Source organism: Pelmatolapia mariae, linkage group LG5 (assembly GCF_036321145.2).
Source record: "Pelmatolapia mariae isolate MD_Pm_ZW linkage group LG5, Pm_UMD_F_2, whole genome shotgun sequence".
Classification (NCBI taxonomy): Eukaryota; Metazoa; Chordata; class Actinopteri; order Cichliformes; family Cichlidae; genus Pelmatolapia; species Pelmatolapia mariae.
In genome coordinates, this window is record NC_086231.1 from 18,033,201 (window position 1) to 18,177,379 (window position 144,179).

The 144,179-nt window shown below is 39.6% G+C and overlaps 4 protein-coding genes across 5 annotated transcripts; 2 read left to right on the forward strand and 2 right to left on the reverse strand.

The window, feature by feature from the left end:
• Positions 1 to 478: 478 nt before the first annotated feature.
• Positions 479 to 6,115, forward strand: tamm41 (TAM41 mitochondrial translocator assembly and maintenance homolog). Its single transcript, XM_063473005.1, has 8 exons — positions 479 to 849; positions 1,383 to 1,565; positions 1,898 to 1,990; positions 2,176 to 2,326; positions 2,900 to 3,045; positions 4,476 to 4,641; positions 4,795 to 4,857; positions 5,074 to 6,115. The coding sequence occupies exons 1-8, from the start codon at positions 712 to 714 to the stop codon at positions 5,163 to 5,165; spliced, it is 1,032 nt and encodes a 343-aa protein (XP_063329075.1). The 5' UTR covers positions 479 to 711; the 3' UTR covers positions 5,166 to 6,115.
• A 1,413-nt stretch (positions 6,116 to 7,528) lies between these two features.
• Positions 7,529 to 50,286, forward strand: vgll4b (vestigial-like family member 4b). 2 transcript variants are annotated; one of them, XM_063473979.1, is made up of 6 exons: positions 7,529 to 7,748; positions 10,494 to 10,567; positions 34,440 to 34,653; positions 43,904 to 44,165; positions 44,546 to 44,663; positions 45,156 to 50,286. In XM_063473979.1, the coding sequence occupies exons 2-6, from the start codon at positions 10,504 to 10,506 to the stop codon at positions 45,410 to 45,412; spliced, it is 915 nt and encodes a 304-aa protein (XP_063330049.1). In that variant the 5' UTR covers positions 7,529 to 7,748; positions 10,494 to 10,503; the 3' UTR covers positions 45,413 to 50,286. The 2 variants fall into 2 exon arrangements, with proteins under 2 accessions (XP_063330049.1, XP_063330048.1); XM_063473978.1 differs by lacking the exons at positions 7,529 to 7,748; positions 10,494 to 10,567 and adding an exon at positions 27,275 to 27,730.
• A 191-nt stretch (positions 50,287 to 50,477) lies between these two features.
• On the reverse strand, positions 50,478 to 113,607 carry atg7 (ATG7 autophagy related 7 homolog (S. cerevisiae)). The gene is made up of 19 exons (XM_063473007.1): positions 113,202 to 113,607; positions 109,471 to 109,673; positions 109,027 to 109,081; positions 108,314 to 108,431; positions 108,076 to 108,153; positions 107,829 to 107,945; positions 107,387 to 107,533; positions 106,924 to 107,012; positions 103,570 to 103,691; positions 102,739 to 102,829; positions 102,419 to 102,563; positions 100,649 to 100,807; positions 97,454 to 97,648; positions 95,813 to 96,058; positions 94,532 to 94,647; positions 89,621 to 89,696; positions 86,103 to 86,183; positions 80,505 to 80,627; positions 50,478 to 51,549 (listed from the first exon to the last, which is right to left on the reverse strand). Exons 2-19 carry the CDS (start codon positions 109,640 to 109,642, stop codon positions 51,517 to 51,519), a joined length of 2,163 nt encoding a protein of 720 aa, XP_063329077.1. The 5' UTR covers positions 109,643 to 109,673; positions 113,202 to 113,607; the 3' UTR covers positions 50,478 to 51,516.
• Positions 113,608 to 118,276: 4,669 nt separating this feature from the next.
• On the reverse strand, positions 118,277 to 120,037 carry hrh1 (histamine receptor H1). The gene is given in 1 exon segment (XM_063473008.1): positions 118,277 to 120,037. A coding segment is annotated over 1 exon segment (1,689 nt). The 3' UTR covers positions 118,277 to 118,348.
• Positions 120,038 to 144,179: the final 24,142 nt, after the last annotated feature.

A 144,179-nucleotide genomic window follows, 5' to 3' on the forward strand; every position in this document is an offset into this window, starting at 1 on the left:
AGTTCTAGCCATGTCCATGATTCAATTATTCATAACAGAAACAACAAAAGAAAGAACTACTCCTAAGCAATCTTTTAATTATTTTAGAGAAGTAACATACTGAGCCAAATTCATTCTAAACCTTCAGTTATAACTTTTGAAAAAAGAAGCTACGTATAAAAACTCCCCCTGGTTCAGTTTTTTTAAAGCGACTCCACATAGGAAATTAGCATGACCTCATTCCCTCCTGCTAAACTTAATGGAAAACTGCCATCTACTGGCTAAATATAAAGCGGTTCAAACGTCTTCAAATTGTTTCCCAAGTAGTAAACTGTAGTAATACGTTGAAATATACAAGTATTTCTGTAAAATATACAACACACGTGTATTAAGGGTGATTAAAAGGAATTTAACGGCTCCCATTGCTTACCTCCCATTACCAACCACATCTCCCGTCAGCCCCCGGTGCGGAGCGTCGTCTGTGACGCATATTTTCGTCGACTATGAAGTGCACAGCTGAGCTAAACTGACACGATGGAGGTTTAACGATAAAATGGGTCATTTTAATCCTGTCCACTGGCCGTGATCGTGCTTAGTGCCACTGAGGCCTTCCGTCAGAAATGTCTCTCATACTTCACGAAGTCGAGTTTTCATTTTACGCCTTATTTAATAGGTTTTCCCGCCGTTAACCATCTCGTGTTATTGCAGGACAGGTGTCTCGGCTAGTTCAAAATGACTCTTCCAGCTCTGCTCAACACCAGCGTGCTTTACAGGAGGATACTGTCACAGTTTCCTCAGGACATCAGCTTAGCGTTTGCCTACGGATCCGGCGTTTTTAAACAGCATGGGACCAGCCAAGGTCAAATGGAGGTAAGAGACATAGCTGTTTCTGAGTACTCATGGCGTTAAATCTGCACTGTAATCATTGTATGCAAAATACTTTACACATTTTTAATCCGCAAGTTAACTGTACAACATTGTGTTTGTGGCAGGGAGCCATCTACCCTGCTGTATTACCTATAATATTACACACATCAGTTGAGCCATGGACTCAATATTTGTCCATGAATGAGTCTGTTTGTGCATAACAGTCCTATCATTATGTAAACATAGATAATTCCTGAGGCATTATACTGCAATACTTCAAACCATCGTACAGTCTTTGAAAAAATGAAGAAATCAAATTGTTTTCAGTGATGTAAACACCATTACATCACAACTTTTTGCACACGTGTAACTATGGATTGTTCTTATATTTCTGACATGCATATGCATTTACAATATATATATGTTACCACGAAATCACACAATACACTGCGATACCTATGAAGTTGACCTTAACAGTTTGAAGTTGTGATGTAGTGAAATGCCTTCGATTCTCTGTTGTCCTCTGATACACGCAGAAGAACATGCTGGACTTTGTGTTTGCGGTGGACGACCCGGTGACGTGGCACACCATGAATCTGCTGCAGAATCGCAAACACTACTCCATCCTCAAGCTGCTGGGTCCCACGGTGATCAGCTCCATACAAAATGATCACGGAGCTTCGGTGTACTACAACACGCTGGTGCCTGTGGATGGAAGGGTAAATGACTACATCCTCATAAACCTAAACACATCTGTAGGTCTTTTCTAGTTTTCTCTATGTGTGCACCATCAATGTGCCCTGCTCTAACTACAGACACAAAACTCCTCACATAACCTGTGAATTTGTCACAGCAGTGATGGGGTTTTGTGTTGCTTTGAAGGTTAGTTTATAGGATCATTGTTTAGCCGACACCTCTATACAAAATGCATGTCTGAATCAAAAATCATTCATTTGTTTATGGTGATGCAAGCATGTTCAGATGTGCATTTACTTTAAGAGGTTTTTGTGAGTTTAATTTATTAACTGCATATTTCTTCTACTGTTCTCAGATAATAAAATATGGGGTAATAAGTACAGACTCTCTGATTGACGACCTGTTACACTGGAAGACCATGTATGTAGCTGGGCGCCTGCACAAACCGGTTGGTATCCAGATTGGACTGTTATTGAACCCTCAGACAAACTATGCTGATTATTTTACATTTATTAGAATAATTATTGTAATGTGTAATCTGAAATGGGATACAAGGGTTTAGAACAATGTTTCTGTGGCATTCACATTTAGTTCTTCTGAGAATGTACTGCATTGGTCTGCACTTTTGTTTAGGTGAGATTGCTGGTCCAGAGTGAGAGTGGAAAGCTCCGCGCTGCCCTGGTCGCCAACCTGAAGAGCGCTGTGACTGCTTCCTTCCTGATGCTCCCAGAGAGCTTCACTGAGGAAGACCTTTTCCTGCATATAGCTGGTCTTTCCTATGCTGGTAAGCAGATTTATAAAACCGCACAGAGCTTAAGAAAATTGCATACTTTCATAGTTACTTTCAAGTTGCAGATTTAGATCAGAATAAGACCATTTGTCTTTCTGATCTTTTTCTCCCATGTGCACACATATACTGCTTACTTGTGTTATTCAGAGTCAACACAGGGATTAATATCCAAGCTGTAGTGCTCCAGCTTTTGTAGTTTAGAAAAACATACTGCTTGTTCAGAAGGCTTCAGAATTATTCAGCGTCATTTTAATTCAACTTTTTAATTTTCCTGATAATATGCAGTGAAATGGCTTGAAGTCAACACATGTTATCCTCGTCATGAGGCTTTCAGTGTCTTAAAGCAAAGAGTGTGTGTACAATGACATTGCTGTGTAACACTCCAGGTTGTTATGGAAGGTGATTATGAGTGTGCCAATGACTATCTTACTACTTCTGGGAATTAGACACATATTTTGAAAATTAAAGCAGATAACAGCAAATATTCTGTATTACACTTGACTTAGGCAAACTGAAGTGTTATTTATTTATTTATTTTATTTATTTATTTTTTTTGCTCCTCTGAAGGGGATTTTAGGATGGTGATTGGAGAGGATAAGTCCAAGGTGGCCAATATCGTCAAAGACAACATTCAACACTTCAGGATTTTGTATAGCAACATCTTAAGAGATTGCCCTCAAGCGGTCTACAAACCTCACCAAGGAAAACTTGAGGTATGATACTGTAAACAGGCACCAGAAGAACACACACTTTCTTTCAGCATCTCTGATATTTGAGCAACACAGCTCAGTTTGGACATTGGGTACTTTTACAGAGTGTCAGCTGAATAAACTAAAGTGCTGTAGCTCAGAAATTGTCCTTATTAAGTGTTGAAATGTAATAATATGAAACAAGAGCTACTGACATATTTCCAGAAATATAACAAAACGGATAAATTCTTTAAAGTGCCTTTGGACCTTTTTTAAACAGTGAAATTATCCAGCTGTCATGCCTGTTTTGTGAAATACACAAATAGAGTTTCACACTAAAAGTCTCCCTTATTATTTTACATACAGTAATTAATGGTATAGTGTGGTAACTGTGTGTCTACTCAATAAATGGCACATTTCTTTGCAGTCAAATCTGTGTACTTTTTAACTGCTGCAACCACTCCCTGTTTTTCCAACGAAACACTGAATACCTGAGAAATGACTCTGCCCAGGAAAATGAGTGATTAGGAGAAGAAGAGCCAGGAAATGTGTATGTCTTTGTATGTGTGATATCTTTTGCAGTCATCTGTTACAAGATGGGGAGTTTTGCAATGTAAGCACAAGCACACTTATAAACAAAACAAAAAAAGCATGACACATGGCGACATGCGAGGCGCCGCCTTTGCTGCTTTTGTTGGCACGTTTTCAGTGAGGTTACAGTAATAATATGCAACCATTAGCATTAGCAGCTGCCTATGTGTGCATGTGTTGATGTGCAGATCAGATCATAAAACCATTACCTATTCATTATTCAGGTCTAATATTGCAGATTTATAATATAAAGCCTAATAAATACTTTTTAAAAAGCCATATTTTGTATTAAAATAGTTGAAGTTAGTGAATTATATTGACCTATATATGTCATGTTGAGCTTCGCAGCTGTAAATAAATATTCTGGAGCAATAGAACCAATTTGTGAACACAAAATGGCTCTTAGGTTATGTCTGATAACAGCAGATCAGAGATGCATTGGCTGTTTTTTGGGGTTTTTTTCTTTTTAACTTTTAAAATTTTTTTACTTGATTTACAGTGCTGCAGAGATCCCCAATGACTCTGATTTCTGAATCAACTTCTACAGAAGCATACTTTAAGAGATGACAAAAAAGTAAAAATGCACTTTCATTCCTAATAATTACAATGTAAAGCACCTGTAGAGCTATTCTGCCGGCTATCACTGAAAGCTGATTGTGTTCATCTGGACTGTTGAGTGGGAGAAACATTTTGTTTCACCCAGGTGACTTCTTCAGTCAGGTTTTCACATCTTTATAAACGGTACATTTTCATAACGACTGAAACTAGCACCACTAACGAGCAATGGGCCGTGAGGTCAGTTTAATGATCATTGGCCAACTATATGTATCTCTTTTCATTTATTTTTGTATGTTTTCCTGAAGGTTGACAAAAGCCCAGAAGGCCAATTTACTCAGCTGATGGCGTTACCTCGGACTCTCCAACAAAGGATCACAAAGCTGGTTGATCCTCCAGGGAAGAACCGGGATGTGGAAGAGATCCTGCTCCAGGTGGCTCAGGATCCTGACTGTGGAACAGTTGTGCAACAAGGTAGAGGAGAAAGATGACGAAGAAATGGGATCGGTTCTCTTTAGAGGAACGTTTGCATAAGCAGAGGCAGTGAGGGAGGAAGAAATGGGTCATGGAAACAGATATTAAGTGTGTTTTAATTACATGTTTGAGCTTGTTTCTATTGCTTCCCAGGTATCTCATCCATTGTGAAATCCTCCAGTATAACACAGAGTATCAAAGGCATTGCTACAGCTGGTAAGAAATCTTATATTATATACTGTGTGTTGTGCCAGTGTGTACACCACAGCTAGATGAATGGTTTACCTGAAGATAGACAGGGGGAACTGGTCAAACTGGTGCATTCTAAAGACAACCTGCCTAACGAGACCTCCAAAGCTTGATTGGGGTGATATAAGAATACTGTGTTATGCATGTTAATGGGTGGTCCGTGTGCTCCTTTCCCTCCTCCAGGATTGTGGAAGACTGTATCCTACAGCTCCAAAAAACTGATGAAGATGTGGAAGGGCGGGAGGAGGAAGCCGTCGGTTTCTCAGATGTCTTGACCTTGTCGGTTTACCAGGAACTTGTTCATCTTTGTTACTGTCAGTCTGACAATCTAATGCTGCCTGTCCTTTTTTAAACCCCATCTAGAACAATCACACCCTAACCTATGGTTGTATCACTCTGTAGTGTCTACGTATGCGACCTATGACCAGGTGTAAGGCCGTGTGTGAAAAATAAGAACCATCTGTGCTTGAGCCCTCATTAAATTCATATAATTCATGAATAAAGGGTGGCATTTTCTAAGTTGGACTGAGTAATGGCTGACATTTGCCGGTAGTACAGATTAGCCTTTCTGGATGATGGACTACAGTGACTGATGAGATACTGAAAGGTCTGAATGGACTACTATTAAAGGCCATGCAGTAAAAATAGCCCAAAATCAGTGTTAAGAACTTGAAACCTGTACCTCAAGTTTTGTGAAGGAATAAGTTTGGTCGCATGTGTGTCTTTTGAATCAATGTCAGTGTTGTGTTGAGTTTTCTTTGTGAACGGTGCTATCAACAGGTCAGGTGGATGGATCTGTGTGACAAACACCCATATTTGTGTGGATAGTTGTTACATAATGCTTTCCTGAGCCCTCTACCGTGTCCATAACCATCCCATCTGAGTGCCTAACACTTTAACTGTAAAACTAAGTCTTGAGCCTCAACCAGGCCTTTGAATGGATAAGAAGAAGTGAGTATCGGCCGAAACGTCCTCACTCCACTAGTCTAAAACACAAACTAGTCCTCACGAGGGTGGCACACTTATTTCCCTACACATTTCACCAAAGATCTCTAATGTTCAACTCTTTAGTCTGTGTGTCTTTATTCACTGACTTTATTAATTGGTTTAGCTTGTAATGGAAACCTGAACCTTTTAATGGGAAGATGCACTGATTGGTTCCTTACAAACAGGCCTGTAGTGTAATTCAGCTGCAAGAAATTGTTTTAATAAAATTTCTAATATAACGTCAATTGAGACTTTTTCTCCTGTGGCATGATTTTATGTAGCCATGTTTAGGAATGTTATTTCTGGCTTCTTGCATCCCATGACCTCGTTTTATTTAAACACTCCTTTTTAAAAAAATTGCTGGTCTTTTAAATTGGATTAACTGGCTCAGTGTACCTCCAGTTGCTACCACAGTCCAGACAAGATTTTTAGGTTAATGGTGATTCTAAATTCTCGGTTTGTGTCGATATGTGAGAGAGTGAGTCCCTATCTGTTTGTGTTAGCCCCACGATGGACTAGTGACCTGTCCAGGGTATACCGTACCTCTTCCCCTAGGATGATTTAAGGATTAAGAAAAATGTTATTCTTTGTTTCAATTGAATTCGCATTTTTGTATGATAGACAAGCAAGACAGACACCGAACGAGCTCAAAATGAGTACATATTCCAGGATATAGGTATTTCCCCAATATGGCTTTGTCCATATATTTCATGTTTAAATACAATATCTTTGAGCTTCAGTTATAATCATGGATATAAAATTAATCACAAAAGCTTTTCCTAACATATTTGCTTTAATTCTTCTTAAAATCCAAATTACAAAGGGAACTTCTTTAAACTAAAAAGCATAAAGGTCCTTTGTTCCATCACAGTATAGTACAATCATAAAAGAGCAACATCACTTAGTCATACTGTTGTGTTTTAGTTGCACTTATCATGACTCATACTTCAGTAATCGCCACATATGAATCATCGAGACACTATATGAACTTTTACTGCATTATTAATGACCTGCGCTTAAACACATTTTTGTTTGTTTTTGCAGTTCCACAAATCGACCGACACTGCTGTTAGTGTAGGAAAGTAAGTTGCTAGATTTATACAAGAACTGCAGTTAATCACAATTTTCCTGTGCAGTGTTATATTGCTACATTTAAAAATATATCCCTTCCTTCATATTTTCCAAAGCCATCGAGTGTACTCATGTACTCTTTGGTATTTTTATAATGTGCTCTATGAATTAATTGAACAGTACATAGAATTTGTTCCCTCTCGACCCGGTAATATAAAAAAAGGTGTCAGAAACAGTTTTGACAGTTAAAATATCCCGTCTCATGTCAGTACGTCTAAATACTTGCCACACCCCATTCTCACTGGTTACCAGTGTTAATAAACACTCGCACTGTGCGCGGGTGTAAACGTGCCCTTGAGTCACCTACTAACCGTTTCACAATCTCCGAGTCTCAGAGTAAGACCTAATAATGCTGCACGCAGTGACAGCAGGGTCTACAAACCTCCAGAGGATGTGATGCAATGCGTCATTATCATAATATATGCTGATATCACTGCTCCCGTCCTTCGCCAATCAGCGCGCTTCACTTTCACCACCTGCTAGGAACTGAATTCCATCATTCCAGGCATTCCTGCTCTCTCCCTCCCTTCCCTGCCTCCTCCTCCTCCTCGTTTACAAGCAAGTTTGTCCCGACAGCTCTGCTACTATTGTCTGGCCTCGTACGGGACCGCTCAGTCGTGGCTTCAGTTTTTTTATTTTTTATTTTTCTGGCACTCTCTTTGGGACTATATGTTTTATTTCGGTTAATTTTTGTGTGGACGCTATCATTCTGGAAGATACCAAAGTGGCGCTTGAAGGAGGTATGTGCTGCCAAACATGAAGTTGTGTGTCACTGACATTGTTTCGTTTTTGTTTTTTTGGTTTTTCCCCCCAGTAGTATGAGAGTGCAGTGTTTATCTGAGCTGCGAAGGACAAATATTGGACCCTTTTTCCCTGTAATATTAAGCTTGTAAATGAAGCCTGTGTATTGGAGCGGTTAAAAATAGGGCTGAAATATTATCCGGCGCCTTCTTACACATTTCATTCACGATATGAAGCAGTGCTGGCGGGTTCCCAAACTTTATAATGCTTTCGGCCACACGCTTTTCCTTTAGAGATTTCACTTGTTTGCAGTGAGTGTGGAGGAAATGAGTGAAAGCTTATCAATATCAAGAGGCTATGCATTTCCTCTCCAGTGCCAGGCAGAGTTCAGTGCAGATCCTTTTGCTCTAATCCTTCCTGGATAGGGTTCATCTTAAGGGACCGCTGTTAAGGAAGCACTGAGTCAGACCGATATAAATACTCTCACCGGTGGGAATAAAAGTGGACGCACTTGCTACCATTATATTCGGCTTTTTTTTTTTTTTTCTTTTTCAGCGCAGACCTGTCCCATCAAATGCTTGTCGAGTTTCCTTTACGCTCACCACCGTGTAGTAACGAGGTATCCCCGCGTAACCCTGCTGCGTTTGCGGTTTGATTTGAAGTCGTAGTACGGACTACTTTTCAGTAGTAACGATGCTCGATACTCTGTTTTCCTTGAGTAACGAGGTATCCTAGGAATGCAGAAAGAGGGAAGAGAAATGCGCTGGAGCATTTTTTTTTTATCCACAAATACCTTTCATAGCTCAGCTAGTCAACACTGTAGGAGAGAAATAAAAAAAATAATCCTAAAAAAACAAACTAAGAAAACAAAACTCTGTGTCTGAATAAGAGTATGAAAACTCTAAAGTGAATAAAAAAGCTCTAAGTGGTAATAATGAAGTGTAATTACATCAGGAATGACAGATGGCTGGTTTATACATACTACTGCTGATGATAAATGACAGTGTAGGAAGCATAATTATTTTATAGAACTACTGGACAAGACAGCGAAAAATGATATATATTGTAGGCCATGCTTTCTTCATGTTGATGACTGAGGCTCGCAGACCACACAAGTGTTTGAAGGTACTTTCACAATCCATCTGGATTAAGGGTTTGCTGTCAGTGCAGCAAACTCTTAATCCCAAACTTGGCCCAAAAGTGAAAGGCTTATTGACAATCAGCTGGATCGCAACAAAGACTCTCTTAAGGACCAGTCACACATGTGATCTCAAGTCTGATCAGTACAATGAAACAACATTCATATACTTTTGAATTTCAGTGAAAGCACCTGGCTTTTTTAATGATTATGATCTGGTATTACAGGGCCGATTTAAGTTCATGGGCCACATACAGTCCGGTTTGATCTCATGCGAGTTGGACCAGTAAATCCATTGTATCATAATGTTTTTGATAATAGTTATTACGTTTAGTAATTACATGTGCATCAAAATTTAGAGTGAACCTTCACATATAGAGTGTCATGGAGCTTAAAAACCCAGAAAAGCAGATTAGTATTTAATAATTTAAAGAACTCTTGGAGCTCTGGAAGTCTTTCCATACATTTTCTCTGCTGTATAGCAATGCTGCCATCACCACACCAGGAAAAGCAGTGTGTTTTCCCAAAAAATCTAATTATTTTGCAGCTAATTTTATTGTTATTATATATATATTTTTTCTAAATCAATCCAGTTTGCCAAACTGAACCCTTTGGCAGCATGTTCTGGCCCATGAGTCATATATTTGACACTCATATGTTGATATAATTTTCACAATTTAATGACATAAATGATAGAAGTATCAACAAAATAAAAGCTTGTAAAGTTAAAAACACAGTCCACTTATAACCACGAAATAGACATAAACTAAACAAAGACATTTTAGCCATTTGAAGAGCGTTTGATTTGTTTAATGTTAATCGCATGATTAATTGCACTCTTTACTTTGCTCCAAATTGCATTTAAAGTAGCCTTTTAAGAGAGTTTGTAAACCTTTCACTTCAGGGTTATGGTTATCTTTGAGGAGTTGCACATGTGCACTTGGTAGAGCCTCAGCATTCATGCACCAAAGACACTCATAGTCTAAGCACGCTCACTGGGAATATATCATTTATTGCAAAAGTGAAAGGTCCAGTGCATGCTCCTAAGATTCTCAAGACACCTACCTCACCTATAAATAATAAATTAAAAATAAATAAATAAATCAAAATATTAATATTGACAAAAGTATATATTTGACAGCAATGGTAAGAAATTAGCATTTTTATTTCTGTTTTGAGTAAAGGCTGGTTTGTTTCATTAGCAAGTGCTGAAAGGACGCAACTATTAAACACTGGCTTGTAATGTTTGACTACAATGTCTTTGTTATTATATTTTATATGTATACCTAAATCAGGTGAGACTATTCTAGTATAAAGGTAAAGTCTTAGACAGGTGATTGTGCTAAAGGAACACTAAGCACTGATGAGTAGAGAAGCAACATTTTGTAATATAGTGAGGAAAAAACGAGAGAATCTTTTATATTTATATTCTGCATCAGTTAAAACGGTCAGATTTCTTATTTTTACTTTTGTGCACCATGAGACTTTGAAACAGATTTATAGCTTTTAAGGAAATTAAATATTAACTCCTTTTTTTGTTTGCTTAAAGTGACAAATGGTGATTCCTAAAGAGTTTTGACACTTTGGCCTCCTCTCTGCCCTGCAGGCATCCAAGCATGGAGACGCCACTGGATGTTCTGTCGAGAGCAGCATCGTTTGTTCACGCGAATGAGGAAGAGAGTAAGTTTTATCAAGCTTCCATTTCTGCTTGTATTTATGAGCCTGCAGAAATCGAGTTCAGATGAATGCCGCTTTTTTGCTTCCTCTCCCTCTCTATTGACTGTTGTACCATTGAAAGGTGCAGGCAAATGATTTGTATCATTACAGTCGTGCTACATATAGATGAAGTGCAACTTTATTTACAGTCTAAAACCCTGGGCCACGTTTTCTTTCATAAGACAATAGGTGTCTTTGTATTGTACAATTTTGCTTTCTGATATGCAGGCAAATTAGACCAACGGCCTTCAACTGTCATCACTACTTCTTTTTAACCAGCAGCTCGCTGTTAACCTGCTTTTACTGAAATCAGGGTGGGGTTTTGTCTTTCCTGCTGCTGACTCTGTGCCTGTGTCACTCTCATTGATTTCTGTCCATCTTCTTCTCCAGTCATTCACTCCGTGGCTGTCTTAATTTCTCTTACTTTTTTTGTTCCGGCCTCTTCTGTCTTTTCCTTTCTCTTCCCCTAATCATGTCTGAGTGCTTCTGGCAGCGCAGAAAAAAATTCCTTCCGAGATTAACGAGAAATGGCCGGTCCTTCTCAGCAGGCCTCCCTGCAGCCAGCAGGCTCCAGAGCTGAGCGAAAACTACAAGGACACTTAACATTCAGTGGATACCACTGATAATTGACATGCACTGTTTAGAGGAGGCAGCTCAGTTTGTTATTTTTGATATTTTGCACAGAAACACAGTATGTTTGTTTATTTGACTTTTAATAATTGGTCTTTGGTAGAGTGGCATTGGAAATGTTTGTACTTTTGTTGAGAGAAAAATCTAGAAGCTCTGACTTTGTGAATTTTTAGTGATTTATTTGCACGTGAAAGGTTAATGAGAACCATGATTTGAATTCTTAAAAGAAACAAGACATGCGGTCAATTCCACTGAGACAAGTGTTTCTTAGTATCATTATTTTATAGAGATTCAGTCTTCCTGTTATGTCTATTTCACTTTGATAAAACCTGCTAGAAGGTTATTTGAAGATCACCATTTTGGAGCTGATTAAGTTGACGTACATATAAGCAAGTCATTATACAGTAAGATAATCAGAACTGCTGTGTCACCAGCATGTTCCCGTAATGTTCTGACTCAAATTAAGTGGAATATCTGCTTCCTTGTACTTCTCAGTAAAAGGCCTTGGGATCTCCCCACCCCTCCTCCTCTGCTCCCTCGCTCCCCTGCAGTGTTTTTGTTTTTTTCTCCTGCACTGATGCCACTTTTTGTTGTCAGCTGTGTATGGCCTCTTTGTCCAAAGACAATGCACGCAACCTGTTTCCACAATAGTGCGGAGAAAACCACTTGAATCTGAGAGCCAGCTGAGCTAACTGCTACACTAGTCAGCTAACGAGCTAGTCTGCCAAAACTAGCTTCAAGTTAGTTGAACAACCAGGCCAACAGGCAGTTAAGTCAACAACCTCTGTGGGCTCATTTGCATTTATGACGAGCCTTTGCAGAGACCGCGCAGCACTTGACACCAGAGCCTTGTCACAGATCAGGGAGAGGCTCAGGCCTGCCTTTTCAACAACTGATTTAATTCACGTCGAATGAGTGGGGCTCACTTAGGCCAGTGCTTTGGATCAGATCAGCTGTTCCAACCATACCCCTACCCCTGCAGATAAGCCATCACTGTTTGAAATATTTCAGGGAGCTATAGAAATGCCGTCTTGAAGGACATAAAATTACCGAACATGAATAATGTATTGACATTACTGCAGTAATGTTTAGAAATAGAATTGCTGGCTCAGGCCCAAATATTAAGGCTAATTGAATATGAAAGCTTATACAAGCTTAAAAAGAAACTCTGCTTCCATTAGTTCTAACAACATGAGGTAACTCTTCAAGGAGAACCCATAGATTGTATAGAAGAGGTGATGCAGTCACTGTGATGTTGCTTAGTTTTGTGAAGACTTGATGTGCTTCTCTCATATACTTATTACCTGTCAGTCACACTGTAAAGCATTCCTTTCTTTATCCTCCTTTTTGACTCTGATATACAAAGGCACTTCTGTATTGGTTTGACTTTTCAGACCAGGAAGTTTTTGTCGTTTATACAATTCAAACATTTTGTTTTCCTTTTTTTGTACTTGTGATGGGCTGATAGCAGTAACGGCTTTGTTCACAAGAATCAGCCGACAGTTAGAAAAGTATAGAAATATCATAGCCTCGGATCTACGTTTGTATGTCGCCTTGCAGGTTTATGAGTACAGTTAAAAGAAAAACTGGTTTTCTGTAGAATGTGATCTGGGTCAAAGACAGTGCTCTTAAACTAATGCAACACAACAAGTTGCCTGATTACAGTACACTTATCATTAAACAAAACCAAATAAACATTTAAATGTTGCTGTTAGCTGCTAGTCAGACCTGAAAGTCAGACTTTTGGGCTACTCACAGAACTGGTTTAGTTCTGCCGTATCATTTGTGCTAAGCATTGATGGCTCTCTCAAGGTGAGAGATGCACTGCATCTCTGCAGGATTAATGTCCAAGGCTCTGGCTTGGTGCTTAGAACTTCTGCTGAGCTCCAGCTGCACAGCCACCATGACATCCTGTAAGATACCTGGATCAATTTTGCAGTTCACTTTCTCTTTCACTTTCACTTACTTCATCTATAAGGTGATGTTTGCATGCTGGGATGAAGTGGCTCTTTGCACTATATTTTTTGTATGTTTCTCTAAGCAATTCATCCGCATCTGAAAAAACTTCGATGAGAAACTACAACTTTAACCACTATAGGGAAAAAGCCTGCTAAAAAAAATATATAAATGTATATAAATATACTTCAACCTACTCCAAATATGAAACAGCACAATGCTTGCATATACATGCCTACAGTACACACACTCTTCAGCAGTACCGGTCTTTGTCAGGGAGCCACCTTCCGGTTTGAGGACAAACTGTCTGCATGCAACACTAATGACAGGTTTTATGCTCCTGAAGCCAAATATATGGTAATTACACACATACTAAAAAAACAGTGAAGTAAACTGAGCCTTGTATTTAATGGTGAATGTGGGTAAATGCTTAATACTTGTCATCACCCTCCATAGCAATTTTGGTGTCTACTTGGAAGATCTCACAGTGTGCTCCACCCTTCCTGGAAGCAGACCTGTATTTGAAAATCAGTCTAGAATGCATTGCAAGCCCAGCTTCAAGGACAGATTAATTATTTTTGTTTGTAGTTTAGCGTTTTCTGCGTCTTATAAAATATGCATGCACATTTCCTGAATAATAAGTTATATAATATGTTTCATAAGTTTGGTGAGCGCTCCCAGTGAGCAGGCCCAGATTGCGTGTTGGATCATGGACGTCAGACTGAAGCCAGTCATTCCAAAGAGAGCCAGCTATTTAGGGCTCTATTGAAAAGATGGAATACGGACCTTTTGTTTTTGACAGGAACCACAACAAAAGAGGAGTTGGTGCCAAGAGAAGGTGGTTGTGATCTCGTATGGTGCACTCAAATCCTACTTGTTTGTTTATAAAATAAACGTACACACACGCACGCACGCGCGCGCGCGCACACACACACACACACACTTTCAGAATACACCCTTCATTGTTATAGTTTCCATGGTTTGTTGAAGCACTCAGTCTTTTTCCAACTATTTCAGCTGACTTCCTCACTTATACTAAATTCCGACTGATTGTGATGAGTGGCATACAGTAGCTGCTTTCAGTAACAAAAGTTGGATGGATGGAGAGACAGACGGATTGACAAACATTGTTTTCTGGTTCTGCCAGTTTTTATTTTATTTTCCAATCTGTATACAGAAAAAAGTCACTTCATCACTTTGCATTTAGTGCTTATTAGCAAAACTTAAATAAATTGTTCACAATAATCTCATTGTGACACGAGGTCTCATTTTCAAGAGCGTCTTGTTTTAAATATCCATGAAAAACTACAACTTGTTAAAACATATTATAGTCATTACAATTCTGGATAATAATAACTGGAAAATTACAAGTAAAAATAAAATAAAAGACTGTAGCAATAAAACATTAAGAGCAGAAACAGCCATCCAATAATGCTTTCTCCATCATCCTCAGAATCTGTTTAAAACCCTTCAGTCCAGTTAAGCTGCACAGATTCAGATCCTGTTGTAATTTGTTCCACGTATAAGAAGCATTATAAGAAAATGCTTTTTTCCCCAAGTTCTGTGCATACGTTGTTGTAATAAACATTAAACAAATGTTAGCATACTCACATTTTCATTTAGGGCAGTGAACTCTGCAAACATTTTCTTATAAATACTAGCAAAGTAGCATTATCATTGTTAGCAGGTAAGCGAATTGGTGTTAGCTAGTGTTAGCATTAGTTAGAAATGCTAATGTAAGAACAGTGGTATTTGGTAATTATTAGTCTTATTTAAATATAAAGGTAACATACAATTTAAAAAAATCCAGAGCAGATTTATAAAAGGAGAATGAGGGGTTTAACAACACTTGAAGGCTAAATTTATATTTTGTTGTTTTTATTTCAGTTCTTTAGCTCATTAAATGTTCATCAAATGGATATCATGAAGCTGGCTTTGACACTGTGCTTGCAAACTACAGTAAACCTCCTCAGTTTAGTCACACAGCTGAGGTTTATTGAGGCGTACCGCAACGGTAGAGGCAAGTTTGGTTAATCTGAACTGGCACTTTTCTAAACTCTTAAAGGGTGGTGTAGTAGTTCTTCGAGCAAATGAATTGTCCGGACTAGTCATAGCATGTCGGTGATGATTTGTATGTACTTGGATCAACACTGAAAGGGAAATCGGAGACCTTGCATCACTGCTCTTTGTCTAAACCCATCCGGAGGGATTCTACGTGGGAGGTAATTTGATTGAGAATTCGTGCCCGTGGGTGGGATGGGTTTGGTTTTGTTTAGGGCTTCCTTAGGAAAGAGTTGGTTTGCCCTCAAACCTGTTTTGGTTTCTGACTTTCCTTCAGTTCAGCCCGTGTAACATGACACAGGTTTTAAGTGAACATGAAATGTAGATAATGAGTAGCACAGCTCCTTCTGTGTAGTGCATCAGGCTTGGTGGGGCATTTTGAAGTAAATGGCTTAGATCTTGATACACATGATCTTGTATGTATGGGTAACCCAGTGGCTGACAAGAAAAACAAGTGGGTCTTTGATTCAACATTGGCAGCCAATAATAACATTTTGCATGATTCACAAAAGGACTGCATACATGCAAAATAGACATTTGTTTAACTGATACCTTTCGGAGTTTCTGATTGTTTGGCAAACTCACACAGAGTAGAGAAATCCAGCAAGTCAGTGCTCTTGAAATGGTCTCATGTACCTCATATAAAGTTGAGACTTGTCATCAAACTAAACAAAAGTATTTAACTTTAAGGCAGAAGGTGACGTTTTATTAACTTTTAAACAAAGCCTGCCTGCGAAGCTAAGCTAACTGCCCTCTACTTGTAGAATAAAATTATAATTTTTAAACAGACATTAATACTCAAAAGAAATGAAGGAACTTCTGGCCTCTGTAAAAATGCTAAGTGTTGACACTTTGCACACTCTTTTTTTTTTTTTTATCTATCCATAACATTAGACTACGATACATTATATATAGCAGCTGGACCTATGACCATTAATAGCCCCATGGCACATCTCTGTTATAATACATAAATATAGATTCAGTCCATGTTTTTCACTGACAAACTCTGTCTTGTTTTTTTAGACAGTGGTTAAATTTACAGTAAAAGCTACCAGCAAGAATCAGCCACAAGCAAAACAATGGAAGACAATTTGGAACATAATGGCAGACAGTGGAGTTATTCTTCATAATACCTTTTATGTGTGTCCTGTATTGTGTCTAGTACAGTTGTTTTATTGGTCAGCTTTACTATCGGTCCTGTAGCCGGTATCTCTTATGTTTCATTATTTTACAGACTACGTATTACGAGAACTGTTAGGCCTGTCTGGGTTATCGCCCCTATCAGTTGTTCTATAGTTCAAAGAGTCTGCAGTAGAAAAGTCTTGTTTATCAGAAAGGTCTTTATCAGAGCTGTAACGACCACGGGGATTTAAGTCAAAGTGATGTAAAAGTTTCTCTCATCCCATTTTTTACCTCATATTTTATTGGTACACTTTTTCCATAGTTCTTTCACATCTGTTTGTTATGGTCTTCTTTTTACCATAACAAAAGACATTTATGGTATGTAAAATATTACCGGACCAAAGGCTTTGCAATGTGTTTGGCTGTTTCTGGGTAGGATGAGTCAAATGATAAAGAGTGACTGGAATTGCACTGGGATTATTTTTTATCATCCTCCAGTTTGATAGAGTTAACTTTTACTATAAGCCTGTTATACTATGATAAAAGCAAAGAGGGAAGCATTATTTGATTCTGATGGCCAATAAAAACAAGGCATAAAGTAATAATGGACTCTTAGGCATTATGAATGTTACTGCTCCAGTAGTAATATTACTACTACTAAAAAAAGGCTGAAACAGACTTCTCAGACACATGATGTGTAGCTCTCCATGTTAAGTACATATTCACTGTCTAACTTAATTATTATTGTATTGTATTTTATTTATTTATTTATTTTGCCTGCAGCAATCAGTATTATTGTCTGAAGGCCAATAAAAATGTCCAACAGATTTTATTTTCCCAAGTGAATCATTATGGCTTTGCCAGGCTGGTCCACTTGACTGATCCTTATTATTTATTTATTTATTTATTTATATTTTTACTTTTAAGTTATTACAATCTGAACAGACAAGACCGGGGGACAAGAGAAGTTAAAGAAAAGGAGAGGAAAAGAAAAACAGAGGGGGAGAGGGACAGAGAGAAAAGACACTGAAAATCCAATGGATCACCTGCTGGAAAAAAAAGAAAACAAGCAAAAGAGAACAACACACTAAAGAAACCACAGCAACAACCAAGATAAGTCTAAGTAACATTAAATAATAAATATTGAGTGTTACTGAGCAGCACACAAGACCGACAACGCACGATATGCTTAGAGGCAGCAGCCGAGGAAGATAGAGTGTGTCTGTGCACACCTGTGTGCGTGAGCACACTTGTATTCAAAAGGTTTTTCCATGTAACCATCTAATAGTAGGTGTGGGGAGCCATAGCCCTGCCCCCCCCCCCCAGGATATGAAGCAGGCATGGAGGAGATCCAGGCCCCAGACATCTAGAGGCCCCCCAGAGCACAAGAACCCAAGGAGGACCACTGGAGGGCAGCTGCACCACTCTCCTAGAGAAGAGGGGGGGGTTACCCAGCAGTCACGGTGCAGAAGCCACAGGGGGCTGCAGTGACATGCCCGCAGGCTCTGCCGGCAGCCTGCTATGCCAGAGCGGACCAAGCCCCTGGGCCCAGAGAGCCGAGATCTGAGGGCCCCACCAAGCAGCCACTGGGAGTGAGCCAGTACACACTTGAGCGCCCAGCTCTGGACACTGAGAAACATCAATGCACTGACGGGTGAGGGCATCAGCGACTGGCATCGGTGTGGTGGGGGGAGACAGGCCCTCACACTCAGGGTGGCCTGAGATGTTCCCAGAGAGGTGGAGTCTAAGACCCAACCTGACACATAAACATAGAGCATGTAGTATGCTAGTAAAAAATTAGCTGAAGTAACGAAAGTAAATAGTAAAACAAACACCAAAACATAACCAGCTAGCAACAATTCCCAAGTGGCATGTTGCAGGATCAAGGAATGTGCTCATTGTGGATGTAGGTGATTACTATTACGGAAGTCCATGTAGTGTCTAGCCATGAGATAATTAATCTGTGGATATGGCATATTTGTGTTCTGCTAACACATCCTGCAAACTTCTTTTTGCACTACCAGTGTAAAACACTTTGCACTAGCGCCACTATAGTCCAATAAAATAGTTAATATTAAACTCCTTTCGAGTGTGAAATATTAGTCTCTTAGTCTATACTACACCTAAGCAATGATTGCAGCGGTTGCTCTTATAGGATTCTCTAGGTTTTGAGCCCAAAGTCAGTGTACTGTGTTTTGATACTGGTTCTACTATCTTTACAGTATAGCAAGGGGAGAAAAAACATATTTTATCTTATGATCTTTATAGAAAACAAAGGGACTTTATATACATCTGCATTTCAAAAAAACAACAGACAGAAATGCTATATTTGTGCCAGAGAGTGCCCTGGAGTTCTTTGATGATTGACCTTCCTCAGAATCATACATTTGTACAATTTGAATGACCCTGAGGGTTTGTTCCCCTCCTGTTCCTGTGTACAGAATACTGCCATGGCTGATTTTACCCAATGCAGCGTAACAAACAGTAAATGAAAGATGACTTCATCTTTCTTTGCCTCTACACTCTACGCTTCCTTTGACAGTTGAATTTACATAGGGGTTGACCAATGCACACTTACTCAGGTATTGCATCACTGCCAGTTCTTTGTTTGCGCCGTGGTTCAGCAGACGGCTATTAAAGCGACAAGTTCTACAGGCTGCCATTGTTGCAGGGTCAAAAGTCAAGTGTCACAAGATCATGGTTCCAAGCCTTTTTTTTCCTGTTACACACAGTTTTCCCTGTAACACACATATACAAAACCTCAGATTGTTTTGTATATGTGTGTTAAAAAATGTCATTTGAGTTACTTACGTTGACCAATTGCTTGTTTTATAGTTTCTATGCAGATATTACACATAAGCCAGTACTTGTCTCTCAAATTTGATATGACATTACACTGCAATGTTGTATTTTCACAGCAGACTCCTTTATCAGCGTGGAAAACCATTCTTTTTCTAACTGCTGATGTTTTTTACCTGATAAAAAAGCTGTTTCACTGCTAGGCAGGGAGATGGAAATCAGGCTTTTTGCACAATAATATTTTACGACATCAGCAGCATCAAGTATGGAATATGTATTGAGAAAATAGTACAAAGAATTATCATCTTTATTGATTCATTTAAATTATTAGAAAGTTAAGTAACTGCAGAAACACGCAGATCATCCACCACGCTCCTTACTTTTGGGTATCTACCGGGTTTCATGTAAGGCTCCTCTCTTCTTTCTTTACATGAAAGTTTTCTATAATGAGTGAAATAGTCAAGTCACGTTCAGAGAACTCAGCTGACAAGAGGCGGTGGTTGAATTTGGGTCCTAACATTGACATTTAAAATGTAAAAGAAACCATGTCCTAGATTTGCTTTCAGTAAATGTCACACTTGCTGCTCTTATAGCAGCTCTGTGTCTCAGTGAGGGAACCTTCTCTCAGAGCTGTGCTGACCACACATATTTGACATTCCTCTCTTTTTGATAGCGCTCGCTATAGCTACGGAGAATTAAATAAAATAGGATTGCATTGCCTTTCACAAAAAAAGGTTGACTTTTATAGTGCAGGAAAAGCATTTTGATGAGTCATTGTTACTTTTACATTTTTTTTGTTACAAAGGCAGTTCATTTGACCTGTCCAAGCATACAAAAAGAAATGCGCACACCTCTTATGCAAGGCAGCAGTTTTAAAGAATGCGTTGCATTTATTTATTTATTGCATTCTTTTGTGTTCACCTAGATGAATCATTCTCTAGGTTAGATTTCTATATTTTCTGTAGATTTTAACTTTCAAATGGGATTTTCAGGGTTACTCTAAGAATATCAACTAATATATTGTGTTAATTGCCACTGCATCCAGCATATCAAAGCAGGATACAAAACAAAGATTGAGAAAATGAGTGGCAGTGGCACAGACACTCCTGCCCCATGTAGGAACTATCTCTGCCAGTCAATAATAAGCCCCCCAGGGTCGGTTTGCAAGCTAATTGTTAGCATGGCAAGAATGTTGTCATAGGTTCGAATGGCTGATGGGCAGAGTGATCCTTTTCCATTACTAGAAATAGAGTCTGTTTGGTGTGATATATTTGAAGTGCTTAACCATTCTTTAATTAGCAACAAAAGAGACACTGACCACCCTCAACTTTTCTGTGTCAAAGTTGGATGCCATATTTGGAAACTTTTTTCTCTTTTTTTGGTGGTTATCAGCATTTTTTTTGAGAGATTTGAATCTCAACCTGCTGTAGATAAGATTGGAGATGTGTTTCTGTCAGTTACATAATATTAGTATCCAGCCTCGCATTGCCTGAAGCCAGTGTAGCCAGTGCCAGCCAGTTTCTGTCAAGACCATTTTCTTTATGTCGTAAACAAAAATTGGCAGGCACGCTGCAGGGGAGGAGTAGACGAGAGCACTTAGAGACAGAGGGACAAAAAAGATCAGGCAGATAGAAGATGTTCAAATCAACTGTAGCACTGACAGACAAAAACTCTAAAGATGAGCAAGAGATCACGTGGAGAGAAGAAGAGTGAGGAAGCCTGCTCAAACTGCAAAAAGCCAAAGAGGACAGATGGACTATACTGACGAGAAGGTCACAGATGACTAGGATGTCTCAGCTGTGAGAGAACGCTTTGCACAGGACATAGCAGGCCTATGTTGATTTTAAAGATCATATAACACTACTAAGAAACCACCATCATTGTTACACTGACCCAAGTACTGCAAAACACGCATTTGTAACAATATTAAGATAAAGTTATGGGAAAGTTATAAACCACAGTAAAATAATTTAGAAAAAGAAATGGAAACCAGACAGAATTAAAGCAATTAGTACAAAGCAATTTGACAATACACCGCTATGAATGAGACCTAACACAGCTAACAGGCAGAGGTGAGTTGAGGACTGTAGGAAGATCACCTGATCTGAAAGGTGAAACTGTCCAGAGTTTTAGAGCTGAAACTAAAAAAGCTCAGTCTGCTTTTAGAGCAAATCTGGGAACTGGAACTACTCGAAATTTCTCATGACCTAAGCGAGGCATATGGGACATAAAGTTGTAACAGATCTGATAGATACTCAAAGGCAAGCACTTAAATGTGAACAAAGGAATCTGGTTTCCATTAGGCAGCACCACCATGAAATGGTCTTTGTTCCTTAAATGAACCTTGGAGTAGCTCAAGCTTAAATCTTCAATCTTAATGGTGTACTGACTCTTATTTAGGGCTGGGCCATATCATACCGTTCACGGTAATACCGGTATAATGTTGGGCAACGATAAGAAAATGAAATATAGCAATAGAATATGGGTAAAACACGCATGCGCAGTGCCTTTGTTTTCATACACACATGGCGGAAGAAGCATGGCGGCGACGGAGAATGAGAAGTGCGAAAGCAGAACGTTGAATGAAACGGGTAAATCAGAATTGGTTTGTAAAAATGCTGCAACTTCAGTGGTGTGGAACTGGTTTAGCTTTCGTCCGTCAGATACACAACAAAGTACTATTTTTGGTAGAGCGTGCTAGCGGGCCGTCGTTATTACCGTGTTTTTTGGAAAATACGGCACACTTAAAATCAATCCCTTGATTTTTCTGAAAATCGGCACTGCCCCTTATAATCCCGTGTGCCTTATGTATGAATTCTGGTTGTGTTTACTGACCTCGAAACGATTTTATGTGGTACACGGCGCTCGAAAATCTGTCAAATGTTTTAGTACAACTTTGCTAAGCTACGAACCCGCACCGCTTGATCGATTGTTGGAGCACTACAGCTATCGTAGGCAGGAGCCTCGCGGAGTGATACGTACTGTGCTTCAACATAATATTATCGTATTGTGTGTGTATAACCTCTTAAGTTTTGTGGATATTATACATGGTTATGCTGAGGTTATGTCGGCCAATTTCCACTGGAAATCCCTTTTGGTTAAACTGTCAGCAAGGAATTTGCATTTGCACTGTTAAATTTTTATATAACTTTAATGCAGATAAAAAACAGCTGCTTGTTCAAGTGAAAATACATTGTTGTTTTTTTGCACTAATAAAGTTGTGGAGTTGTGAAGTATTTTGTCTAGTGTCAATTATATCGTCAGTTATATCATTATCGCAAATTTTCAAATGTATATCGTGATAAATATTTTTGGTCATATCGCCCTGCTCTACTCTTATTCAGAGCTGTCAGTGTCCACGTGGCCCAGATTCCAAAAATATTTGTATCTAATAATGTATTTATTGCGATGCTTTCCTCTACGTATATTTAAACCTTTGTAACATGATAGAAGTTTGCTAAATGTCCTAAAATAATACATTCTGAATTATACAACTTAACGCTAAGGTTTAGTAATTGGATATAATACAAAAAGTAGGGCATATTGTAAAAAATGGTGATCACCATCATTTACCTCTTGTCTCCCATTTAGTTTGTTGTATCTATGATGTCAGTAGTATTATATTACAGAGTTAGTATGTAGGTTTTAATCAAGTTTGAGGTCGGTGTCTCTTATGTGATAACAGGTTAAAAAAACCCCAAAATAACAAAAATACAAACTCCAGTGATGTAATGGTTAAACAGTCCCACCAAAAGCGAGCTTGTGTTTAATATTAAACAAGGCCGTGCTTAATAATAAACAAAAGGTTTCTGCTTTTCACCCCATGCCAGACAAAGGCGGGAAATGACTGAACGGCTTCGCTTCCACACAGTCACCTGTTGTTGTCATTGTTTCAGTGCAGCAACCTGATATTTCCTCCTGTGGGAGAGTGTGCTCACAGAAACCGTGTGTAAAGAAGCGGGGAGATTTAAATGTTTAAACTAAAGCTTTTGGATTAATTCATAGTGGAGTTGGTTAAAATCTGTGTCGTGTCATGATGTAAAATATAAGAATGTCAGCCGTTTGCAGACATTATAGCTGCGATCAAACCTTTTACAACTTCGAGGTATGTGGACAAGAGATTGTTCAGTAACCACCCTCATACAAGAGGCTGAGACAACACATTTCAGGAAGGAAAAACATCTTTGATGCATTATGTCACCGTGTAAACAAAGCCAGTAATGGTGTGGTGATATTTCAGAGACGCTGTAAAGTCATCAAGGGTTTGACCTTTGGTCGCTGCCACTGTGACAGTTGTTCTTGCTCCACGCCTTAATGAGATTCTGTTTACACAAATGTTATTTTGTGTAAACAAAGAAAGTGATAAACCTCTATTCTTTTCTCACTTTTCAATAAGGCGTGAAGACGATTCAGAATACGGAGAAGAAATAGGAAGCATGAGCAAATCAAGAGAGCCTTTGTTATAGTCTTTGAAATCAGCGTCATCTTTTATGTTCTGTCAGTGTTTGTGTCGCAACATGAGAGAGTGTTGATGAAGCATTAACATGAATTACCACCTTGCCTGTGCAGCGTTGCTATTCCTGACACACCCACTCTCTGGAGAAGCCCAGACCTGATCAGAGACACGTAAACATTGGAGGAGATCAAAAAACTAGGTCTGATAGCACCTCGTCATGGCAGATTACATTAATGAATGGGTACAGAGGAAGCAAGGGGGGGTGATGGCAGGAAAGCTGGAAAAGTTTGGCTTACTAATACTAATACTAATGGATCAACTTCTCCTGTTTAGGTTCTAAACTAAGCAAAATTATAACTAAGCATAATTCAAACCTGATCAGCAAAGTCTAAATAGGACAGGTGTTATTGTAAATGTAGTTTATGGTCCGTAGTAGGCAGAGGTAGCTGATGGGCCATACTGTGTTTCCTAGAGCTGGCACATATGAGTTGCGCAAAAGAAAGCAGGCTATGAAAACAGTGAGGAGAAAAGGTTTATTTCCTCCTTAGGCTAACTTGTGTGTAACAACTTGCCACTGCGGAAGAAAGAGGTGGATTTTCACCAGCTTGTTGTGTAACCATTAATCTGCTTATTATACTTATTCATCTTACAGCCTGCCAGGCCAGAACAAGGAATGTTGTGTTGGAGAATGTGTTTTTCTTTATAAGCAAACTCTGTGTAATGCATTTGTGATAACTGCATGATTGGTATGCACGTTAAAGTAAATGTAGCCACCACAGGAATACTCACACATTTTATTTTAGCTGCAATCAGACCGCATTATACTCAGGAAAAACAAACATGCCCCAAATGCTGTTGTTGATGATATTGCTGATGTTGTTAATTGTATTTTATTGTACAAAATGTACAAACTACAGTTTTCTTTTATTTGATGGCTTTCAGTATTTTTTACAAGAGTAATTATAAATAGTATAACATAGTCTCAAAAGTTGGAATCATCCTTTATCCATTATTATGTTAAAAAAAAGTCAGGGTTCAGTTTATATAACTGAGGTCCACGATGTTACAATTTAGCTCTCTTTTACTTCTTTCACTTTGGGACTATAAACCTGTGTTCAGAAGGAAGAAACTTGACATCAAACCCTTGTAACTTTCTGGTGTACAGGGATGTGGGGTTAAGCTGTGGCTCACCAGTAAGCTTCTGTTTTTCATTATCATGGTTTTGTCAGAGTGAAAATAAGAAAGTTTCCTTAAATATGACAAATATTGATGCTCATTTTCACACTTATCTTCACAGTTTGCTTCAAATTGAAATTTTCACTCAATTATTGTTTTGCACTATTTGTAATATTGCACACATTCCACTAGCCAACCCTTATTGGACATGAAAGTAGGCTGTTTTCTAAATTCAGTAACCATTTTTAATAGATTACTATGACAATTTGTCATGTAGTAGTTGCCATGTAATAGATGTAGTCTCAAGGTCTACTAACTGTGGGGATTCCCAGATATTTCCTCCAATGCCATTATAAGTTTAACACGTTGGTGTTTAGTTGTACGTCTCATTAAATATGGTATGTATAATCATGAAAGACCACCAGCATGGTTTGGACTTATCTAGTCAAATACACACTTCTATAAATGTTGATTAATATTTATTATTTGTTGGTCAGTGGAAGTCTCTATTGGCCATAAGAGGGCACCAATCTGTTATTGTCTGAGAGTTTCTGTACACAGATGGATAGCACCTGTCTCTCCTTATCTCTTCTGTTACAACAGCTCGGTGTATCCTGAAAAGTTGTGGCACTAAACAGACTTAAGCTTCACAAAATATTTGTGCAAGGTTCTCTGCCCTGAGATGTAATCTGAAGCACTGAAAGCCTGAAATCCACCTTTATGTGACTGAAACTGCAAACAATGGCCGTCCGAATAGACACGAACCGTGTTCCTCAGTTCTGAGTCACCACTGGAGGAGGAGGAGGCCAGGAGGAAGGAGAGGAAAGGCTTTTGTGTGTCTGTGTGTGCACAACAAAGAAAGGAGAAGGCGTATAGACCAATGTGTTTGTGAAGCAGGATGAAGTGGGTGTGTGTTTACATGGATGCGTACTGCGTTTGTTGCGTTTGTACATTTCTGCGAGACAGGAGGTAAAGTTTTTTTTCCTTTTACATTAGTTTGAGCAGTTTTAGATTTTGGGGGCTCTTTTTTTAAATGACAGAGATAGAGGTCTGTTTGTCGGCCATAAATTCTCAGTTAAGTGCTTTATGAGAAATGTAGACTTACCGTGTAAAGTTAAATCCACACCATCAGATATTTCCCACAAAACAAATCCACTGTGCTCTTTTCCATTACTCTTCCTTGTTCTTATTTGGCCTGTTTGTATGTTGTTACGTAAGGTTACCAAGACCAGAAACAAAAACAAACATGCAACACTAATATATGGTCACATTGGCTAAATAAGTTTTCCTTCCCTTTAATTTGGAATCTTTCACTCTTTTGCTTATTTTCTTTCCTCTTGCTGTCTTTCCATTATAAATATTTTATTTTGAGTGTAAAAGTGAATATCCACAGGTATTCTGCATGTATTTGTCACATGAAAAACTCCGACACTAAAGCACAACCACACCTAGTGAGGTGTGTTGTCATATGCCCTGAGGAAATTGTTCTTTTCTCTTCTCAACAAGCTATGCAGTGTTTTGAGCTTCATGAGTTTTCATTCCCCCTTGCCTGATCAGTGCAGTATATATGTATATATATATATATATATATATGTACACATAAATTGGAATTAGCCTATGTCAAACGTCAAACACCAGGGGGCAGAAGAGGACCACTCAGGATGTTAGAGGCCCACCAGGCCCTTTTAAACTTGTAAACTTTTTTTTTTTTTTTTTTAAATCAACACACTAAAGTTTGCTTGTGTTTTTGTCCAAATAAACGCCGACAGACAATTTAGAAAATGCATATCCCTGCTCTTTATCCGCATGGCCTCTCCTGAATGAAAAAAACAATGTATTCTGTGCTATAAAGTATGTTGTTGACAGATGAATAAACAAATAAAAAATATTTTAGTAGGAAACCATCTTGGCTGTAACCAAAACGCTTTATGAACAGCATCTCCAAAAACTGAAGCACAGTTTCTTTTTTATTTACCCTTTTATTCAAGTTTTTTTCTCCTCCTTTCCTGACATCTCGCAGGTCTCCCTGCACTATTACAACACATAGAAACGTTTACAATAAAGCGCCGTCATCATAATAAGGCACTCTCCCTCAGATAAGGTTATATCGACCTAAAATTATTTTATGGCAACTTTAATCTTATGACCTCTGTATTCCTAGATGGAGTGTGCCTGGATTGCACGTCTGCATATTTAATACCCTTTTGCAAAAAAACAAAACAAAACAAGCAAACAACAAACTAGAGCACTTGGACTTAAAAATATTTACTAACTGTAGTATTTATTTCCTAAAGACTTCATGTGGGATTGCTGCAGTTCTTTGGTATCTCCCCCCCCCCCCCCCCCTCTCTCTCTCTCTCTCTCTCTCTGTGTCTTTCTCTCTCTCTCCCTCCCGTCGCTCGCTTTCTTTCTGGATGTGTTTGGAGAGGCTGATCTTGTGCGTAAAATATCCCTGATATTTGAGGCGCTCCACGGATTTAGCGAGCATGCCCAGTGCGTCCCTCTCAGCAACAGTGGAAACCGCTGGTGAAGCATAGGAGTCATACCAAGCATAGCCTGCGTGTCAGTGCAGTCGACTTACAGCTGGCTGTGAGGAGAACTGACGCTATTCTTATTTTTGTATTATTTTATTTCTTTGCGCTTTGTCACCGCTGCATACTTACCCGTATTTCAAAAAGTAAACTTACTGAGATCACTTTCCACACAGGTTAAATTTTGTTGAGTTTCCAGAGAAGTAAAGTTGGAGGCTGGGCCTTTAGCTTTTTTACCGTCGCTTCAGAGGAGAAGGGGGGAAACAAGCTGGTCTTCTTTTTTTTCCCCTTTGTTTTTAATTAAAGCCCGATAAATGCTACTAATGAAAATGGACCTGTTGAACTACCAGTACCTGGACAAGATGAACAACAACATTGGCATTCTCTGCTACGAAGGTAAACTAGCGGGTTTGGGCTGTTTGTGGGCGTACGGCTGTTTTTAAACTTCGGAGTGGCGTTACGCTGCGAGCTAACGTTAACGACGTAGCTGGTCGAAGTTTTCTCTTCAGTTTACGCTGCTTCGCTAGTTAGCCGTTTCTTCCCGCAAGCACGGTAGATAAAACGTGCCACTTTGTACACATGAGCATTGATTTAGCTTGTATACGGTTTATGAATACAGACTTAGATGAGTAGTGTTTTTCAGCATTTGTTTTTAACCCGATTGTAACGCATTTTACGTAGAGTTGGTGTAAGCGCTCTTTCTATTTTGTCCTTTTCTGAATGGCTGGAAGTGCGTTTATTCACTTGTCATATCATTGTTTTATTATTGAAGAAAAATCTAGAAAGAAAAGGCTGAATTAATTGTCTGTAAGTCGTGTGTTCATTTATTGGTCTCTATAAGACTGACTCACAGTATTACTAGTTACCGAGCTATTCTGACTCTCTGGTGGTGTCCTATTATTCATGCCGTTTGCATTCAGATGAACGGATGTGTCCAAGATTTTCACATCTTGTTTTGTGGGGTTGACCCCCTACAGCACGCTGTAAGCTGCAGCTGGTAGTCTTTGTTTAATTTGCAGAGATTTCTTTCTGTGGGCTGCAAGTCATTTCGTGGCATTAAGGGAACTTTTTTATTCAGTATTATGTCTTTGTCATGAAATCAGAGAGTAGAAGATTCCAAATCTCTGCAAACTGCCTGACTTTGAAATGGCTCTCGTCTCCTGTCAGGCTTTGTAAGATTGCCCTGTCTGTCCGGGGGCTATGTGCAAGTTTTCCCTCTGCCCTGTCGCTGGCCTCTACTGCAGCAACTAGGGTCTAATCCAGGAGTGAAAAAAAAGCATGTCCTTGTTTAATTTCACCAGCAGGTCCTCAACTGTCAAGCTGAAGTCCGATCAAAATTTTCAGTTTATTACATGAACATAAAATATGTTTTATAGATAGAAAGTAAATCTTTGAGACTGGTAGATAGCGTGGTGACTGATAATTAGTCCTTATCTTATTTTTTACTATTACAAATGCAGCAGCAACACAAAGACAAAGCATTTTCTTAATAAATTGGTTGGCAGGCTTTTCTTCTCCTGTTTTTAGTCACATTGCTTCTTTCCCCTGCTATTGTGCCTTTCAGCTTGCCTCATCATTTAACATATAATTAACTTGTAATGGAGCTCCTTTTAAATATGCTGTGACTGACACCCATTTTGCACATTTACACAATGGCATATGATTAAAACAGACATTAGTTTCTGTTTTGTCTGTTCTTGAACCTATGCTACCAGCAGCAGAAGAAAAATATGTTTTTGATTTTTTTTTTTGCGGTTTGGCATGTGATTAAGGCTTCTGTTGTGTTTTTATCTGTTTCTAATGCTTCTGGGGAAAGAAAAAAAAGCCTTGGGTTGCTGTAATTCCTGTTTGGCTGTTCCTTGCATTTAGGCACATGACTCTTCAAACTGTGCTCAGAAGCTTGAGCTCACATGCCATTATTGAGAAATGTTGGTGGCATTTCTGCACAGTGCAGGTGTATTAGATAAGCCTACCACTGGCCTGGGATTTTTGCTAGTCAGAATATGAGTGTTTGTGTCACCACAAAACTTCACCCTTCACAGCTGTCATCTAACTCTAAATAAAATGGCATAAGTAAAGATGGAGATAACATCTTTGTAGTGGTATTTTTGTGCTTATATATCTGCTGGTTTGGATAAAATTTGTATCTGGAAGCATATCTCTGCACTATTAAGACAATCAGTTTGGTTTTCTTTGTGTTTGTGTGTGTGTGTGTGACAGAGAGAGAGAGAGAGAGTGTATGGTTTTTAGCTGACTGAGCTAAAATCTGAGCTTCATGATAAGAAAACAAAGCTAAAAGGACAAGGTTATCAGTGAAGAGGGGAAAAGGAAAGCCCCTCATGTTCAAACTTGTTGAGCCAAGAAAGGGATAGAAGTGCTTTGTGATATTGTGGGTGTTCTGACTTGTTACTATATGCATGAGCCAAACTACACCATCATTTCCCAACAATCACGCTCCTACTTGTATACTGTCCTGTTGTGAAGCTATTACTGCTCCTGTATTATCACTGACATTTAACAACATTTAATGCAGATGGGACATTTGAATACCCTGCCTATAATGCAACTGAATAGCTGTTAAAAAAAAAAAGTAATAATGGATGAACAGCTTGGAGAGTCTGCACTAGTGTGACTTTCTAGGTAATCATAGGTTGAACATTTTGTTTGTTGTTCAGGTAGATATATTGTTTTTACAGACTGTGTAAGTGACAAAGTTTAGTGAATTATCGCACAAACAAATAAAATCAGCTGTAGTGAATTAGAAAAAAGTTGACATCATTCAGGGTCTTGACTTGGCTTATGGAAAAACAGATTCTGACCTCAAGTTCATTCACCAGGGGTGGTTAATGTGCTATGACGGTGACGTGAACCTGCAGTGACATTAATCGTCTTCCTTTTTGTCTTTATGACTTAATTCATCTCAGTTCTGAGTTAAAGAAAAATGTGTGTTCACTCCTGGTTGGACAGATGAACGTGTGAAATTTGGAAGTTAATGCCATGTCATAAATTGTATGCAACTGTGTGCTTCATAACAAATTCCATATAGTAGCCATTCAAATCTGAAGCCCACCAATACTGTAGTTTTGGCGCTGCCATATTGACACAGTGAGGCTGAAAAAACTACAGAGTGATGTCATTTCTAAACTACCTCAGATATCTTTCTGCTTTATGTTTGTTTATAAAAGAAGCCATAAGAGCATATACAGGACAAAAACAGTAATGATTTATCTGTGATTGGCCAGAGCTGACTGACAGTGGGCCCACAGCATTGAAATTAGATTGGTTAAACAACGTATTGATTGCGACTGACACTGTTCAACACTTTCCTTCTATGCACTCCAGCCATGTTCGATGTGCTGCATGTTCAAACTAAATACATATTAAATACATACATGTGGCATACTGGCTGAAGTGGGGATAGGACTTGCCAAAAAAAAACAACCAAAACTTGATCCATCACCATAAAGGGGCGTCCTCACAGAAAGTGACTCGCTCATTGGCTGTCGCTTTGCTGCCTGTGGTTGGTTGCTTGTGGACATTCTAGGCTAATGTTGCCTGAATAACTTGTTAATATATTTGCCCCCTTTGCCAATCAGCAATACCATTCAGTCTAATTGCTAGTTGCTTCAATCAGTTGCCTTAAAGTTGACAAAACCTTTACTTGGGACCCATTGCATCGTTGCTTGAAGTTGTTGAATGTCATCGACTTTCTATGATGTTCCTACTTCACTGAACACCCCTTTAGTTTTCAGAAACTTGAAGCTCAGTTGATATGAGTTTTAAACAATTCCTTAAATGTTTATAAGTAGTCCTTCGACAAGCAGTGGTCACAGCTTTGGCAGCTTCCTGGGGCTGTCACCTAATTAATTGTAAAAAGATTTCAGGGCTCAGTGGTTCAAATGGCTCATTTGGATTTAGAGCAAAATATGGATTTCTGTAAACTGTAAAATGCAGTTGGTGGCAGATCTATGAATTAAAAACAAAGTTAAGCCAAAGCAACTATTTTTACCAACAAAAAAATTAATTCATGATTGACATAATACAACATCATTTTTGTCTAACGTACACAGCAGGCAGCAAAGAAGTGACGCCATGGTGAAGCAACACAGGCAAAGTGAAGGAATTATGTTGTAGAGTTAACATTAACCACCATTTACTGTAAAGGCAGTTACAACCTTGGTGGATTAAAAAGCCAATAAGAGGGTCACTAGGTCCAGGTTGTTTCTCTAAGTTAGTTAATCTGATGAACTAGAGATAACTAGTTTTGTATTGCTGTTACTTGCAACTTAGACTCTTGACCACTGAAGCACAGCACAAAACATCCGCATACCTGCTGTGATGTGAAACTGAATTGGTAAGCCTGCCTTTATGTCAAGATTGGCATAACCAGCATCATCTCTTTATTTTAAACCAAAATATGGAGAATAGAATTTAGAGTTTTTATAAGCAGCAGTCTTTATATTGATATAGTTGTCTAAAATCTCCCTAACACATCATAGCTGACCTTGAAGCAATCAGTATTTCTGATGCTCAGTAGTTTAGCTAAGAATTAAAACCATGTTGCCAAATAGGACACTGAATCTTTTTTTTAATGTGAGCCCTATAGGGATTTATTCCGATGTGTCACCAATGTGACATGTGACACCTGATTATGCTAAACCACCTACGTGCGCTGCGTTTTTTTCCCCTCTCTTCTCTCTCTCTTTGTCTGTCTGTGTGCCTCCGTCTTCATATCAGAGGTCAAACAAATCTAACATCGGGTTTAAAAGTTCAGGTCAGTCTCATACAATCCAGGACTTTTGTGGAAGAGCTTTTTTTGTATTTCCTTTTTAGTATTTAAAGTGTAAAACCTCCATGGACTCGGATAATAAAGGCAGCCAGAGGGCCAAGTTCAATTTACTGAGAAATTCAGCCAAAAATAACTACATAGCTGTTTTGCAGAGAGAAGCCATGCTAGGAACCATCTTTTTTTTAAGTATCAGATAGGGGGGAAGGACAGAGCGAGGAAGGGGGAAAGAGACGGAAATGAGAGCGAGCGATGGAGAGGGAAGCTCGCCTCAGTTTGTAATCCAATCTCATCCTGATCCAAGCTGTTTGAAGTTCTATCAGGAGAAATAGGCTTTGATCATGTGGACCTAATGAACTCAGAGAGCAGAGAGGGGAAAAGACAGAGTGGAGTTTGGCTTCTGGGTTACGGCTCTACTCCCACTAATTGTCTGCTTGTTTAATGCAAATGAAATGTATTTAGTGAACAAATATTTAAACTAATGTACTATAAATAATCACTTCCTATATGTAGATACATTTCTTGTGTGTAAAAATATATAAAAACTTAATGTGTAAGTACTTCTGCTCTTGTTGTTTCTTTTTGCCTTTTGATTTGAGAATAAATTGCAGAAAATGATTCCATTGCATTGTCCTTCAGATTATCACCAATACAGGTTAGTTTCAGAAGGAAAACTATGTAACCATTTTCCAGTTTGTTGTATATCCCTAGTTTAAAAAACATGAATGACTAATGCAAAATTAGTGTGCATTGAAACGGCATTAGGCTGTGAAATCATCTTCTATAACTCACAACAAAAAGCAGACATAATAAAATTCTCAAAGGCTGCAGTCGTGTCAGATGGTTACACTTGAATGACAACCTAGTATATATTAGTGTGCAATAGCAGTTGTATTGTCGTGCAGGTCAACAGTGTTTGACCTCATACAGTCGAATGTCTTACTTGTTTGCAGGGGTACCACTCGCAGATTCACTCTTTTGTTGAGCACTTCACTCGGTGATAAGCGAGTCCTGGATGCTGATTGGACAGTGTGGTGTCAGTCTCTCTTCCTTTATTGCCATCCCTCTCCCTGCCAAAAAAGATGATGTCACCCTTGTTACCATGGTACACAGTAGCACGAGAAGGAACATGCCAGGGAGAGAGGGTGAGGGGAGGAGCTGCAGCTGTGTTTCAGAGGCCATGCTGAAGCTAAACATACATGGAGGAATGGTGGAGGAACAAAGTCTTTCCATAGTCTTTAGGCTGTTGGTGCTGCCGCGTCTGAATGACTCAGTTTTAGTTTAAACTGGCTTTCAACCAGATTTTATGACCTTATTCATCTGATGAAAAGAAGAATAAATATTTATAAGAATTCAGTTTAATGTCTAATGTCCTGCTACTTATTACTAATGTGTGTGTGTGTATGTGTGTTTTGGGTTTTTCTTTTGGTTCTACAAATGCAGGTTGAATATTTCTCCAAAATCTAATCAATACTGATTGGTTTGTTATACAAAATAATTTGAAATGAAGGATGAACTAACAGTTAGCAAGTGTTTGTAACTAATTAGTTTTTATGTGAGTTGGACTAGGAGTTTTAGTGTAGGCCTTTCAGTGTTGTTTGGGTAAAGTCAGACAGATACATGAGGCAGAAGCAGTGGAAAGTCCCCATGCTGAGACAGAGCCAGTGGTAGTTTTCCTGATTCTCTTGCTCTAAACTCCCACTCACTGACAACTCTGTAGGCCTTCTGTATGAGGGATAAAGCTACAGAGGGAGAAATAGTTCCCCCACACACATACAAACATATGCAGAATCCATCCGCAACTATTTCTTTCAAAACATTCCTCACCAGATACTCCTTCTTTTATGCCAGAGGTTTGTGCCTCTCTCAGCAAACTGTATAAGTCAACAAAACCCCAGACACAGCCTGTAACGTTGTCATGAAGTAGACACCTTGTTTTAAAGTGGCAATACAACAGTCACCTTCTGCTTTTAAATGCTATAATTTAGGCTAATTACTATAATTTACATTTATTTTACAGTAATCTTAGTAAAGCTAACCACGTGAGGTGACCACAACTGCACAACTGTCACTCTAGTCTCATTTTTGAAAATGACAAAAGTGCAGCCAGCAGTTGTTTTGCAAACTTTCTAAGACACATTCTCCTATCTTTGTATTGCGTTTCACCTGATGTTTTCTTCTTTCAGAGTTTGTGTAGCAGTGGAGCGATCTCAAACTCATTCAGACTTCTAAATGATCGTGTTTTGGAACACAGTGTCAGCAGCACTAATAACCCTCTGTCTTGTCTTTTTTTCTTCCCTTGATGTCTTTCCTCCTCAGGTGAGGCAGCTTTGAGAGGAGACCCCAGACTCCTGTCCCTGTCGTCTTCCTCCTCGTCTTCATCATCGTCCTCCTCATCTTCCTCCTCCAGCCACAGGACGGGTCCTCCTCCCATCAGCCCCACTAAGAGGAAGCTGAGTGGTGATCAGGGGGACAGCGACATGGATGAAAACGAGCACGTGGCAAAGATGAGTCGACTGTTTGCCGCGCAGCTGTGAGTACATATACACATGCAACTGAACAACACACATATTCTAATAAAAAGCTTTATAAACATCTGGAGTTATAATTTCCAGATGCTCACTTTTTTATGAGTATCTGGAAATGAAAATGAACTTGTATTTTGCTATCAGTGCACATTTTTCTTTCCTGTCCATCTGTCTCTTTCAAATACAAACAAACACTGTAGCCAGTGAATGGCCATGTACACTGAACTGTTTTTCATACATGTCCAGAATGCATATTTAGAACCCTTGGTGCCTTTAAAAGAAGTCAGTTTTTCCTGTCAATGCACGTGTTTCTGCCATCCATGTGTGAAACGGTGCACAGTGGCGCTATCTTAGAAGTCCTAGTTTGGACTCCAGGGTGCTATGCCAGGTTTAGCTCGCTCAACAGTGTTACAAACTCCTTATAGCTGCAGATCTCTGGAAGCTTGGAAACAGGGACTGCACAACAGAACGATTACTCACGTCGTTCCCGCATTCCCAATACCAGAGATTCCAGGGTCCTGGTTGGTGGTGGTGAAGGACTGCTGGGGCCAGGGGCAGTCGAGTCAGAGTCAGACATGACTGAGTCAGTTATAGGACTCCAGTCATTGCTATTTATTGCAGATGGAGTCAAGGGGTGTTGGGTAGAGCTGTACAGTTTTGCGTGCAGTATGTCAGTATGTCCAGATGCTGGGGGTAGGGGTTGGGGGTGGGGAGCTGAGCAGAAGTCGAACATATTTTTATAACCACAGCGCTGTCTGCCAAATGACTAGACAAGGGCTGTGCTATGACTATTGGCTGTACTTATACTGTACTCAGTTTGAGAAAAGGAAGAGGGGCAACAAAATTATATTTTTGCTTCTCATATGAATTTAAATTTAACAGCAGAAAACTTAATTATTATTCCACAAAATTAGGAAATATCCAAAGAGTGAGATATTCAAGCCCATTTCTACCTCATGCAAAAAAACAGTACAAGTGATTGTTTTTATCCATCTTGAAGTTTTCAGCTGACACAATGGGATGCAGTAGATGATTGACTGGATATACTGGAAACTGGAAGAAGAGAGAGTGGTTACAAGCATTGTTATTATATAGCTAAACTTATATAGTCACACACTTACATGTAGTACATGGTGCCACTGGCCCAAACAGGAATATTGGAAACCAACAGATTTTAAAGGTAACCCTACAAAATGTTCACGTGTAGATAGATTCTCTGGTTGCCCACCACCTGATTTTCATCATCAGTTAGTTTTAGCACCCGGTAGTTGTGAATACAAGTTAACGGAAAAATAAAAAATTTGTGCCACATTTAGCTTCGCACTGATGCACTTGCTTTTTCTTTTGTTATGACTCCAGAGCATTGCTTTCCTTTACAACTGTGGCCCTTTTACCCCTCCCTAAAAAGCTCAAAGTCATTTCTCGCCATGCTGTGGCAGGTTTAATTCACCTCGAGCCAAGATGAAGAAAAGAGCCCTAGGGCAACAAGAGAGGTAAAACCAGTTCAGCTGTTTGGAAACACTTTGCTTCAGGGAGTCCAACAAGGAAGAGCGAATATAACCTTCAACAAACGAGTTTGTATATAATATATATAATCTATATTCTATTTATATATATATATATATATATATATATATATATATATATATATATATATATATATATATATATAATCGAGCAACTCTGGCCAAATAGTTAAAATCGAGTTAAACAAGTTAAAATCTCAAAAAACTTTCTGCAGAAGTATCTCAAATTACTGGCACTGTTTTCCAACACTCCACAGTGCAGGTAAATGGAAGAAATTACACACTGGTGTTTGTGTATTTACTGATATTTGTGAAGCAATAATTGTTTGCAGAACTTTGAGCAGCATACAGATAATGTCGTTTTTAGAGGTGATTATTTTTATGTATTTTTTGTTTGACTTGTGAAGCATAAACACAACAACAGTAACTGCTTAAGTTGCATATATCCATTTGCCTGTGTGATATTGGCAGGGTTAGACTAGGTTGCATCTGACTTTTGAATTAAGCTGTTCTACTGAGGCCGTGGGTAAGGGTCTTTGTTCTTTAATCTTGTGACACATAACAAAGGATTAGCTTGTGAGATTTGACATTTGTGCAGAATCATCATTTTTCCTGTTATTCTGTGGCAGCTGTGTGGGCATTAGGGTTATACTCTGCAGTAAATCCAACCACTACTTGTGGTATTATTCTGTTGTCTCTGTTGTTTTTCACTCCACGTGGGACATTATATATGCACTATGTGGTTAACTTTTGCATGCATCGATACGCAAGTGCTCCTACTTGTGTATCACAAGTTTCGTAAGTCGGTGTTGTGAAGCACAGTAGAACTTATTGTTATATCAGCTTTCAGTTGGTGTCACAGATCCTCGCCACAGCTCCTACGTGCAACCTTGTTGTTTGGATAGAATAAGGTTCTGTAAAAATAAAACTGATGCAAATGTCTGTGATGTTTAGGGCTTTTCAGACTGCTCGTTTTACCATGATTATTTCCTAGGCGCAAGCCATAATCCCCTTATTTAATCTCCATTTTAATTATGACCTTGAAGTCATTTGACTCCTGCTGCTGCAGGTTAATCTCTACCTAACAAAAGCCAATTGCTACTTGACTTGCTGCAGCTTGAAGATGGATTCAGGGCCTTTCTAGTTCACAAAGATATTTTTTTTTAATCCTGGAAACCAAGTTCCCCTCGGGTCATCCCAAATGTGTCTTTTTTTAGTCATCTAATTTGAGGTTTCTCTGAGGGCATTCTTCCCCTGGTAACTGCTGTACGACTTGTTGAAACTTGTATCCAGCATCAGCCAGAAACACTTTCCTCCTAGGTGTAGCTCCTCTCCCTTCCAAAGAACTTGGAGTGAAGTGGAAAATGATGGGATGTTGCTACAGAGAAAATTGAGCTAAAAATGCTCCTTAAACACCCTCCCCACATGAAAATTGACATAGGGCAGCCAGCTTTTTAACATGCATTATGTTTTCCTTTCAGTTGTGCCATGTAAGGAGATTGATACTGTAATACAGTGCTTTTTCTACTCTTAATAAGCACTCAAAGTACTTTTACACTGTATCCCTTATTCACCAATTCACCTTCACATTCATACAGCACTTAATCTTTTGCCCTTAATTATTTTTTTTCAATAGAAAAATGAAACTCTCCACCCACACCACACACAGAAGCAGTTCCCACGTCTTCTCTATCTGTTGGATTTTCCTGGCTGCTTCTGTCTGTCTGCTTTCTCTTTTTTTTTTGTATGTGCACTGATTGCTCAGCTCACTGTTGAGTGTCCCTGCCCATGCAGAAGCTTTTGTGTTCATTCTTCTTTTTTCTGAAAAGTGTGGGTTTTTCTCTCTTTCTCTCTCTTTTTGCTTGTGTTGCAGCTTTCCTCTGTGCTGACTTGTCGAGCTCCGTGTATTTGGCTTTCTTTTGTCTTTAAGTTCAGTCATATTTTCTGTGAGCCTCAACACACGCAGACACCTGACACCTCCGATTAGGGCGGGGCTATAAAGGGGGGACGCTCAAGTTTCCTCTGTTGGCCAATCACTACGAGCTAAAGTTAGGGGGAGGTGCACAGGCAGTGGTGAGAAAAAGTAAACTCTCTGAACCAGCTGAAGCTTTTTTTTTTTCTATGAACATGCATGATAAGTGAATGCATTTTGCTTTTGTCGGCTGCCTGTACGTTTAAGAATGTGGCCGTAAGTATGTTTTTCTCAGCAGGCTTATTGTTTTAATAATATCTTCCTTTTTTTTTTTTTCCTTTTTTTTTTTGCTGTAAGGCCCAATGAAAACAGACTCTTGCAACACAGAGGGGTTTTTGGCATTCAACCTGCATATTGAAGTCTTAATAGAAATAACTGCCAGTGCTCCTGGTAGGCTTATATGTCGCCCTAGTCTACATGTATCCATCGATTTGTGCAGGTATGCACATGTGCTGTTGTCTGTGTGTTGTTTACACATGCATGCGTGCTCTCCTACCTGTGATCATCTGAGTGCTTGTGTGTGTGTTTCTGTGTGGGGTGAGGTCAGGCAACAGGGGCTACTTTTTCATTTTCTCTGAGTAGTAGGAGGAGTCTTGAACAAAGAAGCCTTATCCTGTCCACTGGAGCCTGCGGGCTGGAAGCTTGCTCCTGCCTGTGTGCCTGCCTGCCACTCTGTAGTTGTAGACTCGCCAGTATGAGAGTCCTCAACAGTTTCATTGCTCCTTGAGACTAAAAGCCACTGACATTGTTTTTGCATTGACTGTAGTTTGGTGAATTTAACTACAGGAAAGTTTATTTTCAGCAGTCAAAATACATTAGACTGATTAGGTACTAGTTTGCTTTTTGTTGTTTTTTTGAAATACTATGAAAATCTGTTGGTTGGTCTGTTGGCCAATAAAACATGAGGACCTTGACTAATGCAAACTATGTCTGGTTAGTCACTGGTTGGAACAGATATTTGCTTTTCATGCCCTTGATAATAGTTCTGAATTTCCATTTCTCTTCACTCTGCAGAATTTTAACCACCGATGAAAATCTGAAATGAAAACCTGAAGATCTGCAGTTGCATTCATGCTACGTTATGCTGAAACAGTATACAGTATTACAGTTTACTCAAAATGTACTGCTGTATCTATAGGCACTAAATACAAAATCCAAGAAAATTACATTGCTGCACAGAATACTGTAGCTTACAAAAACCACAGCTGCTTTCTACTGGGAACTTCATCAGTAAGTTGTTCTCATGGAAGTTTCTCTAGAGGCTATATGGGGAGAAAATAAGAGTGGAAAGAGGCTGTGTGTGTGAGTGTGTGTGTGTGTGTGTGTGTGTGTGTGTGTGTGTGTGTGTGTGTGTGTGTGTGTGTGTGAGAGAGAGAGAGAGAGTCTGAGTGAGTGTGGCTGGTGAAGTCATTGTTACCCTCTTGTTTTACATGAAACTATTTATGTAGCGAGCATGTGAGGAAAGGAGGGGAGATGTGGGTTTTTGTTTTTAGCTGTGTGTGTCTATGTGTCTGTGTGTGTTCACATGTTGTTTTCTTTGCCTTCTTGTTGTGGTTGTTCCCATATCCGATCTGTCCCAGCTTTGATAACAAAGGATTTTCTTCAGTTCTCTGTCTCTGCAGTCAGTTAACTGTCAAAAATGTGCTGTTTCTATCAGTATTTCTGCATGATTGACAATCTGAAGGCTCCAGCACCAGCGTGTAGAGAGCCGTGAACAAGCTAGTCTTTGGTTTAGAGTTTAAGTGTTACATATCATTTGTTTCAACACTTCAGATATTTGATTAAAGGGCATTTCCTCTGGGCTTTGATCCTAAAGGATGCAGATATTTTTGCTAACTTCCGCTCACAGCAGCTACTAAAGCCTGGACTTTAAACAGCAGAGTAAACGGTGTTGAGATGTTTGTATACTATATATACATAGTCTGAATAAGCTCTGTGGCTCACAGTCTGTGAGTGTGTATGTGTATGTATATCTCTTTTTTGTGGTTTTGTGTAGAACTTGTAGAGCTTGGTTCTGGTTATAACCTGTGGTTAGGCCTTCATCCTCTTCCACTTCTTTTTTTTCTTTTTGTTGTCTTCCCGCTACACCCTGATTCTTCCCAGATGTTTCCTGTGTGTATCTCTCCCCCCCTCTCTCGTCTTGCTTTTTTTTTTTTTAAATGCATTTATTAAAGAGTTGGATATGAACCTCTGCCCAACCAAAGATTTGTAGGGAGGTTTTCTCTAAAGACCTTGGAACACAATTGTGAGAAAAAGCCTCGAGCTTTTATAGCTTCTGTCTCGCTGCCTCATAGTCAAATATAGCAAATTCACCAAACTGGCAGTCTCATACAGGATTAACCCTGGCACACTTTGAAAAAGAACCCATATTTTTAAAGTTCTTGGTTCATATGTTTCTATTTGTTTTATTTAGTTTACTGTTGTGGCTGTAAGGGCATGTTAGCTCAAACAAACTTGCTTTTCTAGCCAGCATGAACTAATTACTTGCCCCCCCTCCAGATCATTCGAACACATGATCGCAGTATGATCTTTAACTTGAGGTTGACTTGAGGGCCGGATGTCATGTGAGTGGTTACCTAAAAGGCTATGCTTAATGATAGATCTGAGTAGTATATTGTTAAAGATATATGAATATATCATTTATGTATTGAGGGTTGGACTCTCTGGGTTTTAAATTAAGGGATCTTTCAGTAAGTGCCCACCACAGTGACTACCACTAATACCAGGCTGTATATAACCCAGCCTGCAGTAAAATACAGTCTGATAGATATTTTCTCTGTATTTTATTTGTCAAACAGATCATTTTGATGTCCTTTACATCATTCCTATTTACAAAGTGAATCAACTGAAAAAAAGGGATCAGAGACGTTAGAAAAAGATATGACTGAATATTCTCACATATTCTGACTGAGCTCTACGTTTAAAAAGCTTTAGTTTGGTTTTTGTAGTTTGGCCAGTTTATCTGGGAAACGTCACTTTAGCAAACATTTTCTGCCAATTAAGAGGAATCCTGTCATCACACTGCTGGTGGTAAGAGCTCACTTGTTGTTTGTAAACTGCTTTCCTTCATGTTTATTTATATGTTATTGGATTTGGGCTTCCTTTACTCTCTGTTTCCAACCTCACCCCCTTCTTTTTTTAAAAATGCTGTTTGTCTCCCAGTGCCCACTGTAGGGGCCAAGTCCCCCCCCTCTCTCTCTCTCCCACTTTTAGCTCCCATCTATTCCTCTTGTCCTGGCAGCCTACTCTCTTTAGCTCTAGCCCTTTTTACCACTCAGTGGCCATGTTTCATGTGTAGCCCTTGCCATCTACCCTGTCCGTCCTCTCCCTCCTTCCCCAGCTGTGACCTTAATGATAATTAAGAGGTGAGTAAGAGAGACAAAGGCACAGGGTGGGTTTTGAAAGCCTGATCTCTGGCATGAAATGTGGTCCAGGGTTTGGTGGGCAATCAGGCGAGGGGAAGGCGGGGGCGGCGGTGGATTCGACAGCTATTCCATTCATTGGTCAGATTTGTTGATCCCATTCACTGGCTCCTGCAATGGGCCCTCTTGAATGAGGATGTGGGCATGCCTGCTCTTTGGCAGTGATTAAAGTTTGGAACAACTTCCACAACCCAACTCAAGACCCAGCTGCTGGGAAGGGATGAGAGAGCTTTGTTATCTGCTTGCCTCTTAGCTAATCAAGAGATTGTTTATATTTGAAAATAATAGAGAAATTATGCAGGGGGACCTTTCTTTATATTGTCTGATTAAAAGTTGATGTTTCATGTAGTAATAATTTAAACAATTTATTCACTTGAATAGGCTTTAGTTTTAATTATGACCTGATTTTAAAGGGATCAGCTCCAGAATGTATGTTTTTCTTTGGACTGTTTAAAAAAAATGAAGATGAAACGGAGAATTGATGCCACTGTGAAAGAACAAAAAAAGCTTGTTGGTGAGCTGTCGGCCAGGGTTTATGCAAGCGCTGCCAAGTCCTTCCTTCTTTAACCCTCAGGAAGTTTGCTGCTGATTGTGAGAAAAAGGGGAGGAAAAAAAAGAGAGCGGGTCTCCGCGAATGTAAGCTCTCGGCACAAACGAAGGAAACTACTGACCTCACTCTTTCTTAAAGTCGAGGTCCCGACCATTCACATGCAACTCACCCTTCCCCACCTCTCCTCAGCTCTTCCTCTCCCCCTTTATGTATTCTGTGTAGATTGTTTATTTGTGGAGGACTGTGCCATGGACTCCAGATGCTTGACCCAACAGTCAGGTTGCTTAGTCACATGGATCTACAACTGCTTTCTTGAGCTTGTTTTGCAACTTAAAGGGCTCCTGCAGCCTTTTAACTTGTGCGGGTTGGGAAATGCCCCTGCATAGTATTCGGTGGAGAATGAGGAAGTTATATTAATAATCGATGTTCGCTTGAATTCAGTATTATTTCTTGCAAATTTAATCAAGCCTGCATGGTCTATGTGTAGCGTATTCTGTGTAGGAATGAGCAAGTCGATGTCTCTATCTGTGAATGGATTATGGAGTTGGGGAGAAAAGGAGAGACAGAGGCGAGTACAGTAAATCTTGCTCCCTGTAACTGGGCCTCAGTTTGTAAGAGGGGAGTGAACCACACACACACACGCACACACGGACACACAACCACACACACAAACAAAAAACACAGAGCAAATCTGATGCAGGGACCAAAACAGTTACTAACTTGTTAAACTACAACTAAAGACCATTGATTACAATGGTCTTTAGTCGCAGACACTTGTCTACATATCAGACATATCACAGTCATTATCGTAAGAGCTGGAAGAAAGCCTGTTTTGTTAAACTGTTGTTACTTTAATCCCTTATCCTTATCTGTTTTGCAGTGATTAAAATATGAGCTCACTGCTTGGTGATAACAGTGCTGCGAAATAATTCCCTTTCATATGGAAGGTGCATGGCTAACCTCCTTTTACCTCCATTAATCACTTCATTGTTGTAAGTGTGGACAGGGAATTTTAATTGAATGTTGATTGACTTCAGCCTGCGTCTATGCTCCGTTAGTAGTTTTCTTTTTCTTTTTTTTAAAAAAAAAATTATGACTGCAGTAAGTGCAGCTTGCCGAAGAGATGAAGTTGATTTGCTGTGCTGGGGAAACCTCTCAAGAGCTTTGAACTTTGTGCCCATTTGTCCGTCCTGTGCCGAGATAAGTTTGGAGTCTATCCATGTTGGATAAAGTTAGGAGAGTGTTCCTTCCTCCATCTGAGGACAGTGTGTGAGCCTGTGTTGGTACCATATGGTCTTATCAAACCCCACCAGCAATCTGAGAGCTAAGGCTGTGTGTCCATGAGAGTGTGTATTTGTTAGACCAGTATTAATAGCTTTTGCCGTTCCTGCTGACACAGAGCACCATTTACAATTGTCCTTTTATAATCTTTATTTTTCCCCCCACCTCACATTCTCCCTGTCTTAGCTGAACTACTTGTGATCTTTCTGTCTCTTTACTTCTTGGCTTTTTTTTCTTTGCCCATTCCTTACGTCATTTGTCAACACTCTTTGCACACCATGTTTACTTTTCATCTCATCCCAAACACCAAATATTGTGTTTTTGATAACCTTGGATCGTTATGTTTAAGCTCCAATTGTCTTCTCTTATCATTTTAATTATGATACTGGCTTCAGAGTCAATTAAGTGCTAGCAGACTCAGAATACACATGAATTAAATAACACTATCCAGTGTGCAGGATGAATAACGTGCGTTTGTTTTTTGGCTACTTGGCTGTTCCTCAGGAAACCTAATGGAGATTATCGCAGCTCTCCTGGCTCCAAGGACCGCAGCAGGAGCCCCATCGAACGTGTGGTGGTGCCGGGTGCTCTGGGAGTGCCGAGCAACCACATGTACAGCCACCCCCATCACCTCCACCTGGCCAGCTTAGCTACCATGGACCAGCCACTGGCACTTACCAAAAACAGCATGGTGGAGTCAGCACGCAGCAACACAGCAGCTATGGCTACAGTGCTGCACACAGTCAGCACTGTGGAACGCCAGCAGGTAACATACCCGTCCTGTCTTTAGCTCTAATACACACCACATTTTTCTTAAATTGTCGAGTGAAACCTCAACTCTGGTAGGTCCCCCACATGATGTGACTAATATGCTTTCATTAACCTGGCTCCTTGGTTGGTGGAAAGTACACATTTCCTATTTGGCTTGTTTGCAAACCATGTTTTAAAATCCTGGTGGTCACTGGATCATTCCTGCTCCCTCAAACTTAAAACGTCTTTTTATTTTCTCCATCTTTTCTGAAAAGTTGCTGTTCTGTTCATTTTGTATTTACTCTGCTTCTTTTAACATGCTTTAGCAAATTGCTGATCAGCAATCATAAGACTGAATTTGACGTTTAACACAGACTCTTTGTCTCTGTGTTTCAGAATCGCCCCTCAGTGATCACATGCGCCCCAGCAAACAACCGCAACTGCAACCTGTCTCACTGTACAGTCTCCCACAACGGCTGCTCCAACTTCACCAATAACTACAGGAGAAGCAACAGTGAGTACACGTTTGCAAATGCATTTGCAACAGCAATGCACACCCCAGAGAGAAAACAGCTCATACTCTCCACGTTTAGATGTAAATGTATTGTAGTGATGCTAGTAATGCTAGGGTTCTTCTGTTTTTATAGCGAAACCGTTGTTATGATAGCGTTTAAACATGCTTAATTACAATCTTATCTGTTATCTCTGTACCCACAGAGTCACTCGAGGCCTTGGCCAATAAAACATTTGTTTTCTTTTTCCTTCATGTTTTCTGTGGGTTTTTATGATCCCAGTGAAATCTCTATGATCTCATTGAGGTTAACAGTGAAGTTTAAAATGTTGATTTAAAAAGAAAACCTGCAATAAAAAAGTAAACTCACATGCACATTAAAACAAATTGCCTGCTGACCATTTCTTTGTATTTTAGTTTTTTTGTTTAGTTTTTTTTTTTTTTTTTTAACTAAAATTGTAACTAAAACCATTTTTTCTCTTCTTCTTGCATAAGCCAACACAGTGTGTGACCCTGTGATTGAGGAACATTTCCGTCGCAGCCTTGGGAAAAACTACAAGGAGCCCGAGCCCACCGCCACCAACTCGGTGTCCATCACGGGCTCGGTGGATGACCACTTTGCCAAGGCGCTCGGCGAAACCTGGCTTCAGATCAAAAACAAAGGGAGTCCCTCGTCATCTGGCAGCAGCCCAAACTCCTCCCCTGACAGTCGCATGGTTAATCACAACCACTCCCCTTCTGTCGTCTCCTGAAGGGGGTGGATAGACCCCAGTTTTCCCAATCCTTATCCTGGCTCTAACATCCATGCCCCCATCACTTTGGTCTGTCACCAGCATCCCAGAGGGAATGCTTGTCTGCTGGTCTGCTAAAAATATCTAAAACCCTCAAGCCCGCTCTCTCACTGTGCACTCATAGAGGATCAATCGAGCAATAACAACACAGTCATTTTTCCCATCTGTCCTCTGGTATGCTAATGCCAGACAATCAGTAATGAGTGATGAGGGTTTAGCCTGGAGCTTAGGTGGAGCATGAGCTTGCTCCTTCCAGTCATACATCATCCTGCATGTCAAGCTTGGAGCTGAGCAAGTGTCTGTAGTTATATGTAAATACGGAGAGAACGGAAAAGGAGGTGTTTTAATTATTAATTTTTTTTCTTTTCTTCTTTGTTGTTATTTTTCTTTAACGGTAGTTTTGTGTACTTGCTTCTGCGTTATGCGATGCCCGACGTTTCAAAGGAAAGATGAGCGAAAAACACTTTGGAGAAAATGAACATAAACCACCTGACTGTTCTACCAAAGAAACCTCAGACGCTGATGTTTATCTGTGCCCACCTCGGAAACAAAACAACAAAAAGCCATCTTGCAGTCACCTCCCTCTGTTTTTATCTTCTTTCATCCTCTCACCTGCCTTCCCCCTCTCTCCCCCCCTCACTTTTTCTCTCTCTCTTCTGTGTATGTGTTCTCGTGGTTTTGTTACTGTATGTGTATACTTTAGTGATCGACTCGGTCTGATTTGCACTACTGCCGTAGAGAGTAAAGGGTGGCATGTCATTTTGCAATCTGGCACTGAACACACTGGGACGGACGAGGCTGACTTTGACACGATGGCATATTATTCCAACTTTTGTTGGAACAGCCATTTTTGCATCCCATTAACTCCTCTCTGAAATCTACCCGTGCACATTTCCACCCCAGCGCTGGTAGAAAAGCGTGAACAAGGTCATTATCCATTATTTATTGAAAGCATTTAGGAAAATGTAAACACGCCTTTATGGGGTTGGGCAGCAAGCTTTTGACTAGCGTTTCTCCATGCTCCATCACTTAAACTTCAGTAGTGAAGCTGTTAGCTGAAAACACACACATAGGTGAAAAACTTCAGATACTGGGTGATTCAAACAGCCACCAGCACTTCACTAAAGAGTGGTTATATTGAGAGCTGCAAGTATTAATATAAATAAAGAGAGAAGTTGGAGGGACTTAAAAATTTACCATCCACCATTAGTCACCAAACCGCTACATCATATTGTGAGAACAAGGTTATAAGTAGGTTGAATTAAACACTAGAATTGCAGCTTGCAGATTTGGTCTAATGTGGCCATAAGATGTGTAAATATGAATGTTTGTATGTGGTTTATACAGATACCTAAAAAGCAAAAGACCCCTTGGTTTGATCCTGGGAGGTATTATATTTTAACATGTCATGCTGCCCAGTCCTCTGGTATCGGCTCTATGCACATCCAGATTCTTATTTAAGCAGCGCTGATTTGTATCGAACAATAAAAACTGGCTTTCAGTTTAAGTGCACAGTCAGGTTAAAAATGAAAAAACCATCAGCTCCTGTGATGTTCATGGCCATCACAACCGTAATGACAGGAGATTAGGGTTGAAAACACTGACCGAGTGTGTTGAAGGCTGGGCTTTGCCGAACGACGTGCTTTGATGTGTTTCACGGGCTTAACTGCTGACAGTGATGAGGGGATAGATGACGCTGCATGTCACTTTGTGGTTGAAAGAAAAAAAGTCTGGTTTCTCGACCGGGGGAGAGAAGATTTTTCAGATCTCTTCAAACACACCTTTGTTTTTGTTGTTTTTTTTTGGGGGGGGGGGGGGGTTGGTGTCTTTGATCGTGGGTGTAGTAATTATATTTGGCATACACCCTGCTGTCCTTCCCTCCCTCTCCTACACACTGTGGTTTGGTAGATTTCTACAAGGTTTTAAGGGTAAATTAATGCATGTTGTTTTGTTTTTTTGTTTGTTTTTTAATAGCTGGTATCTATTAGTGTTTTTAGCATTTCAAACATAACTTTTATTAGCCTTTTCATTCAGACGTTAGTTGTTACTTCTTTCGTTGTCAGTAACAGACATAGACACTATACACTCACTGCTGGGTCAGTTGTACTCCATATTGTTATTGTTATTATTACAATTTTGTATTTTTTTGTTTTGTTGTTTTCCATTACTAGCAGTATGGTAACAAACATCTATAGTGGGACAGCCTCCGGACAGGCTCTGTTAAATGATGAGAGCTACGTTTCCTAAAATCATCTCAACCCAGTAGGCGATCAGCTCACCCCCGCAGCAGAGTGACGATTGTCTTGGGGTTTAGTTGGGTTTGGGATCCAAAGCTCATTAAGGTTTTCTTAAGATGTTGATCCATCAGTGGTACAGGATGCTACAAACGTCAGCTTGACTGAGCTGAGACACCACACAAACAGCAAAAAGTCAGCGGGGTCTTGTTTTCTCCAAAAGCATCTGAGCACCTAGCCTATTCAGCTGCCATCCTAAAGTCACTACCTTCGCAGGCTTCGGATGCTTTTGGGAAGCAGGGTTTGTTTACAAGAAGAGTTGGTTCGCGATGGCTCTCAAACATCTTGTTGACGCATAAAAGTGTCTTAAAGTTACGGCACTAAAAAGACGACATTACGGAAATAGCATTGGCAGACCTAGCAGAGAGACGCTAGAGAACAAAACACTTGGCTGATAATTAGTTATCTGAATTTATGGTGTGACGTTTCACCTCGTTCAACCTCCATCAGCTGACTTTTTGTGTTCCGACTTGGTGTCCAGACCTTTTTTATAAATATATATATAAATACATATTTCTCTCTTTCTTTTCTGAACTTAAACTAGAGTGCTGCAGTCTAAGGAAATGAATTTTACTCTGCAAAGCAACCTGCGCCAAGGTGGCATACATTCCTGCTGTAGGCAACTTTGTACAGGCCTCAACGCATTCGCTAACTTTATATCAACAGGCGGAGCTAATAAGTAGTGAGGGCTACTTGTCCCCATCCCCTCCCAACAACATCTCTTGTGTCTTTGCCCGAATTAAAAGGCGCCCCATTTGCCTTTTTTAAGAAATAAATTGGTCATAGTGAAGAATAAAAGATAAAGAGAATAAAGGAACAACTGAATTTTAATTTTTGAGGACATTTAGTGGTCCGATTTAGAGAACTTGGGGTCTTACTAGCAGTCAGTGAAAACATTACTCACCCTGCATTAAAACTACAGATTGACTTAAAGTCTCTGAGCTAAGGCAGATAGGTGGTGAGGTTTTGATTCGTTGGCTTTGTGTAATTTGTGTCAAGAATGGCAAGTACGTACATTAGAGTTCTGTACCGCGTTCTAAAGCGTCTACACATTCCAGTCTCAGCTATCAGAACAGGCCTAGAACTAGATGATGGAAGTTCTACAATGTTACCCGAGATTCACATTTAACTGGAGTTCTGTCATGTACTTGTGCTTTCTGTGCCCAGTTTTGAGTGGATTGGGTTGGTGGTTTTTCGCAGGCAGAGTGTTGGGGCGGGAGGCTGAGCTTTCAGAAGCTGAGCTTTTGTAAGCGCGACCTGTGAGCCAGGACATGTTCACCTGCCACTCAGCGTTGCCTCTCCCCCCACCTCTCAGATTTAGTTAGCCTGTATGCAGTCAGTAACACCGTAACACGAGGGAAATGGGCTCGGTGTCCAGAGGATTTTGTTTTTCTGTTATTCTTTCTCGTTATCATTTCACTACCACCCCGTAGGTAGGCTCTCTTTATGCTTTGGCACACACTCCCTACGCACTGTAGGAAAATCACTTAATAAAAAAATACTTTTTTATAATAGGTAAACTATAAGACCATCATTACGCTGTGCGTAACGAATGTACAGAGAAAAAAAAATCGTAGGTATTTTTTGAGGAACAATGAATTTGTTAATGATATGTAGCTATTTAATTGTTTTTTTCCCTGTCCTTATATTGTAATCATTGCATTTTCTTTTTTTGTGAAAAAGTTGATCTTTTTTGTTTATAGAGTTTGTCTTGTTAGAGTAAAGGTTCAAGTGCAGGAGCACAGAAAACGTGTGAAACCACAGTAAGCCACAGGTGTGTCGGTGACAATCGCTACTTCCATTGGTCCCCATGGTGTTCGATCATGTGACTTCAGAGACATTTGAACAAGACTTACCAGTAAGCCAAAACAAAGTTTGTTTTGCGGGCCTTTTGAGCAATTTGCATGTTTTGCGTTGTTGGAAGATTTTGCATCTAGCCCATTCTGTCTTGCTTGCCATTTCCAAAAGAGTTCATTTTAAAAAAAACATAAGCAAAGTCCCCATTAGTCACGGGCTAGCAGGCAGGTACAATTTCAAACGGCACGTAAGCAATAGCGTCTTTTTTTCATGACTTTTTTCATCTATGGATGGGAAATGAGTGAAGTAAAACTATCAGTCAGCATTTGTTGAATTTGCTGTTGGAACTGATGAAACTGTAGATGTGTTTTGTGCTGCGGATCATCTGCTTTGGTGCCAGTCAGCGAGGCGTAGATGATCTAAGAAGCAAATGAGTTCTGGGGATGTCACTCCTAAATATGTCACCACAGTTCCCATCTGTTGAAGTCGTTTTGCATTCTTAATCAAGTTAACATGAAAATCGAGCAAATAAATCAAAGAGGAGTCGGTCTTTACTCGGACTGCACCACATTTTCCAGGTCTTTTTTGAAGTGGAAGTAGCATGTACTTAATGGTAGTAATACTCTGAACTGTAATAAAATTTCTATCAAGATTTGTGGCTCTGTGTCTCCTACTTAAAAGGTTTTGGCAGGCCACCTTTTTTGTACGTTAAAGTAGCCTTGATGAACAATAAAGTGCTTTTAAACCACAGTCTGACTGTGTGGGTTTTGTCTTGTAATTGTTTGGTGTGTTTGTTCTTGTGAAATGGTTACGAGAGTTGCTCGAAAAGCGGCAAACAGCTTTTTGGAAAGATTGAGCTAAAGTAAAAAGGACATTGTTGCATAGCGACATAAACCTCACAGATGTTAATAGAGAAATAATGGATTTTATTCCAGTTTTTTTTAATACAGAAGAGAAAAACGGCTCCGAGATTAATCAGAAAACAAACCAGATCCTTTCTCACGATTAAAACTCGAGTCAGTCTCAATCACTTTCATAAATATCCAAGCATTTGTTAAAATTTACATGTGAATACACTGAATACATTGCAAATCACTGCAGATGAGACTTCCAGGACAATGCAGAGGAAAAAATAAACACAAAAAAAACATAGTTACACAAACATGTACATGCATCAACATCAACAAACCAAGAGCAACAGTTTCCACAGTTCTAACTATATCACAGTAACATCTGTATGCAAGTCCTGTGAGTGAAAGCTTCATAGCAACAAAGCTGGTTTAAGCATCACTTCTACTGTACGTGTCACAGCCTCTAGTCAAAAGACCCCAAAAATGGACGAATCTGCTGAATTGTATTTTATTTTCAAAACTTATCCGAAGCTCTTTCTCAAACTGAATAAGTGAACAGATGCCGTAACTGCCTTGCCAAAGATCTCTCCAGTAAAATCATTAAATGTGTTGATGCAGAGACCTTGGGAGAGGATTGAAACTGTGGCACTTCAAAGAGGTTTCTTGGTGTTTTTAGACTCTTTAGTTCCAATATTTTTTGCAGGTTTTGTTGTGTTTTTGTTCAGGGACTTAAAGTGTGTTTAGACAACAGCAGGTGATAGGAACAGGTACATTCTTTAGTAAGTTCAACAGTTTTACATATCAAAAGCAAAAAAAAAAAAAAATCAAAACTTGTTCAGGCTTTCAGTTATTGTTTTGTTGTCTTTTTCTTAATTGCTTATTATTAGATTACTTCCCAGCTCTGAAGATCTGGGCCATCTTGAATCCAAATGAGGACTATTAGGAATTTTAAAGCTTTTTAACAGCCTTTTTAAAGCGTTTATTTATTTATTTGCTCATGTGCTTGGTGTTGATTACGTAAACAACTTGGTCTTTGTAAATACAGGATTTATTTTAGAAAAAAGAAAGTAAAAAGTATGGATGGATGTGTTTAGTCCTTCTGAGTGCTTGCTCCGCCAGTTTTTCAGATGCTCTCATCGTCACTCATGTCCCAAATCTGATGAGAAAGAGACAAAAAACAGGAAAAAAAAATATCAGCAAAGGCAAAAAGAGACTAAATTAACACATCAGTTATGTTTGTGTTTCCAGAACAGTACGTGTTAAAGGGATTCCAGTAGGGACAGGTAGAGCAGCTCTTAGAAGACACTGATCAATGATGCAACTTCAAACATTTAAAAGCTTAAAAACTTTGCTTACTATTCAGGTTCTTGTATCTACAAATGAGCTGAGCAAAGATATTTTAAAATGTCTCTTGCTCAAGTGCACTTGCTAGCATGCATTGCCATTTGACCATATTGCAAAGCCTAGCTGCACAACCACCACTGATCGTTGACCAATCGTAATCATGGACACATTTAGAGTTTCTCACAAGAACAATGAGCTATGGTCCAAAACAAATATGAGGAATTTAAAACTAAGAAAAACTGGAAAAATTGCCAACAATGTGAATGTTTATGCTTATCATCACTTCAGTCATCTGTATACCTGACAACAGTGAGTAGCCTACTTATGTCTATGAACGCATTCATTCAGCAAGACATTAACACAGGATGGGCAATTCATTTTCCCAAGCTAAGCTAAACTTGATTCTGCGTGATATCAATTTTATCTCTTTTTAAGACGTTGGCATGACCCTCTACAACAGTCCTGCTTTTTCATGTACACGAAGCAGATTTATTTCCCCAATAATCTGTTTAAAATATTTCTGACTCAGATAAATGGAGTACCAGGAATTACATACCCCAAAATTATAGCGCAACTTACACGAAACACAATTATGTCAGAAATGTGATGCAACTCCCACATTTTCCGGAAGTGACGCAATAAAAGACACACACACACACACACACACACACAAACACACAGCTGAGCAACCTCTTCTGCATGAGTCTGTCAGTAAACAACAGCGGCCTTCACACGGCAGCAGAAGTCTTCACATTCTTCCTCTGTCAGACGTAATTCGCATACCTCTGACACTTTCTGGAATGTTACACACACAACCACAAATACACGCAATTCTGACACATACACACAGCGTCCTCTAAAAGAACTGCTTCGCGGCTTTCAGCGCTGAAACGTGAAATTCAGGGAAGAAGCAGAAATCTAACACGTTCAAATGGTTTTTAAGTGAAGTCGAGTCTCTTTGCCTTGAGCCTTGAACTCTATGAAGGTCATTTAGAAGAAGGTCACACATCTTCCAAGAGCAGTTGCAATAAAATTGCAAAAAATATATATATATTTTTTTTTTATTTGGCTGGTTATTATTATTATTTTTTTATCAAATATAAATTCAATGAATGTTTTTTATTGTTTCATTTTATGCTTTTATTTTATTTTCGCTGTTGCATGATCAACTATGTTTAAATTAATGTTCAAATTTACATGAATAAAAATTAACAGCAATTATTACACCAACAGTGTAATAATTATTGCACCTGTCCTTTAATGTAGGATTTTCTATGTCAAAGAGAAGAGAGACTATAAATACAGACATTATACAGAAGCTCACCCCACAGTAAATCTAAGGGGACGAAAACGAGAAGAGGGGGAATGCTCAGCACTGAGGGGCAATGGCTTTGCCACTTCTACTTAAAATATGTCATCAATACTCCACTACAACTTAACTACTTACACTATACATTTAGATTTGGCTGGTTTATGTGAAACAATCAATGTCATACACCAATTTACTGCAAGCATAACCCTCCTGCACATTGGCCTCATTAAAACAGAGACTGACCTATTTTAGATTCTGACAAATGTCCAGAGATTGTGTTCTTAGATGATCCACCGAGGGGAAACATCTCTCACAGAAATGGATGCAAACAAATAAATCATTACTGACGCCTTGTAGCTTAACAAAGGTGTTGGAGGTGTATCCAAGACAACATCATCCTGGTGTGAACATCAGCAGGTTTATTACTGCGTGAATGCAATGAAATATATTTTCTCGCGGTCGGAACATTCTTGTTTAAATTATGGTTGTTGGAATAGTTCACATTTAGGGAAATGCAGTATTATTGTTGTTTTTTGTGTGGTGCCAAGTCCAACAGTACTGTGTTACTCCACTGTAAACACAGATAGCTTAGCATCTGCAACTGGAGAAACAGACTGGCTCGGTCACTTGGGGAAAAAAAGGCTCTGCTTTAAAACTGTGTTTAATGTGTGTCAAACAGAGACGCAAAAACATGCAGCTTGTGTGTTGTAGCTGATGTTTTTTGCTCTAACTATTGCTTGACCACCAACGGTTTAGCCTTCCACCTAGTAGCCTTTGTGCAATCAGCTTGTGCAACAGCACGTCTCTGTTTGGTACCAAACCTGGCAACGTCACCATTTTGGAGATTTTGACACGGCTAAAAGCGGCAGCTTCATGTCTGAATGAGCACTCGGGGGTCACTTTTTCTAAAAGTCACTGCAACAGTATTTTGAGTAACTTTCAGGAGAAGTCTGAACCGCATGTTCAAGTAACCCCCTCCACCCCTCCCCGAGAGGGACATCAAATCCTGATAGACAGAATCAGAACAGAGCAGACTGATCAAACCACGAGAGCATCACCGACCAAAGACCAGGTCTAAAAGTGTTTTCACACTTTGCAAAGAAACAGTTTTCCCTCTCCTCCCTACAAGTTAAGCCAGGCTTAGCACAGCTTGTCTCCAGCTATTAGCAGCCCAGGATTAGTCCTGTTTTTTTCACCTTACTACAGACGGAAAGATTAATAACTGTACTTAGATTTACTTGTATGTAAATCCCCCCATTTTAAACACCTTAACTGCCAGAGGACACCAGCTTTACTTTAATAAAGAATTTATTGATACCTGAAGGAGAAAGTTCACATTTAAATCATGAGCAGTTATAAATACGGGCCACTGAGTTCTGTTTTGGCAATGCTATACTATAGTCTCTTTGAGCCAGATTCCTCCATTATTTTTCTTTCCTCCTCATCTGACTCTATTTAAACAAGAATATTTCAGTGATGCTTTTACTTTAGCTTTTCCTGACATACCTGCTTTGACAGGGAGTAGCGTAGGTAGTGCTACGCACAGTAAGGACCGCAGGTGCTCCTGTGGCTAAAAAGCATGTGTGCCAGCAGAAAAAGCTGTCCAACCTGTTCCACAGCAGCTCTGCCACTACTGTATATATGGTCTTTAAAAAAAGACAGAGTGTAGCACCAGAGCAATGCTAAGTTTTCACAAAGCTTTTTTCCCCCCTCATAAACTAAGTGTGGAAAATCAAGGACAAATTTTTATAAAAGCTGGATTTTCTGCATTTCTGCTCCACTGCTGCTGGGTAGCAGCCATCAAAAGGACAGCAAGCAAAGAGCTCTTTGAAAGGGAGTGACACTGGAGCCCCTCTCTGGATGGCTGCCATGCCACACTGATGGCGAATATGTGGGCCTGTGTGAAATCTTTCCCGCAAAATGGAAAGGGGGGTAGAGGTAGAAGAGTGAGGGAGATTGTTTATGTGTGTGTGTGTGTGTGTGCGTGCGCGCGTGTGGGAGTGAACCTTATGTAACACGAATAGCTCCAGCAAACTGAAGCCTACAACTTTACTACACTCTTTCGAGCTCAGCTGAATACTTGGGATGTTTCTCAACCATTGGAACCCACCTCTGTTGCTGCAACACATAAGCAGATTTCTGTAAAGCCAAGATCGAAATAAATCACTTCTCAGCTCTGTCCAATTAGGAAACTTATTGAAACTCAAACTCCTTCTTGCATCATTCACATGTACAATCACACCTGTTCAACTGCTTGTTAACACAAATATCTACTCAGCCAATCACCCGGCAGCAACTCGATGCATTTAGGCATTCAGATGTGATCAAGGAGACCTGCCAAATTTCAAACTGAGCTTAAAAATGGGGGAAGAAAGGTGATTTGAGTGACTTTGAACATGGCAAGGTTGTCTGAGTATTTCAGAAATGGCTGATCTAGTGGGATTTTCTCATGTGACCGTCTCTTGAGTTCACAGAGAATCGTCTAAGAAGAGAAAATACCCAGTGTGCTATATGGAACCCAATGAGAATCAATAGGAGAATCGATAAGGAATCAAATCGATACGTGACAATGATAATGGGATCAGAATCGCTCTATTCTTATTAAATCCCATCCTTAGTAAAGACCCTACAACAGTACAGAGAAAACCCCAAAAATCAAAGGACCTCCTTTGATCGAGCACTTCGTGAAAGTGGGACGGAAACACTACCTTTTAATAGGAAGAAACCTCGAGCAGAACCAGGCTCAGGGAGGGGCAGCCACCAGCCTATTTTTATGTCTTGCTAGACTTGGTGCATGTTCAACTTTTATCACCATAAAAAGCTGCGTGAGAAGGTAAAACTTGACTCATCTAACAGATGTAAGAAAGCAAGAAGCAGGATTCAATTTTTCTTTTTTCTTTTTTTATTTGAAGGACTACATTAATCCGAAAAATATCAACAATAAAACTAATGACTGCTTGCAGCTCTAGCTTTAATTATATTTGTCTTGGCTGTTTGACCTCTACTTCACACACACACCCTCAAAGGAATTGGCAACAACACAATCAATGAAACATCTTTACCTTTGAAGCCGCCTTATCGCTTCAAGACCTTGAGTCACCGCAGGTTTGAAAACAAAAGGATTGCAGGATGTTTCATAACATCCAACAGTAAGCTGCATGTAATCATTGTGCGAATGTGTTTGTAATCAGTTGGGCTCCGGCTGATATGACAACTATAATCCAGGCTAGTTGTTGAGACAAGGCCGGGATCTGATCAGATAGTGAAGGCTTTAGCTGGAAGCTGAGGCTGGTAGAATCACAGCCAACTCTCTGCTGCTGCTGATTGTTGCTGCTACCCCGCAAATGGAGCACAAGCCTCAGCATGAAGGGCAACGTTTATCTCGAAAACTAGTGCCCGAGCTACAGTGTTTACTGCCTGAAAACACAGTTTATCAGGGAGAAACCTTTCAGATCACTGTCATTTCACTGACAAGGGTTGCTGCTCCTTAGGAGAGCCGATTCAAAATACTGAGCCAACTTACAGGAATAGTTCCTAAGTGCGGGTGGCCCCAGTGGGAATCCAGCCTCTAAAGTCATTCAACTAGCTAGTGCTACACAACCACTGATGGGCTTTGCTATTAAACACACATCTGTTTTACATATTAGGACTGACACCAAAGCACAAAGTGCAAAGTCGAGCTTTCATCATGGAGACTGGCTCCATCTGATATGTAATTAGAGGACCACACAGACTGATGTGGTTTATGGCTGCTGGATACAACACTGACTGTGCGCTGTTGGTTGAGGAAGAAGACGAGGGATATCCAGTTGGAAGAAAATTTTTGGTTCGTGTAGGTGATCTTGGATAGTTCATAAAAGTATTTACGAACCCATGTTCATATATCTGTGCATACACAGTGTGGCCTCTCATTGGAGGGCATTTAGGCTGTATGTAAACTATGCTAGTGGGACATTCACTCATCAGATGAAAAAAAGAAAAAAAAACTGAAACAGACATAACAAAAACATGGTGGAAGTGGTACTGATAAAACATTTTACAACACCTCCATTTCTGTGTAACGTCTCAGCATATCCATAGAAAAAAAAAAACATTCAAATTTTTTAAGGGTGAATTGTTGAACTAGAAATACTGAACTCCAGGTTTTTTTGTACCATAAATCCAGACTTAGGATGAGTCCCAAGTCTGGATTTATGGTGTGCTCCTGAATAAGTCGGAAATTCCGGGTTCCTACTGGGAAATTATTTGTGGAACGTCCCCTCAACTCGGATTTCCCACTCGGAAAGTCAGAGCAGACCAACACAACCCAAGGTGTGCAGAGATGCTGCAGAAAGGTTTAATCCAACACAGGAGTACTACTATGTCATTCTGCTGTGCAGTGCTGATGCACAAACATCAGGATAAGCTGCAGGTTTTTGGAAACAAGTTCCACAGACATATGAAGGTAAACTTGGCTCTTTTATTGTCATAGTCACCAAAGATTTGCAGTGCTACATGCAAAAAAAAAAAAAAAGAAAGAAAAAGAAAAAAAAAGAAAGAAAAAAGAAAAAAGTGAAAGTGAAAAGATTCTGGGTTCTGCAAAAGGACAATGATCAAAATCAGACCTCGAAATTCATCATGAACTGTTTACAGTCTCCTGACCGCTACCAATCTGCATAAGGTACATAATGGCACCTCCCAAAGAGGTTTTGGCCTTCCCCAAAAGGAAAATCACCAGGACTGAAAATGATTTTTTTTTTTTTTTATAACCGCTGTTTTTTTTAATGGTTTTTAATTAACTCAAGCAGAAAATCGATTTTTATGCATCAAATGACCACAAAAAACAGGAAAACACATGGACTTCTGTTAGCAAAGTAATACAGAGTCTTTAATACAGAGTCCCTCAGGGAGGAGCAGCTATTTGCTGTGACCGGCTGGGGGTGAGGACAGAGGGAGACAGGATAAAAGACACACTGTGGAAGAGAGATGGAGATTAATAATAACTCTTAATAAATACATGAAAAGAGTGAAAAGAGGTGAGTGTAAATAATATAAGCTTTATCTAAAAGGAAAGTTTTCAGCCTAATCTTAAAAGTAGAGAGGGTACATCATATATCTTGATGCATACTCAAAAATCCAGGTAAAGAAACCGTAGGACCTAGCGTTTTCAGTGGGAGAAACATATCGTCACTCATCTAAGTGGCTTCTTCAGTCTCAGCTGACTCCAGGTTTCCCCAACCTTATAAACAGTTAATTTCGCATAATGACTGAAACTAGCACCACTGACAAAACAATGGACTGTGAGGTCAGTTTCTTGACTGTTAATATGCATACTGTCATGACCACTGATCAGCAACCACCAACCAAATCATGGTAATCCTCACGGCACTTAACAGCATACACTATACTACTCCGTTTGTGCCGGGGGACCCGATCCTTGGGGTGGACCAATTTTGGCACAGCGTGTTGCCTCTCAGCTGTTCCAATACTCCTGATACATAAACGATCACTAAGCAATCACTTAGTGATCATAAGTGATCCAAATGAAGCATCATGCTACATGATATGCATCTACTATGGAATAAAACATCTTTGAACGTTAAATGATTTTTAAAAAAATTCACAGATTAAGAACTGAAAGTCTGGATGATAGAAAACAAAGGGATCAATGGAGTGTTTGTGTGTTGCAGAATAGGTTGGCAACAAGTCTGTTGGCAGCCAGTAATTATTCAATTGCTGCTATTTGTGATACATTATGACTCCTGCGCAATTTATAGGAAAACATTGCTTGAAATAAATCTGGGTTTGTAAACTTAATGTGTCATATTCCAGTAAAAAGGTCAATTAGGATTAAAAGTGTTAAACTCTTTTTGACTGAGTCTCCTCTTTCGTAACACACTTGAAACAGTCTCACACACACACACACAAATACACAGGCAAAACATAAGTGCATGTGTGTTCCCATTTTCAGGCAAGGAAATGACATCATAGGGTACTATGCAACACCAACTGTTGGTGTATTCCCAACAACATTCCTGAATTCCTCTGTGGTATTTCTTCACCATGTGGGCAGTCTGTCAATTCTGCAAGTCAATTTTGCAGTCTGGGGGTTTTACTGGTTGAGAGACAGTTTAAAGTAGAGTGAAAATGTCAAGACAAATGCAGGAAATAAAAAGTTTAGAAAGAAATGGAATAATAGCAGAACATATCTGTCCATTTACTGGTTAATCTTTGTTTCTACCTTCAGCTATGGCCACAAACGTTAGGTAGCGACTAAAGGCATAAGATAGCCGAGACAAATAATGGAAATTAGCTTCCTCCAAAGGCTTTAAGGGTTCAGCCTCTGAAACAGGGTGTGGAAATCATGTATTTGGCAGGAGCTCACGGTAAAGCTGCTGCTCCTCCACATCAAAAGGAGCCAATTGATGTGGTTTGAGCATCTGACTAGGATGCTTCCTAGGTGAGGTGCTTTGGGCACGTCCAACCAGGAAGTGACCCCGGGGCAGACCCAAGACACGCTGGAGAGATTATGTTTCTAGCCTGGCTTGGGGATGCAGTAGAAGGTGGTCTGGGATTCTCTGCTTAGACTGCTAATGAGATTTTAAAAAATGGATGGAGGCAGCATGTAGTGTGCGCTGACACAAAAAGCAGAACTGTCACTGGTATTGCTTGGAAGTAAAAACACTCATTTGGTAAAGTAGTTCCAGATGCCTCGGTGGATATAAGATGTTGGGACTAAAAGATAAAGATTCAAAGCAGTACATGTGTCAAACCAGGATGTAGATTTGGTTTGCTTAAACGAGAAACAGACCACAAGACTGTTTAAATATACTGAGTGTAAACATCTCACAACTAGCAGCTATTTCCACAGATTTTTAAAACTCTTGACAGTCATACTGGGTCACACAAAAACACTATAATTACAGCAAATTTAATTCCGTGTACCAATACTGAAATTCTGGGAACTTGCATAAATGGGAGCAGACTTCACCTCTGTACAAATTTTTACTATTATGTGATTGGTTCACACAAGGAGCATTTGTGTCTATTTTCTCTGCTATAAAAACACCAAACAAGTATGTTCTAACGTGCACTTTATAGTCCTCTTCCCACCCAGAAAACACTGTAACCTGAGGAAAAACCTCAGGGCCTTAATAACTATGTAATTCTGCAGCCACATGGCACCACACTGTATTCCTTAAGTTAACGAAAACTAAAGACATTCCACATCTGAAGGGTTTGTGTACTACAGTACAGCTGGACCGAAATGTAGGTAGTCCCAACCCCCTCGTTTTGAAATGATCACTATGTGTGCTTCCATTTCCTCCAGCAATCCCCTGTGTTCTTTCTGATGTCCTCTTTGTTCCAGGGCTGCAGCTCTCATGGGGGAGCTCGGTGAACATGGCGTGTAATTGGGTGTGCATGGGTACACAATCTATTCACTGGGACTTGAGACAGGAAAAGGAAAAGGGGATGGGTGGAGACAGGAAAAGGAGGGGAACCTACTAACTTAACCTGCCCTATCGGTGGCACATATCCTATGTGCAGATTACGTTCAAAGAAAAAGAAAAAAGAAAAAGACCCACACACCCTCTCTTTGACACTAAAAGGCAATAACCTTTTATTTAATAATGACATTTTTTAAGAGTGTTTGTTTTTTCTACAAAAAATAAACACTCATCACTAAAAATATAAATGACGCGAGGATAATCTGTATATGAAATGACAGCCTTAGGGTATGAAAAAGTAAAGCAAATCTATTCTTTCCAGCAGAGTGAGACTTCTCTCACTCCAAAAATAAAGATCATTTTGCTTCCTTGATCTGTAACCTCAGTAAACACTTTACTGATGAGTTTATGTTCTCAATTCCCAGTTTCATGTCTTTTTGAGTGTAACAAGATGCTCATTTTGTAAATTATGGTCCCTGTCAGAGTTAAAAACAAAGGATAAAACCGGATATTCTTTAGGGTGGGCCTATCACTCTATTCTAAAACTGTGCAGTGTATCTCAGTTTCTCTCTCAGATCCATGTGTTTGTCATGTCCGGTTTCATAACACCAAGTTCGCAGGAGCCAAAATGCCTCACTTGAGGTTTTCAACACACGATTTCACAAACCACTGGTTTATGTCATGGTTACCAGTTCCATCTTTTATATGCAGTCTATGCTTTTGTCTCTGTCATTCTGCTGTCGTGGTTTACTGAGGTACTTACTAGAAATACTACTGGGTGTGACGCTATAGGACACCTCACTGAATAGCAGTGGTGTGACTCCAGCACTCACAGACATGTGAGCGCTACAGGAAGCCAGCTCAACTTTCATCATCTTACATTGATGCAGTGACCCTCGCAGGCATCAATTTGTAGCTTCATACCAATGGAAATGTAACAGAACTCAATCAAGCTGCCATTGCACTTCAGTAACACTGTTGGACTCATTATGAAATCCAATGCTTTTTTTATTCCACGTATGCCTCTTTCCAATTCAAAGCCCAGCAATCTTACTTATTTATAGTCTCTAGTTGTCAGACCTGAAAGGCTCAAGTGTCGATGTTTGAGGCACTTTTCCCTCACAAAGCTTCCCCCACATCCAGCGTGGATCCAAATTTGGTGACTCCTCTGTAGCTTAGGCAACTTTATGGGGTTCATTTCTTTCTGAACTTGACAAAAATACAATACAATACAATTTTATTTATATAGCACGTTTAAAAAACCACAGGTATGCCAAAGTGCTTCACAGAATGAGTTAAAAGCAATAATGAATACAAATATAAAGCACAAAATACAAAATACAAATAAAATATGCTAACAGGCGGGTGACATAACTAACCAATAATACACCAGGCATAGTAGGCACTAGTGAAGTCCACACACAATGCTGAAGGTTAAAAACATTATAAACATTAACAAAGTGATAAAGATAAGTTCCAGTACACTAAAAATGTGGGCTCTAGGAGGTGGGGAAGGCAAGGCTAAACAAATAAGTTTTTAATCGAGATTTAAAGATTGAATTGAATCAGATGCCCGAATAGCTAGGGGGAGGTTATTCCAGAGGTAGGGTGCGACAGCGGCGAATGCGCGGTCACCTCTGGTCTTGAGCCGAGATCTAGGTCGCACCAGGAGCATTTGGCCTGCTGATCTAAGCGCTCTCCCAGGGATATAAAAGCTGAGGAGATCCGTAAGATAGCTGGGCGCTGTGTTATTTATGATTTTAAAAGTGAGCAATAAGATTTTAAAATCAATACGAAATTTAATAGGGAGCCAGTGGAGGTCGGAAAGAACTGGAGTAATAGACTCAAACCTGCCAGTTCCAGTTAAGAGACGCGCAGCCGCATTTTGAACGAGCTGCAGTTTGTAAACAAGGGCAGAATGGAGACCAGTATAAAGGGAATTACAATAATCTAACCTTGATGTAACAAAGGCATGGATAAGTTTCTCCAGGTCCTTACGTGGTATGTAGGGCTTGGCCTTAGAGATTAAACATAGTTGATTGAAACTCGATTTAACTACGGAGGACACATGTTTGTCCAACTTGAAGGAACTGTCCAAGACAACACCCAGGTTCCTCGCAGTGTCATAAAGGGAGTCAGTAAAGGGCCCAAAAATACCAGTTAGTTCAGCCCGGGAGAAGGGAGTATCAAAGATTACAATTTCAGTCTTCTTATCATTTAGATTGAGAGAATTGCTCAGTAGCCAGTTTTTAACTTCATTCATACAATCAAAGAAGTGTTGCAATGACGACGTGACATCCTCAGCTAGTTCAAAATAGATTTGAATGTCATCTGCATAAAAGTGAAAAGAAAAGTTGTATTTATCAAAGATTCGGCCCAAGGGTAACAAGTATAAAGAGAACAGCATGGGACCCAGCACAGACCCCTGGGGGACACCAGAGGTAACAGGGGCAATGGAGGAGGCGTAGGTACCCATGGTGACAGAAAAGGACCTTTCTGAGAGATAGGATTTAAACCAGCTAAGGGCACTGCCTGTGATGCCCACCAGATGCTCAAGCCTCATTAAAAGGACATTATGGTCCACCAAATCAAAAGCAGAGGACAAATCGAGCAAAATTAACACCAGCAATTGAGAGAAGATCATTAAAGACTCTCAGTAATGCAGTTTCCGTGCTATGACGTGGCTTAAACCCCGACTGAAATTTTTCCCCGATATTATTTGCATCCAAATAAGTTTGAAGTTGGGAATAAACAATCTTCTCTAGGATTTTAGACAAAAACGGGAGTTTTGAAATAGGTCTAAAGTTAGCGAGGTCATTCTGATCAAGGGAGCTCTTTTTGAGTATAGGTTGCACTACAGCGTGTTTAAAAGCAGCCGGAACACAACCCGATAACAATGACAGGTTAATTAATGATAAAATACAGGGCCCGATAATGTTAAACCCATCTTTAATAATGCGAGATGGAAGGATTTCATGAGCAGCGTTTGAGTTTTTTAGGTGATCAATTATACCCTTAAGAGTAGAAAGCGAAACTGGATCAAACTGATTGAGGTTAGTAGAGCATCTTAATGCTGGGGCCTGGCTCATCACAGGGGGGTGTGAGACTCTTAGAGATAAGATTCTGCCTGTAAAATGAGTTAAAAATTTTTCACAAAGGACTAAGGAAGCCAATCTAGGCGTTTCAGGATAAGGATTGATCAATGAGTTAAAAATCTTAAATAAAATACGTGGGTTGTGACTGTTATCTGCAATGACACCCGACAGAAAAGCCGCTTTAGCCAACTTAGCAGATTTCTGAAATTCCAGGCGGGTCCTGCGAAGGATATCAAAAGACACCTGGAGCCTATCTTTTTTCCACCGCCTTTCAGCCTGGCGGCAAACGCGTCGTAAGGCGCGTAAAGAGTCATTTAGCCACGGCTGAGAGCAGCTTCTAGGCCTTTTTACTTTCATAGGAGCCACAACGTCCAGTAAAGAGGAGCAGGTAGAGAGAAAGGAGTTAGTAAAATCATCAACTGAAGAGGGTGTAGAACGATCAATGTCAGGGAGAACAGATTTAGAGAAAGCAGCTGAAAATTCAGCCACAGTCCCAGGATTGATAATGCGCACAAGACGTCGAGGACACTCAAAGCTCTGGTCCAATTTGCATAGCTCAGCATCAAAGATGACTGGGAAATGATCGGAAATTCCAATGTTGCTGATATCCCTGATACAAATGTCCAGTCCATAAGAAAAAATCAAATCAAGGGTATGACCTTTAAGGTGGGTAGGTGCATTAACCCACTGGATAAGATTAAAAGAGTCAAGTAAGGCTAGAAAATCCTTGGCAAACACATCATCTTTGCAACAAATGTGAATGTTAAAATCGCCAATACCCAATTATCTTATATTTATTAGGTATTTAATTCAATCGATAAAGGAATGCTACTTGTATGGCTCACCGGTAGCTGAGGGAAAATGTGGCTGAAAAGGCTGGGGGGAAAAAGGGTTAAACCCAGGTCATAATTTTATTAAATGACAGCAGTGTGTTTTACAATAGCTACAAAAAACAGCCCAGTCGTTAAAAGTGTAGCAATTACATTTGGAGACAGAGGGAAAATAAGTGACACAAGGAAAAATGGGAACAACAGGACAACGAAGATGAAGCTCGAGAGGAGGTTGAAGAAAATAAACGTCAGGCGGAAAGTGAAGGATAACATGGATGGGAGTGAAAGTCGTCTGACGCAAGTTAAAAAAGGGAAAAGAGATGGCTTAGAGGAGCTCTCGTGGGAACGGCGTTAATGTTCAGGTCCCAGCTGAGGTCACGTCCCCTTGGCTGTGTTTTCATAATCTCCCGAGTCTTGGGGTAATCAAACAAAGCAGTGGCATTCTCAATACTCGACCCAGATAACAAAGTTTGGACCAAACCCTTTCACGGAGAACTGACAAACCAGAAGCGATGCAGCATCCTCTTTTCATTTCCTTTGCTACTTTTCACTCTCTCTTTTCTTTACTTTAAGTCAGCCGGAGTCTGCTGCCACCACCTCCACCTCCCCCTTTTCCCACTTTTTCTGTCAGCGTTGTGAAGGCCAGCAACAACAACAAATGGAGCCTCTCTCAGCTGGGTGTGGTGGCCTGCAGAGCAACAGCTGGGTTCTGTTGTTTCTCCTGAGACACCAACAGACTATTCGCCCTTCTTTGCAGGAGGACTGTTCTTCCACGTTCTTAACTTTTTTCTTAAATATTTAGGGGCTTAAATTTCCCGAATGTCTTCTTTTTCCAGGGGCAGTGACTTTCTACCTTTCTCTGAAATGTTTCCCTAGATTGAAACCGTTTTTGAAAACAACATTTAGTTCGACAACTGAGATATCCTCTTTCCTTTAAAAGTCTCTTGCTCCATCTGCCTTACTCTACTTTTCTCTCACTGTCAGCCACTGGCTATCGTTCTCCATCTTCCACTTCCCTACGTTTTTCCCCGTTCCCTGTTGACCATTTCCCAGTGACACATTTCCTGTACAGCAGAGGTTATCAACACATTTTAGAGTCATATCAGGGTTTAAAAAAAAAAAGGGTAAAAAAATATCAAATTTAGCTACATAGTAAAATATATAATAGTACGCTTGAAAAAAGTACTTTTACAGATTACGTATGATTTTTAAAAACTGGTTTTCACTGTTCAGTTACAGCTGTTATGACAGTGACAACTATTATTTGTGTGCCACAGCTGCAGTACAATTAAAACCTTTAAAAGTTTGAAGCCTCTGTTTAGATCAGCTGCAGTCGCCTTTGGCGAGGCATTAGCATGTGTGTGTGCTACCAGTGTAATGAACCATTTTTGAGGGTGCAACTAACCAAATGGCAATAACAGATCAACTTCAGAGGCGGTGTGTGTACGTGTATGTGTGCCCTGCCAGTTCAGACCTGCCCTACGTTTAATTAGAACTATGAGTCAAAGCCCAACTTGTGGTCAGAGCAGCAATCAAACACTAGCAGGGCCCCATGGGCACGTGCACTAATACACACACGAGTTTGGGTAAGCGTGCGCGCACATTCACAGATCCTCTCACGCATTTCTGCTTAACAAAAACCCTCAACAGAATGCAAATTATGAAACGAGAACTCTTTTTTTCTCTGTTTTAAAATCTGCAAATTGTCAAATTGAGAGCAAATACTATTCAAACCAGTCGTTCTACCGTAGAGCAGCAATCCCTGCACACAAATACAGACACACACATACACAAACGCATTTAATAGAAGAAAAGAAGACAAAGTGCCTAGTAAACCACAGTTGAAGCAATCTTTTGATCTGATGCTAAGCACAGCAGACAGTCACAGTCTTTCATTACAAGGGCTTTGCACTTTGCGAATCAGTCACTGCCAACAACTTAAAACTTCATATATGAAGAAAAGAAACAAAGTCAGTCAAACATTAGCCAAAGTCTATCTGTGAGCGTTAGTCGTAGTCTCACACTCACAGATAGCAGACAAACACAAACATACTATATGTACAGATACATGCTGTATGCAAATCATGCAGTACTTATCGTGCGTGCACCCGCGCGCGTATGTATGTGTAATTATCAGAACCCCGGGCTCGATGTTATCACTGCTCTCCATGTGCTCGACAGGACGACATCGGGAGAAAAGATAAGAACCGGCACTGTGGCCAGATGTCCAATGTGTGCGTGTGTGCAATTCCTTTTCAAACCAGAGCTCCTGGGCAGATTACCTGTGACCAGCAAGGCAGGCCAGAATCAGGCTACAAGATCCTCTCTCTCTCTCTTACACACACACACACACACGCACACGCACACGCACACACACAGACTCTTATCTCTGTCTTTGATGCAGCTGGAGATTTTTACTGTTTTTGCCAAAACCAGAAAATGAGGACAAAAAGCCCTGAACTCAGACAGAATCCATGGAAAACACTTTAGACTCCAGGTTATATGTACACACAGCAGCTATCTGTGTTCATGTGAACATAAAACTGATCGTTTAATTATTCTTGACATTTTTTTTTTCAAAGAAATTTCTATATGTTGTAGTAGTTGTGCGTAACAGAAAAATACAACTCTTAGGGGGGTTTGATGTTAGAAACACTCCTGAATGGTGATTTCGTCATGTGCTAATACATCTGTGTATGCCAGGTTTCAGCATATCAAACAATAGAATATGTACTGGGCACAATGTGTGCTTACATTCTGATAACATTCACTTCCTTTGGTTCCAGCTGAGCTGCATTTAGTTGGATACAGATGGCACATTTGACCTTCATTGGAAAGGTAAACATCCATTAAATTCAGCGCTGGTATCTCCAAACTTTTTGTCCTTAGTGAGGAACAAAACAAAGTATTTGAATTTAATTACTCACCCTGAAAGATGAGATTGTACCCAATATGTAGTGATGTTGTCTAATACCAGTTTCAGTATCAAGGAGGATGAGATTATTGTTTATAATCCAACCTTCAAATGAAAAGTGTAATATCTTGTTATGTCTTTAAACATAATATCATTGTTTTGTTTTGTTTTTTTACCTTAAAGCAGTTTCAGTAACAATGCATGAAAAAGAGCAGACCCCTTACTTATATCACTGCAACTGTAGTGCCACAGTCTCCAGTTTGAACAGTGAGGGAAAAAATGAACAAAAAAAACCAAACAAACAATCACATGACATAAAATTTGGAACTTTTTCAATTTTTGCTATAACCAGACTTCAACCAGCAAAGATGAAGGCATTCTTCATGGGACTTTATATTAGACACTTAGTAACCTGTCCACAGCATACCCTGCCTTCCGTCCCTCATGACCTGAATTGGTTAAGTAGCAGAAAATGGACAGATGGTAATATAAACGGTTTTATATTCAAAAATATGCATTTATCAAACTGGGCTTCCAGGACTCCATTACACACTTATACCTAAAACAACACTACCTCATCATCCATTAATAGATGGCAGAACATCTATTTTTCTAAATGTTACATAGCTCGCCAACTTGATTCACTTTAACTGAATTTGATAGCGCCAAATCACAACAACAGTTGTTGTCTCAACATATTTTATATTGTAAGGTAAAAAACCTTCAATTACAGAGAGAAAGCCCCAATGATCAGACGACATCCTATGAGCAAGAACCTGGTGACAGTGGGAAGGAAGAACCCCCTTTTAATAGGAAGAAACCTCTGGCAGAACCAGGCTCAGGGAGAGGCAGCCATCTGCTGTGACTAGTTGGGGAGTAACAATAAAATGTGTATCTTTTTGCTTTTCAAAAATTGTGCATTACTTAGCGTTTTCTCCATAGTTTAACAAAAAAAAGAGTACACAAAAAAGAAGACAAAAACCAGTGACGGTGGGTTTTGACATCATCAGAAAAACATAATATAGATGTTGTCATATCAATAAATCATTCAAGAGTTTTTAGAGTACTAGCAAATAAGTTATTGTGTATTGGGACTAAATAATACTAGAAATAAGATAATAAAATGTTCATCTCCAATAACATAATGTCCATGTTAAAACAAAAATTACATTGAATAGCTTAGCTGTGTAGCAAACCGATCCACATGTAAGCAAGTGGTGTTGGGGTGCTTGCACAAGTGACAGTCCACTCCAAAAGTGCAAAGCTGACACAGATACAGAAATAGTTGTTAAGCTACCGAACAGGAAGGAGAGTAGAAGCTAAACAGGGACGACTAGACTACTACTCTGTCTGCTGCCACCCAGTCATCTGTCCATCTGTCTGTCGCTCGCTTCCTGGCTCGAAGAAGACATCACTTTGGACTGACTGGCGCCAGAGAGGAGAAGCCATGTATAGGAACAGGGCCTCTGTAAGTTTTCCCATGTAGTGAGGGAAAATCTGGCTTTATGGATCCTATTTATGACTTATGAAAATACCTCCATGTGATTGATGATTAGTAATTCTGTATGAGCTTCTTTGGGCTCAAGACACAGGACAGCTGTTCTGGGTGCCATGCTTCTTCTCCACCCCCATCCTACAGTACATCCCTTTGCTGGCTCCAATCCTGTGCATAAGGGTATTAATACAGCCCACCAAGGGAGTAAAGTGGACTTATTTCCGTGCCAAGAAGCTTTACAACATATCACCTGCTGTTCTTCTCACCTCTTCATCTTTATCTCCACACTGAGTGAAAAAGCTCATAAAAATGCTAATATCCGTAACAACAATAATAAACCTACATAGTGCTAAATCAACAATAACTCAGGTCATCTATTAAAATTGACCAGTCTTTTCTTCCTCTTATAAAACAAAATCTCTGTGTTTGTCTCTTTGTCTGCCAACTCCTCCTACATGATGAGGATTTGAGCAACCATTACAATGCCATCAAATTGCTTGGCAACCACCTAGCAACAGGCTAGGCTGAACAGTATTTTTTGCCTCTATGCACCTACAACACCTTATGAAAGGATCCTATTGTTTTAATTTTATGACAATAACATGTCCATTATAACCACAAAAGCTGAATTATACGTGATAGATGACAATGTTATCATGTTGCCTAGCAATCACCTTGCAATGGGCTAAAAGAGACCATTGTTTGCATTTATACACTTACAGCACCTCATATCGTTTTAATTTCACGGCCAAACAAGAACAGGCAACAAACAATATTGCAATATGAGCATGTACTAATAAGGCAAATGGATCACTGACTGGATATTTCTTCTTTCTTCTAATGTGAACTGCATTTTTCCTGGTTATTTATATTTTGCTGAACATGGCACCTTGTAATGATGGAAACACTGAGCAGCTCTGCTAGTTCTAAGTGTCATGTTACCTCAGCTAGAGGATCAGAAAGGTGGGACAGGGGCAGTTAAATGACTGATGGCCTACTGTAGCTGCCACACCTGACCCAAGTCCTGAATGACCTGCCCTGGCACAGAACAAGTATTATTCAATCCGGTAACTCTATTGAGTAAAGCAGGCTGTGGCTGAATCACCTTGTTATCCATATTTGTCAAACTTCACTTGTTTGCACTACAGTATTTTCCCTTTTGTGTTTGCCAGCACTCACTGCCAGCGTCAGACAACCAAGAGCCAATTTGTTCACAAACAAAGAAATGTGATGTATGGCATTTATTTACACACATACAAATAACCAAGAATTAGCTAGTCAGTTGGAAATAAGAAATAAAGGAAATAAAGGATTAAAGCTAATAAAACTATTGTCAGTGTAGTCATTGACACTGTAATGCAAGTGAATATGTGAAGAGCATATTCATTTGTATTATATGAATCATATATTGTGCATAACTACATTACATATTATAAAATATGTGCTGGACAATCTATAACCTGTGAAGACTCTAGGGTTAGTTATAAAAACAAACAAAAGAATTACTCACCCTACTTGTATGTTAAGGTTAGAATATGTAGGATTAGCAAGTGAGGTTAAAAGTCAAGCCACCGATGACACAAAGCTTCTGAATTTAGCCTGTAAAGGACTGGGATGATTTAGACTATGTATAGTAACAAAGTTTCTGCATGTGTGAGAAACTATGTAAAGAAAGGAAGGATAGAAGATGTGACCTGTCTCTCCCTGCTGGCATGCATCAGAGAAAGAAGAGCACACTTTTATAATTAGCAGTGCAGAAGATGTCAAGCAGGAATAGCTGGCATATGTATGGGACATAAATATGCATGTGCCACATGATGGTATGCACGCTTTACTTTTTACATTAATACACAGAAATACAAAATCACACAAAAAGTCTGTAATGTAGCAATATTTTTGTAAATTTTCCTTGAAGGTTTTCTGTTTAAAGTTTTAAAGTATTTTAGGCAGGGTGAACCGAGAAGCTATCAAATTAAAAAAAGAAAGAAATGAAGACTAAAGTTTCCAGTAATTAATTTAGAATGATCACATATTTCCTCGTTTAAACTGAAATTTCTTTTTATAAGATCTGTGAAGAATCTCTTGCTGACTTTCAAACTCTAAACAAATTATGGAACATGGTATCAAATAACTTTCTGAATACTTCTTCTGTGTTTCAACCACAACTGCTACCTTTCCTCTCCTTTCCTGGAAACTGCTGCATGAAAGCAGCCAGTTAATGTTCTGCTGAATTAAATATAAAATGCTTCATCTCTCTGCATCTTAATAGGTGATATTTTAACTTCTTTTGTGGTTTGACATGTTTTTACTGGAAAGAAGATGTTGGGCCGAGATCAAGGGGGAGATATTATACATAATTCAAATGGTGATGTTTTATGCTAGTAATAGATGATATTAAAACATGCATCAGGCATGCTTTTTTATTTCAACTGATTATAAAATAAGAGTTGGTTGCATAGTGTAGTTGTATCCAGACTGGTTTCATGAAAAAGTGTCACTGGGCATGAAAACTACTGGGAAAATTAAGTTTTTCGTGCAGCCAAAACAAAAGGAACATTTCATTTTTCCTGGTAGCTACTGGTAGTTTTCCTGAATTAGCTTGTAATGGTGGATGTTGGAATAAGTAAAATAAATAAAGACTGCATGCCCCCCCCCCTCCCCCCCAAAAAAAAAATCAATAAAAAGCAAGGTGAAGAGGAAGGGTATAATCGAAACCTAAAGTTTAAACAAGAGTAAAGTCAGTTGGCTAGAAACTCAAGAGAGCACTCTAATACTTGGCTTTAGCTGCTAAACTCAATAAGGGCCCAGTCACACAGGCCTAGAGACTTGACGGTGACCTCCTAGCAACCACCAGTAACTAGGACAAAATGTGTATTACTCAACAGGTCAGGAAGTGATTGCTGAAGCCCCAGCCACAGATCCAGAGACCGGTCAATAATGCCGGTGACACGGGTTGCAAGGGAATTTTGAAACACACCGGTTGGTAAGGGACAAACTCTTAGCTAGAAGTTGAATATTTTCCATTTCCAGTTTTACTGCTGCTCAGTGATTAGTTGGCAAGTGTTTGCACACAAATTAGCATCGTTCAGGCAAATCACAGGTGACCGTGGCAGAGGTTTTTGGTCCAGAACCTTCTTTGCAACCGATGTCACATAGCGACAGCCAGCAACCGCTTGCTAATCAAATGAGGAATAGTCTTCTACCACTAGACACTAGTTTTTGCCAGGGAACCACTGACTGCTCTTTGACTTTGACTAAACCCAAAGTAAGAAGACCTAAGGGTGATTGTGGGAAGGTGTTTAGTGATGTTTTATTTTTAAAGGTTGGACGGTAAAAGTTTCTTCTGCGTGTGTGTGACTATGGCAACAGGAAAAATCCAGTTTTTCAGTCGGATGTCATTAGCTGTTTCCAGGTCACAACTCCGCTTCCAGTCAAACAAACACTGCGGAATCACTGAGTTAAAAACAATTTTTTTTCATCTTTAATAAAATGACAGGTCTGGCTGCTTTACCAGGTGTAACAATGAAGTTACTAAATCCTTATTTTCATGGATGCCTGGATGTTAAAGTTTAACAGAGTTAGAAGTTAACAGGGAGTTAGCTTGCTAATTTCCATCTAAACATAATACACCATGTTCTGACTGAGGGATTTCTGAAAAATTAAAATGTACAGTTCTGCTATCACTTCCGACATAAATGAAGACAGAAAACTAAACAGCAGTGATGTTTGTGGGGTTACTGAAGTTTGGCTAGCTGGTATGTACTCATGTGCTACGTGGTGGCTAGTGTGTTGCTTGTGCTTCCGCTAGACCACGTTTGTTCAATTAATGAACAGAATTAATTATGTTCATTATAATGTGCTGAGACTCTCTAACCTTACCAGAGATCTTTGGAGAGGATCCCGGACGAGCCCCCAAACTAGCTATATAAACACATTAGCACAGTGAGGTCGGAGGATGAACACTAACGTTTCCACTCAATAAAAGTTAGCAATCGCATGGCAGGTTGCTGTAAACGGACCAAACTTCAGTCAGAAGGCACAACTGAGATCATTCATCCACAATACGAGGTTAGTCATTAATATACTGCTGCATGGGATGGGCTGTAGTTACATTGTAAGGTTTTTAAAAAACAGCACTTTAAAACGTGCTGCTGATGAATAGTGGTAATAAAAACTGAGAAACGCAGACAGTGTTCACTGACTTTTTTTTTTCCTTTTTTTTTTTTTTTTGGAGCTTGTTCAGATTAAATAGAAAATTAAATAGAAAATAGATAGTGTTAAAAACACAACAGCCTTAGTAAACGCAAAGTAGTTTGGACCCGGAAGCAGGGTTCATACATCATCACTTAACAACTGGATAGGAAGCTGGTGTTTATGAACAGCAACAGTTGACTAAGTGTTAATCAACTGGTTGTCAACATACAATTTCCATACTTTCCAAGTCTTACTGAATGGAGTTTCATGGATTTCATCAACTTAAAAAACAAAAGGATTGTACTGAGATATAAAGAGTAAAAAAATAGATGATTTTTTTTGTTTCAAAGGAACTTAATGGCAAATCGAAATGAAAATAAGCAACTACTCAGGGATGGTAGATTACAGTCAATTTAAAGACAATTTATACTTTTTTAAAATGTCTCTCTCATTCTCCCTCCTCATTTTTTTTTCCACTCGAACTCTCCGTCTCACAGGAGGGTGTGCAGTGCAATAATGAAAAAGCAGACTTAATATGTTTTCCCTGAGTCCATCTGGTAATAATTGCAGCATGTAGCAACTGTAGCTGTGTTTGGATAAAGCTCTGACATACATGGGGCCCTCTGACGCTCATAGAGTAAGAGTCTGTGTGTGTGTGTGTGTGTGTGTGTGTGTGCGTGCACGCGTGTGAGTCTCCACTGGGAGAGTCTGTTTATGTGGGGACAGAGAGAGAGCGAGAGAGAGAGAGAGAGAGAGAGAGAGAGAGAGAGAGAGAGAGAGGAAGAAGAAAAAAAGCATGTGACTGGATAATTTGTGTTACTCTGAGTGTGTGTGCGTATCTGCACTTGTATGCTTTCCAAGCTGCTGGGTGACGGGCCAACATAACTAAATCAACTTTATCGTCAGCGCACTGTTTTACGTGGATAAGCACAGAGCAGAGCATGGATGGATGTGTGTGGGTGGTTGGGTAACATCTCCTCCTTAAGGGGATGAGTATGACTCAGGGTGATGATTACTGGCATCTGATGGCACTGAGATTGCTATCAAAAAGCCACAGGCACACTGGACAGATCCAGGTACCTACATCTTATCGAACACAGTTTCTGTGTACTAAAATTAGACCAAAAGAATTTTCATCAAGACTCTGGTCACTTCTTTACTTAGACGGCAGGTACGGTTCAATCTTAGGTCACGCAGTCATGCAGCAAAACCAAAATAATTTAGATAGCAACTGTCAGAGCAATTATCCAAAGTGTGCCTCACAAACCGATCTTGAGCAAGACACCGACTCACGATATGTAACCTTGGATATTTGGAGTATCAACTTAAAAACAAATGCCTCCCAAATCAGGGGCCCCGTACCCAAAGGAGGAATACAAGATGGTCCTATATTATTAAAAAGGGATTGAAGTAATTTCACAATGATTTCATTTCAAAATGCAACAATAAGATGATGATGTTACACAAACACAGGTTACACCCTCTAGAGTGTGTTCACATAACCAAACCCATATTAAATGTTGCCTAGTTTTTCACTCAAATCCTTGTGAAGCAAATCACATCAAGTGTTACTTGTGCGATATGAGATTCTTGTACTAAGCATGTTCTAAAGGCCCCTTTGTTAAAAATCAAGCAGCTGTCACGGTATTCAACATGAGACTACGTCCCAAAGAATCAAAACAGAAAAGAGTGTGACAAGTGACACATTCTTCTTCAAGTTCAGCACAGACGTGTCTAACTCGTGACTTGCTGCCAGTGCCAGTTGTAGTAGGTGGAAGGGAGTGGAGCATGGATTCTGCAGAAAGACCCTTTGTGCTAAAAGGGTCACACATCCTCTGTTTTAGCCATTTACAGGCTGACAGACTAACACATACGGGAAACACGCTCGTTCCCATGTTTACTGACAATGATGACAGGAACATACAACATACACAACTGAAGATCAATGACCACGTGCTTCCTTGATGTTAAAATAAGGAAACTGCACAGCCACAAAATAATATCTAACCTTAATAAAGTCAGATGACTGTATACGAGTGTAATGCATCACTTCCTTTACAAAATCTCCTGCAATCACATTACTAACATTAGAGCTGCGAATGAGTAAAAAAGCAAAGCCAGCTTGTTATTATGACTTTAACTTTCAATAACGGTATAGCACTTCTATTTTTTGTTAGCATTAGTCATAAAATTAACCTATTTTGTCCCTGATCCCTGTATGTGGCTGTATGAATGAGCGCAGTGACTTATCCTTCCAAGGCAAAGACAATCAGTGGGCATCGTAGGAAAGGTAGAGCATCCTGTACAGACACTCATTTCCTGTCAGCTTCTCTGAGTGTTTGTGTGTGTTAAGTTGTCTGACCCTGCCCTCAACAATGAGGCTACAGTGAGGAAGGAAAGGGCAGCCGAAACTCAAAGCTATGTTCCGGTTAAACATGTTTAAATGACAAAATTATTGTGAATTGAAATCGGAGCTTGATTCAGGTCAGGTAATGCATCCCATTCAACTTTTGAACCAACATGGCGACACAGGTTGAACATGTGACCCGATTCAGTCTTATTTGATCTGGTTTGGATAAATCACACGCTGGAAACAGTTAAAATCTTGTGGTAAATGGGTATTTTTGTTGGCAACGTTAACGTTTAACTACAAATACTCATCTAAAGTTAGGAGAAAATGTGTATCAGTCGAGGCAAGAGGCAGTTTTATGGCCTCGGAGCAAGTAAGTACAATGATTTTATAGCCAAGGCTTGTCTGAATGGTTGCCATGGTCTATTCCTGGCTGTGTAACATTATTTCCCCTCTCTCTTTTGCTTCTACAATGCTATAAATAGTAAAAATAGAGATAGTGGCCCACACTCATTCTTAACTTAAACATAATCATTCATGTGGTTATGACATAAATTGGGACCAAGAGGGATAAAAGAGGCCTGAAACACATGACAGCATAAAGGTGGTGTGATTGCTGGAGAGTCTATCTCAGAAAATGAGCCAAAATGTTGCTGTATGACACAATTAGACCATATGAAAATAACTCATACACACGGGAGTGACAGTGGAGGTAACAGTTGCACAACACAAGGAAAACTAACCATGGCAATCTGCAGAGTAAAAAACAAAGGAGTATAGCACAACTACAGATCAGCTCATAAATATTAAAATCAGGTCATGTTTCATTTTCCTTGCCACGAACATGAACGGCCTTAAGAGGCATGCTGCATACAAATGTTTCAAATATAAGTAACTGATTTGCCAGATTTATAGTACATTTTCCACTCTGCCATGGTCCCATCACAGGCTGAAATCTCAGCAGGGCTGATCTCACAAAGAAGCCATTCAAAGTGACTTGTGCACGTTAACACCACACACATACACGCACAGGCACAGCTTTCAGGCAGTCTAAACTTTTACCGAACTTGAACTCCCACAAAACCCTGCAGTGACCGCATAAAAAGTAGTTCTCAGGTTACAAACTCACCCAAAATAGGCCTTAAGTACATAGTAGTGATATCTAGTGACGTAGATTATAGTTTAGAATGGTTACACACACTTGAACGGCTGTAATGAATTCAGTGTCATGCTTTAGGGAAAGGCGAGAACATTGAAAAGTATAACTTATAAATAACAGCTCTACTCATTTTGTTTCATTGTAATGCTATGTTTTTTCATATATGACCAGTACTATTGTATTTCTCATCAGACCCTGCAGTTTAAAAGTCATACTTGTAAAATCTGTCAACAGTTTCTAAAAAAAACAAAACAAAACAAAAAAAACACCAGATGAGATAGTTAGTCATGAAAATAGCTATTCTTTACAATTCAGGCAAACCTTTTAAAAGCAGTGAGTCACTGAAAAGTCACTGGAAGTGATAATCTTCCCATGAGGACTCATAACTGTACCAATTCCAATATGTACACATTAAAAAGAATCACATAAGAACCCTTTAAACCCCCTAATTTTGCAGTGAGAATCATCATTATTTCAAACCAGAACTTCTCAAAATATGGGGTCGAGCCCCAAAATGATCCACAAGCCTGTTTCTAGTGGGTTCCCGCATGAAATAAGTAATAATATGCTTTCAAAGTCAAGAAAAAAAACACTACTGTCTTTCCTGGAAATGACAGAAAAAAAAGAAAAGCTTTAAGGGACGTCCTTAAAGTGCAGTAATTTTCAGAAAAAGTAATCTGTGTACAGGAAACAGACGCAAAGACTTCTGGCGCTAGTGGGCTGAGCAATCAAAACAATCTCTCCATGTTCTGATTGAAGAGAAAGGGACCGATGCCAGACTCTTCAACACGCTTCATCGGGGAGAGGGGGTGGACAGAAGGGGGTGGGAACAAATGCAAGAGATGGAGAGAAATGATAGGGATGAGGTGGAGACTGATAGAAGAAGAGGTGAGAAAGAGGGTAGAAGTTGGGGAGAGAGAGAAAAGAGGAGGAAGGCATTTTCTTTTTCACTTGTTGCTTCTCTCATTTCACCTTAAATTTTTTTCTTTTCATCTCCAGTCCTCTTTTGACTTCCATTCTTTCTTCATCCTTGTCTTTTCTACAATCTCCACTGTCTCTTATCTCTTATGTTTCTCAGCATTTGAATCTTGCTCTCATGCTTTTCTTTCACCCCCTCCTCCTCATCGATGTGTTATTAGGGAGAAAGTACATGGGATTTTCCCACAGTTCAACAGGACCAATCCCAACCCCCACCACCCACACGCACTCGTTTTCTGTCTTTCCCTCGATTCCCTCTGTCTCATGTCAGAGGGGGAAAGTCTTGAAGAAAACCACCCATATTCCACCACAAAGTATTCTGGGTGTTTGCTGGAACTTTATGCTGCTCGTTGTTCCGTCAACATTGACTGTGTGCTTCTATGGCAACACAATAATTAGAGGAAGGTTATGGGATGAAAATATCTCTGCTTCGGGATTAAAACGGCATCTTTGCTTAATGATTTAGGTCCTGTTTGGTTTTGCTTTTAGAGAAATCCCAATGATGAAATTTAAATTTCCACAAGAGGATAAAACCATTCTGAAACTGTGTGAAAAAACATATTGGTATGAATTTCCCAGGGTTGTAAAACTTCCAGGACCATACTAAGAGCTATGTAGCCATTAATCTCTGCCCCACTGTTTAGGTTTCAGTCATGGTTGGAGTAGGCAAAGCAAGAAGCTCAGAAATCTGTTTTGTCAGCCATGATGCCGACATGAAACGAGCTGCCCAAACCATTTCAACTACAGTCTAGAGAGCCTGAAAAAAAAGAGCCAACTGGACTTCTTTAAGTTTGTGAAGACATTTCACCTCTCATCCAAGAGGCTTCTTCAGTTCTAAAAGCAAACTATAAAGAGTCACAGGTATTTGACCCCAAGTGGCAGCTGTCCTCTTAGATCTGGTCCAATTTTTGTCTAAGACACAAACTCTCAAACACAAGATGAAAAAAAGTGTATGCTGTGTATACTCTGCAGTGAGGAGTGGTCGGACCTCTGCATAGGTAAAACTAAACAGCCATTTCACAAATGCACAGTACAACATATAAGAACCACCTCAACAACAGTACAAGACTTAGCTGTACATCTGCACCTAAAGGACAAACTACAGATGATTTAAGAGAGGAGTTAAAGGAGGCCATCTTTGTCCACTGTGAGTAACCATCACTGAAGAAAAGTGATGGCTTACAACATAAGCTGTCAGCCACTTCCAGTGCAGTCTTGATATCTCTTCCCAGGCAACCCCACTCGCACCTTGCCTCTGGTGACCTCAGTAAGTCACATGATAGGCTGAGGCAAGGTTTCACCTTTAACCACCAGTGATGGTAATGACCCATGACTTCTTTCACCCTATGGCTCATGTCAGTCATCACATGACCCAAAGTCAATGAGCCTCAGGAATACATTCAAGGGGACAACCCCCATTAGGGGTTAAGTACCTGAGACCCCACCAATTTGTTTTTAAAACTGAAGAAGTGTCTTCAATGGGAGGTGAAACATCTTCACAAATCTAACTAATGCTGTTACCTCAGCCCAGCAGAAAGTAGTTTCCACAGGTGAAGGCTAGCGGCTGATTTAATGAATGGCCTCTTTACTATTAATGTCCAACTCCATTGCTCCAACAGTCTGACCAATTAGTATATTGTGGGCTAGAGTTGTGCTAATGGTGATGTCAGGAATTAACAAGTGAAAGCGCGCCCATTTTTAGGTTATTTTCCATATTAAGTTAATCTTATTATTATGACATTAACATTAAACTGAATTTGTCTCAGTGTTGTTTTCATGTTAAATCTCCACATATAAAAGAAGCTTATAACACAGATGTGTCTGGACGTGTACGGGCAGGCAAACAAGTTCATGCCCAGACTTCTGTCTTTTAAAATTAATGTGGAGCAGCGACACTGATCCAGCATAATGAAATGAGAAAAACAGGGGGATATTTCTAACTGGTGGAATGATTTTTTGTGACTCTGCATTTACAGAGAAGCTCATTAATCAATCTCCTTAACTTTTTTTAAAACACATTAATCAGTTTTGTTGGTGTAGGGAGGTCACCATAAAGAGCACAGATAAAAGAGATGGGTAAAATATTTCACTCACAAAACAAAACAAAACAAAACAAAACAAAACAAACAAAAAAAACTGGACCACATGGTTTAACTATCAGTCTAAGGTAAATATGTAAAAACTTCATGCCATTTTAGCCTTTTCAGTGCTGTGTACAACTTTCCACTAACAACCTCCTGTTGGTGATCAGCAGTGGTAGCAACCCCCCCCAAAAACAATAGATTTATGATCCTGCAGTCATGTCTGTTTTGTAGCTTTCCAGTTATGCAGACAGAAGAATGACTGAAAATCACCTAAACAACAGATTTTTGCTTGCATGTGGTCCTGGAGCTAACTAATAGTATGTGGCCTGTGCACATGGATAGGAAAGGGAACTGCTACAGCAAATTTCAATAAAATCAAAGAAGTTTTAAGAAGCACGGAGGAGAGGACTGATAATGACTGCAGTACAAAGCTTTTCATCACTCGCTTTAACGTCATTGCTGACAGTTTTATAAAAAAAAATAAAAAATTTCTGCAGCATGGGCTAAGGTGAAGTACAAACCAGAGTGCAAACATCAAAAAACACCATATATTTTTGAGGCTACAACCTGCATCATCATAGCTCTTTGGAGCACTTACTCACTACTGATGCACTACCACGCAGAGCTCTTTACTCCCACTTGCAAACCAGACCCCAACATACTTCTATACCTGGACACTTCACCTGACAGTGGTGGCTAACATTATTTAAAAAAGACAAACAGAACAAACAAACAAAAACAAAACACAAAATTGGTGACAAGTGTGCTTAACTGCTTTCAAAGAATACACACACAGCTCTCATTCCAGCTATACAAACATCAGTTTCTTGTCATTATGGCTCAAGGGCCAGGTTTGCCACACTTAGCACATTTTGTGATCATGTCTCCACCTATTTGTGTGGGTGGGTGTATGTGTGGACGTAATCTACCTCTGCAGCCTGTGTCTCTTGGTGCAGCAGAGTCAGCCCCGTCAGGTCCTCCAGGAATGAATGGGAAGAATTAAAAACCTTGGACAGGAAGCTGAAACCTTCCCTCTCATAGTGGTCTAAGACCTAGATTAAAAAACAAAACAAAACATAACAAGGTTACAAAGGTTATTTAATCCAAAATGCAACACTGGGGTATTACACCATTGTTTTGGTTCAGTTTACATGCTGAGCATTATGTGTGCTATGATACTACACTTCTGCTTTCACTGAAAGTAAACAGAAACAGCTGATCAGCATAAACTGATTGTGAACTGGCTAAGTAACTGGGAAAAATACAAAGTGACTTAAACACTTACGAGATAAAATCTCTAAATCTTCTCTTTCTGAAAATGTAGATGTCGCCGTGTGTGCTGACTAAACAGACGAAGCCCTCTTTTAGTTTGCTCAGGTGCAAGAGTTAAAACAGCAAAGGTCAGACTCACACAGGTGAAAAAAAGGCTTCCCAACCTAAATGCACTGTTTGACCTTTACTGTGTTTTTTAGTAATATGTTACATCTTGCCAAAGGCGGTTATGAAACGTTATCCTTCACCACACAATACGCTTTTGGTGTCCTTATTAAATGTGCCTTGCACTGGACAAGTAAGCCATGCTAAAGAATCACAACATGAGAAAATGTATCCGCAAAAACATTATTACATAAAAGCAGATCATAATTTTTGCACGGAAGAAACACTTTTAAAAAAAAGGAACTTTTAAAACTTTGGCCCTCAGGCTTAACTTCTGTAACACCACAATTCGGCACCTCTGCAATCACTCTGCGGTGTTTACCTTAATCCCCTACAGTACAGACTTCAAATACCCACACCTTCTTTCCAAAAACCACACATCCACAGATCCTCTGCCCTCTGGACTACCCTGCTAGTGTTAGCAAAGCCTTTCATAGATGCCTACAGACCCTCCCCTGCAGGTCTGCAGGTGTAGAGTTACCTCTGCTTCAGACAGCAACACAATGTGTGCATCACTGTCTGTGTGTGTGAGTTCGCAGACTGGCGTCTAGTCTTGGAGCCAGACACACCGCACACAATACACACTGATGTGTCCCCTCATTCATCTTTTCAACCTCTCTTTTCTTTCCTTCTTTCTCTTTTATTTCTTTGACTCTCCACTTCGATCCATGGGGTGTGTTATGTGAGACGCCAACGGCCGTAACCCACTTTGTTGAAATGTAGCTTTTCATGACACAGGAAGCAACCTAATGACCATGACGATCTTGTGATAAAGTTAATAAAGTCACTGCACAAACACAGTGCTAAGGGCATCAAACACACACCTTTTGGAAAAACATGTCCACAAAGGCTCTCTGCGTTTAGAGCATTTCCCATAAAAATTGAATTACATTGTTGTAAATACTATAATTGGACACACAAAGAAATGAAAAGACTCAAAAAAAAGAAGAAAATTTTGAAGTGTTTCGCGCTGTTGATGGCTTTAATAGTGATCATGTGCTGCTGCTAGATAGCATCAATTAAGCAAACCTACAAATTCACCAACAAACAAACATCTGGATGAGATGGGTTGCTGCATATATGGACATAAACGCTGACATATGGATTCACACGTGCACTTGTAGCAAAGCTTCCTTCCACACGGGGCCACATAAATGCATCTCCGAGCTTTATTGACAGTTGGGAGGCCTCCTTTTTGAAGCTGGATCCATACAGAAGGCATTAACTGGAAGCATCACACACCACACGTGTGCCTCTAGCAGTTTCTAAAGATATCAAACGGTGGGTGGTCTTGGTGACACAGAGGACTTCTTTACAACCAAATTTTAAAGGACTCAAATTTGCTTGTAAACACTGAAGAATATGCGGGACCGGATGCTTTTCAAAGTACAGCTGCTTTAATGGTGGTTTAAGCTGGTTTCATTTTTAACTTAAGCACATAATTTACCAGGACTTTGTGTTTCCATAATGTGACACCTAATATATTCTGAATACTGTGAGTAAACAGTTCCTGCTGACTCACTTCCTCTGTTAACAAGAACGGCCATCACGCCTATGCAGACACATGCTTTAAAAACTCCATACTGACTCATTATTATAGGTTTGTGGGTGTAACAGTATTGGTGAAAAAGGACACTTCAGAGAGAGTACAGCTAGCAAAGATTGTGTAGCTAAAAGTTTTTTGAGTTTTTTTTTCCTGGACACATCAGCATAATCATCCTTCTTACCATCTTACCTACTCACCAGAAGTGATGCCCTGCATCTTCATCCTCCTACCCATTATGAAGTTCAAGTTAAAGGGTTACTATTTTGGACTACATCCACCGCAAAATGCAGACACACAAGTGCGAGCGGTTTAAACATGATTTCCACTGAGCGTTCCCAAAATAGAAGCCCTTCTGGCAGCTGTGCAGCTCCGTCTAAGGAGACTGCCTTGAAGAGGAGATCAGGCAATTTAAAGGACTATTTTTCGTTTTTTCCCCAGGGCGCACTTGTGGTAACTTATGATTGCATCCTGTGTTTTATATCTGATTATAGTCTATTAATTTTTTGGGGTGGTGTTTTAAAAACTTAATATCATACATCAGCAAAAGCAATGAAATGGAAATTCACCCCGACATAGCACAAAAAGTACCTGCAGACTCTCTCCGGCTGTCCACCCCTTATATTCTTTGCTTTTCATCTTTACAATCTGTGGTTTAAGGACGATTTACTCTGAATATAAAACAACACAAGCAAGTACAAGTTTAAAAGAGAGACCACCTTCACAGAGGAACACTGTGAGTTATGTTAGTGACCAGTTACAAATGTCGTCAGAACTTTACAACCCAAACAGAAAAAGTATATGTTTGCTATTAATAGTGGAAGCATATTTGGTGGTGTGTACAAGTAGCTGTAGTAAGAGGTATCTGGCACAGTTTTAGACAAAGCCACGTCAGCTGTGATTTACTCTTTGGCGTACAGTTTTATTGGCTTGTAGCCCCAGAGAGTTAGGAAATACACACACACACACACACACACACACAGTGAAAAGCCCCAACTCTACAGGAACTGCTCCAGCCCAGACAGGGGCTGAATTGTTTTGTTTCCATAGTGACCTGGCAGCACACAGCTGACTGCGGCAGAAATACACACAGACAGACCTGCACTCGCTGTCTCTCTCTCTCTCTCTCACACACAAAAACCCACACATCCACACACTATTTAATACACCGATAGATGGACAAGAGGAACACACAAAGGGAGGAGAGATGTGGGGGAGGAAGAGAAGTAAGGCAGAGAAGGTAAGATGTACGAGAGGAAAGAAGGAGATGTAAAACAGGAGTAGACTGAAAAAAAGAATAAAAGAAGAGAGTGAAAGGATGATAAGCGAATGCAAAACAGATGGAAAAGATGTGTGAGTGGGATTAAAACATATTCACCAGCTTCACTACATAACCTTTATCCCTGCCTCAGCAAAGGATCGTCTTTCCAAACTCATGTTGTTCATTGTTCCCAACTACACAGGCTTTACCCAATCCCTGTCAAACCATATGAAACCTCTGTGCAGACCGAATAATCTCATCAGTCACACAGGCAGAAACATGACACCTTAAGATGGGCTGGAACGGCAGACTTTTTTTCTTTTTTTTGTCAGAGCGTAGGAGGAAAAAAAACTTTTAGTGCACAAGCTAGCCAACTCCCTCCCCCTGCTGCCTCTTGGTTTCTCTCCCCGTCTTCACATGAAAGTGATAGATCTGGGGCTTTATGACCTCTTTATAGACACAAAGAGTGCATTGAGATCAGGGAAGAATGAAAGACCGAACCAGCCCTCCACTCATTACAACACCCTTGCTTTTAACGCTCTACTTCCTCTGCTTATAAACCCTCGATATTCTTCCTATTTCAAAAAAAGAAACAACAAAAAAAACAACAAAATGACAAAAAACTTTCTCCTTCTTTAATTTGTACTTTTCTATCACGACTCCCCTGGTTCCCAGTCTTACACCAGTGTAAAAACAATGAGTCACGTTGCTACACACTTAGCCACACTGGCCAGTTGGATATCAACCTGTGACAAAAAAACAAAAGAAAACAAAAAAACCCAAAAAGGGCAATTTCTCTTACCCCACTTGGCCTTATTTAGGATATGTAAACCCTTCAACAACCCATCTATGCACATGCACACACACACACATACAAAAAAGAGAGAGCAGCAGTGGGAGCTAATTGCACTCAACGACAGTTACTGACATCAATGAACAACTGCTGCCTGATTGTTACCATATGCTTTTACCAGCTTTTCTGTGTCTCTCTCTGTGTGGATTCAGTATTCCTCAAGGAACTGCATTTCAACACTGCTACACTGACTTCACAATGTGGAAATAGGAGAGACGGGAATCCCCCTATTTCTGTTAAGGCTGCAATTTGTGTTTGGAAACAATGTTGTCACATAGTAACAGAATCTAATCTGATACTTTGATACTTAATATATATATATATATATATAATATATATATATATTAGGGGTGCAACGATACACAAAATTCACGGTTCGGTTCGATACTTTGGTGTCACGGTTCGATATTTGTTCGATACAAAAAAATGTTCATGCCTTTTTAATTTGTCATTTATTAAAATTATAAATAGATATTTTAACTCAAAAGTACAGTTTTTAAATGTAATGTTGCTGAAACAACAAAATAATAATAATAAAAAAAAATCTATCTGATCGAGAAATCACTCATCTTTGGAAAAGAGAGTTTATTACAGAGAAATGTCTCTTTCCAAAATAAAAGCTATACTATACGCTTCTTCTGGGGTATATTCTCAGCAGCATATTAAACATATCAGGTCCCCATAAGAAGAATCATGTGCTAACGGCTGTCTAAATGACTCGGGTAAAGTTTGTAGCATGCGTGCTTGTTGTTTTTGTCTGCTTCCACTTGTCTTTGCACTAGGATGATGTCGGCATAAATATGCAGTCATATTCATTGTGTTCCCACTAGTGCTGTCAGCGTTAATCTCGTTAAAATGACATTAACGCCATAACGCCGCAAATCTCCGTTAACGAGTTAGTGCAGATCGCCCCGTGTGTGGGGCTGGACAGCGTCAACACGTTAACGAGCTAACTGCGCTAACGCAGTTCCCACCAATGTAATTGAGCATTGGTGGCACATCCCACATACTGTTTTACTTTTGTCCATGACGTGCTTACCATCAGGGTCATACTTCACATGAAGACCAAAATAGTTCCAAACGCCAGATCTGAATGAGGGTGGGGGAGGTTCAATTTCGGCTAGCGTTGAGGCAGTTGCCATGTTGCAACGAGCTTAGCTTCTGTCTCGCTAGCTTGCGCTGCGCTCAGTGGATCTGCGCTAGACAGTGCAGCCTAGGCGGATATATCACAGCCCATTGTTCATTTAGTGGTGCTAGTCTCAGAACAGAATCCATTTTTTTGGGATTTCCTTACCTGGATGATTGAGCATGCATCAACACACATCTACTTTTTTCTGGCAAAGTGCAGTTCAACATTAAAACACAGTCTTGCTGCAAAACTGGATTCAGAAACACATAATTAGAACTATTCAGTTACATTTGGTGCCACTTACAATGGGGGAGCAGGCAGTGCATTTGTCAAAGGCCAGGCTGGCAGGCAGAACATTATCGAACCTTGAAAGAAAGCCTCGAATCTGTGGAGGAGAATAAGACCCTTAAGAAAATATTCAGAAAAGCAGACATTCTAATTATGTGATCAAGGTTTGACAACAGAGGGGACAAGCTGACATTAACAAAAGATAAACAACAAGAAAAACAAACAGCTTTTGGAAGTCGGTGTGTTCACTTGCTAGGAAATGGCAAAGGTGATGCTTTTATTCCTTGAAAGCAAAAAGTAATGCTTCCACTGACAATCATGAAAATGCAAAACAAGAATATGTAATGAAAATTTGCCAGCAATTTCTGTATGCTGTTTAAACTGAAAGCAGAGAGCGCCCTCTGGTGTTATAAAGGCATGTTTCAATTCGATTCATTTCATCATATTTAAGTGCTGAATGCCTTCACTCTTAATTAATCATGTACATGCATGTTGCAGTATCACTTATCACATCACATTCTTGTAATTGCCTTCCTCATCCACCCCCAGTTTCCTGTTTTATAATAAAAGCTTTAGCCAATAATGGGGTTTTTTGTTGGTTTTTTTGTTTTGTTTTTTTGATGACGCACAAAACATGAGGAGCATGTAACAATTTCCTGGCTATAATTATCTGGTGGTGAGACTGACGAATATATCAAACATTGGTGGCCAATTACTGTTGATGCCCAGTGACGGAGAAAAGGTGGAAATTCAAGGCTTTTGGTGTTTGAAGATCAAGAGCATCAGTGTTCGTCCTTATATGCACCAAATTCATTTCTTATGCTGTGTGGTAACCTGCAGTGACAGGCGACGCACCATGTCCAGAGAGTAAGGTAAACTGGGGGGGCAGTGAGTCAGACCAGTGGATGAGCGTGGGCGAGTGAGACAGTCGTGAACAGATTGTATAGCTTTATGTAGAGAGCATAAACTGACCACATATGACATATGTGTGTCAAGTAATGTGTAATTACTCAGTCGACGTCAGGCACAGTTCAACACGCGTTTGGATAACACATGAAGATTAACTGTTGTTTAAGCACGGCTCGTCAGACATGTTATTCAAGACTGTAAGACCACTGATTACTTCATGGAGTATTAAAGCATCCTGCTTCTGCTTTTGAGTTACGTCAAAGCAATCAAGGTGCATCATTTCCACTGACAATCAGTGCTTTTAACTTCAAGGGATGATAATATATGTGCCGCTTTGGATCCTAGTTCAAGTTGCTCAACATTCCTCCCACATTAAGGCCATACTTCATTTTATCCTTTTATCCGTTATCTACGTTGCAATTTTGCTATTTTGGATTATTTTCTACCTTAGGCCCGGCTGTCCACCCCTTATATTCTTATATTCTTGTTTTTTGGGGACCTTAATTGAGGGACTGAAGATAAAAGGTCTTGCATGCCCTTTGAAGTAAATTTAAGAGTTTGTGAAACTGGACAATATAGCTAAATCCAGTTTAATTCTACATATATCACAGTAAAGTGCTATTGTAGCAGTTGTTACTTATAGTAACCCTTAATGTTGATTATTTGATTTAGCTTGGGCTTAACACACAGAAGTATCAAAAACATGTTGAGAACATCTCTCAAACACAGCTCTATTCAAGGGCACAAAATTGACAGTGCGGGTGAAAACGAGGGGAAGGCAATGGTATAGTTGCACTTCAGTTACAATGGAGATACAATATAGTGTGCAATTTTTGCAATTCACCAGAAGCTGTCACTGTGGCACCACAAAAAAAACCCCAAACAAACTGCAGAGTGCTGTATAGGCACAGAGTGCCGGGGGACTGAGCATGCCAGTCATTTATACATAAATGTGTGCGTCTCAAGCATATTATTTATTTTGCATTTTTCACTCCAATCATTTTTGCACCTTCTCTCTGTACATGAGCACACACATAAAACACCACATTTGAATGCCAATTTTTTTATGGGTTGTTTGGCTGCCAGCAGATGTGCCAAGCAAATGGCAGTTTTTATGATGATGAATATTGATGGTGATACGCAAATAGAGGAGATGAAATACCGCCATTTAGTCAGGAGCACAGTTTGTCCTAGGTAATTTGCAAAATCAATAAAAATATTTACACTTTCCTATTCCATGAAAAAAATTAATATATTAGTAAACAAAGTCCAATTTGAATGTGTCATTAGGTCATTAGTCCAATCACGCTCAACACAATCCAAAAAACATTAAACAAAAAAAACCCCACACACAAAAAAAAACCTCGGAAACTGAGTTTTACTAATGACAAACCAAAGAAAAAGAGCTACACAAAGGTGCACATTCAGATAAGCACACGGACCCTTTCTTTTTCCTTTCTTCTCCATAATAGCTGCTGCAACCAGCTCATTGATTATCACTATGAGCTATGACTTTGCCACAGCTTCCAGCTGAGCCTTGCCTGACCTCAAGTGCCGTGTTTCTCGAGCTATGAAAAAGAATTAATTTTGTTCTATTTGGCAGCACCAAATTCAAGTCTAGTTACTGCCTGTTATGACAAGCCGCAGCGCCTTACTCTTGACTCATTTCTACAAAAGGACTGAAAGGCACCAATTCATAAAGCACAAAGACATGCAAATCTGCAGCTAAAGTTTGCATATCATAAAATCTCTTCCTGTCCCAGAAAATGGGCTTCTGGCGCTCGGAAAGACTAAGATCTCTTAATTATGATGGTTTCCAGGCATGATGAAGTCTCCTTATTAGGGACCTTGAGTCATGTTTGATCTTTCAGTTTGAACATATTTAATGACTATTAAAATGACCAAAACGGGAAACCTTTGTGTATTGTTACAGAATAAAACACATCAGATGTAAGAATGTTGTCTCTACATATGTATGTTTGTACTGATGTGGACAAAAACCCAGCAAAATATTAAAAACAGAAAAAAAAAATCACCACTAATAGCAACCATAGAACTGACTTGCCAAGCTTTTAAGGCAAGGTTGTGTGCAGGGCACTTAGTGAAATACTATAACAGCGAGGCTGCTGAATTACACAACACTTCCATCATTTCTGCTTGTCCTTCTTTTCACAGAGTATGCATAACAAGACAGCAAACTGTGCCCCTTTTCACTTGCTGAATCAAAACATAATCATTTCTTCTTTGGGTGAATGCTGAGATACTCCTTTGCAATTATCTCTCTTCTGCACTTGGTTACTGTTGTTCTCTTCGCAGTCCCAAACTGGACTCTCAGTGAAATGCAGCTTTTTCAGAATGTTAAAGCAATACTTCAGCCTCCGCCTTCAGGATCTGCCACTTGTTCCCCTGAGTCACTGAGAGCTTTGTATGTAGGTGTCTGGAAAACTTTAATAGCCTGTAAATATGCTGACCCTGAATTCAACTTCAGCAATAACAGTTTACTGTCTGTTATGCAATTCTTTTTTATTATTATTTTTAACTCTTACATGCATACTTTGGATTTTTAGCAACATTTTGCAAGTTATTCATTTCAGATTTTTATATGAGTGCATCTATATGTCTGACCTGATGTGGCACGAGACCGAGCGAGGTGGGAGGTTCGTTCATTCTGTCATCGCTGCTGCTGGCCACTGCATAGCCTCTGAAGGAGAAGAAAAGGGACATAAGTTTATATACCTACACATACGCTTGTGCAATTTTGGCAGTTTTTAAGAAATAAGTAATAACAGAATAAATAAATAAGATGAAGAATTAAAACCAGCAAACCTGCTTAAACAACCTTCCACAGAAAATTATAATACACTGCATTCTGATGATTTTTTATTATACACAGCAAATCTAAATGTCCTGCTAAGAACCACTGACTTTGGTTTTCTATACTGAGAACTAATAGATCCTACTTCCTTGAATATGAAAAGATTTTACATTTTTCATGTGATCTGAGAGCTCCTGCTCCCCAGTAAATTTAACCAGGGTTAAAAGATTCTACTCTGTGTGGATAACAATAAGTGAAATATCACATCTCACGCTGAGCTGACAGTGGTTTTGCAAAGTCAGAAATCTCTGTCAAACTGCAGCAACATTAATCCTGAAGTGCCAATTTTCTAAAGCCAGTGGTTGCTATGGAGTAAGATTTCAAATGAGAGCTGGTGTAAGGGGCTTTTTTGGGATAAAGAGCTGGAAGAATTGGGGTTATACAGAAAGGCACAAACACAGCTACTAAGATAAAAACAAGGACACAGAGAGTAGCTGAAGCAAGACACAGAGAGATCTTGGTGTAAAGCAAGGAGCTACATAAACACAGAAGTTCTGGGAAAAGCACATGGAAATTCACCTTCTCCTTTGCTTTCTAAGCTTTTTATCCAGGACCAAAAGAACAGCTTTGTAACAGCTTATAACATCTCAAAAACATTCTGAGAGAAAATGGCTGTCTTATCAGGCCCAGCAAGCAGCCACTTTAGTATGATTTTCACCAAAAAGGGCACACACAATTCCATTTTCACAAAGACACACCCATGCACATGACTACACACTTAATAGGCATGGACACATCCCCATTGGCGTTAAGAAAAAAATACACATTCTAAGAGACGGAAATATCGAGCTAGCACAGACTGCAAAGAGAACTTAAGGGCTGACTGAACCTCGGTGTTAGAGCTTTTGAAGCATGAAAATGAGAAAAAGCTCGGCGGGGGGGGGGGGGGGGGGGGGTCGGAGGAGTGGAGGGGACTGTGCTACAACCAAATTACCAATGCTACCTGCAGCGCAGTGAGACCTCAGCTGCTGTGCTGCTCCATCAAAAAGGTAACATCTCCCTTAGTTTTAAGCCTGGAGTGAAGCACTGATGAGAGTACTTCAGACAGGTACTGGTAATCAGGGCCGTTCACTAAGGGAGGAGAGTGCTAGCCCTCTAGTGCTTGCAAGGATGTTTTATTAAATCCAGATTGGAATGTGGACTGTGTGTGTAAAAGGAAGAGGGCAGTTTGACATAAAAACTTTTTTTCTACTATGGTTCTGAGTATGATTTTTTTTTCTAGCACCATGCTGAGAAGCATATATTGTATACCAGAAACACAAAAGCCAGAGGTGTGACGCAAGAGTCAAGCAGACTGTGCCGAGAATAAACTCAAGTGGTCATCTGGGAATATCCACTGACACCGGTAAGAGACAAGAATACCTGCTGTCAACCTCTCACACTTTGCCCAACACTTCAACCTATGAATGTATGGCCAGACCATACATTTTAATACATAAAAGATGAACGTTGCGTACAGGTCTAAAATGTCACGGCAAGGGTCAACCTTCAGTGTCAAAAAATAAAGCCAGTTTGACATTTAGCTAAAAACTGCAGATCGTCTAATGACTACGTGAGGCTGCTCCAAAAGTGACTCTTGTGTTAAAATATCGATCTAATGGCATTAAAAGCAGTCAAACCTTGATGCATAGCTCAGTATTCATAACAAGGGTTTTTTTCCTTCTAACACATATAGTGTTTTTTCAAGTGTAAAATGTATCTAAGTGTAATCAGAATTTGTACAATTTAACTAAAACTTTCACCACCAGGTGACAGTGTTTTACCAGAAAGTGTAAGTGTAGTTGCCCTTGTAGATGAAAGCAAGTAAACGCAGGTTTGGGGCTTTGACAGTGCAGTGCAGTGCATCAGCGCTGATGCATCACAGCAAGAAGGTTCTGGGTTCAAACTTCTTGGTTGGCTAAGGCTTTTCTATGGACTTGATATGTTCTCTCATGACATTCATGTCATGTTAAATGGCGATGCTAGATAAGTTTACTTTGCACACAAATACAAAATTATTTTACAAAAACTACCCCTCCCCACCAATGCTAATACTGAGTTATATGTTGTTTTTGCTGGACAACAGCCTGCAGTTGTTTCTTGTAGGGAGCTGGTGAGGAGCTTTGTGGAGTGGTCTGGCAGAAATAACCTGCTTCTGAAGGTCAAGACAAAGAGATGGTGGTTGACCTTCAGAGGAAAAAACACACTGTGACACGGCCCATTAACAACATGGGCAGCTACGGATACTTCTAAGTCCACCTGAATAGAACAGACTGAACTTGAAGATCAAAAGTGATGCTGCGTAGAAGAAGGTGACGAGCAGACTCCTCTTTCTGATGAAGTCCAGATACTTTAACATGTTTGGCAAGATTTGGAGTTCTACCAGTCTGTGGCAATTCCCCTATTTATTTTGCTGTTCTCTCCTGTGGGTCAGTGTCAGTGCCAGAGATGCCAACTGATTCACAAGGCCAGAAGCATCATTGGCCAAAATTTGGAGGTGTCTGAGTCAGTGAGGGACAGAAGGTCACTGAACAAACATGCTCTCCATCATGGACATCCCATCTCACCTGCTCAACTCCACACCTCTGAGGAAGATTGCATTATATATATTATCTGTGTTATATCTTCTTTATTAATGTATTATTAACATTAATGTGTATTAATGTTCTTACTCTTCCTTAAAAAAACGGGTAAGTGCCTATGTGCCTGCGTCACTTTTACTATAACTATGTTGTTTAGTTATTGTAGACTGTACCATTTTTATTCTTTTCATTCTTTCCTGCTGCCATAACACAAGAATTTCCCGTGTGGGATCAATAAAGTGTCTATGTATCTATATGCCTATCTACCTGTCTGTCAGTCTTGAGTCAATCCACAGATTTTCAGGGGAATCCAAGTCAGGGCTTTGTGCAGGCCAGTCAGTACCATTGACGTTGTTCTTCACCAGATGGGATGTATGGTTGTTGTCTTATTGGAAGACAGCTATCCAGTTTTGACGCTGACTGCTTGAGGTTTTCTTTTAAAATCGTTTTTCTTCTTGACGAGATTCCCAGTTCCAGTCACACTCAAGGATCCTCAAAACATAATACTCCTACCGCCATGTTTCACTGTGGGTTGATGTTCTTACGCCTCTCCTTCTTTCTCCAAACATAAGCAGTGTCTCTGTAGCCAAATAGCTCTAGTTTTCAGTTTCTAGTTGTCTAGCTTTATGTGATTAAATGATGCACAATCTTCAGGTTGTTTTAAGTGTACTTGAGTCTGGCTTGAAGGTGTGTCCATGCAGAAATTAAGTTTTTCCTCAGTCTACAGCCTTGCAGTGCATTTCTGTGCAGGGTTTTAGTGATCTTCCTCTATGAATGAGTGAACTCTCACTTCCTACCTTTGCCAGGCTTGTTCTGTACTGTGTCGCTCTCTTTGAATTTCTTGATGATACTTTTCATTCCAGCTCTCGTCAATTATAAACCTTGTGATAACTTTGTAAATCCATCTCCTGCTTTGAGAGCATCAACAGTTCTTTTCTCCAGCCTCAACTGATTTCTTTGTTTCTGGCCTGAAGTCTTCTCAAGTGAAAAAAATGGGAATATATCCTTTAGTTTTAACTCAATTTTACATCCTTTGAGCTTTACAAAGTTAAAGGACATCATTGCACAGGACTGGTTTGTGCTATTGCTCTACAAAAGGGTCAGTTTTTCAGGGGGGTAACAATACTGAGCCTGGTATGTTTTTTTTAAAAAACAATTATGTTATTTGGACAACAACTTAAAATGTCATCAGGGGGCTAATAATTTTGTGTACATCTGTAATCAAGAATTAATGTAAAGCTACTGTTAGACTAGCATCTTTCTAGCCCACTTTTTCTTTCAGTTGCTCTCTTCGGGGGTTGCTACAGCAGATCAGCTGGCTCCATCTCACCCTAACCTTTGCAAACTCTTCTGTCACATGAAGCATTGTAGATGTTCCCTCTCACTATATCCATAAGTGTTCTCTTCTTCTTTTCCTCTTGCCAGGCAGCCCAATCATCAACATCTTTTTACCCAATATATCCACTCCCCTGTCTGTCTGCACCTGTTACTCTCAACCTTGCCTCTCTTACTTTATCTCCAAACCACCCAACTGTAGCTCTCTCTCTGTAATATACTCAGTCCTTATCCTGTCCACCCTGGTCTCTCCCAGTAAATATTTGAGTATTTTAAACTCTGTGACATCAGGCTCCACTTCCTTCTTAGCCTGCAGTTACTGTTCATTACACATAACCACAGTCAAAAATAAGTAAATATATACATAAACAAATTAAACAATAATGAAGGACACATGTTGCAAAGGAGACATGTCTGTTTTGCAGTCGATGAGAAGATGACTGTACTTCTAACAGCGATTTATTCCCTCAACCATTAGTTTCGGGGCCTCTTCAATACAGTACAAGGCTCATTTCATAAATAACAGTCCTATTTAGCAAAAAATAGGTTGTACAGTTGGGGCATGGCTCGCTTTTACCTACTGGTCATCAATCTGATCGCGCTCATGTTCACTGAATCCAGTGATCAAAACAGTAATCTACTTCTAAATAAACCCATGAGTGACTATTTGTATTAAAATCTATGCAAGTATAAGGGCCAGTAGTTACACCCTTAATACAACTTCAATTTCTTATTAGTAGCAAACATACATTTTGTCATCCTCACCCTTCACTGTGCTGTAGAATGGAGACCATCATCTCAACAGCCAACGCTCCAGCAATCATAGCAAGGCCCGGTCTGCTGACTGTGCACTGCTGATCCAGAGTCCGATCCCGGGTTGACTATTTTAGCAAAACAAAACACAACAAAAATAGTAAGAAGATCAATATAGAGAATCATGTCCTGGAACTCCAGAAAGCCAAAGGTCAATCCAGTAAACCTGAGAGGATTTTCTCCAGAATAAGTAGAGAAACGAGAGGTGAGAAACATTGGCACTGGCCGAAACTCTTCTCCAGAGGAATTTTGACCAAGTTGTTGATCACAAACTGTTTATGACACACTGATGACTAGCGGATACTTCCAGTTGAGTAGGGTGTTAGTAATGCCATAGTATTTTCATAAATGGATCATTAGTGTCAGTGGCTGCAAACCTCTTGGCCAGTGTCAGCTGGAACAGGCTGCAGCTCACATGTAAAAGGGTAAGAGGGTATTGCTAATGGATGGATGAACGGATCATTAGTGTTTGTGCCAAACCTGCAAATATATATTTTGGGGATATTACGCTGTGGACCACACATGCTTACCAGGGGAATGGCTACAAAATCTGACATGTAACCCTTTAGAGTCAAAGGTATTTCATTTTTACTTTCTGGTCATGTTTTATTCTTGCAGCAATACATCCTCACACTGAATATGTCCCATATGTTTAGACAATCTGTATCATTTTGCCTCAGGCCTGTCTCACTTAAACTTTTATAACAATATGCAAAACTCTATATTTATTCATTCACTGAACTCAACCTTAGATCAACATTTAGAATATACTGATAGACTCTGCCTCAAGTTCAAATCTTAGTATTACTTTAATGTTTCACAGAGAGACCGACACATATGGCATTTACAGTAGAAGTCAAAGCCCATTGCAGCAAGTTTCCAACAAATGCCATAGCCTTTAATAGCCTATGAAGAATCTTCATACATTACTCCGAAAAGGTCAAGAGAAGGAGAAAGAGAAGGAGAAAATCCAAAACAAAGAACATCCAGAGACACAAGCAGAATGTGGGAATGTGGGTGTCGAGGCTAGAAAGCTACAAAAAAAAGCTACCATCTCAAAACCTTGTTTGCTTGAAAATAACATCTGAAAAGAGATCTCGCTCATGTGACCATCACTAATTTTAATCCCTGTAAACGACACAGCTGACTTTGCAGCAGGGTCTACCTGGTTTTGAGTGCATTAGGTGAGCTACTTAGTTGAGTGTATACTTGTTATCTGTGTGGTTTCCTTACATCTCCTGGTGCCACAACATCATTGCAGAAGTAGCAGCCAAGCTTGTGCCCTGGGATGTTTGAAAACAGGGACGATCCCGGGACAGCGGGCGCAGCACCAGCCGGTGTGGAGGGTGACGAGGAGGCAGAGGAGCAGGAAGGGGAGGAGTCCGGCTCGGTGGAAACGCTCTGAGTGTTGGGAGGTTTCTTCAGGCCGTGGCGCATCACGACAAATGTGTCGAAGCCTAGAGCAGCATTCACCACTAGCTGTGAAAATAACAATTATGGTAAATCATGGTCATAAAAGCTTTTTTACAAAGCAGCAGAAAAAAAGAATCAAAATTGCTTTGGCTTGATTACTGATATTTTTGCCATTTGTCCTGAGTACATTTTCAACCAGTTAAATGTGGCTTGTCTTATGCAGACAATAAGGGAACATCATATTGGATTATTTTTAAAAAATCAATCATATAAAACATTACTGGCCTCTAAGGAAAGCATCTACATTTTTGGAGCAGCACTTGAAACAAATTTTGATGCCAATTAGCAGTGAAGTCTGAAACAGCTCCATGGCACAAATGGCCAAATAACCTCTCAGTTGAGCCAGCCATCAGAAAAAAACCTCATCAACAGCCCACTTAACAGCACACAGCAACATAAGAGTTGCATTACTGTTCCCACTGGAAGCATTACAAGTTCCTGACACAATGTTCAATAAATCCAATTTTGCATGGCAAATTATAAAATAAAATTAATATAAAATGGTAAAGAGAAAAGTTGGACTTGAGTTATCAAGCAATCTTAGTTTCCTGAAGGAGAAGTGAAAGGGCTTCCCAATTTCAGATTCAAGCTTAAAGGTAAATAAAAGAAAAACAAAGTTAAAAAGACATTAATGTCTCCTGCCAGAGTGCTGCACTGTGGCTTGAGGTCCAAAATAACCTTTGAGCAAACAGATCTGTTTAAATCCATGGTATTGATTTCCTGTGCCACTATCAAAATACTCTCAACAAAGCTCATAAAGCCTGTTCTGTTTATGTACATCTGAGACTAGACTACAGTGCGCCAGTACAGACTAGACAAAGTAATAATATTCTGTTACAATTCATTGTGTAGATTACAAAAAGTCCCTAATAGCAAAAAATAAAATCATTAAAAAGGTGGAGTAAAACATGCACTTTCAATCTGCAGTATAAAACAATAAACTATTAAAAACTTTGTTTCTAATTACTTTTCTAGTCATTTAGGTAAAAAGGTTGAATATTTACATCTATTTTGGTCTTTTTGGTGTTTTATGTTTGACTTTTATTCACAGGCTAGTTTGTCTAGTTGCTACACGATGCTGCTCAGTGGATTGATTTAGAGCTTTTTTGCTGAAAACAGCTGTCTCCTCTAAGCGAGTTCATGAGAGTGGCGACAAGGCGAATGTGCAGAACCAAATAATGAGCTGAAAGTAGCTCCACTAAACTGCAGAGTTTAATAATAATCATGAGTGCACACTTCGTTGCAGGTGTCCACTTTCACATTGCATGTCATCATTTCATTCATTGTTTTTATGTAAAATACTATAAGTGGAGCTATAATCGAACCCCACCCCCGCGCACACACACCCTACCGCACTGCTTTGTGACCATTCATTGTACATATTGTACCGTTCCTTCCTACCTTCCTCTTGCTGGCAGCGATAACCGTAGGCAGCCAGCGGCTCTCTCTTGTATCCATTAGTAAAAACACCACATCGTGCTCCTCAATTAGCTTTTCCAGCTGCTCGACATCTCTCTGGGCCTGGGACAGAGTGGCCTGAGAGAAATTCACTGGGTGGCCAGGCATGGGGATGCTCATATTGTAACCTTCTGCGTTCTGCAATAGAAAGAAATAGAGGTAAGGAACGGCTTACAAATTGAGCAGACATGTGTGGTAACTAGCACAATATGTACAATATGTACAAGTCTTTTGTTTGCACAATCAGCTCTCTTTGACATTATTAAAACGTATTTGATTCATATGCATACATTATTTATGGGACAACCAACTTTTAATACTCTCAGGAGGTATTCTTTTTCCAGTACATCTGGCTCAAATCTCTATAGTATAAAATATGTAAGGACATAAAAGAATAGTGCCGTTCCAAAGGCACCTTGGACATAAAAAGAAGTCAGGTTACAGAAGTCTTCTGAGACATGAAAATAGGGATTTCCTCAGTCACAGATTGAAAAGCAAATTTCTCTGCTGTCTGGTAACTGACAGGCAGGGGAGATCAGAAAAAAATGGTCCTGTATAACTCAGCAGTAGTGTATGAAAATAAAACATAAAAGATCATCTTAAAGTCAACAAAATATCCTTAAAAAAAGGCAATGTTCAGTCACTTAATGTCTTTTGTTGTCCACTGCCAAACTTCTCGTGCCATGTTTATCTCCAGGGAGCGTATACTCGACAACAAGGCAAACGGAAATGTCAAGAGTAATTTCATAGTCAAGAGAAGGACAGAAAGGGCAAAGCAGAAGTGCGAGATTTGAACAAGAAAAAATAAAAATGCCACTTTTACTGAATCAGTGGGTCTTCTGCCTTCACTCTTCACATTGTAAGTGTGGGAGCTTGTCAACCAAGTCTTGAATTTATATTTCACTGACGTAAGCGTTGCTAAGCTGCAGAGGTGGTAATCATATTCCAATTTCCTCTATAAACATCCTTAACCTACAGCCAAGAAAGACAAAAATCTTTTTGAGTGTGAGAAAAAAAACTTTCTGGAAAAATAAAACAATCCAAGAAAGCTGCTGTTGATGATCCAGTTCTGATGAGAACAAATTTTAAGCGAGAAAAAGAAGCTCCTGGAAATGTCAGGTGACTTGTGTCAGGTGTTTGCCCACATACAAAATAAGAAATCTGCCTGACATTTTCAACATTGTGACCTTGTTTGAACCATATTCCCCCAGTTCAATTAAAGTACTTCTGCACTTTCAGCTCACCCTCTTCATATTTGTCTTTCCATCTTTCACAGTTGCACCTGACACCCATGAGTTTGCAGAAAAACAAGCAGGGAGGAAAGCCAAGCAGGCACACGCTCACACTGTTAAAAATAGGAGCAGGTGTGGATGCAGCTAGTTTGATGGTAGAAACACAAAGTGTCACGACACGTCATGACTACACGGGCCACGTGTCCATTTTTTCACTTTCTATTTCATTCCCAGAACATTCAGAGAGAAACTGGCGAGAGACCTGGATGTCAAGTTGATGACATGACAGATGTGTGTGTGTGTTCAACTTAAAGGACATCACAGTTCTTTTAGTGTGTGACACCATTTTCCCGTCCTAGTGTATCTCGTTTCACCGACACGTTATTACAGAGACGATTGCAAGCTCTGAAAAATCAATACTTTTACAATGAGGCTTGAATCTTACACAGTTTAAGGTAAATTACATCAGACGTTTAAACACTGAGGGAGTCGCTGTGTGAGATGTGACTGATAAAGGCACAGGCATGCTAAGGACACACAAGTTTTGAGACTCCTACACATGGTCAGTTTAGTTAAAACTTACAAGCTGACAAGAAGCAGAAGGTGTGAAAGCATTTTACACGCTGCTTTTCTTAGTCAGTCTTCTTAAAATGCTTTAAAAATGATTTAGAGGCTCCAGAAGTGGATTTCGCTCCAGATTTAAAAGTGAAGATAACGTGTTTGGTTTGTGAGCATTAGATGTGCTGTGAGGCTAATTTTATTATCTGTGCAAAGCAACCTGTCTGGATGCTTTTTCTAAGCTATGCCAAAATCTCCTGGCAGTAGATTTGTATTTGCTGTCCATTAGATTGCTATTGATTCAGTCAACTCACTCCAGCTTTGAAGTGTCATGTTTTCAGAAGGAGAAATCATTTTTGGCTTAAATGTTTATAACTAATGTGAAAACAGTATGATTGGTGATGGAATCAAACACACACACACACACACACACAAAAGAAACACACAGATTCATTATAAATGGGTCTTGAGTCAATGAAGCTGTCAGATACCGAGATGATTAAATTTGCCACCAACATATAAAAGGGAAAACTGCCCATTCATTTTTTTAAGTTTCATGATCTTCTGATCCCAACATTGCATAATATTCCAGGACAGACAAGTGAATCACCTCATTTTGAAATGCATACTGCACATGTGAGTCACATTATAAATATGCAGCCAGTCTTTGCACTTTCTAGTAGCTTAATAATGGCTGCCCCTTTCAAACCGATCCAGAGCCCTTCTGTGAGTGTTTGTTTGGCTGCTTTTTCATTTGCTAAAATAGACACCCCCCCCCCCCCCCCCCCCCCCCCCAAAAAAAAAACAAAAAAAAAAAAAAACAAACCACCCACAGAGAACCCACTCATTAATTTGCAAAGTATTGAAACCACCAGCATTAATATGCATAAAAACCAACTCTTGTTATTTTCCATGGTGTGTACCTCACATCTAAGTTACAAGAATTCAAACAGGAATACAATTAAAAACCTACCAACAGTAAAATGGCAATTGCATTCAGTGCAGTTGTAAAGTGATTACAAATTCATCTTTTTCAATGTTATTTTAAGATAATTAACCTCCATTTATCACATGAACACTGGCCTCAGCAGCACTTTGTGAGCATCATCAGTGACAGTAACTAGTAGGCACTGTGCCTTGTGTGCATTTCAAATGAGTGCTTGGTGTGATTCTAATATAACTCTAAAATATGCAGAACAGAATCACAGTATTTCTGAAGGAATGAATAACAGGGATTATGACAGACTGTAATTATTGGCTTCCAAGAAGCAGGGCATGTTGTAACTCTAAAATATGAGCAGAAATACAGACATCATATTACACAGTTAAGCATTGTTATTCGACCTACCACACCGGGAAAGATTTTGGTAAGTCGGTCAACAGCTGCCATGGCTTTGGACTTTCCACCTCCAAGACAGTCCTCAAACTCATAAAGCGGCTGCCGCACTGGATTGGAGTATGAGATCTTTGCGTTGTCTACAAATGTAATGTGTCGCACTCCCCATCCCTGGAGAAAAATGGAAAAACCATAATCGACCATTTACTGACATGAACACTGACCTAAATTGCGCTTTGTAAACAGTTTCAGTGACAATGAGTGGGAGATGGTGTGCCTTGTGTGCATTCAAAATGAATACTTAGTGTGATTACAATCTAACTCTGAAATAATGGGTGCATTAGTGTGCAGGTTAAACAACTGTATAATTTTAGTTCTACTCTACATTACAACAGGCTCAGTCTGAAAGACAATCAAATAACTGGCAAAAAAAAAAAAAAAAAAAAAAAAAAAAAAAAAAAAGGAAGCACCAATTTGGATTCAGACGATGATTGTACCTGCAGGCTAAAATACAGATCAGAGCTGTTGTTTTTCACACTGAAGAAAGACTTTAAAAAATATTAAAAACCAAGTAAGCCTTTTTTTAAAAACAATTTTTTAAAGTCACCGATATGGATGGAAAGGATTTTTAAAAATGAAAGAAAATCTCTTTTGTCCATTTGCTAATTGGACAGGATTACATCATCACAAATAATATGACATGTCTATGCTTCTGTTCTGTGAGTGCAAATTAATTAAAACGCTAAAGTTGTTTCAGAATTTCAAGTGGTTAGCAAAAGCAATTCAAGATAACTCATTTACAGTATACTGTAAACTTTATGGCACACATCATGTTCAGACACCAAAAGTGAAACAAGTGGTGAACAGTGTGTCAGCTGATCAGTTTAAGAGGAGGTTTATTTATAGAGAGGTGCTGCCTACATCCCCAGAATGAAAAATAATTAACATCGAACATCTTCTAATCTTTGTAAAACAATATGCCTGGTGAACACATGCCACATGGTTGGAGTGCAGTGGCGTAGGTTCAACTACAACCCCTGCTTTCCCCTCCTCTCTCTCCCCAATTTCCTGTCTATCTTAACTGCTCAACTATCAAATAAAGACATTTAAAAAGAATGTAAAAAATTGAGGTGTGTGACAGTGAAACAGTGAAGCTGGCAGTTGTTGCAAAGCTTATAATCGACTGAGCTTCTGTTAAAGGGACCTTTGATGAAATCCTGACTTTGCAGGAAGTATGTTCCTGTGAAAGTCAGTGGTTCCAAAAACACTCTGAACAAACAAGCATCATGTATGTGTATATATATTGTTAACAGTGGAAACAGTAATGCTAGCATATTAGTTAGAAGAAGAATAGTCCTTTTTTTCTCTTTTGTATAAATGTAATCTGAGACACACAGTAATATGATAATAATGTTAAATCTACACTTTTTAGGATAACTGTCTTGATAATGGCACCGGGGCTACTGCTTATTATTGTTGTATTAGCAGTATTTGTATGGATAGTCCTGTAAGTTGCAGAAACGTTTAACAGGTTTCATAACCTGACTTGTGGCTACACCTTAACATAGCATGAAAAAAAAAAATACTACCCATCATCAAAACATAACATTTCTCATCTTTACTAACATCGGTGTTTAAAAAATCTTCTGTAACAGTTTCTGGTTAAGCAAGTGATAGACCCTAATGAATTAAGAGCCATAACACTTTCCGAGGAGCACTTATCCAAATTCTAACATACCTTCATCACCCTGTCTACCCACTGATTTGATTTTCTATCCTTACCATGAGTGTCCGGGCCACATTGCATCCAAGTGTCCCAGCACCCAGAAGGAGACACTTTGTGTTGATCACTTTGTCCAAGTCCAGGGAAGGAACCAGCCTCCATCTCATGAGTTTCAGGTTCAGGTCTACTGAAGACTCTGCAAGCCTGTAAAAAGTTAAGTAAGACAAGTGAAGACATACACTCACTAGCCACTTCACCAACTGTTCGTTATCGCAAATATCTAATCAGCAATCACTGGACATCAACTCAATGCATTTAGGCATGTAGACGTGGTCGAGACAACCTGCTGAAGTTCAAATACTTGTATTATTTATTTCACCGTTTGGGGTCCATGCATTCACTGAGGTTGACCATCCTTGGCCCCATGGCTCCTTTTGGATTTTTCTCCCAGCCGACACTCTTGGGACAAGCTATAAAAAAAAACAACCCAAAATGCAGACAAACATCAAAACACACTTGCAATGTAAAATAAGCAAAAATCTTCCCTACATACAGCAACACTTTCAGGCAAGGACAACTTTACTGAAATTTCTGATACATCGAAACCTTTATTAATTGAGATGTGTGGATGTTAATTTACAAACATACAGTCTACTCCCTCTCTATTTTCAGAATTTAGAAGATGGATTAGCTGAACCCGGTGTAAAGTTGGGCCAAGGTTGATTGGTTAATCCTTTTCAAAACAATATCAAATCATCAGAGTAGATGAATCATTTTTTGATGCATGAATATATCCTCAGCAAATTAATTAAAAGACATGATGAACCACAGAGGTAGACCGAGGAAAACAAAGATTCCTTGTCTGAACTCAACAAAAACCTTTGCAGATCAAAGAGCTACCTGCTCTCCCATCCTGCTATTACCATTTAAATTACTTTCTTCCCTTATTCAGCAGATAAAGGAATAATGGAAACGCTTTGTGAGATTAGTGTGTCCTGAAAAAGAAGCAGTGAGTCTCGGTGGAAAGTGAACTAAGAATGCGTGTTCAATTTAGTATTAATATCCACAAGTGTATGTATCTGAATGCATGCACATATTCACATGAATACAAATACAAATGCACCGATATACAGATGCACAGCAGCACAATGCAAACTGCACAAATGCACCCACACAGAAAAAGAGAAACACAGAAAGAAATAGAGATTACCAGAGTTGTTGGGAAGCTCAGGTAGTTTGACATGGAAGATGACGCTCTGTTGAATGGAGCGGCTTCCCTGCAGAGTTCTGTCCCTAAAACACAGCACCTCCACTGTGTCAAGCTTAGACCCCCTGTAATGCACACGTACACACAGAAGATGCTACATGAAATGTTGAAAATAGCACATTCATATATATATATTTTTTACATGTAGCTATCTCACATCCGTCATTGTGAAATACAACTTAACGTGCCTGTTTCTCCAAAATAAAACTTACAAAACACCTTATACAGCCGTACTAACACACTTCCTCTAATATGGTCCTGAAAAACTGAGTCACGTTACACAATCAAGCTCTGATAAAAGAACTGAATAGGCAAGACATCACAGCCATCTATGCCAGTATCAACAGTTTATGTTTAACAGAGAGAAAAAATGTAGTCAAGCACAGGATTGATGAGGTTTGTTTAAGATAAAACCTGCAGAGCATGCAAGCTAAACTCTTGATTAATTGTTGACGGCGAGTTGATATCACAGAAGACTATTGCTAAACAAGCCTCAGTGGGAGTTCCTTTTTTGTACAATAGAAGAAAAAAAAATCTAAATGCCAGAAAAAAACAGGGAAAACTAAGCTTTGTGACAAAAATCCTCAATGTAGACCTGAAATAAGAGTGTACAGCGCTTCTTAACTGATATAAAAGCCACAATTAGAAACATACAGAGATAATTTTACCGACAGTCTCAGAACATAACAATACATTATGATCAGTTGTGTGAGATGGATTGCTTCCTCTTGCTCAAAGTTATCAGGTCTGGGGTTATGTTATTTCATTTTGATATCTACTCCTACATCTGAATATTTACATTTTTACTCAAAAACTATTTAGTTTCATTTCTCAGCTTGCAAAGCACTCCTTTATTTGCCATCTGAAAATAAAAGTACCGAAAAGCTTTCAGATGATTTGCAGTTTTCACCTGCATCATTTATAGAATATTTAAAAGAAATAAACAAAACAACCTTTTTGTTTGTTTGTTTGTTTGTTTTTACTTAAGCTTGATAAAATATATCATTGCCCGTGGGATATGAATCATTTTATTTTCTAAATTTTCTGATTGTTGAATCAACCACTTCTGTATAAAGCAAATAAAAATCATAATCAAATATTTAAAGATTATAAAGCACAACCACCTGCTTTGGAGACACTGAGCATAAGCACAAGGTGTTCAAAACAAGCAAAAATCACAGCCTACAACACTTAAAGAGGCTGACTGGATGAAAACACACAATATCCTGCTTTAAAAATGCACTCCTGATGATATATGACATATACTCATGAAGGAGCCTAAATTAATCACAAAATAAATGGCACCTTGATGTAGGAGGACGTCCAAGTGTGTTGTTTACAGATAACTATTTTGGAAAACATAAAAAAACATGTCCTTCATAAATGAATAAATATGTACACTCACCGCCCACTTCATTAGCTACACCTCTTCAACGGCATTTTAACACAAACATTTAATCAGCCAACCACATGGCAGAAACTCAGTTTGTTTATGCATGTAGATGTGGTTAAGATGACTTGGTGAAGTTTATACTGAGCATCAAAACGAGGAAGAAGGCAACTCTGAATAAGGCATAGTTGTTGGTCGCAGACAGGCTGGTCTGAGTATTTCAGAAATTGATGATCTACTGGGATTTCACCATATAACCATCACTAGGGTTTACAGAAAATGGTCAAAAAAAGAGAAAATATCCAGCGAGCAGGGGCTCTCTAACCAGAGGAGAATGGCCAAACTTCTTTCAGCTGATAGAAAGGCAAAACTAACTCAAATAACTATTTGTTACAGGTAGAGCAGCATAAGACCACAGCACAACTGTAGAAAGACAAGAGAAAATGCGACAAGATGTTGCCAGGTCTGACGTGTCTCGATTTCTTCTACAACATTTCTTTAACAAAACACACAGACTTGGAAGAAATGGCCGGATTTGTACAAAATGAAAAGGCCGGCAATGGACAGATGCAATGATACTGATGGTTACACCCTCGTGCAATAAAGAGGATGTCCTTTGTATCACAAGACATGATAAGACGGCTGATCAATTTGTTTCACTAACTCATCTAAACGTTAGGGTATAGGAGCTGTGGCAGTTTGTCTTAAAACAACAGCTGTAATCTCCACATTTCAACTTTTTTTCCTCAAAAGAGTATTTCAAGTTTTTTCTTGAAATAGAATTTCATCTTTGATCTTGATATTTTGACTTTATTCCAAATGATTAATAAGAATTTTCTTAATGTGGCCTTGTAACAATGTAACAATACATTCCTTTTACGTGACATAAATGAAAGTAACAACCGTTATCGATCTATCCTGCTTCAGAAACCCTCCAACCCTAGTTAATCTAGTTAAAAATATCTGTCAATATTCTGCAAAGACACCTCATACTGTGTATAAAACAACACCGCCTATGTTTAGAACAAACAGCAGCTGCTGTGTGTCACAGATAGGTATGGCATGAGTTAACAAACCAGCTATGGTCTTTTACCCAGACCAAGCAACTACACCATGCCACAACAAAAAATAAATGAATAAATAAAATGTAAAAAAAATTAAATACAACTGAGAAAAAGAAATATGATTCACATAAATGCAATAAATCCACACAAAGTAGTTCAAACAAGAGTCGCAATGTTTTCTGATGGAATTTGGAGATAATTTTGAAAATCTTTTAGGTGGGAAAAAAAATAATAAATCAGCAAGCAGTGACATCATTATTCATCCTCTTCAAGCAAGGCAGATTAGATCAATATAAACTGTTTGGACAACCTGATTTACATTTTAAGATTAAAGCTTAGCAAGAGCTTAAATAGAAGAAATAAACCTTGTTTATCTGGAAAATTTATATCCTTATAGACAAATAGCACTAGCTTAAAAGCAACAGTCGTGTTTCTGTAAGCAAGTGCTGCCATCTAGGAGCACATGTAATTGATCAAATTAATCACATCCCCACTAAACTCTTGCAACACCACTGAGACGAAGCGGCAGCTCGATACTTCTTTTTCAGTCTGAGTGGGGCAGAATAACTTTAGTAGAGTTTCAATTGGTTTTGTCCTGATGCAAACATTTTTAAACTGATAAATTTCTCTTTTTGAAATTGATAATTTTCTTAAAATACAAAGGTTTACTTTCCTCACACTGCAGCGGGGTTGGGAAATCAGTCAGGAAGAGGAGCCTTTCATTTATGTGCAACTCATAGTGAAATTCAGCAGGTTTTTCCAAATTACTTAATGACCCACAGCACACATCCTTGAGACAACTTCCTCAAAACACAGTCACACATGCACACACACACAGTTTACCATTGGTTAGCTACAAGCATCAGTAGATTCCTCAGAGGCCAGCCCGGATGTTGGGACAGAGTACACGGATCATAGACACCCACAGTAACCTAGAGAAAACAAACAAGGTACGTTTACATTAGCAAGGTGTGAATGTGTATATGTGTTATTGTGTGAGTGTGTAACAGTAGACAACATTAGTAAAATGTGATGAGCCAATAAAACTACAGTAGAAATCCAGTTTGAAGCCACAACAAAATAAATTTTAAACCTTATTAAAAAAAATGAGTCTGTTTGAATCTTTTCAAACACTTTAAACTAATACAGAATGAACAAAAATAGGTTTGGAAACTTTTCGTGTATACTTTAAATCATACTATTATGATATTAATCTAAGTGCAAAAAAAGTAGCAGACACACAGAATAATAACATATAAGTGTAAATTCATGTTTCTAATCATATAAACAAAAATTTTCTTGAAACCTTCTTAGTATCACTGAAAAATGTCTCCCAGTCCCCCAGCACGGCCATCTGAACTGAGTCATCTGTGTATTTTATTAGGAAGTAAGGAACTGCAGTGGCTCCTGTTTTGATGCACAGGCCATCATAAGCATCCTGCAGGGCTGCAATCTAAGACAGAAATTAGAAGTTAGAAAAATCCAGCAATTCAAACATATCACAAGTCCTGAAGTCAGTGCAGCAATTCTCAACCAAGTGACCTCAAAGGGGATGAAAACCGAATTATTTAGTAAAATTATTTTGGTTTATATAGGTGAAGCAGTGGAAGACACTGATAGCACTTTGTATTCATCATATAAAACAGCTAATAGTAATTGTAGAGTTTGAATTTTTCCAGAAAAGGTCATTTAAGGATAACTTCAAAGTGTAATATCTAAAGTTATATGGTGATCTTTAAAAATCCAACCTGCTTTGCAGAGAAAACCTGATCTAGGACGGATGGCGGTCGGACAAGCGTTATCGCCTCTTTGAAACAGAGAGCAGGAAAGCAGAACCAGTAGTAGAAATTGTACTTCTTCAAATCCTGTTTAAAAAGAGTAGCCAGAACAAGAGAGAAACATGAAAGGAAACTGGTTACATGAAGTTGTTCAAGTATGGAAAAAAACAAAAGCAAAAAAGAACAAGCAAACATTTATGATCATATTTTTACGCACTGCAAAGGTAAGGAGAATAAATCTACAAAGGATGGACGGGTCCTTCAGCGCAGCTCCAGACTGTATAGCATCCCAAATCTACCCAACAAAGAGAGATAATACAAAAGAAAAAATAATCAATAATTTAATCATGTAAGGTTCTGTTGGGAAATATGACCATTCTAATGCCTACTTTATAGATAATCCACTTTCAACATGTTTTTGATGTCAGAACAAATTGCCACTGGATGTCTCTTACCTCCTTGGCCTCTTTCTCTAACAGAGCCTTCTTATCAGTAGTCTTAAAGGCATCAAGAGTGTTGGTGTTGTACAGCGTTCCCAAAGCTGGGCAGCAACGAGCGGGAGTTGAACCATCACTAACAGCAAGAAACCAACACATTTTTCATTAAACTGTATGTTCACAGTGTAAACATACTGACCACCAGAAACCTGTGGGCTATATAAAAGTTCATTTTTCCCTATATAGAAGTACATAAACAAAACATCTCTGTGACAACTGCACAATTGGATGAAAGCCACGTAATTTTTTTTTTTTTTTCTTTAGACACACAGGATTTTTGTAACTGTTCAGAGCCGATTTAAAAATACTGGCAGCTTTCAGTGCTTCCCCTCTGCCTCACTGTAGCTGCACCTATGGAATAAGTCTAAACATCCTGGGTGAATTCCTTCTTGCGTTATGGCATTCACAAGATTTTCAGAAAACTTGACCTCTAATCTTCAGGTGGAGGTCACCGAGATTCAAACTCGTCCAACATTTTTAGTAGAAGGTATCAATTTAGGTGTTCACACACTGTCCTCCCACCTGCCCAGCAGTGTGACCCCAACAGTCTATGCTATGCTTTTATTTTGGCTTTGTTTACAATGACACCGTGTATCACAAGACTAAATGGCAGCAGAAAAACTTAGCAGAAGTGTAATGCTTCTTTACACAACATAATGCCTTATACTTACACATCAAATGCACTGTACTCCAAAGTTAGACGGGTAGGCAAACCAAGAGGATCACCTATCAGACATGAAAGTCGATCAGCCACATTGGTAATAGAAAATATAGATCTGTCAATCAAGTGGGAAAACTGCATTTGACAGTGACTAAGTGTGTTGCTTATTCTGTCTTCCTCCCATCACCCTCAACCAGTCATGGCAGATAGCTGTCCCTCCCTGAGTCTGGTTCTACTGCAGGTTTCTTCCTGTTAAAAGGGAGTTTTTCCTTCCCACTGACGCAATGTACTTCATCATAGGGGGCCGTTTGATTGTCGGGGTTTCTCTCTATTATTGTAGGTCTTTATCTTGCAATATAAAGTGCCTTGAGGCAACTTGTTGTGATTTAGCGCTATATGAATACAATTGAATTGAACTGATCTTTTATTGAAACCATGCCATCAGAATACTCACCATTGTAATAGTATCCTTTGATACATTTGGGACTCTCATCCAATCTGTAGTCATTGAGTTTCTTCTGAGTAAGCTCATGCCAAAAGCCTGCTTCCAGAGCGCTGCTGAAAGGAGCAAACTGCAGCTTAAGCTCTGCAGTGGACGGCGATGCCTCACTGATGTCAGATGCCATTACAACTTCACAGAGAGCCACGTTCAACAAGCTGTGAAATAAAACAGCAGACGGCTATGAAACACTTGCAGGCACTATAATAACTTATGACTTAGATACACAAAGAGTAGTAAAAGTAACTCTCGCACTGTTAAAGTAAACAGTCTGAACAAAAACACAGAATAAAAGCTGCACTTGTATACTGTTTTATGACTGGTAAATGAGTGCCTCAATTACCAGTTCACACTCGCACACCAATTATGGGAAAACTCCCTTGCAAGGAGCTGACCTGCCCATCAGGAGTAACTTGGGGTTCAATGTCTTGCCCAAAATCATTCACACATGTTGGTGGAGCCCTGTGATTAGTGGATACCTAAATCAGGAGCTCCTGCTGATCACATAATAATCAGTTCATTATCTGCTGAGCCCTAAATTTCCAATGCTGCTGTTTAATTGACAACCCAGTGAAGAATCTGATTTGAGTAAGCTTATTACTCAGCCAGGTTTAAAATTACTCGATGAGTACATCGCCCAAGATATCAGAGCGATGATATCTTGGGCGATGTGCTTTTGATATGTGAAAGTATCTGCCACACTTGCAAATGAAGGAAAAATCACACTATTATCAGTTGTCTTTTTCTTCTTTCAGCTGCTCCCTTTAGGGGTCACCACAGCAGATCATCTGCCTCCTTCTCACCCCGTCCCTAGCATTCGACTCAGTCACACCAACCCTTTGTAAATCCTCCTTCACTACTAGGGCTGGACTGGTAATGGCATATTAGGCATTTTCCTGGTGGGTCAATATAATTTTTTTTCCTTTGTTGCTATAATCATACAGGCCACCTGCCATGGTGCACTGGCACTACAAACACTGACAGCAGTCCAGTGGACAATTTTTATTAGTGACCCTGAATTAGTGCTGGGCGATATGACGATATATATCGTGTGGAAGATAGAAAAGTGTCTATCGTGCCATTTGTCTTCTATCGTTTCTATCGCTTTTAACCCAAATTTTACAAATTATTACATAAAATATATCATTAACCCTTTACTAGCGGTCGGAGCAGGCACACTCCGTTTTCCCTAACTATTTTTAAACCCCTGTAGAACTGTAACCACATAAGATAGCGCAATAATGTTTTTTTTTTTTTGCATATGAAACCGGAGGAGTTGTACTTACATCTTATTCCATTAGCTTGCCCTAGGTCACGGTTTTCTTCCACATATAGCTTTGCAAAAATTGCATGAAAAGCACTTGCAGCAACAAAAACATAATATTCCAGACTTGCAGCAACAAAAACATAATATTCCAGACTTGCAGCAACAAAAACATAATATTCCAGACTTGCAGCAACAAAAACATAATATTCCAGAATTGCAGCAACAAAAACATAATATTCCAGAATATTCCATTTGCCGATCCGATCAGCTGTTCATAACACTTCCTACGAATATAAGTCAGCTCAACTATCTCATGTCCGCCATTACCTGTCCGAAACCGGAAGTGACGTCATTTTCGCGGAAAATGTAGTTTTTTAAGCTTCAAAGCCTATGTTGGTGTTTTTAAAAGTCATGTTTGACTTTATGCTCTTCTGTATCGTTTCTGGGATGCTTAGAAGTCAAATTACACTGTTGGAAATAGTTTATTTTGATGCACATGCTGTGTTTTTGCAAAGTTGCATTTATTTATTTTCATTTTTCCTGTAGTATATAAAAATTTGTGTATCTCAAAAATAAAACTATGAAGACACTCAAAATAAATAAATGTTAAGATGAGCTCTGGCGGACTTGGTTCTATGGTAGGTCTTAAAGGGTTAAATAGCCTGTGCAAATATATTAGTGCTGTCTTCTCACTATACATACTCTTAACTTTATGCAAGAGAAAATAAAGTATAAAAAAAATGATATTTTTCGCAACATGGTTTGCAACATGGTGCTGCTTTACATGCACCCGGATTTGCGACATGCTTTACAGTAACTCAAAACAAAGACTGCACCCTCTCCACTCGCTGTTTAAAGACTACATACTTTCCAGATGACCACAGGTCAGGTGGTATATCGTGATATATATTGTTATCGTGATATAAAATAATTCATATCGTGATAAATATTTTTTCCATATCGCCCAGCACTACCCTGGATAGACCAATATAATCTTTTAACGCAACCGTCCCTCTCCTACAGATACAGATGGACAAACAAAAGCACAAAAAAAGGTGTCAGTGAAAAGCCAAGAGGGAAAAAGAAACTAGGCATATATGCAGCAAAATGTTTATATACATATTAGCAACTGCACTGTCAACAGTAGTACCAGCAACCACTACTATAAAGCTCTCACAGTCACAGTACTGCTCCTGTTTCTTGCACTAGCCATGGAGAAATGGAGGAGGGAGAGCAGTTCCAACAAGAGAGCGAGGAAGGTGTAAATAATATGGTAAGGAAATAAATGGAAGGACATGATTATCAAGGGAGAGATTCAAGTAAAATAACCCACCATCTAAAATGTAAAATGACCAAAAGCCACTGCTAATAGCTAAAGTGTAGCTTTTAATTGTGCCATGCTGCACTAAAGCCCAACAAAGACTTCCTAACCCAACAACAAGTGTACCAACGTGGTTAAAAAAATAAAGAATAAAAATGTATTTATTTATTTAATTTTTAACTGATCATAGTCAGCCACCTGGACCAAATATGCCAGGGCTGATTTGTTGTCCCAGTTGTTCACTTCATCAGTGAATCTTCTCTGAGGTCTTCGTCTTTTCCTCCTGCCTGGCATCTCTATGTTCAACATCCTTTGTCCATCCTCTATTCCTATTCTGCACATGTCCAAACCATCTCAGCCTCAGCTCTCTAACTTTATCTCCACACCGTTCAACTTCTGATACACTGATTTCTAACCGTGTCCACCTTGGTCAATCCCAACAAGATTTTAACATTTTCAGCTCAACCACTTTGCTCAACCGTCTTTTTGTCAGCACCACAGTCTTCAAACCATACAAGACGCTATGGGGTGTGGATGGTCTCAGTCCCATCTTGTAAAAATTCCCTTTCAGTCTTGGTACTGTATATCTGTCACAAATAACCCTATATGTGATGGCAAGCTATATGAACAATAAACTGGACATTTAAAAAAGAAAAAAAAAGAGGAATTCGTGTTTCCTTTCCTGTATCCCATCCACGTGCTTAATCCATGAAAAGATAAAGAATTTTAAAATATTTTTGACCAGTTCAGCTGCAAGGAGAGCCTAAACTCTGGTTAAATAATGAGCACCAAACCTTCGAGACCTAAGTATTTAATGGCTGTCAGTTTTGGCATGTTAATGATTAAATTCTACGTTTACTTTTTTTTCGTGTCTTTAACTGTTTTCTCTTGCTGAGAAGTAAAGTCAGTTCAACAGAGACCACACAATGAAACCCAGCAGCTTTAGCACTTCAAGCGCTTTTTAACGCGACGAAAATTCTCATGGAAATAAATCATAAGATAAGACATCCCTGCATTACAACACAGACAATTTATGTCCGCTTCAGACAGATACATACATGTTTATACGTTAACGTGTAACAGGACTTGTGCACTTACCATAAAACCTTACTTCCTGGTGAAGGAGATCATGTGATCGCGAGTCTTGTAAATAAAGCAGTGCAGTGTGGGTAAGCTTTAGCTTACTTGCTACGGTTTCTTGTCTTTATGGTGCAAGCACCATTGAGTAAAATACAAAGAACCAAAACAGAAACAAGAACGCGCAGACGATAAAGCAGGAGAAAACAGACAAAAACCTGTAGGCGCCGTTTCTTTTCATTTCGGAGACTGCTGCAGAGGCTGAAGCGAGCCGCCGTTTGTAATGAACGTACCGCCGGTTTTCGATGGTGAAATTACAAACGCAACATAATAGTGGTGAAACCGGTAAAGCTACTTCTGCTCCTACTTTTGGGCTCGATTATGACTTCAGTTTTCACCAGAAATTAGCTGTATGTGAACGGCGGACCGTACGGAAACAGGGTTAGGGACCGTCGCAAAACTGTGCTGCTGTACAAAAACGCACGATATAAATTAAAAGATGTCATGTTTTGGCCAGGAGGCTAAAACAAACTGAGAAAATCCATCTAAGATAATATGAAGCCCACAAAGTGTCCCCTTTTTGTGTTTGTATTTCCCTGGATGACAACCACAACCCTGCACTGTGAAGGACAGCATGTAGTAATAGCACCCCTCTTTTTTAAATAGCTTGCTCTACATGGAACTGCTATTACCACATGTAAAAGCTACTCAGTTCTTGAATCCTTCCTGAAGGACAACACAGTAACAAAGGTACAAGTGCTCAAGGTTTCCTTGTATCTTATAATTTAAACACAAGAACACTTTGAAGTAGCAGATGAGACTAGCAGTTCAATGAAAGCATGAAATGCTTTGAAAGTACTCCGTTTGTTAGATGGAGTACATGTTTACAGTGGAAATCTTCAACGGGGTAAGTTCAGGGACATTGCGTGAGCTGTGTTAACTGGTTTAATGAAACAAGGAAACATCTCACAATGATGCTCATGCAGATGCAGACTGTGTCGAGTTGTGTTGCTCTTAAAACTAATCTTTTAAAAAAAGCTTGACTTATATAAAACTGCTCCTACTCCTACAGGCTGATTTTTCCCCCTTCAACAGCTCATGGTTTAATTATTGTAAGGTGAGATATATGTGTTATTATTAATAATTGAATTTCTTTTTTTTGTTCAGATTTTTATTGCTTGAATAAGACCACTCCAGGTTTAAATTTTTGATGAAAGTGTGTGTATGTTTTTCTGATTCAGACCTTCAACACAAACTGGTTTATTACAGTAAACTATAAGGTAAAACTGAATTAAGATTTTCAGATCTGTACCGTGGAGTCCATTCCAGTTTATACAGATTAAATGAAAAACAGTTCTTATTTTAGCACAAGTAACCTGGGAGACACGCCATAGAAACTCATGAATGATGCCCATGCTGGGTTATTAAGAGATAGGAAATGAGTGACATTGGCATATTGTTGAAAATGTCCTTGTTATACGTTCCATACAACGTATAACGTATAGTTGACACAGTATATGTGCATCATAATTTGCTAAAAATTGCTAAAATTCCCCAATATGGCTTAAAAAGGTGCCAGTGTATGAATGCGTTCTGTTTGTTACTAGAGCGAACAGCAGCTGAAGCAATAGATTTGGTCACCCTAGCTACAATATGTACAGAGAGGAATGGGTATTTGAAGATGTTCAAAATGAAGTATCTGTCAGTTGTGAGTAGGTTGGCAATACTGTGATAATAGCATTTTTAAACTAAAAACCATTGTAAGACTTTTCTTGTTGGTGGAGCACTGTGTGTACTGTCGCTATTTATAAGTAAGGTTAAATAGGATACATTTTTTAGCTGGAAACATAAAGAAACCCTGGTTATCAGCATTAGTCTACATTTCTGTAGACTCATTAAAGTGCTGAAAACATTCCTCAGACATTTTGGTCAATGTTGACATGATAGCATCACAAAGTTGCTGCAGATTAGTTGGGGGAACATCCGCGATGTGGCTCTCCTGCTCTACCAGATCGTGGCTCAAGAGTTAGCAGTTCGTCTTGTAATCAGAAGGTTGCCAGTTCGAGCCCCCGGCTCCGACAGTCTCAGTTATTGTGTCCTTGGGGAGATACTTCACCTGTTGCCTACTGTTGGTGGTCAGAGGGCCTGGTGGCGCCGGTGTCCGGCAGCTGTGGTTACAATGTAGCTTACCATCACCAGTGTGTGAATGTGTGTGTGTGAATGGGTGAATGACTGAATGTAGTGTAAAGCGCTTTGGGGTCCTTAGGGACTAAGTAAAGCGCTATACAAATACAGGCCATTTACCTATTGAATTGCGATCTTGCAACTGTGGTCATTTGAGTTCAGTGAACCCATTGTCATGGTCTTCAAACCAGTTTGAGATGATTCGAGCTTAGTGAATCATCTCATGGCTGGAAGCAGCCATGAGATAATGGTTACACTGTGGTCATATAGGGATGGACATGGTCAGCAACATTACTCTGGTAGGCTGTGGCGTTTAGACAGTGCTCATTTAAATGATCTTCACTTGGTACTACAGGACCTAAACTGCCAAAAAAAATATCCCTTCATCATTACATCACCAGCAGGTTGAATCATTCATACAAGGCAGGATGGCTCTATCTATCATCTTGTTTAGGCAAAATTAGGTAAACTATCTCAACATTGCAGGAGAAACTGAGACTCATCAGACTAGCCAGTGTTTTTCCAGTCTCCTCTTGTCCATTATAGATGAACCTTTGTGAACTGTAGTTCAGTTTTCTGTTCTTAGCTGGAAGCACTGGCGCCTGTTGTGGTCATTTACTGCTGTAGCCCATATACTTCAAGATTCAACATGCTTTTCTGCATACCGTGGTTGTAACAAATGATTATCTAAGTTACTGCTGCAGTCTGGCTATTCACCCCTGATCTGTGACAACAACCTGGCATTTTCTTCCAGAGAACTGCCTCTTGCTGGATATTTTCTCTTTTTCGGATTGTTCTCTGTAAACCCCAGAGATGGCTGTGTGGGAAACTCTCAGCAGATCAACAGTTTCTGAAACACTCAGCTTGTCTGGGACCAACAACCATGCCGCATTGAAAGTCACTTAAATAACCTTTCTTCCCCATTCAGATTATTGGTTTGAAAAGCTGTAGTTGAACAGGTGTACTTAATAAAGTGACCAATGGGTACATTTGATGGAATCTTGCTGCAGCATGGGCATCGGGTTTTGTCCCAGGTTAATTAGGTCATGTGTTCAGCATTTCACATAAATGTTCTTGCCAAAGTCAGCACCTCAAACTAATGACAAAATAAAATTAGAAAAACAGTTTGAAGCTAATAGTATTAATGAAGTGAGGCTTGAAGGACTAGCACATTAGAAAGTTTTATTTTTAGTTTTAGGTGTACATCATAAACGGACCATTGAATGTCATCAAGTCTTTTTTTCTTTCAGATTGACTTCGATTTTATTTCATTACTGTATCATGCATGAAATAATATGCCTGCCTAAACAGGCTTACAAGACACCGATAACAGAAAACAGAATATAAACCAGAACACTGTACACCCACAGGTTTTAATCATACTCTGGTGATCATTATAAGCATTATTCAAAAACTTTGACCTCAACATGAGACACCAGGCATTAAAAGCGCATAGGCAGCAACTTCACTTTGACATAAAAGTATCCAAACTACTTAAAAAAAAAAATAAAACACACACACACAAACAGCAAAACATTCAGTGGAACATAATATTCATTACAAAGAGTTACCTCAGTGGAAGCTCTTTGCAGAACCTTTTCAAGCAACAGAGAAACAGCATATAAAATACAAATTTCTTCCCCTTTGTCTTGTTTTTAATGAGAATTGTACTCTCTGCGGTCACACACATCCGTCTTCCCATCATCACCTCTTCCAGCTCAATTTCAGCCTCCTCTGATTTGGCTGCACAGTGACTCACAACATTGCCACACTCATTACAACACTATTTCAGACACTATGATTCACATATTAAAATATGAAATTCAGTTCTTTGTTCCTGCGCCCCCCCCCCCCCCCCCCCCACCCCCCCAAAAAAAAAAAATCTGAAGTGACACTGTGCAAAAAGTAACAGTGTAAGGAAATGTCCTTAATTCCATTTATCCTTATTTTCTTTTTACAAGGAAGTTGCTAGCATAGCTAACACAGGAGTTACTGGGAGAAAGAGTTGCACCATGAAGCTCTGTGTATATCCTGGATGCACTTGAATGCGTTTGTTACAAAATACTTAACTGACACAAATCCATTAAAGAAGTCTCAGATTTATAGTGTGCTGCAGCATTTTTGAATCATTTTCAACACTCTTTGGCTAATGACATGAAACGACGTGCTACACCTTATAACAGATAAGCAACTTATTCCCATCAGGGAGAGAAACAAAACCTTTCTGCAGTTCGAAAGAACACACAAAGAACAATGTGACAAATAGTTTGTTCTGGTAGTAGTTTTGTCTTCATAATCAGGTTTTTGCTCATATATTAACCTATTCGACTTAATGGCAGGAAATAGATGACAAAGCATGAACAGGTAGAACAAGAACAGAGGTTTTCTTTAAGTTGGTGTAGGTGACTGAATGTGCTTGTTTAGAGTTGCCATTCTTAATAAAAAAAAACATAAAAAATAAAGACAGTAGGTATCATAATTCAGCCCTTCCTCGATCAGCACCATGAGAATGACTCACAATGTGGTTGTCATTTTCAAAGAAAATCTTCTTGTTCTTTTTTTTTTTTTTTTTTTTTTTACCATATTAATCATATTTCACATTATGTGTCTTATGGTATATTCATAGCACAGAAAACCAATTAAAAACATTTTTTTCAAAATACAATTTTTACATAGTTTTTCCTTCAAATTCTTGATCCCAGCTACAGCAAAAATCAAAGCTCAAATTCTTCTGCGACACAGTCTATTATTATTGTTATTATAATTACTATTATTATTAGAGTAACATAAACAAAATAAATAACATTAAACTGACATATTATCCTCAGCTTGAGTCTTGAGTCCAAAGAATTGGTGTTTATAAAAATAAAATGCGGAACAGCACACTTTTTTGGTCAACGCTTGATAAGACATTTTATCTTTTTGCTAATTCTGCTGTTGTCTCAACATTTAGACGCCTGTGATTGTGTTCTGCTCATTTACAGTCACAAAGGAATGTTAAGAATATTTTTAAAGACCCGTTTAAAGTTTCCATTGCAGAGCGGGTATATAAAAGGGTTTAGAGTAGAGTTGATGTAACCCAGCCATATGGTGAACATGTGCAGGTCATGGTGGACGCACTCTCTACAGAAGGCCATGACCATGAAAGCTATGAAGTACGGTATCCAACACAATAAGAAAGCAGCAATTATGAAGCCCAGCTGCTTGGCTGCTTTGTGCTCTTTGTGGATCCTCAGACTGTGGATGCGATGGCGTGATTGGTCAATGAACCTTTGCCACGCCTGTCTCAGAGTAATTTCATTATCTGCGTCTAATTTGGCATCTTCTACTCCTTCCTCGGCCCAAGGTAGAGCTTGGCTGGGGTCGTAGTTGTTGCTGAGCACAGATGTGTATCTCTGCACGTCTGATACCTTGTTGGTATCGCAGACTCCGCTCACTGGGTTTGGCACTGTCACATGGCATTCGTTTAAAGACGCTTGAAGTTTGTTCTCATTATTTCCACCTGAGCAAATCACATCTTGTGGTGCCGATGGCTGGCTCTGGGGAACCTCGCAGTCTGGTTGCTTCTCCTCAGGAGACAAAGAGCACTTTTTAGTCTTTCGTGCCATTCTGAGTCCTTTTGTTGTCATGGCAAGCAATGACGTCTGCTGGCACTTTACACCAATTTTTCTGTGCGCTCTCGATAGAGCAGTTTTACTGTTTTTATCAGCGTCTTCAAGGGGATCTGTCTGTTCGAGAGTATTCCGGTCTAGCAGTTTTTCTGTTTTGGATCCTTTCATTAAAACCTCACTTTCCCTCTTAGGTGACTTGGAGTCATTTTTCACAGGGGTTTGAGGATTTTGTCCATTGTCGTTTTCTCCAAATGAATCAGTTGGATGAATGATTCTCTCTCTGTCCCGTAGATGTTGTCTTACTGCCAAATAGATATATGTGTAAAACCACAACATCAAAACAGAGGGTACGTAGAAGTTGAAGACTGCGGTAATGACCTTAAACCACGTGACAAAACGAAAATCTGTGTCACACTTATTTTCCTCTTCAGGTTTGAGGTCCACGTGTGTGAAAGACCTCCATCCTAAAATAGGAATAATCCACATCATGGACAGCAGCCAGGCGCCAGAAATCATCACACTGGCTTTTCCCCGTGTTCGATATTTTAGGTACTTAAGCGGCTGTCTCACTGAGCGGTACCGATCCAAACAGAGGATAAATAAGCTGAAAATTGAGGCTGTGCTTGCCACGTAGTCCATAATCAGCCAAAACTGGCAGACAGCCCGCCCCAGCTTCCATTCATCCTCTAGCAAATATACCAAGTTCAAAGGCATAACTGTGGTCCCTACAATGAGATCCGCCACAGAGAGGCTAACAATATAGAGGTTCCCTACAGTATGGAGGCTCTTCTCTTTCTTCACAGCATACAGTACAAGCAGGTTCATTATGATGGTGAGAAGGGAAAGAAATCCCAGAAAAACTCCCAGAAGGGCGCTGTTGATGCGATCGTGGAAGGTCAGGGTTTGATTGTTCCTCAATGAGTCACCATCACGGAGTCCACTCCAGCTGTTGTTGCTGAAGTTTACATAGCTGCTGGCATTGTGGTGTAGAGGGTCTGCTGAAGGTGACAGACTAGATTCCATCATGTTAGGTGAGATGGACACCTCTAGATCCTGTCACATTTTGGAAAGCTTTCATCCAGTGCTTGTTTAACTAAACACCATGGCATGTGTGGAACGGCAGGTTTTAATCAGTGTGTTTACACTCAATGGATAATGACAAGTTGATTTTCACTCTGGAAAATTTGTATTCCTTCACTAGCCCTGGTCAGTTTATCCACAGTCTACGGTCCATTTTGTTGTAAACCCCAAGTAACAGCATCTGGAAAACACAAAAAGTAGACAAGATTAGACATGTAAATGCTGTTAAACAATGTTCTGTATAGAGTTCATGATGTGGATGATTGATTTATAATGGATTACATAATTTCATGAATATAATTTAGGGTTAAAAAATGTCTTCACTTGAAATGTACATGTGTAAGAACTAATGTTGCACGAGAACAAACTTAGCGAGAGTATACAAGACTTTTCATGGACTGCAGGTGAGCAGATGTCTCTCATGAAGCGCTGCTAAGCTAAAGGTTTATTGAAAGCAAAGCAACACAAAGACTAAAAGACCTCTTTTCAGGACAAGCGGTCAATGAGGTTTTTGTCATTTGAGAAAGGTCTATGTTTGACTTTTGGACTAAATATGTGTACTGTAAAGTTGCTCATGTGTTTGCACTGTTCACTCATATAACCAGTTCTCACGGCGTATTGGCGATGGTGTAACTAAGGAGGAGAGAAAGCCCAAGTAATAAACGCCCCTTTCAAAGAACCGACCTGTGTCTGTGTAGTCGTGAAGAGAGCTACAAGACATTTGAAAGTTGACTGTGAGTTTTTAAGCACTTTTACTCTTGAAAATGAAAACACAAATCATTATTCAAAGAAGATGGCTGAAACATGACCACAGGAAAGCTTAAGAAAACCGCCTGAAGAAAGATAAGGTGAAGAAGATACAGTCATGATGCAATATTTCAACACACAGATAAGCATTTCCTGTAATCTTTCCACCTTTGCAGTTTGGGTTTGAATTATTATTAGGTCTAAAACCTCCCTTATTCCATCTCTTTCACTGTCCAGCTGGCTTTCTTTCACACTTACGCAAGGGGAGGGCGGCGAATCCCTTCAACAACACAGTAGACAAACTGTGTCATAGGCGGAAAGGAGCCGTGAATATGCTGCCGGCGCTGTATGATGGAACCTTTGGATTGATAAAAGTCTATTCAACACTACGCTTGATACTATGTTTGAATATGAAAAGCACAGCATGACTTATTAAAGCATATCAATATGGTACTGGAAAAGCACTTATCTGAACTGTTTGGGATATTGATTTTTAAGAAAGTAGACTGAAATAAACCTGTTGCCATGGATGCAGGTGACATTTCTGTTTGTCTTTCTGTGATTAATGTGTGAAATAAAAGATGTAATTTTGCGTTTTTCAGCTGTCCCTGCACTCCCATGCTAATAAATGATTTAATCTGTGTAATTTTGGCAATATCATCAAGTAATTTCACTTAAATCGAATTGTACTGTACAGGGAAAACAAAACAAAAGCTACATATTAATCTTTTCCTTCTTTCGGCTGGTCCTTTAGGGGTCATCTGCCTCCACCTCATCCTATCCTTAACATCCCTCCTCTGTCACACCAACCCTCATTATATCCTCTTTCACTCTTTCTCTGTGGTCTTCCTCTTTCAGTGCTGGAATCTATCTGTCTATGTGTCTCAAAGATGACACACACTCAGGAGAAAAACATTAAAAAAAAAAAACTTTAGTGGGTTACTTATCTTATTGGTTAAATAACAGTAGTGGGGGCTGGAAAGTTTCAGTGATGTTGTCCACTGAAAATTGACTCATATTGATGATTTGATATTAAAATGAGTCAACACTGGAACAGTTATTACAAGAAAAAATAGAAATCTAGATTCCAAATAAATGAACTGTGGAGCTTTGGTGTGGATGCTGGGTGGATAAAGTGGATTTAATTAAAGTGTTATGCCTTCAGGGTAGGTCTATACATGATTTCCTCAAGCGCAGACACAGACAGGGTAATATCTCAAGAGGAGAAAAAGCAGTTTTAAGACAGAAATTACCAAGAAAACGCACTGGCCAATTGCTAGCTATATAGAAAAATGGGGAAAAGCGAGCATACATATGACTGCATTTACAGCTTATCTGACATATTGTGAGCTTCTTGTTACGTGATTTAATTGAATACATTCGAGTGACTTGAATGATTTCATAAGCTTTTTTTTTTTTTTTAAATGATCTCTGCCTGAGTCTGACTCAATATCTATAACTGCAAATCACGTCTCTCTGTATACAGCCCCTGTTTGTACAACAGCTGCCCCCACAACACAAATATTTAGGACCCTCATTGCTGACGAAATTCACAGGGGGCATAAATAAACCTGTTGCGCGTTTTCTGCATTTGAGCAACGCACTTCATGTCACAGAAAAAAGGAAAGGGGGATTTATCCAGTACTAATTGCACAATATGATTATCTGTCTAATCTTATAATAACACCGATGAACCGTGAGACCTAATGAAGCTCGTCTATTAAAATGAATAATGGCTCTCGTATATAATACTACAAGTCGGCGTCAAAGAACCACCTGTTGAGCCGCAGCAGGATCACACGCTGAAACGTTTAGGTTTACAGCACCGCCTCAAACATGTATAGTTTCTAAGAACAGTCGTGCTACAAAATGCTTTTCTCGGTTGCCTTAAAAAAAGTAAAAAGTTAAACGGTTTAAAAAATAAGTTAGGCTTAAGTGCGAGAGAAAGTAGATAGTTTCATACTTGCCATTGATGTAGATGTGCATCTCAAAGAAAATCCGCGTATTCCAGCGTGTATTCCGGATGAAAATCAGAAAAGGATTGGAGGGGCAGAGGTTGGGATTGCGAAGAAAAACGTCTGCCTCCTTCCCCCCACTCTCTCCTCAGCGCTCTCTCTCTCTCTCCCTCTGATGAACTTTGGAGTTGCTATAATATTCCAGCGGAGAGCCTACTCCTAAAAAATATCCTGTTGCTTGAACGGGTTTTCACTTGATGAGCTGGCGCACTTTAATTTGCAGCGGCATGATTCAGTGCATGATTCACTGTACAAGACGCAGTGAGCAACTTCCATTGAGCTATACCACGAAATCTGGAGATAAGAGATTTTAAAAAGACACTGGATGCTAAACACTACGGTTTTCAGACAGAGTGCGGAAACACCTGTTTGTCTTTACATTTCTAACACTCATTTAAGCTACAATTGTGCATATGATTAACATTCAGCATAATGGAGAGATGATGGGATGGGACATCAGTAAGGATCACCAGCAGGGATGAGAGACCACTCGTAAGAGGCAATGATAACGTCAGAAATTCCTCCAATCACAAAACAGAAAAGGAAATGACGAAACTGCGTGCGCTGTGTGCCTAGAATGGAAATTTGTGAGAAAAAGCGGGTGTCCTGAACTCTTGAACTCGGGTTGGGTGTCATCCAGTGAAGACACTTAAAAGTTTAAATTGTAAAATTGTATTGGTGATTTAACGCAGAGGTATTATTAAGTACGTGTGTGTGTGTGTGGTGGGGGGGTTGCACAAGCAGTGAGACCACGTGTAGGCAACTTGAGACATCAGGGCTAATTTTTGTGCAGTAGATGAGAAGATAATACGAGGAGAAATACTTTATTTAGACCATATTTAGGTAAATCTTTATTACAGCAGTTGAAATGATGACGAATTATATCTACTGCACAAAATGACGATAATCATAATATTATCCTGCAGATACCTGTCCCGAGATAGATATATAATGGAGGCTGATGTGGTATGAAACATTTCCTGTATCTGTCCTCGTGGCACTGGAGCTGAATCAACCTGCTAGAGAAGGTTTTCTGCTGACTGTCCGGTAAATGATGCAGAGGGTGGTCAGGATTTTGATGAATAACAATTTATCCTCTCCACAACTTCAGTTTGAAGTTTGAAGCCAGATTCATGGAGCCAGTCTTCCTAATCAGGCTGCTCTAATGCTGCTCCCCCGTCAGACCACAGCAAAGCACCCTGCACTTGCCACAACTGACTGATCAAAAATCGTCATTTTGCTGCACTCGCTGAAGGATCTCAGCTTTTTTAAGCAGTACATCCTACTTTTCCACTTTCTGAAGCAGCCTCTATGTTGGTCTTCCAGTACAGCCTCCTTCATATCAACACCTTGCCCCTGGACAGACAAAACAGCTGTCCTCTTCTTTCAAAAGTCAGTTGCCGTCTCTGTGATTTTTACATTCAGGAGGAGACCACTCCAGACCACTCCACAAAATAATTCCCTGGTGCTCTGTCCTCTTCCTCCTTGCCCATCAATAACAGGTCCAACCACTGCAAAATTTTTTAGGTGCCATGACCCAGAATTGGGCCATGGTACAAGGTGAACAGGACAGAGACAGGACACTCCCCCTCGTGGAGCTCCTGTACTGCACATCACCAAATCAGATAGAGCACTGCCCAATCTCACATACTGCCAACTGTCTGTCAGTAATCCATGAGATGGTGGACATGTATAATGACATTTCCTCTCAGTAGCAGTGGCTCAATCGTATTAAATGCACTTGAGAAATCAAAGAAGGTGATCCTCACCCTGTAGCTGTTGCTATCTAGAGAGGAGAATGCTCTCTGCAGCAGATGAGCAGCAGATGACTGCTCCTAGATTTGGACTGTAAGGAAACAGCAGAGGGTCAAGAGGTGTTTTCCTCTGCAGGCTTAGGCCAAGATTAATAAAACAACAACAACAACAACAACAACGACCCCAAAAAAGTAGTTCTTTTTCAGTGATACCGAAATCCCTGAAATAAGCTTGAAGCTACAGAGACACTGTAGTGATGACCCAGCTTTTGTTTGTGGAACAGCAAACAGCATGCTGTACCACATGCACAGAATATGGAAACCCATTATACACAAACTTGCACCTGTTCAGGTCCCTGCTGGCATGCACTTTACAGAGCCTGAGGCTGTGTGTTATTTCTCACATGCTATTCCTCACAAGAGGAAATTGCTCATATCTCACTGGATCTAAATCTTTCATAGGTTACATCCAGAGAGACATATCAACCAGTAATAACAAATGAACAGAAAAATGAGTTCATTACAATAACAAGTGACTGGTGACTGTGCTTACAGCTTTTGGACATGCAAAGATGTAACATTTCATTTAGTTGCTGTATAGATACCTGGTGTTGATCTGGATGATGCATCTTGTTTCTGCAGAGTGACTTCTACTTTGATTCAGGTCCTGTGCTGTGGTGAGTATTATTAAGATCTTTTAACTGGATAATTTATGTGTTTCATGAACATTTCTGGAAAGTTAAGTATAATTTTGACAGAAATCTGTGTAATTATAAATAATATTCTAAGGTCTAATGTATAATTAATGTCTTGCATTGGCATGTTTATGTTATGAATTTAAATTCATATGTACTTTGATTATCTGAAATGCTACATGGATTTGCTGTCTCATACAACAAAACAAAACAAACAAACCACCTTATTTCTTACATGCTTCACCAACAGGTTGGATGTCTGTTTTTTTCACAGTTAAGAAAGAAATGTGCTGAATGCTGATGCTTTCTGAGGTGAAATGCATAATGCATAATTGATATTGTACAGATATCTGATATTTCTCCTGTGAAATACAGTAATCAGTTTTCCCTTCACTCTGAGTGTCTCTGCAAATGCTCTCTAGTACTGATGAGTATTCAAACTGCATTTATTTTAGCTGCACATATCCCATATCTGTTATTTTCAAAAATGCTCCATGATGTGGCAAATGTATTTATTTTTTCTCTCCCACTCATCTGTAAATGGAGATGAAAATACAGTGAAATGTGAAAATGAAGGGTATACAAAAAGTCTCTAAGCGATTTTTTTTCAATCTTTTAAATAGATCAAAATGTGCAGTTATGTGTCTGCAAACTGTGTAAGACATCCGCTGTCAAAGGTTGACTCTACACAGACCTCCTGGACCTGTCTCAGAACGTATTATTCATGTACAAAAACAGTATGGCCTTACCACTACTTTCTGTTTATAGCTGGACAATTTGAAACTACTGCACTGTTATTGAGTGGGTGAAGTGCAGGACAAAAGGGGCACCTACTTGACCCCTAAGTGTCCTAAAATCGCTTCCATTTCAACTCCTGCTGTTTGCCTTCACTTGCTGGATTATTCTAGTCGGTGTGTTGATACTGATAGACAGAGAAATTCAGCTCATTCAGCTAAATGACATTCTGAGCCAGCATCTTATATGTTCCTCCATTTCGATTTGATGCAGGACTGAAGCTTTTGAGACGCAGCTGTGACACTGTACTTTATTTCACAACTAAAGACCCATTAAGGAGACTACAGTGAGAATGGTAAAGCAGTCAAAAAAACAAATGCCTGTGACAAACCAGAGACCAACCAAGAGTCATACGGTTCTGTAGTAGCTACTGCTATGTTATTTGGACTATTGTACAATTACATTATACTTGTGGTTGCTCTCCTGAGTTTAAGGATACCTTTGAGTGACTACACCTAGCTGGTCTTGGGACTAGGCGGGAGGATACTTTAAAAGAAAACAATAAAAACTCTGCTTGGGCTTCAGTATGTTGCAGTGAGGAATTTTACTGATTTTATCTTCTGTTGCCATAGCACCTTATCTTCACAATCTCTTCTTCTTCTTCTTCTTCTTCTTCTTCTTCTTACATAAATCCACTTAGGGACACGTAATATTGACTGGAAATTTTTGTTAATTGGAAGTCCAGTTTTTTGACTGGTTCATTTCAACTCAAATCAGCCAATTTTAAGATAGTGGAGCAGAAAATATTCTAAAAATTCCATTATTTCAAATTGGAACGACCCAGGTCTTGAAAATGAAAAATATGTCAGAGTTGTAATTAGAGCACCATCTGGAAACACCAGAATGTTGTTCTATTTGGACATGACAATCTATTGATATTTTTGTGGTATAACCCGTTATATTTGCTTTATAAAACATGAAAGTTGAATGAAAATGACATTTTCTTCATTTTGGTGACTAAGAATTTCATATTAGAAAGTATTCTACATGCTCTATTTACAGTATTGTGAAACTCAACTATTTGTCTTTTGAAATGTGAAGTTCTTTTATTAGTGTGTGCTCACATATGGAACTTTGTGAGTGCTATACTTTTTTCATATTTTAAGTAGACAATGCGTGGACTTTTTTTTTGCATTATAGCTGTCCCAAATTACAGATTCTGATTCTTTTAGACGGTAGATCAGTTAAAATTTCAGGCTTTTATCTTAAATAGTCTATGTGCATTCCTGAGAAAACATATACTTGACTAAATTAGTATTTTTTGTTTATTGCCCCAAAAATGTTTAGACTTAATAACGTAGAAGTATTAGTTAAACAAGACTGTAGTTTCTAATAATACTTAAGCATATTCTGAAAACATGTCAAACAGTGGTTTAGTAGATATAATAACAGAATATATAATATAATTATTAAAATGAAATAATTAGGTTAGCTTAATGTAAGTTAAGTACATACACTTCACATAGAAATGTTAAATATAAGCATGATCATTTCTTCTAATGTTAACATGACATCACCATAAAGACATGAATCAAATTCACAAAAACAATATTTTACAGTCATGTTAAAGTAAAAATTAAAATTCTGCAATTATAACACAGGAAACTGATGCTGACTAAACATAACTTTGTTGTACACAGCTGATTTACATTATGTTAATTTAGTAGGTTTATTTTTTTCAGTATACCTTATACCATGTAATGTGAGGGGAACTGGTCCATTGTTGTTATGCTCTGATGGTGTCAACTTCTCAAGTGCAGGAACTACACAGCTCAGGATCTGTGTAGTTCCGGGTCACAGACAGCTGGCTAGGACAAGTTCTCACAACTTTGTAGCTGATGCCATCAGGGCCAGTGGGGTTTGGTGTTTTTCTTCAGCTAACCTGGCCAGAAGTCACAGCCAAGTAGGGGTGTGAGGGTATATGGAGGTCAGAGTGTTCGTTGGGGGAGGAGAAAGCAGCAAAGGGCTGTGAAATGAACCTGAGGAAGAAACTACTCAGCTCATTGGCTGCCCACTAGTTGTCTGTCTGTCACCTTGCTTTGGTCCTCTTTCTTCAGAAGCCAGTGTTTCTTGAGGAGGAAGACTTGTTTATTGGCTTTTTGCTTTTGAAAGTGTTGGTTAGATTACTTAAGAGTAGGTTTGCAGGCTGCCCACCCAGTCAGAGGTCAGGAAAAGTACTGGTATTGACTATGTTGTTTTTAGATTTCTTTTTTTTTTCTTATTTCATATATATATATATATATGTATATATATATATATATATATATATATATATATATATATATATATATATATATATATATATATATATATATATATATATATATATATATATATATATATATATATATATATATTATCAGATTGACAAGAGTTACATATAGGTAGGCTGCTGTTATCTACCACTGACCTGGTATACACTCACCAGCTGTCTCACGTCCACCCACAGCAATGAATGACTCACCACTGTAAGAGTGGGATTTTTACCCAGAACATAAGGATAAATTGTTTAACTGACCAGAGTGGAGTCATATAGTCTTTAAGTTGAGGTATGACTCAGCTCCTGATCCATACCAGAAATGCATATTCAATTTACTAAATGTGAAATCCCCCCAAAAGGTTCTTATCAGGAAGTAGAAGGTAAATCCAGGTACTGTCAATACCTTTTTTTTTTTGCTCTTGTTCTCCTTGAGTTTAAGTTCCTATATAAAATATTTCTGCTTAAATTATTTGGGTTGCCTGACGGTTGTTCCTGTTGCCGATGTCTACATTGCTAATGTCTGTCTGGGATGTCCGATGAGTTTGCAATATGAACCCAAAGGCAGACAAGAGAGAGACGGAACTGAATCTTAACAAAAAGTGAACCATTTATTAGGCTGAAAAAACATGAACACAAAACAGGGCATGATGAGCAGGGGCAGAAATTTAAACTAAAACCTATACTGGGAATAACTAGGAATGACTCTGACAACAAGAAAAACATAAACATGAATCCGAGCAGGTGCATGCAAGAAACTGTGATGAGAAAGCATGAAAATGAAACATGGACATGGGATAACCTGATGTGACGAGGAGGGAGGAAAACAGATGACCCGACACTGAAGAGAGGAAGACAGAGGACTTAAATACACAGGAGGGAATTGAGGGAAGTGGAAATACCTGGGGACAGACTGGGGAGACATGGAGCACAAAGAAAGGCAAATGGGAACAGATAAGGAAGATGAAGGCACAGGCATAGCTTAAATGTTCAACATAGAGGACAAGACAGACTTGTCTTGACAGACTAGTTGCACAATATGGGATCAACAAGAAAAGGTTTTTAGAATATCAACAAATTAAATCCATAGTAAAAAAGAAATTTTACCCCAGTCAAGCTGAATTACAAACACCACCAAGTGTGGTACATTTTCTTACTCTTAAATCCCCCAAATTATTATCTAAAATATACAGAACACTTTCTAAAATAGATGAATCAGTATCCCTTCCTATTGCAAAGTGGGAAGCAGATTTATCAGTAAGCTTAGACCAAAACTTCTGGTCTCAGGTATGCTTAAAAACCTTTAAATTGATTAAAAATCCCAGTCTGCAATTAATACAATACAAAATACTACATAGAGTGCACTATACTGGTCATCGGATGTTCAAGATGGGCTTTACATCTTCCAACAACTGCTCACACTGTCAAGGCAATACACCAGACAATTACATCCACGCTCTTTGGTTCTGTTCACCAGTTCAGAAGTTTTGGCGTGAGATATGTGAAGACTTATCAAAGTGTCTGAAATGTAAAATTCCAGCCTCCCCTTTAGTGTGCTTGTTGGGAAAATTGGATGATGTCACTACAGAAACTAATACAGTCCACATGGTTTTTACTGCCCTATGCATCGCCAAGAAAACGATCCTCATGAACTGGAAAAATAAAAATAATCTTAATTCTAGCCAATATAGAAACCATCTAATAGATCACATTAGTCTTGATACAGCCTCTGCCACCACATTAGATCAATCCCTCTGGGCTCCTTTGATCGGCTCCGTCACCTAGAGGGGGTGGGGGGTCGTGGTTTGGTCCCGTCTTAGCTATTGTGGTTAATGTGGAGGTTGGGACGGGCTTAGGGCGCCTGGAGGACCCCTAGAGACGTTATCCCGGGAGGGCTCAACCCGGGGGGCTGTGGTCATAACCTGGTCAGTGGCTCTGGTCGCTCTTAGAGGGTGTTCTCCTCGTGGCTGCGTGCAGCGGGGGTTGGGGGATGGTCTGTGCTGGCGGACGTAGGTTACTGGCCTGGTAGCCTGGCTGCCCCTGAGTGGATCCGGGGCAGGCGGGGGGGCTTGGGGTTCGGGGGTGCTTCGTCTCCGTGATGGGGCTCTGGCTGGGCCTTGGGGGCTTCGGTCCTAGTCGGTGTGTCGCCGAGGTTGTGGGCGGGTGGGTGCACGGGGGCTCAGCCCTGGCGCAGGGGTTGTTCCATCCTTGCAGAAGTCCACTCTGCAGGTGGGGGAGAGACATAGGAGAGATGGAGAACAAACCTAACCTGGGTGTCTGTTGTCTTGTGTAGTCTGGGAGATGATTGAATGTTAGGGTGGGTACAGTTTCCTCTGCGGTGGGGTAGGGTGGGCTTCCCTGGGTCCTGTGGGGCTTGGCGGTGCTGCTGCCGTAGGCCCCGGTCTGGATGGGCCTGGACTCCCTTGCCTTGGTGGGTGCCAGAGGACGGGGGTGCCTACTGGGGTCAGCGGGGGAGCTGGCCCTAGGGAGGAGCATCTTGCCCCTCCTTTCTTTTCCTCCCCATCCCCGGCTGCCTCCCGCTTCCCGCTCCACCACACCCACCCACACAGGTAGGGCCTTGGGGTGTGGGTGTGTCACCAGGGTGCAGGGGAGACATCCCCCCCCTCTGTCCCCTTCTGGCCACCTGTGCCTCAATTTTATTCCACAACTTAGACATCCACATTATTCACACTGTCATAACGCACACATATATATAGGGCCTTGAGGGTGACCACGCCAACGGCGTCCAGTGAATGGTCTGAGTATTCAACCCTACCTCTGGCGCCGGTGCCCACCTCTCAATTTTAAATCCATGTAGACACTGAGGGTTCTCGGGAGGGGCCGTGCTAACACCTGCTGCTCTCCGGCAGCAGCACCATGCCCTCCCCTGTTTTAAATGCACTTTAGAACAACACGCAGCAGCACTACACATGAGCGGGAGGAGGGAGGTATGGGGTCTTCACACACCCCCGTTCTCTGCCAGCCATCGGGGCGGGGGGCTGGGAGGAGGTGTTGGCTGACAGATTGGCCTCCCTGCTTCTGCGAGGCCTGGGGCGGTCTGCTTGCCTCCACCCCGGGGGGAAAGGGTCACATCTCTTGGGTCTGGGTGCCGTTTCCCCCTCTGGGGGCGAGGGTACCTGGACCCGGGGTATAGAGTATGTTTGGGGAGTGCAATTGTGTGTACATGTGCATATATGTCTATTCCTACGTTGGATGAGTGCTGAGTGTTTGTATATGTGTGCATGAGGGTGGGAATGCATGTTTGTGTCTGTGTGTGCCTGTTTGTCTGTGTTTATATGTCAGGTCAGGTCTTAGACTCCACCTCCCTGGGAACACCCAGACCCTCCAAAGTGTGGAGGCCTATCTCCCCTCACCACACTCCCTGCCGGTAACTGATGCACTCAGGGGTCGGTGCATTGGTGGTTCTTGGTGTCCGGGGCTGGGCGCTCAGGTATACACCAGCTCACTCCCGGTGGCTACTTGGCGGGGCCTGGTGCCTGTCGCTTGGTCAGGCCTCTTCCGGGGCAAAGGGGGCCCTCGAACCTCCGGCCTCGGGGCCTGCAGCTCGGTTCACTCTGGCACAGCTGGCTGCCGGCAGAGCCGGCGGGCGCGCCAGTGCAGCCCCCTCTGGCTTCTGCTCTGTGGCTACTGGGTGACCCCTCGTCTGGGGATCTCCTCAGCCCTTCCCAGGAGGGTGGCACGGATGCCCCTCCGGTGGTACTCCTTGGGCTCTCGCACTCTGGGGTCCCTGGATGTCTGGAGCCTGGATCTCCTCCATGCCTGCTTCATGCCCTGGGGGACGGGGCTATGGCCCTCCACACCCTCTAGCAGACCGTTACATGGGGAAACCTTCTGTATACAAGCGCGCTGATCCACACGGGTGTGCACATGGGTGTTCACTGTTCGTAGACATAAACTACACCTTTCTTAGCTGCTACTTCAAAGCACATTGTGCGCTGTCTGTGCTGCACAACAACATTCAATATTTAGTATTTATTGCTGTTTACACTTAGCTAGATTAACATGATGGTGTTGTGTTTAGTATGTTGCTTTGTTTTTTTTTTGCTTGTTTTCTATTCTTTTTCTCTCAACAGGTGATCCAGGAGATTTTTTTTTCTCTTTGTCTTTGTAAGTGCCCTTTCTCACTGTCCCTCTTCCCTTCTGTTTTTCTTTTCCTTCCTCTCTTTCTTTCTCCCTTTCCTATCCCCCAATCATGTCTGTCTCATCTGTAACTACTGAAAATAAAATAAATAATAACAACAAAAGTTGATCAAATGGACCAATACGGCAATGCCATGATGATCCATTTGGCAAAATAAATCCATTTGGTATCCTTGTTGGTCTTCAGACAACAATTCTGACGGCTAAAGAACCAAATGGGACAGACAAAAAAAAAAACAAAAACATAGAGGACAAGACAGACTAGACAAAAGACAGGAAAAGACTCCTAAATACGGGGACAAGGATGAAACATATACTAGAATAACACTCAATTAAACCCTAACTAAACATTAACACAAGAATTTAACATTTTTGTAATCTAACATAAGAAGATTAAGAATGCAAACTAAACACTGGGTCACAGACCCAGCCCCTGACAATGTCTACTTTTTGAACAGCTATGAGTCTGTCTGGAACTCTAATAGAAGGATTATCACGATGGTAGAGAGAGCCGTCTAACATCTGTCCAAATCTCCTTATGTGTTCAATTGGACTGAGATCTGTTGACTTAGAAGGCCATATGATTCATGTCATTTTTTTACTCCACAAACCATTCATGTTATATTGATCAGGATGTTGACATAAAAGATGCCTCACAGGTAGGTCCTGATGGGGGTCATAACTATTGATATTCAATTAGCTGCATCTATTGATTGATGTTTGATTTGTTTTCTGCAGTTGAATGTGTCTGACTGCACAAAACAGTCTTCCAACTTATGAGGGAGCTATAAGAATTGTTTTCATTAGGACATGTCACCATGTTTTACTAACGCTATATGGATTAGCTTCTGTTCTGATGTTCTGCTGGTAAGCTTCACAGATCACATCAGGTTACCAGCGAATAAAATACAATGAATCCATTCAAATAATACAATTTCCCCAATCAAAGGCAGCAAGTGGATCCAAATCATGCTGGTAAAAATCCAAACAGCATCACAAACCCAATAGATGCTCTCACTGTAAAGCTTAAACATTCAGGTATTTCCCTTGGTACATCACACCTCCAAAGAGCTCCAGATTATTTCCATTAAAATGCAATAAATAAAATATATTCTGATTCTTCCCAGCAAAAGCATGAGGAGCTGAGGTGGTTGTCCATTTTGAGAAGTACTACCTATACGACAGGATGAAGACTTTTTAACACTACATTTAGAGGTTGGAGTGGGTTCATTTGAGAAAATAATTTCATTTTAATGGATTCTATAGATATTCCATCAGAATGAGCTTCTTTCAGCCAATCTTGTACAGATAATTCTCCTTTTCAGATAGATATTTCCTGCCTGACCTCACTATTAGCCACATTTGTAGAAGCAGTGGTCTATTTTTCTATGTTCAAATCGTGGTCTGTACGCTGACTGTGTTTATAAATCTATGAAAAAATTGTTGCTATAGCGCTATACCAAATAGAGATATCAAAGTCAATACATTTTTCCGTCTTGAGAGTTTTACGTCAATAGTCAAAGTTTGTGAACGATATGATGGTTGTAAATGGGCCCTAATTACCAGACCGAGTCTAAGGTTCAGGTCAATTAGTTGTCCTTCCTTTAATAAATAAAAGGGTAAAAAAAATCTCATAGAAACATTTAATGACTCCGAAACGTTAGAGTATCATTGATCATCATCAGTTTAGAAATTTAATGCATTTAGAAATATTTATCTGTTTCCTGTAATCACGCTATTTATTATTATAACAAGTATACATGCCAGGATAATATGGACATTTTAAGAATAATTTACCCACATCAATCCTTTTTGAAACCCCAGATGCACAATAAACATGCACAGTATTTGCAAAGCAGATTTGCCATGTAGTAAGAAGGCCAGAACAACTGTAAATCATCATGATTTTGTCTTAAACCATTAATTTGAGGTCAGACTTGATTATTCCGTTATCTTGAGATAAGACAAGACTGGATCTTGCTGAGCTTTGCCTGGTAATACTCAAATTTCAATTTTAAATTTAGACTTCAGGAGACACATCCATTTCACTTAATACTGTACAAATGAAGCCTGACAGTTCGAAATATCAATCAGTATTTAAACAGTAAACAAAGGGATGAAAACTATTAATAGAATGTAAGTGAATAAGACGTGTATAGTACATATAAATGAGATTAGAATTAATTGTTTAATCTTAATAACATGTCACCCTGATGTAGTTTATCCATGACAGTCTTAAAAAGTCAGATTACATCAGTTCTATACGTACGCAGAAGTTTACATTTATTTTTGATCAGTCAGACCTCTCCTTGGGGACTGTGTGGGCACATAGTGACAAGTCTCAATCACTCCATCCTCGCTCACTGCTGGGTCACTCACTTGTCAGGGTGAGACACAATTAGTCCTTTCTGTTGTCTGGATTTCTGTGACACTAGCAAACCCCTACCACGATTCTGCTTAAGTTCAGAAGGGGTCAAAATTAATGAGAAATACAGATGTGTGTGTGTGTGTGTGTGTGTGTGTGTGTGTGTGTGTGTGTGTGTGTGTGTGTGTGTGTGTGTGTGTGTGTGTGTGTGGTTTCTGGAGAGGATAAGACATCAAGGTAATGGCAGCCTAAAATAAATGCCAAGAAAGAAGCAACAGTTATGACAGAGCTGTCTCTGCCACCCTATGACTTCCAGATATTGAACTTTTGGACTCCTTTGGGAAAATACCATCATTCAATGAATGCCAAATAAACAGTCAAGTAACTCTGCTCTGCGTTCAGAAAGCGGAGGGATTGAATTTATTCATGAAAAAGAAAGTCTGCCATTGTTTACAGACTGAAAAAACTACTCAGGATACAAAGTAAAAATGAACATAGATAAAGGACAGTGCCATGATAGCTATGGGGCCAATGAGCTGACAAGTATTTCATATAATTATTTTTAAAATTATGCAGATGACGATGCAGAATGTACATCAATTAAGATTTTCTATTTATAGTGCACAGCTGTGTATGAGCAATCATATTTCTTTCCTCTTTGTGTGTGTGTGTGTGTAAGTGTGTGCATCTAGTGTCCGTACACGCATAGTGAATAGGAGAATGTGTGTGTATCGAGCTGTATGTATGAATGAGTAGAGGCTGCACTTATATATATATATACCCTTCTAAACCACTGTGATTCTACGAAACTCTTTATTCTCTCTCTCTCTCTCTCTCTCTCTCTCTCTCTCTCTCTCTCTCTCTCTCTCTCTCTCTCTCTCTCTCTCTCACACACACACACACACACACACGCACACACACACACACACACTGTCCAGCCACTTCGGCATGTGGTGTTGAACCTTCGCTCTACTTGCTGTACATCAGCAAGTGGCTTATAATGAGTACGTCACAGGTCTTGCTAATTTCATTAGCGTCACTCCGTACTATGGCAACCCATAATGATCCATAATTGCAGTGCCAGTTACAGTGCATTGCTGTGTGGGGTCATAATATTTGTAAAATGAAGCCAGATGGTTCTGATGGAAATCAATCAGAGGCCACAGACATTAGATTTATTATTAAAGCCACAGTCCTATAAATCATTTCCTTAAATGTAGGTCTTTGTCCCCGTGATAGGATCTGATCACTGATACTGAGATTATCAACACCCTTTACGTTTAGCTATTTTCTTTAAGGTAAAAGGAATATTGCAAGTGTCTAAGAGCACTATGCTGTGTTTTTTTTAGGTCAACAGTGACATCTTCTGGTTAGCTCTGTACCTGCTGAAATAGAAGCAACTCTCATGTAGGGTATGTCATCCATTATATAGCTCTGAAATGCTCATAGTGCAAAAAAACAAAAACAAAAAACACCCCAAAAATGTCTTTTTAGTGGCTGGAATCAATACAAGCTTTAGTAAAGCTTTTGCAAATCTGGTAAATCGGAGAACAGTTAGATAGCATCACTCAGTCACTCACTGTAAACGAAACCAACCGATGAGTAAATCTCAGCTACTCACCCATGAGTTGTACTCTCTTGTACTCAGAGTTGACTTTGCAACTCCAAGTTGACTTTGTAACCTTTGTTCGGCATAAGGTACACAAAACCATCAGGTGCAAATGTCAACACTCTACGGTAAACAAATAGCTGAACCTAAAAACGCAGTAGAGATCGAAATGTCAGTGATGAATCATTACACTGAAACAGGGGAACTCTTTGATCCAGTGCAGGAACTGTTGTTGACCTTTATTTACTCCCCACTCTTCTTCCTTCGTTCCTCCTCTTGAATCCCCCTTTCCAGCCCCACTGAAGCTATTCCTACACTTCTGTCAATTTGTTTGCAAATTATTTTTTGTGCAGTATTTCAACATTTTCTGGAATAGACGGATTGATTGAAAACTTAAGCATAGGGTTCACATGAAGGCAGCCTCAGCAGCATCACAGCTATTTGTTATCTTTGTAAGAAAGATGAAGCCCATATTACACATACTGTATAATGAAAATGGGCTTTCATTCATGTACTTAACCTATATATTTCTTCAAGCATTTTATGATAGGGAGTTTTAGCTTTCTATTATCATATTGCAGCAAATGTTACCTTTAAGTAAATGCAATGCGCTGTAATTTAAGGCACTTTCTCAAAAAACAGAAGTAGACCTTTTAGAAAAATCAACCATCTGACTGTAACTTACACCCTGCACGTGGTGTTGTAAATAATTTCTCAGTATTTTAATGGGGGTGTGACGTATGCAGTGTATTCAAAATGGTCCCAAAGCCAAACGTACATCTTCAAATTATTGGATTTGTTGAACAGTCCTAAATTATAAATGATTCACTTTACCTTTAATAGGAATAAACTAATAGAAATACAAAACAAAACATCATTTGACCCTGAGAAAATTCTTTTCAAAAATAATTTCACCTTCTATCATGATTCATAAATGAATTCTGTTGTAAGACATAGATAGAAGTACTGCATTAACCCTGAACTGTACTGTGCAGTTGTAAGGTGGCATGAATTGCAAATTAAGTCAAATAAACGTGTTTTAAGCTTGCATGTAGGTACCTGAGTTAGCTGCATTCCACCATTAGAGTGGGTGTATATATATATATATGGATATATAAAGAAAGAAAAAAAAGCACATGTCCTTCTGAAGTGTCCTTGAGCAAGACACTTAATCCTTAACGGCTTTAGCGATTTGGATTTGTAACAGCTGCAGTGCTGTATGAACCTAATCTCTTTAAAGAAAACTACTGTATGTTAACTTATTATGCCTGGACTTAACCATGTTTTTCTGATACACATAGATCAAAAATACGCTTCAGATCATAAAAGGAGAAAGACATTTTTTTTAATGCCAAACTCCATTTCATCCCATCATCCAAATAGTTTTTTCTAATTAAAATGTTCAGGGTAACTGCAGCAATTAGAAAAAAAAAAAAAAGATTACAAAACACATTTTCTGTCATGTTTTGTCAGCCAGGCAATTTAAATAGGGTCATCAATCTGCCTCCCAGTTCACTTGATTTCAACATTTTGTCAGCGTGTCAGCATTTTTCAAGCTGTGCTGCATCTGATAAGTGCCTTTGTCAGGCTGCATATCAGAGCCCTCTTCAGCGGCAGTCTTTTTGCTGTTGTTGAGGCGAGGCGACTGGCATTTACTAGAATGACAGAAGCATACTTCATATGCTCTCTACATCATCTTCACTTTCCTTTTTATAAACCTCTCATCAGCTTCCCTCTCTCTGGCTCACTCATCCTCCCTCGCCGTCACCCCATCCCTCTCTCTCTCTCTCAAATCCCTCCTCTCTTCCACTTAATTTTCTCCAATTTACTCCGCTTCCCCCACCTCCTCTTCTCTCACTGCCTTCCTCCATCCCTCAGTCTCTTGGGCATTTTGCAGTCACATAGTCAGGCATGTGAGGTGAAGGACTTATGTAATCTGTTCTCTCCATACATTCTCTTGTTTCTGTCTTTTTTTGTCTGTCGCTCTCTCTACAGTGGTGCCAATTTGCCAACAATGTGGAGGCTACAGAAGTCAAATACACCTCTTGTCTTTGTGTGAAGGAATTGTAAATGCATGTGCAGACTTAACAAATGCAGACAGCCACTGTAAACTGGATCCATTGTTCACCTGTCAGTCAAAGTAATCTGGTACGTAATACCCTTCAAATTTGGTTCCCAGTTTAAAGTAACACTGTGTGCTCCTTTTAAATGAAACTGGTTATTTTAAATAATAATTTATGTATATTTTTCTATAACAATCAGCTAAAGCCACTGTTATATGAAGCTATGCACAACACTAATGAGTTTTGACATAATGAAAAAAGCCAAACAAACTAGAGGCTTTATCCATCCTGAATAAGCACAAAAAAGTGAGGCGTTAGCATACTGGATAATTCCATCCAACAAATCGCCGGCAGTGTGGCTGTAGGCAATATTAAGTCAAATCATGCAATTCAATCCATCCTGAAATTCAATTTATATTCCTCTAGTGATACCTCTGAAAAACCTGGCCTGCATGAGAAGTGGCTGATGTGACATCTTTAGGGTACATGAGCTTCAGAACGTTTTTAATTAAGATATTCTAAATGTGAGAGTTTTAATCACAGATAAGTTAATATATATTTGTAAAAGTGTATCAATTGCAGTCGTGCTTTATATTTTTGAGGGAGGCTAATTGCCTTTGAGGTTATTTGCTACAAAGGCTAATTAAAACACCAAATGTGGCAAGGATATTAAAGTTACACCTTTGAAAACCTCTCAGCAAAAATCTAAATAATGTTCAAACTTTAATTACTTACAGGACTTCCTAATTAAAAGTTATTTAAAAAAACAAAAACTTTTTACACTTTTTACCATTGCAGCACTGGGAATTTCCATTCTGGCAGAGTTGTCTATTTACTTTCCCCTGTTAAGCATTAGGGTAGACTATGATAAATAACTAGAGCATTTGTTTGCCGTAATACGTTATATATTTATTCATACACAGAACACAAACTGAGCCATGTTGGCTGATGGACAAGACTCATTTCTAATGGTCTCAGACAAACATGGTGAATTTGTATAAGAGCGCATGAGTGAGTGTCTCTGTGTGGGTGTCCGGGTGGTGGATTGATTTGAACCCAGGGGCAGTCCTGGAATAGACAGAGTCACTGATCTGTTTCTAATGAAGAATAATGCACTGCGTTGGACACAGAAAAAAGCCCTGCCTTCACACATCAAACACACTTATACATGACAAACATATTGGTGCACAGAGCCATGCTTTACACACATGCACCAACAACAAATGTCCATAACTGCATTAACAGTATCTAGGCTTTAGCAGCTGAAGCATATTTAGCAAGAGTTTATCTCAGGGGTTAGCAACATATATTTTGTTTGATGATCATACTAAGATACACTAAGCAATTGGCAGCCTGAATGATTTAGGACTGATTTAGGAATGATTTAGTCCAAAAACATAGTGTTGAATTATGTTAGAGTAAATAAATGTAAAATGTAATAAATGCAAAGCTTAGTGTTTCTGTGTTATTGTTGTCCCTACAATGAACTGACAAAAACCACATTTAATTTTGAATAAAAAATGATTACACCATCCTTACATCCCTTTTATTCATGGTGAAGTTTATCACTGCATACTAACAGATAGTTAAGGCTAAGTGGCCAATTCTGGAGCTTAAAAATGAAGCCAGTAACAGAGTACTGAAAGCTCCAAGTGGTTCCTCTAATGTCCACTTGAGCCCGACTCCAACAACAAATCGATTTAAGACTCCTATCTTAAACACTTAACTAAATGACATGGCATTTAGTGGCATGGTACAAAATGGCATGCTACAAGAACTCAGTTTGGTAGATGTAACCATGCATGTAATATATGTAATATATATAGTACACTAGAAACACTAGAAGATAATACATGACAATTTGCAATTACCATAAGATTTGCTTTATCCCCCCGAAAAATAAGTAAACAACACGAAAGTATATTAGAAAGTAATTTCAATGACTAATTTTTAAAACTATGAAATCTTAATATTTAGTCAACAAATACACGACCAGTTTTACACCACTAAACAAGCAGAAGCTGAACTAAGAACACAGCGATTTGGAAAAATCTGTTAAATGCAAGTCTTGTAATTCTATATTAAAGCAGCAAATGTTTTACCTTATGGTAAATGTCGGCATTTAGAGCTTGTCCTTCATAACATATGACTCAAACAACATGATCATTCATTGGTAATCTCCTGAAGCTACATTTAACCTACTTTGTTTGGAAAACCACCTCATTTATGAGGGGAAACTAAATGGAAAAGGCAAATATACTTTACTTGTACAACCATGCAGCTCCTCCCTGCAGCTCCATGGTATATGCTGCCGAATTATTACAGTGTGTGTCACTACTGATTTCATTTAGTGATGAAGCTAATTAGGATGGTCAGGCATGGCAGGACTTAGCAGGAGTTTTAGTCAAATATTAAAACTCTGACCAGAGAAATGAGCTTATGTCATTTACACCAATGAAAAAAAAAGAAAGAAAAGTCCTAAAGCAGGATGTAGAGTAATGCCTAATGCTGTTGTACTCAGAAAAAAGGCAAAAGGGATTTACTTTTTTCCTTACTTATTGATGTCTTTACATGGTCACGATTATTCCTTTTGCTTTTTTGTGTTTTTTCCCTACAGGGTAATTTAATCTTTCCTTAGTTTACCTCTCTCTGTCCCCCTTTTTTGCCCCCTCTTGCTCCTTCACTCTCCTCTGCATATAGTTTTGCACAACCTGATATTGCCATAAATAGTTTTGCTAGTTTTAGTTAAGTTGCTGTCATGTCAGGGAAGAGACATGCTTGCCTTATTAACTTTTGGTTTCAAACAAGGCGAACCGCAGTCTCCCAGTCACAAGTGTTTGACCCATGTATCTGCTGAGACCTCATCTCTATGCACATTTTACTGCACCATAGACTATAATCCTAGACCATACGTAAAAGATCAGTGTAACATCTGCCATTTCCAAATCTTTTAGCTAAGCATTTTGGCCACTGCTACTGTAGCTGTCCTAAAGTGTGGCTCCATAGTGTAGTGGTTTACACATTTGCTTGCCAAGTGAAAGGTTTGATTCCAGCTGGAGACACAAATCCCTTTTGGAGTGGCACCAGGAAGGGCATCACAAAACTGCCAAATCAAACATGTACAGCCATATGCTGTGGTGACCCCGTGTGACAAGGGAGCAGCTGTTTTAAAACCAGACATCACAAGCGAGGCACCAAGAGACAGAGGGACAATGCATACTCATAAGATAGCGACTTATCGCTCAGAAGATAGGCCCATGCTGTAGAGTTCCCTGATTTATCGTTGGCTTTTTAGACATGATAGCTATGTTTATCTTTTATTTACTTTCTGTGACTACCCCAATTTAGATGACAAGGCAAGTTTATTTTCCAGCACCCTTTAACAGCAAGGTAATTTGAGATGCTTTACATAAAACATAAATAGCATTAAGAGGGAAACCAATATATTATATGTACAAAGGACAAAACAGGTAATTAAAAGTGTTTGTGTCATGCATTTTTTGTTAAAATATGAAACTCTACCACTCTAGTGGTCCTTGACCTGGCCTGGTAAGCTTTTAGTTATACTGATGCTTTATTATTGTTATGGTCTTTTTGCCCGAGTGTTATGATCTTGTAGGGACAACACCAGCACAGATAGAGTACAGATGCAATGTAGTGAAAACATCTTCACTCAGTAAGACATTCAGCTGTTCAAAATACACATAAAGTGACCTTATGACATTTTCTCTAATGTTTAGCGTGCATTCTGCCCTGGTTATTATCGCATCAGCACTTACAAATCTAGAGCACATAACAAAACAAAAACAGATAGAAATCACCAAATGCATATGATTGCACAGTTTTGAGAAGAGCATGTTTTTCCAGGCTCACAAATTTACAAAACTCAAGTGTCCTGAGGCTAAAACATCGTCGCACACTATACAGTGTATAGTATGTGTATTTGAGAGAGGGGAAAGAAGGGGGAGAGCAAGAACGCAAGCCAGAGGGAGGGAGAGAGGGAGAAAGAGTGAGATGGGGAGAGAAAGGAAGACATTATCTGTGCAATTCCAAGCCATGTCCATCATGTGGCAGTGTGCAGTTTCGTAGAAGCCGCTGTCACAATGGAGCAGAGCCAGTCAAAGTCAGCCTAATCCCTTACACACACACACACACACACACACACACACACACACACACACACACACACACACACACACACACACAGATATGTCTGGTCTTTATCTCTGTGTGCAGCTTGAAGCTTGCAGCTTGCCTCCCCCCTGTCCCTCCTGCGTTCTCCTGCTCCTCTCTCTTTGATGCCTCTGTGGAAACACAGGACCTGCTAATGGAGACAAGAAAAAGGCTTTTCACTACACTACCTTCTTGTCATTCATGCCAATTCATTACAGTAGTGTTTGAAAAGGAGGGGGGAGGGGGAAATAGATTTGCTGTGTCTGCATTTTTGCAAAAAAAATAAAATAAGAAATTTGTGTCGGCACTGCACTGTGACAAATGCTGCAAATGAAAATCATAATAAATGGCACTGATGCTTAAAGACTTGCTAATAAAGAAGATAGTGAGAAACAGTGTTGGGGAGTAACGGAATACATGTACCGCCGTTACGTATTTAGAATACAAAATATGAGTAACTGTATTCCGTTACAGTTACCGTTTAAAAAGGTGGTATTCAGAATACAGTTACTTTGTTGAAATAAATGGATTACACGGCGGTACTTTCCTGTTTCATATTGTGGCGGGTCAGGATTGTTTGGGTTTGTTTGACAGCTACGCTCTGTTGTTCCAGGCGGCAGCGTTACGGTTGCCATCGTTACAGGGTGACGCTCTCTCTCTCTGCGTGTTTCCTGGGTGAGAGAGCGCTTTTTTGTTGTCGTTGTTGTGCTAAGCTAAAAGGCAGAATGCTACAGGCATGGCCCTAAAGAATGTAGCCTCATGGGCAGTGTAGTCCGTGCTGCAGCGAGAATGGACTGCCATACACGTTATGTGTCTGTGAGCGAGGGAGGGAGAGAAAGGAAAGTCCGAGCTGTTACGGAGCAAAAACGGGAGCTGGAAGCATGTAAATATAATAATAACCACAGCAGCCAAGAAGAGTGCCTGACGAGCCCATTTGTAAGTAAGCTATTAAGACTCAACTGTACACTGTGTTCGTGTTTTCCTCCGGAAAAAATAAGTTCCGTTGGAGCAGCCTTTCAACGCCTCTCTCTGTCTCTCGCTAGCAAAGTTGACCCAGACAACAAAGTAAAGCTAGTTTTCAGCTACGAGCCCGACACGGAACCCACCGTATTAGCCAGATGTCCCTTTACTACGTTCGGAGCCGCGGACCTTCAGTAACAGTAATAAATCACAGCAATAGTACATTCACGTAGTTGTAAACAGCATGATAATATATTAAGTAATCCAAAGTATTCAGAATACGTTACCCTCATTGAGTAACGTAACGGAATACGTTACAGAATACATTTTGGGGAATGTATTCGGTATTCTGTAATGGAATACATTTTAAAAGTAACCTTCCCAACACTGGTGAGAAATGGCTTGTTTTTATTTCCTTGGTATATGTAGAAATGTTTTTATATTGTTTTTGCTTTCATTTAAAGAAAATAGTCCTGTTATACCTGTTCTATTTTTTTTTTCCTCACGACCCTGTGAACTTGCTTTGCATC

Excerpts from the sequence above, each read along its gene's own strand:
- atg7 (XM_063473007.1), bottom strand. The coding sequence starts at position 109,642 with ATGGCATCTGACATCAGTGAGGCATCGCCGTCCACTGCAGAGCTTAAG. Across the intron at positions 107,013-107,386 it reads TTTTCAGTGATACTAAGAAG|GTTACTGTGGGTGTCTATGA; the intron begins GTTTCAAGAAAA and ends TGTTTTCTCTAG. Across the intron at positions 86,184-89,620 it reads TCGGTCTCGTGCCACATCAG|ATTCGAGGCTTTCTTTCAAG; the intron begins GTCAGACATATA and ends TCTCCTCCACAG.
- vgll4b (XM_063473978.1), top strand. The coding sequence starts at position 27,649 with ATGCTACTAATGAAAATGGACCTGTTGAACTACCAGTACCTGGACAAG. Across the intron at positions 34,654-43,903 it reads CGACTGTTTGCCGCGCAGCT|GAAACCTAATGGAGATTATC; the intron begins GTGAGTACATAT and ends GCTGTTCCTCAG. Across the intron at positions 44,166-44,545 it reads GCACTGTGGAACGCCAGCAG|AATCGCCCCTCAGTGATCAC; the intron begins GTAACATACCCG and ends TCTGTGTTTCAG.
- tamm41 (XM_063473005.1), top strand. The coding sequence starts at position 712 with ATGACTCTTCCAGCTCTGCTCAACACCAGCGTGCTTTACAGGAGGATA. Across the intron at positions 850-1,382 it reads CCAGCCAAGGTCAAATGGAG|AAGAACATGCTGGACTTTGT; the intron begins GTAAGAGACATA and ends TGATACACGCAG. Across the intron at positions 3,046-4,475 it reads CTCACCAAGGAAAACTTGAG|GTTGACAAAAGCCCAGAAGG; the intron begins GTATGATACTGT and ends GTTTTCCTGAAG.